Genomic DNA, 144,179 nt, shown 5'->3' on the forward strand with positions numbered 1-144,179 from the left:
CAATTATTTGCTTAGAATATATTATTTATCACAGCAAATGTCTCTATAGGAATTCTCTATGCAACATCATTTCTTTAATAGTTCTTAAGAACAGGAACATGCTTTTCCAAAACAAGATGAAATATGTGTTTTGGACCCTGAAGAACATATTACAACTTTTAAATGTACAATTACTTGCCTCAGTTGTTTCATTTCTTATACAAATCAAAGGACGTCAACCCAGTCTTAATTCAGGCCAGGAAAACATGAGGAATTAGCTGACTGGTGCTTTTGGCCACCAGGTCATGGTGGTCACCACTGCATTTTGCAATATGGTGTTTTACAATGTCAAACACTTTTTCCCATGGCAGTTTGTTTTCCATGAGTTCTCAGTCTTGATCTTTGTTACTCTTATATGAGGCATGCCTCTTCAGATTTTGTTAGTTTTCTTTATTATACTACTTCAAAAGGGAAAGAGTGCAATGTAGGTGTCAAAAGTAAGTTTAGAATTTCTGGACAAAGGTACAGATTGTATTCACTTGACATTGGCTTGTGTGACTGTCGTTTCCAGGATCTCTAGTCTTCAAACAGCTGAAAAAAATGCCGTTAAAGACAAAAAACAACTCATTACAGCCGTTTTATTCAATACAGTGTCATTCATAGAGTATCTCTTTTATATGCTTTATTCTTCTTTTCTCATTTCATGTTTAAAGGGGCTCTGGCATGAAAATCTGACTTTAACTGTTACCCCCCCCCCTTTAAGTGTGTGTGTGGGGGGGTGAAAATGTGATATGCACCTTCAAATTACTAAAACTCTGGAATTCTTTGGTCTAGAAGCATCTTGGTCTTGTTTTAAGTGCTATAATTGGGTTCCCAGTGCTTTTATCAACCTAGAAAATGTTAAAAAGATCAACCCAGTTACTTAGTTTTGGTAAACTGTCATAAATAATCAATTCTAAGCAAATCATGTTATATTTGAGAATAGTAATATGTTCTTTGGAGTACAATGCTGATTTCCCATCATGTTGATCAGTGACCTTACTGTCTCTAAAGCTATAGGAAAAAATAGAGTTTCATAGAGAATTCCTACAGAAAACTGTTATTATGAATTAGACATATTAAGCAAATAATTATACACATTTTCCGACTTGCTTTGGAGTAGGGGCCTCCTTTCAAAAGCCATTGAACTAGATCATATCTCACTAAAGTGAATAGAAAACAGTGCTCAAAGACCAAAAGATCTGAGGCATAAATTGTTTACAAAACATTTTAACATTTTATTTTTAATTTAGTTAGAATTGAATGATAATTAAATTAACATTCTGTTCGATGACATACTTTCTGTGTAGTCAATAACATGATGAGTTCAGTACCATGGACAGTGAAACACTGTAAATATCAAATAATAAAATCACAAAATCACAACACAAAAAAATTATACTGTGAGAGTTTAATGTAATAAATAATTTAAAGAAGATCTCATACAACAGGAAAATATAAAAGATGGTATACCCTGTCATTCAACATTTAACACATGAAGAACACTGTTACGTTTTATTATAATGATCACAACTCTTTATTACACTTAACAAAAACAGATAAGAACTTGAAAAACTGGGGTGTAACTTGTTCTGTATGGTCCAAATTAGGATTTCATTGGAGCACTCAGTCCATCTTTTCCAAATCTATTGAAATTCTTTCTGACATTAATAAATCAACACAACACAATGGCAGAAAAAAATCTTCATCTAAGGCAAATAGTTATACAATGAAAAGCTCACAGGACATCCTCTGAAACGTTTTTAATCAATACAAGCAGAAATTTTCAGTTCACAATAATTTTAGCAGGTTGTTGTAAAAGTATCATGTAATTTGTATACAGTCCCTCAGAGACACCATTCCATAGAGACAAACGTGTTTAAAAGCCTTTTAAAAACTTCGACTTTTACAAAAAACGGCCTGTAACATATGTACATTTTAATTGGTAAGTGTAATCTGACGAAACTATCACTATTAAATGCATATTAACAGTTGTTGAACCCAGAAGTCCGAATGTCTGAATATCAAACCAACTTTACCTAGGTAGGTAACCGACAGATCTGCTTAAGCCCGTGAGATTTCAGCCACGATTTAGCTGTCTGGGAAAAATTTTGAAATCCTAAAAGATTTCTGGAATCCTAAACAACAATATACCATCTTTGATCGCTAGTTTGAACGTCAAAAAGAGCCAGGTAGAATGTACAGCAGGAGGAGAAACTTGTGGAGTTATGGAAAGATAAAGAGTGTTTGTGTCCTCGCCACTGTACCATGATAGGATAAAAATGAAGCAGCCTGGAGAGAAATACAAATGCCAGGTACTCGTCTCCTCCGTTTTTGCTTCTTTTTATGCTCGAGACAAGTCATGATTAAAATGAACGGTAGATGTAGTTGTTTCGGTTTGCTAGCCTTCGCTTCAGCGTGTGTTTGCCCAGCCGATCGATGACGTAAAACTGCGGATGCGTTTGTTTGCGTGCGTTCAAGTTTTAAAAGTCTTTACTTAACTACGATCTTGATCACACAGTGTGGCAAGCAACAATCCTAAAGGACTATTTAAAATCGCACAGTGTATACCGGGCTTTACCCGGTATAGATCGCTTACCAATAAAGAACCTATTATGAATTAAATAATTACAGACCAAAACTTAGATGCACTCTGTTTAACAGAGACCTGGCTTAAAGCAGAGGATTACATCAGTTTAAACGAATCCACCCCACAAGACTATTATTATAAACACATACCGATTTTAAAGGGGAGAGGGGGTGGTGTAGCTACAATATACAACAAAATGTTTAAAGTAAACCATAAATCCGAACTAAAATTGAACTCATTTGAAATAATGCTGTTAAATATGGAAATAACTGATCATAGCAACAAACAGCTTTCGTTCGTTTTAGCTACCATCTACAGGACTCTGGGCCACCACACAGATTTTCTTAAAGAAATAGCAGATTTCCTGTCTGAGCTTACAGTCACTGTAGATAAAGCTCTTATTGTTGGTGATTTAATATCCATGTGGATAACCCAACAGATGCATTAGGACCAGGGGCGATTCCAGGTTTTTTTAAATGGGGGGGGGCACAGGGACCAGAACCAAGAACCAGTCAGGGGGGGGGGCAATCAGAAAATTCAAATGAAAATAAATACTGGTTTAGAAAATATTAAGCATGGTTCCCAAAATCTTGTGCAATGCCACATGCTCTAATATAGATGGTACTAATCTATTAATATTTTTTGGTATTTTGCAAGGATTAGACAACACAGTTCTGTTTCAGAATAGTTCACTTTAAATAAATTGTCCTAAAGTTATTTCAAACCTGTAAGAGTTTTTCTTCTGCTGAACTCAAAATAAAATATTTTGAAGAATCTTAGTACCCAGAAAGTTGATGAACCCTGCATGTTATTTTGTTCCTACATATGAAGTCAATGGGATCCATCAACTGAGTTTGGTTACCGACATTCTTAACTCTTTTCTTTTTTGTGTTCAGCAGAAGAAAGAAACTCATACAGGTTTGAAACAAGTTTAGGTATATGACCATTTAAATTAAGTGAACTATTCCTTTAAGTAGGCTATATAATTGTGTGTAGCTGGTATAAGTTAACGTTCTGACATATCAGGATTTTGGGAAAATATTAGCCTACTTAAAAATTTGTTTTTCCACTCTGTCTGATCTGACTTTCATTGTTTATGATTATATTGTATTTTAACACAACTGAATGCTATTTTTACATATTATCTCTTCTGTTGTCAGACATAAAGAAAGAGTTTAAAATGGTGACTAAACACGACCCAATAACACCTCGTGTTTAATCCAACCAGCTGTTACTTTATACTGTTAAAACCCTGATTTAAATGCGACATTGTCTGATACAATTTACATTAGAGCTGATACGAGGTGATTTCGGATTACCTGTGTGTCTCATGCAGGGTTGCTCTTCTCATCAGATTGTGTTTATGAGCGCTTTTAATTTTAAATGTGAGTGATAGTTTAATTGTAGATCGCGTATAGCGCAGACAATTCAGCGCAAATTCAAAAATATCTGAGAATACTGTTACGCGTGCGCGTGGATACCGCACCATAGGGAGGGAGATAGCTTGTGCACAGAGAACTGGGGTGTGTGTGTGTGTGTGTGTGTGTGTGTGTGTGTGTGTGTGTGTGTGTGTGTGTGTGTGTGTGTGTGTGTGTGTGTGTGTGTGTGTGTGTGTGTGTGTGTGTGTGTGTGTGTGTGTGTGTGTGTGTGTGTGTGTGTGGGAAAACACTACTAACCTTTCATTAAGTCATGATACTCGATCAACCATCTTCTCTGTTAGTAACATCTGTTGACTGTTAACTTTTACGTGAAAAGACAACGGAGGAACCCAGGTGGAAAACACTGCCAACTTTTAACTCCTTCACTCAGTGTCATATAAGAGAGGCACGAGGTTCCGCACGCAGCAGTGAGAAAGCGTGCACGCGAGAGAAGGGCTGCTGAGCGCTTGCAAAAGTGAAAGAAGCCGTTTTAAATAGTAAAATAAAATGTAAATGGTAATCATGAAAAATCTATTTTGATTTGTGTTGATTTGTGCCAGTGTTGAGTCTGTGGCGGGGCACCCTCCTTCTTCGCTTTCGCACGAGTCTCAAATCAAACAGTGATTGACAACTGGTCCAATTGTGCGGTGGGTGTCGTGGTGTCTCTTTCCTCCTGTTTTAAAAACGTGCAACTACTGTGCTGGCTTCGTCTTCCCGTTCGCGCGAGTCTCAAATCGAACAGTGATTGACAGCTCTCTGGTCCAATGGTGCGGTGGGCATTTTCAGGTTGACAATAAATCTACCTGGCCCAATGAGATTGGAGGGGGGGCACCAGGGGGGGCCAATCATATTCCGGGGGGGGGGGTGGGGGCGGTGCGTGGATGTCACGCAAATCAGGTAAACAAGTTATAGCTGGTTCAAAATGACGCCGCAAGAGTGCTTACTCAATCTAAAAAGTATGACCACATAAGTCCAATTTTGGCATCTTTACACTGGCTACCAGTTAAAGGCGGAGTCCACGATGTTTGAAAGCCAGTGTTGATATTTGAAATCACCCAAACAAACACGCCCCTACCCCAATAGAATCTGGACCTTCTGTTGATAGACCCGCCCCACACATACGCAACCCGGCATTTGATTTGATTTGATTGGCTATAAGTGTGTTTTGGTAGTCGGCCCGTCTCCTTTTCCAACGCGTTTTTCAAACATCGTGGACTCCGCCTTTAAATATCGCATACAATTTAAAATATTACTAATCTCCTACAAAGCCTTAAATTGCCTAGCACCCTCGTATATTAAAGAATTACTTTTAGAATACAATCCATCACGTACACTGCAATCACAAAATTCTGCCCACTTAATTATCCCTAGAATATCAAAAATGTCTAAAGGTGGTAGATCCTTCTCCTACTTAGCCCCTAAGCTCTGGAATGATTTACCAAATAATGTTCGAGTATCAGACACAGTTGATCAATTTAAATCTTAACTTAAGACATTCTTCTTTTAACAAAGCATTCACATAAAATGTCTAGTAAATGTACTTATCCCGCAATAGTTAGGCTGTCTAGGACAAACCACTCACATAACTCATCTGGGTAATATACTTATGCCACAATAGTTAGCCTGTCTGGAACCGAGCTGACTTAAACCACTATAATGTATGACACTTGCATTACATGTGAACGGCCCCTACGCTAATAGGATTCTGTTAAGGAGATTAAACAGGTTCCGTCGGTGTTCATTGGTCAGGCATCGGCTGGGCATCACGTTGAAGGACGGTCAGTAGATCAGTGATGTAATGACCTTAACAGCAGCAGGAACTGGGTCTGTTGGTCTCATTGTCCTCAGGGTCGAGGACGAGACATGGAGAGAGATACAGAATCCTATTAGCGTATGCGCTGTTCACATGTAATGCAAGTGTCATACAGTATTATGTTTTAAATCAGCTCGGTTCCAGACAGGCTAACAGTGTTTGGAATAACGCCGTTTAAAAGAACGGCGTTACGTAACGACGTTCATTTTTCAGTAACGGGCTAATCTAATTAATTACTTTTCCCGCCGTTACAACGCCGTTAACGTTACCGGACGTTAAATGCGGTGCGTTACTATGCACTGACTTAACCTGTGTGATCCAAACGCAACCCTGGCTCACACAGCTAGTGAGGAGGTAGGTTAATAACGAGATAAGCGATTATGATTGGCTAAGGCAGAGTAATGTGTTTCATGGTAGCCAATCAGAGCCAATGTTGTTATACACATGCCAGCGCACGCGCCTGCGGCGACACACACACAGGGCGAATTCCAATCGAAAGTGATGATCACTATGCCCTATTCCCTTCGAAGATCAAATCTCTTGATGTATAAACTCTAGATAAAGTTGCGCAATGTTGTCTGATAGTGTGGCTAATTAAAATACACTTGGTGATAAAATACAGCGTCTTTTTCTGTTTATTTGGATTTTACATCCCCTTCGCGAAGTGCCCTTCAAAGGCGCACACACGGCATTTGGAATTTACCCACACACACGCAACAGCTAAACAGAGATTCGCGGCAGCAGAAGAGATGGCGAGTCAGGAGGAGCAATCCGATGAAAAGTTGGCATTTTCAAGGTGGAGATATAAGCACTACTTCAAATTCATTGTGGTCAAAGCAAGAACGTGCATGTAATGTGTACATTATGTCCGGGAGCGAAGACTTTGTCGACATCCGTTGTAAGCAACTCTAATTTAATGAATCATATTGTTAAACTGTTTACTTTTTTAATGAAGAAAACGAAATACAGCAGCCTATGTCTTCCAGACTATTTATCTCAGTTTGATTTATTTAATTTGCTACAGTTATTGCAAACACACTTTATATTATTTAACTGTTTACTTTTGAAGAAAATACCTGAAGTACAGAATGTCTACCAGACCAGTTGTCTGACGTTGGGAGTTTGATTCATTTAATTAAGAATACGACTACAGAGCAAACACACTTTTTGTTGTTTAAAAGTTAACTTTTTGTGAACAAAACACTTGGAAGTACAGGTTGTTTACTTGACCAGTTGTCTCAGGTTGAGAGAGTTTTATTTCATTTAGTTTGCTGAAGTTAAATGCACTTTATATGGTGTAACTGTTTACTTTTCTTACAAAGATAATACTTGAAGTGTAGGATAAAACTCTTGCTGTCTGTTGACGTGCAATAAATATGGAAAGTTATGTATGAACACCTGTCTGTTCTACTCATTTCAACTGACATGTGAAAACTGCTAAAAAAATACAAATTCTTTTACATATAGCAACTTTTTTTTAACTGTAACGCAAATAGTTACTTTCCCTGGTAACGAGTTACTTTTATTATAGAGTAATTCAGTTACTAACTCAGTTACTTTTTGGAACAAGTAGTGAGTAACTATAACTAATTACTTTTTTTAAGTAACGTTCCCAACACTGCAGGCTAACTATTGCGCCATAAGTATATTACCCAGATGAGTTATGTGAATGCTTTGTTCTGGACAAACTAACTATTGAGGGATATGTACATTTACTGGACATTTTATATGAATGCTTTGTTAAAGAAAAATGTCTTAAATTTAGATTTAAATTGATCGTACACGATGACGTTAGTTATCATCTCCAACGTAAATCTCTTTTCTTGGACTACAACAAACACACGGATTGTAGGCAACAGTTTACTGGGATTGGTGATGTAGACAATACCAACATTATCATAATTCCTCCTGCTTAGGACTCGCAGCCTGTAAATTAATGTCACACTGTGACTTTTTGGGGCGGAACTAAAAGTGGTGAAGATTGGTTCCGCCCGAAGATGGTTTCTGCCCGGACCGTATACCACAAACACCGGAACTTCCGGAAAACTCCGGGAGGCAAATTGAGCTTTACAAGGCACAGGTGTGAACAATAAACATGGCGATTATGGATTGGACAATGAAGAGAAGAAGAGGAGTATAAAAAGAGTTTCAGAAATTCAAACAGGAGTTCTTTTCAGGCCGATCCAGCGAGCAGCGTAGAGGTTTGGGCAGAGTCAACATTGGTGAAGGCAGAGGATATCATTGACTGGGTGAAGAAGGAAACAAGGACACTAGTAATTGGGCTGAGTATATGACATTTAACTGATGTTTTGATGAAGACAGCAGATGTAAATTACTGGTGTGTTTGAGTAACAGTCTTAAGAATTACTCACCGGAAGTATCGTCAAGGGCTATCTCCAGCAACGGAAAACCTATGGTGTGAAGAGGATTGGACCGCTATAAGGAGAAGGAGACAAAGGAAGAGTGTTATCATCATTTGTGAGTAACTCTGGACATTGTATTGTACATCATTGTGGAGAGTGCATTATCCAGCGTGTGTTGTGAGCATCTGGTAAACAGGTCAGTGGCCCCATTACGGAGCAGAGTTTTGGGTGAGCTGGGAAGTACAAGTACAGGAAGACGCAAGCAGCTGCGACAGCAACGTTTATCGTCCGGCCCTTCACTATCAACAACGCCCAACGAATCCCAGGACAAGTCCTAGTAAACTGTGGTTCTGACCCTATTTCACTTAGAGTGTGTGGAGTGCAGTGGGTGAGTCCTCGTCTTTGCTGTGAGTGTGTACACTTGAAACCTTGCAGTGCTTTGCTGTGTTTGTGTCGTCAGTAGCCACTCTAAACCGGACGAGTCGTGGGGAAACAAGTGATCGTTGAGGCTGGTGAAGTGTCATCTCATCTATATGCCATTTTGAGACTTCTGCATGGAAACCCTATATTGACGTCCTGTATTCGACATCTTGGATCCTGCCTTTTGCGTTGGAGGCGGTGAGTTACCTAAGTAAACAAGACCGGTAGGAGTAGAGCTGAGAGTACACGTATATGCCAGAAGGAAGTTTGACTGCTGTAACATAACTGTGTGGAATAATCTTGCCTGTAGTGGAGCCCTTCAAAGGTTCGCCCCTGTCTAGATCTCTTGACCCGCAAGCGGGGGAGAGGAGAGGGAAGCGTTCGGCTCGGCACGACCATTTCCAACTTCCCCTGCTGTGCAGGAAGCCTCCATGTAGGCCTGTGCCAAGACACTCTATCATCCAAGGTCTGTAAGTCCCATCTATTACTGTACTGCAGTGAATTTATCGTAAGCGACCACCTAGGAAGAGTCCCAAAGTAAAGTTCAAGACAGTTGCAAAAATTGCTTATCCCTGTGTAACATTAAATGTGAGGAAATCGAGTTGTGTGGCCGGAGCCCACAATAAGCCCCAGACCATTTGAGAGACATACTTACCTTTCTGCCTAAAGCTAAGAGCCAGCAGTTTGAGTTTGGATGCGACCTAAAGTAACAGTAGAAAGTCCCAGTCGTTTGTAAATTACTCACCTCCTGCCCAAGGCAAGTGCCTGTGTATTGAGTTGTGTTACCTAGAGCCATGGTGAAGCCTTAGACCTGTAAAGCCCTAGACCTCTGCGAGAAATACTTACCTTTCTGCCCAATGCTAAGAGCTAGAAGCTAGAGTTGTGGGAAATCTGAAGTGACAGAGGAAGCCCCAGTTACCTGCGAAGTACTTACCTTTGTCCGTATGTTGAGTTGTGTTACCTGGAGCCATAGCGAAGCCCTAGACCTGTAAAGCCCTAGATCTCTGTGAGCAATACTTACCTTTCTGCCCAACGCTAAGAGCTAGTAGCTAGAGTTGTGAGAAATCTGAAGTAACAAAGAGCGTCCCAGTCACCTGTGAAGTATCTACCTGTGCCCCCAGCCAAAGACGACCAAATTGTGTTGTACGCCACCAAAGAAGGTAAAGCCTCAGGCACCTGTGAAATACTTACCTGTGTTTTCCCTCGCAGCTCGAGCGACCTCTCTTTTGCAGCACCACCTGTAAGGAGTTCAAGATACAGTACACGCACCTCGCCAACCCCGTGCCTCCCGAACAGCGAAAGTCAGGGATACGGATTTTGAACAGCCGGTCAGCTAGAGTGCATGGTAAAACCCTTGGAGATACTTACTTTGCATCTTATCCGTCCCTTACGAGTCTTGTGTTGTGGGTAGCATCTCTCTCGGAGCTGGCAGGAGGGGAGACGCCATCCGAGCGCCCTGCATAAGGACATCAGAGGAACAAGTCATTTGTCAGCTAGTCTACGGAGTCTAGGAGCAGGTAGCCACTCTCACCGGATCGATTATGTATTGTGTGTTTTTACTCCGCCTTCAGGAAAAACGAAGGGCGCCATATCCTCCCCTTGTGGATATCCTTACCCTCGTTGTATAGTCCCCTCCGGCCCCTTTCTCCTTCTGCAGGCCAGAAGACGACGTTTTAAGATTTCCTTTTCCCCCTTCCTGAATTATTTTAACTAATTTAAATAAAGTTTGTTTAATATTACTTACGCTCTCTGTTTGTCTGGTCATTGGGGTGGCTTTGGGACCTCTTCGAGGTGGAAACTAGGAAGGGGCGTGACTCGCAACATCTGTGGTCCGCTCCGACCTGTGACATTAACTCCTGTTAGCAACCGAATCTTTCAAATATGGTAAGGAACGTCACATTTCCTGCTTATGTCAGAGGTATTCAGACCAAACACAAGTACAGATTAGCTGGCCAATCAGGGACACAGATCATTTCAAATCTGTGCGTTTCAGGGAGAGAGTGAAATCTTGAGCTAAAAAAATGTATGGTATATGGAAAATTGTTTTTTTTTAACCATAAACCACGTAAGCACATTGTATTATACCAAAAACATAAAATAACATTGTTTTTAGCAGTGAAATAAGTGCTCTTTAAAGTACTAAAATCCAGATTAAGGCCACCCTTTTCATCAACGTTCATTACAACAGATTTTCTTATATAATGAATAGAGTTTTTTCACAAAAAATGTAAGAGTTTCTGGTCGATAGTTTTACAGAACTTTGGCTCCAGGTGAACAGATTGAGCAGCATAAATGAGCCTTGAAAGGCCTTCAGCCTTTGTAAGAAGTACCCTACCTCTCAAAGAGAGATTTCTTTGTAGCCACTGATTAAATCTCTTCTATATTTTATCTGTAAGTGATCTGTAAAAATACACCTTTCTTTTTGGTCTTTCACTATATGAACTCCTAAATAACAAACCTTTTTTTTACAGGAATACCATGAATAAAGTGGTCATTGCAGCTTTTAATGGCCAAAAGCTCACATTTATGAATATTTAAATGTAGGTCTGAAGTTTTAGAGAAAGACTCAATAATATTTATTGCCTGAGGGATCTGCATAGCATTTCTAAGAAAAAGAGTTGTATCAGCAGCAAGCTGACTGATGATCACCTCTCTTTCAGCAATAGCTATTCCTTTCAGGTTTTTTATGTGAATACAGAGAAGCTGAGCTGCAAGAAGAAAAAGGTAGGGTGAGATGGGGCAGCCACATCCCTGCCTAATTCCCCTTGAGATTTCAAAACAAAGGGTTGCACCATGTTTTAAAATAAATGTACGTTCCAAGGTATCAAACGCTTTATAAAAATCAAAAAAAAGAAGAAAGCTATTGTCACAGGTCGGGGCGGACCACAGATATAAACAGCCACGCCCCTTCCTAGTTTCCACCTCGAGGAGGTCCCAAAGCCAACCCAATGACCAGACAAATGCAGCGTAAGTATAATTTAAAATGAAACTTTATTTAATTTACTTAAAATAATGTTGGAAAGGGGAAAGGGGGAAGTTAAAATGATTCCTCTTCTGTCCTCCAGATGGACCGTACAGGGGGGGAAGAGAGGGGTCAAGAGCCGGGGGTCCAAGGCACTGCTAAGAGCCGGGGGGAAGACAGGGGAACAAGGCTCCTATGCCTTGTTTTCTTGTTCCCGTGGCGCCCTCCTCTTCTCCTGGAGGCAGATTAAAAGAAAGGTACAATAAATGTTGGGTTCAGTGGAGTGACTACCTGACACTTATCATGCGTTAGCGCAGTCCGTTCCTCAGCTCTATCGTAAAGGTGAACAAGGTAGGTTCTCCCAGGTGACTGGACTCACACTCTCTCCTTCCGCAGACTTGCAATTGTAAACACAGAGTATTACTTGACAGTGATACAGACTTTTTCTCTCACCCAGGTAATCCCGTAGCAGTGGGCAAGGTAAGTATTTCACAGGTGCTGGACTCGGACTCTCTCCTTCTGCAGGCTTATAGCTGTAACACAGAGGATTACTTTTACAGGTAACTGGGACTTCTCCTCACACCCAGGTAACTCGTAGCGGTGTGCAAGGTGAGTATTTCACAGGTGCTGGACTCGGACTCTCTTCTTCTGCAGGCTTATAGCTGTAACACAGAGGATTACTTTTACAGGTAACTGGGACTTTTCCTCTCACCCAGGTTACTCGTAGCGGTGTGCAAGGTAAGTATTTCACAGGTGCTGGACTCAGACTCTCTCCTTCTGCAGGCTTATAGCTGTAACACAGAGGATTACTTTTACAGGGAACTGGGACTTTTCCTCTCACCCAGGTAACTCGTAGCAGTGTGCAAGGTAAGTATTTCACAGGTGCTGGTCTCGGACTCTCTCCTTCTGCAGGCTTATAGCTGTAACACAGAGGTTTACTTTTACAGGTAACTGGGACTTTTCCTCTCACCGAGGTAACTTGTAGCGGTGTGCAAGGTAAGTATTTCACAGGTGCTGGACTCGGACTCTCTCCTTCTGCAGGCTTATAGCTGTAACACAGAGGATTACTTTTACAGGTAACTGGGACTTTTCCTCTCGGGGGAGTTTTACATTGTCACGCCGAGCCGAACGCTGCCCTCTCCTCTCTTCCACTTACAGTCACAGAGAAACTGGAACAGGGGCGCACCTTTGAAGAGGCTCCGTAACAGGTAAGATTAATCCACACAACTCTTTTTACAGCAGTACAGTTTTCTTCGTACACATAAAGCACTTTTTGGGTTCTACTACTTCGCCACCACCTCCACAGAGCCACAGCAAATCCAAAGGATAGTCAAAGAGAGCGCTGCACCTGGGTCTTCAATGCAGGAGTCGCGAAACAGCATAGATTTGCGAACGCTTCGCCGGCTTCCACAGCCTCTCGTTTTCCCACGACTAGTTCAGTAAGGGGGCTACTGACAGCATAAACACAGCATCACACTGCACTAAATTTGGTGTGTACACACTCACAGCAGAGGCCCAGAGTCCCCCACTGCACTTCTCACACTCTACGTGAAAAATAAGGTCGAAGCCCTGTCTTCCTAGAACTGTTCCCGGGACCGGTTGGGCGTTGTGAAAAATGGAAGCCAGAAGGATGGACGTCGCTGCTGCGGCTCCTTACCTCTCCCTGTGTTGTTACTTCCCGGCTCACCCACCACTCTGTTCCGTGGTAGGGCCGCTAGCCTGTCTACTGAAAGAACAGCACACTTTCCACAATAATGCTCTGTATAATATCCCATGTACTCTCAATGAATGATGATGCTCTTCCCTTATTTACTTCTCCTTGTAGTTATCGAATTCCTCCGCACACCGTGCTTCCCGGCTCACCCACCACTCTGCTCCGTGGTAGGGCCGCTAACCTGGTTGCTTAACTCTTTCACCGCCAGCGTTTTTAAAAAAAGTTGCCAGCCAGCGCCAGCGTTTTTCATGATTTTCACCAAAGTTTAATGCCTTCCAGAAAATGTTCTTCTTTAAATATATAAACATACAATATACCAAATAAAAAAGAACAGACCCTCTGCTTTCAAAAAAAAAAAACTGCTTCATCCTACCTTTAGTGGTTCTTTTGCAATCAGCTTTTGAATATGGGTAGGTTTTTGCAAAAACACCATATTTTGAGCAAAAAGCAGAGATAATTCCATTTTTATGACGGACTTTTCATAGAGATCCCATTCAGAGCGATCTTTAAAACAGACACGGACATGCAGCAGCTTGCCATAGGGCAATACTTCCGGTTTTAAAAAGTTGCGGAAGGCCATCTCGTCAATGGCGAGGAAAGAGTTAAGACTCACACACGTTGAATAGTGCACTTTCCACAATAACACGCTGTATAATGTCCCAAGTACTCACAGTAATTAATGATGCTCTTTCCTTGTTTCCTTCTCCCTAGAGCGAACAAACTCCTCTTCACCCTGCACGTAATCCACTGCTGACGTCTTCCCCGACAACACTTCTGGTGAGTCGTTCCTTAACAGGCACTCAGACACATCAATGATACATTCAGGTCATCTCATTTAGAAACATCCAAAATGGATATTATACTCAGCCCCATGATCTATATCCTTCTCTGCTTCTTCATCCAGTGAACATCAACCTCTGCCGCTACCAGACGTGACTTCGCCCAGACCTTCACTCTGTACACCGGAACGGTTTGTCAGCACACCCAACAATAACAAAGCCCTGCTACTACTCTCTCTTTTGCGTTTTTGAAGCTCTCTTTATACGCCTCTCCTTCTTTGCCTCATCCAATCCCCAGCCGCCGCGTTTGCCACTCACACCTGTGTTTTATACGGCTTGATTTGCCTTCCGGCGTTTACCGGAAGTTCCGGTGTTTCCGCTCACCCGTCTGGGTGGGAACCACATCCAGGCGGAACCAATCTTCCCTACTCTTGGTTCCGCCCCTTGAGATCGTCACCGTGTGACACTATCATCAGAAATCGAATTAGAGTAATCTAAAACATCTAAGACTAAACGTATATTATTTGAAATATGCCTATTATTAATAAATCCAGATTGAGCCTCATCTATTATGGATCTGGGCACTTTTTTAATCTTTTGGAAAGTATGTGGGCCAAGATCTTATAATCATTATTTAATAAACTAATTGGGTGCCAGTTGTCGATAAAAAGCAAATCCTTATTCTGTTTAGGGAATAATTCATTGCTTCATAGTGGAGAAAGCTTGTGGTTTTTAATGCTCTCAGTAAATACTTTCAAAAGAAAAGGGGCAAGAATATTTGAAAACTGTAGAATTTTGCTGAAATGCCATCATTGCCAGGTGATTTCTTTGATTTAAGATGTCTTGTAGCATCAGCAACCTCTTCTAAAAGTATATCCTGATCACAAAAATCTTTCTCTGTAGCAATTATTGAATGACCATTTACTAAAGAATCCAAAAAAGAAGTGGAAGTATCGACACAGTAGCTGGATTTATAAAGATTAGAAAAAACATATGACAGAAATAAGAAATAGTACAATGATCGTCAGAAATAAGACCATTGATATTCATATGGTAACTTGCGCTATGTTTACCCATTTGTCTATCAAGACTAAAGAAGCAGGAAGAATTTTGTTTGCCTTTTTATAACTACTTAACTCTGGACCTGACAAAGGCTCCTTCTGCTTAACGCCCATAAATTTAATCTACAGTAATTTAGAATGCAAGTCATTCAATCGCAACTCTCTTCAGGTAAAAGCTGGCTAGGAGGCATCATAGAAAGAGAGGTAATTTCAGACACAATTTGCTCCTCTGAAGTTGCTCCTCTGGAAAGCAAATTACCCTAAGACCTTAGTATTTACTAACTTCATATTTTAGGAGTTCCCAATATCTACCAAAGGCTCCTTCCTTTTGTGCCAAGTCCCAATAAAAAGAAATTAGTTTCTTAAGTTCTAATTTAACTGAATCATGTCTTAAATGAGAAACATTCATTTTCCAAAAGGAACTATGAGATGGTGCTACAGGGGATAAGAATCTAATATTAAAGGTATTCTGTGTGGATCATCAAGACTATTGGTCATCCCTGTTGTCAATCATTCTGATGATATGTTGACGTAAGGCCGTCGTTGTACGTGCTCGTCCCTAGGTTCGCTTTCTGCACATGCGCACTTTCAGGTGTATATGTGTGGTGGGCTACAGCTTCAGCCATTCATTGAAGCTTGCATTCTCACAGTGTTTTTTCTAAATGTCTGAGGTTCGCAAGAGAAAAAGTGTCTACGAATTGCATGACAAGAAGACAAAGGCCTCAGAAGAAAGAAACAAGAGCAGAGTGTTTTTGGGAGAATATTTCACACGCTGGCATGCGCTAAAAGCACAGGTTGGGCTTCCCACTGATGCTTCAGTCGCAAAGTTTCTACTCGACAAGTAAAGTTTGGCATGCTATTTGGAGAAATCCATTTAAAATCACTGCTAGTGATTCCTTCTCGGGAGCAGGAAGAGTGTTGTGCATGTGCATTTTTTTTTTAAGTGGAAGGGTGGTTCTTTTCAAAAATTCATTCAAGAAAATCTTCCGCTAAACCTTTAATAGAGATTGCCTTGTGATCTGTTAGAGGAGTAACAAGAATATTTACCAAGACATTCTCTTTTGGAATGCTGTCTGTAAGAAGCCAAAAGTCTATGCGAGACTGCCATGTTCCATTGTTATTACTCCAAGTTTAAGTTTTTTGATTAGGGTGCATCTCCCTCCTAATATCTACTAGATATTTTTTGCATAAATGTTTTAATGTATTACATGAAGAACCTAACTGCTTAGGGGGCCATCTGTCCATCATATAATTTAAAGTAATATTAAAATCTCCACCCACCATCGAAAACGCCTGTGGATATTTCTGAAACCAAACAGAAATGATACTTTCTATAGATTCAAAAAGTTTGTAATTCTCTGAATTAGGTTGTACCCATAAACATTAACCAGTATAAAGATTAAATTATTCCAAGAAATAAGAGAACATAAAAAATTACCATAAGAGTTTGAGAATGTCTCCAAAATATTTCCGGAAAAAGTGTTTTTTAAAGCTGTTACCCCTGCAGATCTCTCAGAGCCATGAGGAAACCACAGGCAGTTGTTCCACTGCGATCTCCAGAATTTTGCATCACCAGTTACAGAATGTGACCATTGAAAGAAAACAAAATCAGTTTTAAGCTGCTTTGCAAATAAAAATAAAGCTTTCCTTTTAAGAGAAGTATTAAGAGAAACTAGAGATAAGGACATATAAGAACAGAACAAATAGTAAGGAACAAATCAGAGTACAGTGAATAAACAAGAAAAATGTTGATTGTCTGAGCAACATCACGTGCAAAACAAGGAGTAGCCTCAAGACAAGATCTGTCAAAGTTAGCACTAAAAACAGCAACTTCGAGTAAACAGCAACTTAAACCATCTCCGGTGGACTATTGCATACAGGGAAAAGACGTGGTTGGTATGTATGGTCGGGTGCGTTTTTCGCACTTTCGTGTGTCTTGTGAATAGTATGCCATACATACCCGTTTGCCACTGAACCTGCATTAACGACGACAGTGGGGATTCCGGCCTTAGTCAAATGGGTTAGCACGTATGGTCGGGTTGCGATGTTTGCCGTTTTCTCGTGGTCCTGTAAATGGTATACAATATAGACCCGTTTGCCACTGAACCTGCATTAACGACGACAGTGGGGCTTTAAGCCTTAGTCAAACGGGTCGTCAGGTTTCATTTTCTCTTAAAGATCGGAAGGTGACCCTTATTTACCATATATACCTTCGCATTGGGCCCCCAATTTGCTAAATCCTCAACTGTGGATAATATAATTATGCCGCAATAGTTAGTCTGTCTGGAACTAAGCTGAGTTAAACCACATCACTGTGTGACACTTCAATACATATGAACGGCCGCTACGCTAATACGATTTTGTTTTTTTCTCCCTGTCTTGTCCTCGACCCCGAGGACAACGAGACAAACAGACCCAGTCCCGGTAGATGTGAAAGTCGGCACACCTCTGATCTACTGGCCGTCCTTTGACGTGATGCCCAGCTGATGCCTGACCAACGATCACCGGCAGAACCCGCTTAATCTCCGCTAAATCTCCTTATCCGTTCTCCCAAGGGTTTTTCCCTCCTAGGACTTATTTTTCCTCGGATAAAAGCCCGGGTTTTTTTTCTCCTAGGGGGTTTTTCACCCCGGGGAGGCAGCCTTTTTGGGCTTTACTTAGCTTCCTCTTCTAGACGTTACTTTAGTAGTGCCTGCGCTTTACGCCCACTGAGTTGCAAAAGACAGAGCGGTAGCATTTGTGTACAGTGTGAAATTAGCGAAAACACAGGGAAAACGCATCTAAATGGGAAAAAGCTGTTGTGCGATAGACTGTACTAACAGATTACAAACACCCTAATAAAGCATAGATGCTTGGAAAATGTAACTAATGTAACTAAGTATTGTCCACCTCTGCTATCAAGTCCAACTAAATAGTCAGTTTTAATGGCATTTTATAACGTTACATTATAGAGATATTAAAGATAACGTACAAATACGTTGTTGACTTAGCTTAGAACAGATGTAGACATCTTTGTTTAATTTATCCACGTTTAGTTGGTGGTGTAATCTACCGCATAACTTAATCCAGAGCAGACACTTAACGTTATCTCAGTTGAGATGTGGCTTGGGAAAGGGTAAAAAATACACAACGTTTGTGCAACCATGACTACCAACTCCATATAATGATAAAGTAGAAAAGTATAAGAGCTGACATGTGACATTACAAAAATGTAATCGCTGTAAAAGGCTTTGCAGGTTGTAAAAATAATAGTGTTAGCCAGTGAGTGCACAATGTTTAAACTAACCATTCTGAACACCTTATGATAACACTGAGACCTGATAAATTTTGGTATGACCAGCATGGGATGCTGCTGCTAATGCTAATTTGATGCTGGTTTAGCTGGTGCTAATGCTGGTTTGGTGCTGGTTTAGCTGGTGTTCACTAGCAAACCAGCACCAAAACACAACATATGCTGGTCTTACTGGTATGCTGTTTTTTTCACCAGGGTTGATGTAGCTACCAAATAATTCTGCCCACATTGTATTTTATTGCAGTGTAATCACTGTCGTTCTGCAAACAGCCATTGGTCTATCGCTTGTGTTTTTGACTGTGTTTTCTCAAGAGGATATCTAACAACAGTGTTTTAAAAGCAGTTCTGCTTACCGCACATCAACTCGGTTCTAAGTCGTCTCTTGTTTTGACAGACGCACACTGACGCTACATGCTTCATAAAATGCCCTAAAAGTTGTAATTGGGCTAGCCAAATGTCAAATAAAAACAACCAATGGGCGGCTGATTAGGTCTCCAGGGCCGTTCTGACCGAAAAAAAAAACATCTTAAGCTAACCTTTTTGAAAAATGCAGAACATTGCCACCGTGCCTTTTAGCATCATTGATGAATTAGATTAAAACAAAGAACCAAAAAAAAAGAGCAACAGGCTGCGTTGCGTGATGTACGAGTGTTATGGGCTGGACAGACAAAAATAGTGTGAGATGTATGATACATCTGTATGATACTCGATGATGGACTGTCCATCTGACACAAGAAACAGAGGGGGAGGGGTGGAGCTTGTTAAGAGATGATTAGGCCAGGCCAGTGTCAGTATGGAAAATGAACCAATGGGCCGCTGTCCCTGCTTTATGGGCCAGTCGTTGGCCAAAAAAAATATATATATATATATTATATTCACCGGCCCCCAAGGACTTCGGCCCACCAGGCATTTGCCCGGTATGCCAGATTATCAGTCCAGCCCTGTTTGCCCAGGCGCTCTGGATACCTAGTGTCGGAGTTGCATGTACCCCATGCACACCGTTTGACCATTTTAGACTTAAAATGACAAGAAAAAACATATAAAAACAAACGAAAACTGACTAACGACAAGGCATTTCAATGGACATGGAATGTCCTAATGTATTGGGTTAGCGATGCGCACTGTGATTGGCTCATCGCATTCAAATCCAAAAGATCAAATCCAAACTGAATGATGATAACTATTATTTCACACTAATTTGAGGGTTTAAAAATGGTTAGGGTTTGAGTTAAGGGTAGGTTGGGGTATCTTTTTAAAACGTTGATCACATCCAGGATCACATCTTACTTATATTTTACCTTTATGTTATTTACTGGCAACAGTTTGTTCAAATGTAAATGTACATGAAACATTTTCAGTCTTAATCTCTTACAGTAAGTTACTGGCAACCAGCTGCAGAATTACGGCAAATTTTTTACATTTGTCTTTTCCAGAGCAAAAAAATAACTGGTATTTTTCTCTCCTGATTCCAACCATTTGGCCCTAGATCTTATGAATGCACCCTTAGCTAATTCTAAGTAATGGTGGTCTGTTTAATTTCTTAGGTTAGATAATACTGTAGAGTGTGTCTTTAGATAATAATTTGTGAAGCTCATTGAAAATATCCTGAGTCCTGACATCTTTTAGAATTTCCCACTTTAAATTCTTAACCTCTACGCATTGCCAAATGTCTGATTTAAAAAAAAAACTCCAATCTTTGGATATACCTCAAGATGACAACCTTCTATGCAACCCCGGGGTGGGGGTGGCGGTGGTTCCGGGGGCTTAAACCAGCCAGACCGTTTACGACAGTTTGTCCTGTAGATGGCGCAAATGTGCCTTCAAATCGTTCTGCCAACCGGTATTAATTAGAACGAATCATATAAAATAGTGTGGGTGGTATTAGAGGTAAGGGGAGAAACAGGAAAGAGCAAGTCGTTTTAAGTAGATTAAGAATGGGACAGAGCAACCTAAATTTCACTCTTCATATTATTAACGTCTTCATATTATTAACGTCACGCTGAACAGATCGTGCATCGTAGCTCCGTCGAGTTCATCATCTAAAATCCTTTTTTTACCATCTTATTCCTATTTATATAATATAACTTATTAGTTTTACATAGGAATACTTTACCGTGACGATTATTGAGCAGTACTACCACGTGAAACTATTTTTTATCACTAATAAACCCAGTGTTAGCATATAGCCCGCTATCCACAAACGGTGGAGGCTGAAGCTAGCATTTTCCGATCTAATGGCGGATTCATCTGATATGTGCTTTTCTGACCTGTCCTCACCTGAGCGGGAAGCTGTGGAGGAGTTGTTTCCCGGTTTTAGCAGATCCAACACGAGGTACAGCGTCCACTTCACCCTGCCTTCCGACGTCCACAAGCGAACGAGGCGCGCAACAAACGAGCATTCCACGCAATGCAGCTTCACGGACCATGAACGACTGAACGGAGACGCCATCGCCCAACATGTAAGCGATCGGGAAGCTGTGGAGGAACCGCTGCCCGGCCTTCGCAGATTCAGCATGCCCCACATCACCCTGGCCCCAGACGTTCGCAGGCGACCGAGGCATGTCACAACCGAACACCCCACGCGATGCAGCTCCGGGGACCGCGTTCGGGTAAACGAAGACGCCATCGCCCAGCATGGAAGCGGTAAGACTCCGCTTGTTATTGTAACATGTACTACTTGCCACATGTATAGTTTAGCTTCTGCTGTTAGCATAGAGGGGTTTACGTGCACTAAGTGTATTGAAGTATTAAGGTTAACTGAGAAGGTTGCTGAACTAGAATCGCGCATCCGAACGTTAGTTGAGGATAGCAAAACCGCTAATGTTACTGTTGCAAATAATCTATCGAGCGAAAAGACTAATGGCTCGGTTCCGACATCAGATGCTAATGTAAATATTACAAATACTGTATCGAGCGCGCATAGTGTTTATCAAAATACACATGGCTCGGTTCCGTCATCAGAGTCAAGTCGGCGGTCAAACTGGGTGACTGTCAGGCGGCATAGTCATATAAGGCGTCCTTCTAAGACCCATAACGTTACGGTAATTTCTAACAGATTCGATCCCCTAAGGAGTATACCAGCTGAAACACCTTTTAAAAGTGCCCTGGTCATTGGAGATTCTATACTCAGGAACACTAACATTGAGGCACCAAACACCATAGTCGACTGTATACCGGGAGCCAGAACGTCTGACATTAGATCCAAACTTAAAGTGCTGGCTAATGCTAAGCGGAAGTTTTCTAAGATTGTTATTCACGCCGGCACGAATGACACCAGGCTCCGCCAGTCGGAAATCACCAAAGATAGTATTAAGGAGATGTGTGAAATTGCAAAAACAATGTCAGACAATGTAATATGCTCTGTTCCCCTCCCCGCCTACCGGGGAGATGAAACACATAGTAGATTAGTGTCTCTCAATGGATGGATGTCAAAGTGGTGCCCTCAGCATAATGTAGGGTTTATAGACAATTGGAAGCATTTCTGGGGAAGACCATTCCTCCTAACCCGAGATGGCCTTCATCCGTCATCGGAAGGAAGTGCTATACTCACTAGAAATCTGATCAATAGTCTTAATTCTGATATAGTCTGACTATCCAGGGCCCAGGTCAGGAAACAGACGGATCGGCTTAACCGTCCGTCTGTTAGCTGCCGTGATATGTCAAGACCACTTATATCCCAGCACTTCGAGTCAATCTTACCGAAATATCAGCACATTTCAACTGTATCTGTTCCCCGAACAAATAAATACAGGGCACCGCTTGTTACATCTGGTACAAATCTGATTAATATAAAATTAGAAAACAATACATTAACAGATGAATCTCGAATGTTAAAATTCGGCCTTCTTAACATTAGATCGCTTACCAATAAAGAACCTATTGTCAATGAAATAATTACAGACCAAAACTTAGATGCACTCTGTTTAACAGAAACCTGGCTTAAAGCAGACGACTACATTAGTTTAAATGAATCCACCCCACAAGACTATTATTATAAACACGAACCTCGATTAAAGGGGAGAGGGGGTGGTGTAGCTACAATATACAACACAATTTTTAAAGTACTGTAAACCAAAAATCTGAGCTAAAATTTAAATCATTTGAACTAATGTTGTTAAATATGGAAATAACTGATCATAACCACAAACAGCTTTCTTTTGCCTTAGCGACAATCTATAGACCACCGGGCCACCATGCAGATTTCCTTAAAGAAATAGCAGATTTCCTATCTGAGCTTGTAGTCACTGTAGATAAAGCTCTTATTGTTGGTGATTTTAATGTCCATGTGGATAACCCAAAAGACGCATTAGGACGTGCGTTTATGGATGTTCTAAATTCTCTCAATATTAGACAAAACGTGACAGGGCCAACGCATACTCGTAAGCACACATTAGACTTAATTCTGTCAATCGGACTCAATATTAATGACGTCGAAATATCACCTCAGAGTGATGCAGTTTCTGACCATTACCTTGTGTCATACACTGTACTTCTAGATAGGATCACTCAATCCACAACATGCTATCGACTAGCCAGAACAATAATTTCCACCACTAAAGATAGCTTTATTAGCACTCTTTCAGACCTGTCCCAAATGAAACATGTAGCAGATAACTGTGACGATCTAGATATTGTAATAGAAAACCTAAACAATGTCTGTTCTAACACATTGGATGCCGTTGCTCCCATTCGAAAAAAGAGATTCAAAGAAAAACCGCCAGCTCCATGGTATGACCATCACACCGCAGCCCTTAAAAAGGCATCTAGAAAAATGGAAAGAAATTATAGAAGCACAAAGTTAGAAGTATGGCGTGCAGCATGGAAACAGAGTGTTAAACACTACAGACAGGCTATTAAAACCGCCAGATCTACATATCTTAGCAAGCTTATAAATGAGAATCATAATAACCCTCGTTTCCTCTTTAGCACAGTTGCGAAACTGACTAGAAACAAAGAACAAACAGAAACCAATAGTAAACTTCAACACAATAGTAACGACTTCATGAACTTCTTTTCTAACAAAATTTCGGCTATTCGGGAAAACATCGTAGCTACCCAGGCAGCCACCACTCCACCCATTAGTTCAATTAACACTAGACTACCATACGAACATCTTGATTCATTTAAACCTACTACAGTAGATGAGCTCTCTAAACTAGTCACATCATCCAAATCATCGTCATGTATATTAGACCCCGTTCCCACAAAACTACTTAAAGAGGTATTCCCTGTAGTGTCAACCCCGGTTCTAAATATCTTTAACTCATCGCTAGAAATAGGATACGTTCCAACAGCTTTCAAACTAGCAGTTATTAAACCACTGATTAAAAAACCACAGCTTGACCAAGGAGAACTTAATAACTTTAGACCAATCTCAAATCTCCCTTTTCTTTCGAAAATATTAGAAAAGGTAGTGGCAATCCAGTTACGCACATTCTTGACAAATAACAGTACATATGAAAAGTTCCAATCAGGATTCAGGCCCCACCATAGCACAGAGACAGCATTGCTTAGAGTTACAAATGACCTCCTATTAACATCCGATCGTAGTGAAATCTCAATTCTTATATTACTAGACCTTAGTGCAGCCTTTGACACAATAGATCACACAATCTTACTCAATAGACTAGAAAACTATGTTGGTATCAGTGGTCAGGCACTAGCCTGGTTTAGGTCATATCTAACCAATCGCTATCACTTTGTTTATGTAAATGAGGAAGAGTCATATCACTCCCTGGTTAAATACGGTGTACCGCAGGGATCAGTTTTAGGTCCTATCCTGTTCTCGTTATACATGTTACCCCTAGGAGACATTATCAGGAAACATAACATAAGTTTTCACTGCTATGCGGATGATACCCAGCTTTACATCTCCTTGCATCCCAGCGAAACACACACGTTTTCTAAGCTAAAAGACTACATTAGTGATGTTAGTGACTGGATGGCACATAACTTTCTTAAGCTCAACTCCAATAAGACAGAGATACTTATTATTGAACCAAATCGCTACAAACATAATATGTCAGATTACAAATTGCACATAGATGGCTGTACTGTGGTGCCATCTTCCACGGTTAGGAACTTAGGTGTGATGTTCGACAGCAACTTATCCTTTGATAGTCACATCGCCAACGCCAACATTCTTCCATCTTAGAAATATCTCAAAAATACGCCATATGCTGTCTACATCTGACGCAGAGAAGCTTATTCATGCTTTTATGACCTCTAGAATAGACTATTGCAACTCGCTACTCGGGGGATGCCATTCAAATCAGGTCAACAAGCTTCAGCTAGTTCAAAACGCTTCTGCAAGGGTACTTACTCGATCTAAGAAGTATGACCACATAAGCCCAATTCTGGCATCTTTACACTGGCTACCAGTTAAATATCGCATTCAATTTAAAATATCACTAATCACCTACAAAGCTTTAAATGGCTTAGCACCTTTATATCTTAAAGAATTACTATCAGAATACATTCCATCACGCACACTACGGTCGCAAAATGCTGGTCTATTGATTATCCCTAGACTATCAAAAGTGTCTAAAAGTGGAAGATCCTTTTCCTACTTAGCCCCTAAGCTCTGGAATGATTTACCAACTGATGTCCGAGAATCAGACACAGTCGATCATTTTAAATCTAGACTTAAAACTTTTCTCTTCAACAAAGCATTCGCATAATTTGTCTAGTAAAGGTTCTTAAATCGCAATAGTTATTTTCACGGAACAATGCACTCACGGTCATAACACAGACCAACCAAATAAATAAATAAAAACCTTTTCTGCATGAACACTTAAAATGAATTGCATTAAATAGTTTGCCACCGTTTGCCACTGAACCTGCATTAACGACGACAGTGGGGCTTCCGGCCTTAGTCAAACGGTTTGGCACGTATGGTTGGGTTGCGATTTTGGTGCTTTCGTGTGTCTTGTGAATAGTATGCCATACCAACCCGTTTGCCACTGAACCTGCATTAACGACGACAGTGGGGCCTCCAGTCTTAGTCAAACGGGTTGGCACGTATGGTCGGGTTGCGATTTTGGCGCTATCGTAAGTCTTGTGAATAGTATGCCATACAGACCCGTTTGCCACTGAACCTGCATTAACAACGACAGTGGGGCCTCCAGCCTTAGCCAAACGGGTTGGTATGTATGGTCGGGTTGCGTTTTTCGCGCTTTCGTGTGTCTTCTGAATAGTATGCCATACAGACACGTTTGCCACTGAATCTGCATTAACGACGACAGTGGGGCCTCCAGCCTTAGTCAAACGGGTTGGCACGTATGGTCGTGTTGCGATTTTGGCGCTATCGTAAGTCTTATGAATAGTATGCGATACAGACCCGTTTGCCACTGAACCTGCATTAACGACGACAGTGGGGCCTCCAGCCTTAGTCAAACGGGTTGGTATGTATGGTCGGGTTGCGTTTTTCGCGCTTTCATGTGTCTTGTGAATAGTATGCCATACATACCCGTTTGCCACTAAACCTGCATTAACGACGACAGTGGGGCTTCCGGCCTTAGTCAAACGGGTTAGCACGTATGGTCGGGTTGCGATGTTTTGGCGTTTTCACCTGGTCCTGTAAATTGCATACAATATAGACCCGTTTGCCACTGAACCTGCATTAACGACGACAGTGGGGCTTTAAGGCCTTAGTCAAACGGGTCGTCTGGTTTCATTTTCTCTTAAAGATCGGAAGGTGAATAGTTATTTTCACGGAACAATGCACTCACGGTCATAACACAGACCAACCAAATAAATAAATAAAAACCTTTTCTGCATGAACACTTAAAATGAATTGCATTAAATAGTTTGCCACCGTTTGCCACTGAACCTGCATTAACGACGACAGTGGGGCTTCCGGCCTTAGTCAAACGGTTTGGCACGTATGGTTGGGTTGCGATTTTGGTGCTTTCGTGTGTCTTGTGAATAGTATGCCATACCGACCCGTTTGCCACTGAACCTGCATTAACGACGACAGTGGGGCCTCCAGTCTTAGTCAAACGGGTTGGCACGTATGGTCGGGTTGCGATTTTGGCGCTATCGTAAGTCTTGTGAATAGTATGCCATACAGACCCGTTTGCCACTGAACCTGCATTAACGACGACAGTGGGGCCTCCAGCCTTAGCCAAACGGGTTGGTATGTATGGTCGGGTTGCGTTTTTCGCGCTTTCGTGTGTCTTCTGAATAGTATGCCATACAGACACGTTTGCCACTGAATCTGCATTAACGACGACAGTGGGGCCTCCAGCCTTAGTCAAACGGGTTGGCACGTATGGTCGTGTTGCGATTTTGGCGCTATCGTAAGTCTTATGAATAGTATGCCATACAGACCCGTTTGCCACTGAACCTGCATTAACGACGACAGTGGGGCCTCCAGCCTTAGTCAAACGGGTTGGTATGTATGGTCGGGTTGCGTTTTTCGCGCTTTCATGTGTCTTGTGAATAGTATGCCATACATACCCGTTTGCCACTGAACCTGCATTAACGACGACAGTGGGGCTTCCGGCCTTAGTCAAACGGGTTAGCACGTATGGTCGGGTTGCGATGTTTTGGCGTTTTCGCCTGGTCCTGTAAATTGCATACAATATAGACCCGTTTGCCACTGAACCTGCATTAACGACGACAGTGGGGCTTTAAGGCCTTAGTCAAACGGGTCGTCTGGTTTCATTTTCTCTTAAAGATCGGAAGGTGACCCTTATTTACCATATATACCCTCGCATTGGGCCCCCAATTTGCTAAATCCTAAACTGTAGATAATATAATTATGCCGCAATAGTTAGTCTGTCTGGAACGAAGCTGAGTTAAACCACATCACTGTGTGACACTTCAATACATATGAACGGCCGCTACGCTAATACGATTTTGTTTTTCTCTCCCTGTCTCGTCCTCGACCCGAGGACAACGAGACAAACAGACCCAGTCCCGGTAGATGTGAAAGTCGGCACACCTCTGATCTACTGGCCGTCCTTCAACGTGATGCCCAGCTGATGCCTGACCAACGATCACCGGCAGAACCCGCTTAATCTCTGCTAAATCTCCTTATCCGTTCTCCCAAGGGTTTTTCCCTCCTAGGACTTATTTTTCCTCGGATAAAAACACGGGGATTTTTTTTCTCCTAGGGGTTTTTTCACCCCGGGGAGGCAGCCTTTTTGGGCTTTACTTAGCTTCCTCTTCTAGACGTTGCTTTAGTAATACGTGCACTTATAATATTGAGTCATAGCCGCAGCAAATTTATTTTGTATTTTGTTGTGCTATCTGTCGTTTTTCTGTGCTTTTCACTGCTTCTATTTATGTAAAGCTGCTTTGAAACAATTGACTTTTGTGAAAAGCGCTATATAAATAAAATTGAATTGAAAAAATTGAATTGAATTGAATTGAATATAGGAAAGCATCCAACAGGTTTGTGTGATTATTGTCAGGAAAATGAGACTGTGGAACATATTCTCATATCATTTGGGAAATATAATCAAGAAAGGCAAGAAATGATGACACATCTACAGAGTATAGAGCAAATAGATGGAAATGTTAAAAATATTTTATATTTAGCGAAAAAGGGACAAGGCTATCTAAAAGACACTATCTAAAAGAAACTGAACTGGAAAAGAGAATCTAGGAGGAGACAAATATGAACAGAAGATGGCAGTAGTGCGACAAACTGGATGCGAGCTGCCGTAAAACACCAAAGAAGAAGAAGAAGAAGAATTAGAACGAAGAAGAAGAACCGAAGCGACAGCCGCAGTAAACATGGCGGATAACAGAGAGAAGGGTCTACAAGACTACAGAAAAAAATTACTCGAGCACAAAGAAATTGACGGACGTCTTAAAGAATGTAAGAATAATATGTTTCTGTCATTTAATCATGGCAGCGTGTGATTTATCAGTTTGATAGCCTATGTGGCTGTTTGCGGATTTATTTCGTTGGCTTCTTTGGAAGTCGCTTTGTCATGCAGCACTGAGATGCATTAGCCGCTAATGATAACAACGGAAATTATCATATAATTCAAATTACATTAATGTTCATAACGTTCTTTTAACTGTTCCGATTTTTTGTAAGATCAATAAAGGAAGAATATTGTTTTTCTCAATTTCAGAAACTAGCTCACAATGTTTATTTATAGCACGTCTGAATCACGGACGTTGAAACTTATTTGTTACTTTTGCCACCTTCACGTAAGTTAACACTTAACCGTTCGCATCGCTTCATAACCTGAATTATTCTTTTCAGTGCGAGAACAGTTGAGAGAGCTAACAAAACAGTATGAGAAGTCGGAAAACGATCTGAAGGCTTTACAGAGTGTGGGGCAGGTAAAAACAATTGTGTGCATAGAAGTTTTTTATTTGGGTAAAAACGTTAAGAAATTTGAAATCTGCATTTTATTGTGTCTTCATTGTCATTTGTAGATTGTTGGTGAGGTGCTGAAACAACTGACGGAGGAGAAATGTAAGCTAAAAAAGTTATTCTGGTGTGTGATGATGCTGCTGTTACAGCTCTGTTCTTAAATGTCTCTTTGTGTTGCAGTTATTGTCAAAGCTACTAATGGCCCTCGCTATGTTGTTGGATGTCGTAGACAGGTGAATGTGTTCTCTATACATTAAAATTAATGCTTTTCTTGTATAGTAAAGTGATTTGGGGTTACTAATCATATTTTGTTTCAGCTGGATAAAACCAAGCTTAAACCAGGGACCAGAGTGGCCCTGGACATGACAACTCTTACTATAATGAGGTATGATATTAAATATCATATCTAAGATCAACATTTTTAAAGAATTAAAATGATCTCATAATGTATTGTAAAAAAATGTAATGTAAAAAGTTAAAAGCTTTTTAAAAATTAATAAATAATAAAAATTATTATTATTTACTAAGTGATTATTCAAGACTAAAAGTTTATATAAGTTCTCTTTACTAAAGTAATCATTTTCCAAACAACTGGTAATTGTGTGGATTTAGTTGCTGTTTCTCTGTTGAATTGTTGGAAAAGTCTCACAATCCAACCGTCTCCATTGACTTTGTATTGCGAGAGGCCGCCTCCTTGTCAATTCTGGCTCATAACAAAAAAACAGAATAATGCCTAAAAGCTGCTGTGTGACAAGATGTACAGCTAACAAGCAAAAAAAACAGAAATAAGTTTTTTATGTATTGCACTTGTCTTGTGACAAAATACCTTATGACAGCTAGTTAAAAAAAAAGACATTTGATGAGCTGTAGTAAGTCATATGCATCATATGCATGGCAAGATTGCAAGTAAATTAAGAGAGAATTTTTGTTGTTGTGCACATATTCGTATCCTAAACACTTTGGTTGAGAGTCCAGTTAAATGTGTAAAAGAATTTCTTATTCAAAAAAGAAAATTCTGAATCTAATGTTTTTTGACACTCTAGCTTAAAATTTGGTCTTTCTTAAATAATAAAAACAATTTGTATCTTTAATTTCTGATAGTACCTTAAAGAAGCGTCTTTTAATGGAACTTTTCCCTCAAACTCTTTAAGGTATTTACCTCGTGAGGTGGATCCTCTCGTGTACAACATGTCCCATGAAGATCCTGGCAGTGTTTCTTACTCTGAGATTGGTGGTTTGTCTGAGCAGATCCGTGAGCTGAGAGAGGTTGGTTTGCAGTTTCTGAACTTAGATTTGTTCAGGCAGCATGCAGTTGTCAGCTAAATAAAGATCTTGGGTCTTTTTTGAAAGACTGACATGTATTACTTTTTGGACTTTTTTTAAGGTAATTGAGCTGCCTCTGACCAATCCTGAGCTGTTCCAGCGGGTGGGCATTATCCCTCCCAAAGGCTGCCTGCTTTATGGGCCTCCAGGTTAGTCGCTTAATGGCTAGTGGCAAATTTATTTACTTTGTTTATTTGTGGTGTGTACTTAGCTGTGGGGGTGTGAATGTTTTTATGTATTGAATATACATACATATTGAGAGAGAAGGAAAATCTACAAATAAAAAAAAATTATATCTAGTGAGGGGTGTTTATCATTTTTATTTTATGTCCTAAAGGCACTGGGAAGACTTTACTTGCCAGAGCTGTGGCCAGTCAACTAGACTGTAATTTCCTTAAGGTAAGAAAAATTAAGTTTAACCTAAATCATTATTGCCAGAAATTGACCAGCCATAAATCGGAACTGGATGGTTTTTGCTTTCTTACACGCGATCAGCAACAGACTTTTTTGTATAATTCGGACGATCTGTTTTATGGACGCAAAGCTGTAATATTAATTTTTTTCATGGAATATCAGGGATTTTTGTTTGTCACTTTAAAATTTTGTTTTAATCTTTTTGTTTAATTATAATCTATACTATAGAACAAATAAATGTTATTTAAAACAAAAACATCTTATGCCACAATGATATTTGATCATTGTGCTTAAGATGTAGTTGTTGCTTTTTATATCAGATAGCTACAGTTTTTTTCAGGCCATTTAAGCCTTTTAACAAACAAACTTCTTGTTCACGTACTGTTTTAGGTGTTCTTGTCTGTTGCTTAAAGAAAAAAATCAGAGTCGGCTTATTTGTTTAAAAAAAAAAATCAGAATTGACCATGAAATTCATGATTGGTGCATCACTAATTCTTTTTTTGACAAAACCGAACAATTGAATTGAGAGTTTGATTGTTTAAACAATTATAAATTTTAATGCATGTACATTATACACAGACTGTTATCCCAGAATATCACATTGTTAAATAAAAAGTGTTTTTTACAAGGTTGTGTCGAGCTCCATCGTTGATAAGTATATTGGTGAGAGCGCCAGACTCATCAGAGAGATGTTCAATTATGCCAGAGACCACCAACCTTGCATTATCTTTATGGATGAAATTGATGCGATTGGTAATATTTTTCAACATTGTTTTCTAATCTGTTCTTTTTAGGAGAAATATTACTCTTTGAATTGAAAATATGGTTTGTTTTCAAAGGTGGCCGTCGGTTTTCAGAAGGAACTTCAGCAGATAGAGAGATCCAGAGGACACTGATGGAGGTAGGGGCTTTGTAACTTAAACCTTCCTGTCAATATAGGAGCACCTTTCTGCTATAGTAGCCTACACAATTGCTGTTAGTGTTGTCATGCTACCAACATTTTGGTATTAGGTACTGATACAAGTAAAAATTCACAATTCTCGGTAGGGTTGTGCGATATGACGATATGTGCTAGTGAACGGTTAAAATGTCTCCACAACCATTGCAAACAAAGTTTAGAACAAACATCAAGAAAACACAGAACAGGAATCAAACATTATTGTGACAAAATGCTTCACAGCTTTCTGTTCTTGAAAGAATTGAAACTGAAAGAAGAGAAAACTATAGTGTTTGTGCTAATGCTGTCTATTGCCTTTGTGTAATTGTTTGTAGTGGAGTGTCCTGTCTCAATATTTTCTTGTGCATGCACTGTTGTACATGTACTGTCCGTGCACTTTCCGTGCATATATTTGACGTCATGCGCCGCTTCCTGGTTCAACTTCCAGATTTCATAGAGAAATAACAAAAAATCACGGTTAAAATACACTTGTATCATAATAAAAAACTACCAAATTACTCAATTAAATTTTTATCTCAATAACAAAATCCGAGATGACCAGACATGGTTTTATGGACATGGATATTTTTTTTATGAATTATTAATACACTTACCTAAAGGATTATTAGGAACACCTGTTCAGTTTCTCATTAATGCAATTATCTAATCAACCAATCGCATGGCAGTTGCTTCAATGCATTTAGGGGTGTGGTCCTGGTCAAGACAATCTCCTGAACTCCAAACTGAATGTTAGAATGGGAAAGAAAGGTGCTTTAAGCTAGGGCTGGGCGATATGGAGTGAAAATTATATCTCAATATATTTTGCTATATCTCGATAGCCGATATATCTCGGCTAGGGGTGGGACAATTACCGGTTTCACGATTAACCATGATAAAATGTCCTGACAGTTAGTATTATCATTTAAAATGTAATTATCATTACAACCGTGTTTGATTACCGTGATTTTGAAAACTCTCTGTAAATCCTGTCTAGCCAGAATCAGCTTGATGCAGGTGCACGCATGCAACATTGTTTTTTGCACGAGAAGGCGTTGCGGAAGGCAGTAACAGGTGCACTCTGTTTTAATGCGTTGCTAATGTGTGCATTTGATGTTATTATTTAAGGTACTGTTCATTAAAACAGGTTCTTACATCTCAGTGTTCCGTGTTAATGTTCATTTAATGCAGGGGTGTCCAATAAGACCAGTCGATCGCAAATGCAATGCCGGTAGATCACACATAAGTTACAGGGCTCGACATTTTTTGTAGGACAAGTGTAAAAGAAAATTAGTTAAAGTTAAATTTCAAACAATGTTACTTAAAGAGTAACTAGTGGGTGGAGTCACGCTCTGACCAGGGGTTTAGTTACGCTTTAACGTTATGTGCCATTAGAGCAGAACGCGCAGCGCAAACAACGAGTGGAATATTGAACAGAGAGCGTTGCGCGCCGACCACTGATCTATATAAATGACTGGATTGCGCATGATGTCACACTTGTGAAGCCACCGCGCCGCCATGTTGGTATACCCAAACGTTCTATTAAATCAATGGACGTTATCAGATTTTAATGATAAAACATCACTTTACTCGTCTTCGTTTTTATATGTGAAGTTACCCTGTACATTATTACAACACAAACGTCCAAAGCATGTAAATAGTTATTTACTGAAAGTTGTACATTTTGCGTTTTAAACAGTTATTATACATTCATCTTTATAACAGTATCTGATCAGCAGACAGACCGCAGCATATTTAGTATTAATGACAATAAACGTGCTCATTCTGAAATTTAAATAAATAATCATGCTTTGTACCGTATGTGCAAGCAATAATTTGCTAGTTTTGTGATTATGTTATCTTAACTTATTTAGAGAAATAACGCTGACCGTCACAGTGTAGCTGAATGTCTAAAAAAACTTTATTTATACCCGTGTCATTAACAAATGCAACAGACACACTCACCTTAATGGTTTTTTATAAATCCATTATCCTGCCCGATTAAAACATAAACATTGCAAATAACACCAGAATTAACAAATAATTAACGTACACATCCTAAAAATTAACCTTGTATAACTGATACGCTGTAAAGGGGGTTAATTTTGATCATGATTTTGAATGGAAGTCAATGACGCTCTCTGCCGGTTGGGTATACCAAGATGGCGGCTCGAACTCTGCGCTGGCTTCACCTCACGCAGTTACGTCAAGCGTTCTATGTGCAATCCAGTCATTTATATAGATCAGTGGCGCCGACACACATTTACATGTTACTGTTATTGTTACTAAACACGCTGCGCACGCATTAAACCTGATCGACGAACACGGAGGGGCGAGAGTCGCGGGACGGCATGGAATGGAGGGAGACTGATGTTTCTTCAGGCTCCAGCGTGAATATAAATGACAGCCACTTCAACCGCATTTTCATCACTGTGTGTCAAAAAAGTCCGTATTTTATCTCTTCTTAAGTTCGTTAAAAACACAAAATGGGCTTAAAATCTTGTTTAAGAATCTGTTTTATAATGAGAATCTCTCTTTCAGCGCGCCTATGTTTGTGCGCCATCTGACAGAGTTCGTCACTGTACATTAAAAATCCCACACAAACATTACAGCGTAAATGCTAGGTTTAAGATTGATTTTATATATAACAGATAATCTAGATACATTTACCCTAATAAGTTTTTTAAACATGGTAATGTTTTAATGTTTTGCTTTAGTGTTTTAATGTCAGACAATCATTGAAATGTGGGAAAAATGAAGAGAAAGGCAGCAGATATAGCATCCTTCTTCAGAAAGAGTAGCAAGAAGCAGCCAAATGAATCTTAGTAAAATACATTTCAGTGGCCTACAAAATTCACGTGATTTTCTGGTCTCTATAGTTTTTTTTCAGCAATGGGAGATATCAATTCTGGTTTCAAAGTAAACTTCAAAAGTTTATTTGATTAAATAGTTTAAAAAAAAACATGATATTGAATTATGACACTAAATTGTATGTTAATCTCATTTGATGTTATACATCATTGTGATTTAACGCACCTATAAAGTATTTTAAGGTTGGATGTTAGAGATTTTATGTGCCACCCCAGAGTAACTGCTGGCCCCTGCCTGGCCACCACTATGAAAAATCCCTTGCTCCGCCACTGATTAGCAAAACACAAAAAACACATTATATTATAAATCTTTACCCGGACAAGTCAGTGTTTCCTCTAGGATTTTTTTCAGCTGTGGCGGCAGGGGGCGCCCATGATGATTATAAATGTAAAAAAAATGTTTAATGTAGAATATAGGCTACAGTAAACTAATATGTATTTTTTTATAATTTTCACGCTGTCATTTACTTTTCCTTATATTTATAGCATATTGCTTTTCTATGTTTGATCTAAACTGTATTTTCTTAAAAAAAGTTACACAGCTACGTACGTAGTTCGGATATTTCATTGTAGTTTTAATGTAGGCCTAGTGTGCATTGCAAGTTCGTCCTCGTGTTTAGCGTACAGAGCTGTTACAAAGTCATGCAGTCCTGTTTGATAATCCGCACTGCTGTGATTGACAGAACAACCGACCAGTTATCCGACATCAGCAGCAATTTTATTTCACACCCGTACCATTTGACATAAAGACTGTGACCCCGAGCCGGTCACACCGCAAATCGCGCAGTTAAATATAAACCTTTACCGGTCTTCAGACAGATCTTAAACACAAATAAGCACGGGGCATTTAAAAACGAGTCGAATTTTGGTCTCGGATGTTAGACCCGCATTTTACTCTTGTCTATTGAGTCCCGACCTGCATCTACAACACAATTGACACGCGAATAGCCTATTACACCCGTTAGATCAAATATTATGCGGTTCATCCGCGGGTACCCCGACCCTGCTGTTTCGTCTGAAAACAGATAAAACAGTCTCACCGTCTGCCTCAAGTTTCTATTACCAACGTTCTTCTCTTCCACGGGAATAATGTAAGTTTCCTTACAAACAGATTCGACTATTAATGTCTTGCAGTCGCATATAAGTAGTATTCAGTATTTAGCCTTTTGTTTTTGGACAAATATTTTATCATTTAATGTGAAACTTTGTGAGTGTCGATCTAAAGCACAGACGATTGACTGACAGCTGAGCGGTCAGCAGCGCGCTGCGCTTATAGCCTACTGAATAACTAATGGCCAGATAAGTTGATAATATGAGTACAGTGATTCCAAATGAATGTCCAAAAAACTCGTAACATGTTAAATCAAAAGTTTAATAATGTCTTTTCTCGCAGCCCTGCGCTGTGTTGGTGTAGATATGCGCCGGTGAACATCATATGCGTGATGACCTTGCAGCTTAAATACCCTAAATTTATAGTCATAAAGATAAGTTCAATTCAATTCAATTCAATTTTATTTATATAGCGCTTTTCACAAAAGTCAATTGTTTCAAAGCAGCTTTACATAAATAGAAGCAGTGAAAAGCACAGAAAACGACAGATAGCACAACAGAATACATGATAGCATGAGCAGTTAAATTTGCTGCGGCTATGACTCAATATTATAATTGCACGTATTACTAAAGCAACGTATAGAAGAGGAAGCTAGGTAAAGCCCAAAAAGGCTGCCTCCCCGGGGTGAAAAACCCCCTAGGAGAAAAAAAACCCCGTGCTTTTATCCGAGGAAAAATAAGTCCTAGGAGGGAAAAACCCTTGGGAGAACGGAAATGGAGATTTAGCGGAGATTAAGCGGTTCTGCCGGTGATCGTTGGTCAGGTATCAGCTGGGCATAACGTTGAAGGACGGCCAGTAGATCAGAGGTGTGCCGACTTTCACATCTACCGGGACTGGGTCTGTTTGTCTCGTCCTCGGGTCGAGGACGAGACAGGGAGAGAAAAACAAAATCGTATTAGCGTAGCAGCCGTTCATATGTATTGAAGTGTCACACAGTGATGTGGTTTAACTCAGCTTAGTTCCAGACAGACTAAATATTGCGGCATAATAATATTATCCACAGTTGAGGATTTAGCAAATTGGGGGCCCAATGCGAGGGTATATATGGTAAATAAGGGTCACCTTCCGATCTTTAAGAGAAAATGAAACCTGACGACCCGTTTGACTAAGGCCTAAAGCCCCACTGTCGTCGTTAATGCAGGTTCAGTGGCAAACGGGTCTATATTGTATACCATTTACAGGACCAGGAGAAGACGCCAAAAACATCGCAACCCGACCATACGTGTTAACCCGTTTGACTAAGGCCGGAAGCCCCACTGTCGTCGTTAATGCAGGTTCAGTGGCAAACGGGTCTGTATGGCATACTATTCATAAGACTTACGATAGCGCCAAAATCGCAGCCCGACCATACGTGCCAACCCGTTTGACTAAGGCTGGAGGCCCCACTGTCGTCGTTAATGCAGGTTCAGTGGCAAACGGGTCTGTATGGCATACTATTCACAAGACACACGAAAGCGCGAAAAACGCAACCCGACCATACATACCAACCCGTTTGACTAAGGCTGGAGGCCCCACTGTCGTCGTTAATGCAGGTTCAGTGGCAAACGGGTCTGTATGGCATACTATTCATAAGACTTACGATAGCGCCAAAATTGCAACCCGACCATACGTGCCAACCCGTTTGACTAAGGCTGGAGGCCCCACTGTCGTCGTTAATGCAGGTTCAGTGGCAAACGGGTATGTATGGCATACTATTCACAAGACACACGAAAGCGCGAAAAACGCAACCCGACCATACATACCAACCCGTTTGACTAAGGCTGGAGGCCCCACTGTCGTCGTTAATGCAGGTTCAGTGGCAAACGGGTCTGTATGGCATACTATTCACAAGACACACGAAAGCACCAAAATCGCAACCCGACCATACGTGCCAAACCGTTTGACTAAGGCCGAAAGCCCCACTGTCGTCGTTAATGCAGGTTCAGTGGCAAACGGTGGCAAACTATTTAATGCAATTCATTTTAAGTGTTCATGTAGAAAAGGTTTTTATTTATTTATTTGGTTGGTCTGTGTTATGACCGTGAGTGCTTTGTTCCGTGAAAATAACTATTGCGAGTTAAGAACCTTTACTAGACAAATTATGCGAATGCTTTGTTGAAGAGAAAAGTTTTAAGTCTAGATTTAAAATGATCGACTGTGTCTGATTTTCGGACATCGGTTGGTAAATCATTCCAGAGCTTAGGGGCTAAGTAGGAAAAGGATCTTCCACTTTTAGACACTTTTGATAGTCTAGGGATAATCAATAGGCCAGAATTTTGCGACCGTAGTGTGCGTGATGGATTGTATTCTGATAGTAATTCTCTAAGATATGAGGGTGCTAAGCCATTTAAAGCTTTGTAGGTGATTAATGATATTTTAAATTGGATGCGATATTTAACTGGTAGCCAGTGTAAAGATGCCAGAATTGGGCTTATGTGGTCATACTTCTTAGATCGAGTAAGTACCCTTGCAGAAGCGTTTTGAACTAGCTGAAGCTTGTTGACCTGATTTGAATGGCATCCCCCGAGTAGCGAGTTACAATAGTCTATTCTAGAGGTCATAAAAGCATGAATAAGCTTCTCTGCGTCAGATGTAGACAGTATATGGCGTATTTTTGAGATATTTCTAAGATGGAAGAATGCTGTGCGGCAGACGTTGGCGATATGACTATCAAAGGATAAGTTGCTGTCGAACATCACACCTAAGTTCCTAACCGTGGAAGATGGCACCACAGTACAGCCATCTATGTGCAATTTGTAATCTGACATATTATGTTTGTAGCGATTTGGTTCAATAATAAGTACCTCTGTCTTATTGGAGTTGAGCTTAAGAAAGTTATGTGCCATCCAGTCACTAACATCGCTAATGCAGTCTTTTAGCTTAGAAAACGTGTGTGTTTCGCTGGGATGCGAGGAGATGTAAAGCTGGGTATCATCCGCATAGCAGTGAAAACTTATGTTGTGTTTCCTGATAATGTCTCCTAGGGGTAACATGTATAACGAGAACAGGATAGGACCTAAAACTGATCCCTGCGGTACACCGTATTTAACCAGGGAGTGATATGACTCTTCCTCATTTACATAAACAAAGTGATAGCGATTGGTTAGATATGACCTAAACCAGGCTAGCGCCTGACCACTGATACCAACATAGTTTTCTAGTCTATTGAGTAGGATTCTGTGGTCTATTGTGTCAAATGCTGCACTAAGGTCTAGTAATATAAGAATTGAGATTTCACCACGATCGGATGTTAATAGGAGGTCATTTGTAACTCTAAGCAACGCTGTCTCTGTGCTATGGTGGGGCCTGAATCCTGATTGGAACTTTTCATATGTACTATTATTTGTCAAGAATGTGCGTAACTGGCTTGCCACTACCTTTTCTAATATTTTCGAAAGAAAAGGGAGATTTGAGATTGGTCTAAAGTTATTAAGTTCTCCTTGGTCAAGCTGTGGTTTTTTAATCAGCGGTTTAATAACTGCTAGTTTGAAAGCTGTTGGAACGTATCCTATTTCTAGCGATGAGTTAAAGATATTTAGAACCGGGGTTGACACTACAGGGAATACTTCTTTAAGTAGTTTTGTGGGAACGGGGTCTAATATACAGGACGATGATTTGGATGATGTGACTAGTTTAGAGAGCTCATCTATTGTAGTAGGTTTAAATGAATCAAGATGTTCGTATGGTAGTCTAGTGTTAAGTGAACTAATGGGTAGAGTGGTGGCTGCCTGGGTAGCTACGATGTTTTCCCTAATAGCCGAAATTTTGTTAGAAAAGAAGTTCATGAAGTCGTTACTATTGTGTTGAAGTTTACTATTGGTTTCTGTTTGTTCTTTGTTTCTAGTCAGTTTCGCAACTGTGCTAAAGAGGAAACGAGGGTTATTATGATTCTCATTTATAAGCTTGCTAAGATATGTAGATCTGGCGGTTTTAATAGCCTGTCTGTAGTGTTTAACACTCTGTTTCCATGCTGCGCGCCATACTTCTAACTTTGTGCTTCTATAATTTCTTTCCATTTTTCTAGCTGCCTTTTTAAGGGCTGCTGTGTGATGGTCATACCATGGAGCTGGTGGTTTTTCTTTGAATCTCTTTTTTCGAATGGGAGCAACGGCATCCAATGTGTTAGAACAGACATTGTTTAGGTTTTCTATTTCAATATCTAGATCGTCACAGTTATCTGCTACATGTTTCATTTGGGACAGGTCTGGAAGAGTGCTAATAAAGCTATCTTTAGTGGTGGAAATTATTGTTCTGGCTAGTCGGTAGCATGTTGTAGATTGAGTGATCCTATCTAGAAGTACAGTGTATGACACAAGGTAATGGTCAGAAACTGCATCACTCTGAGGTGATATTTCGACGTCATTAATATTGAGTCCGAGTGACAGAATTAAGTCTAATGTGTGATTACGAGTATGCGTTGGCCCTGTCACGTTTTGTCTAATATTGAGAGAATTTAGAACATCTATAAACGCACGTCCTAATGCGTCTTTTGGGTTGTCCACATGGACATTAAAATCACCAACAATAAGAGCTTTATCTACAGTGACTACAAGCTCAGATAGGAAATCTGCTATTTCATTAAGGAAATCTGCATGGTGACCCGGTGGTCTATAGATTGTCGCTAAAGCAAAAGAAAGCTGTTTGTGGTTACGATCAGTTATTTCCATATTTAACAACATTACTTCAAATGATTTAAATTTTAGCTCAGATTTTTGGTTTACTTTAAACATTGTGTTGTATATTGTAGCTACACCACCCCCTCTCCCCTTTAATCGAGGTTCGTGTTTATAATAATAGTCTTGTGGGGTGGATTCATTTAAACTAATGTAGTCGTCTGCTTTAAGCCAGGTTTCTATTAAACAGAGTACATCTAAGTTTTGGTCTGTAATTATTTCATTGACAATAGGTTCTTTATTGGTAAGCGATCTAATGTTAAGAAGGCCGAATTTTAAGAATCGAGATTCATCTGTTAATGTATTGTTTTCTAATTTTATTTGAATCAGATTTGTACCAGATGTAACAAGCGGTGCCCTGTATTTATTTGTTCGGGGAACAGATACAGTTGAAATGTGCTGATATTTCGGTAAGATTGACTCGAAGTGCTGGGATATAAGTGGTCTTGACATATCACGGCAGCTAACAGATGGACGGTTAAGCCGATCCGTCTGTTTCCTGACCTGGGCCCTGGATAGTCATACTATATCAGAATTAAGACTATTGATCAGATTTTTAGTGAGTATAGCACTTCCTTCCGATGACGGGTGAAGGCCATCTCGGGTTAGGAGAAATGGTCTTCCCCAGAAATGCTTCCAATTGTCTATAAACCCTACGTTATGCTGAGGGCACCACTTTGACATCCATCCATTGAGAGACACTAATCTACTATGTGTTTCTATTAAACAGGGACCAGAGCATATTACATTGTCTGACATTGTTTTTGCAATTTCACACATCTCCTTAATATTATCTTTGGTGATTTCCGACTGGCGGAGCCTAGTGTCATTCGTGCCGGCGTGAATAACAATCTTAGAAAACTTCCGCTTAGCATTAGCCAGCACTTTAAGTTTGGATCTAATGTCAGACGTTCTGGCTCCCGGTATACAGTCGACTATGGTGTTTGGTGCCTCAATGTTAGTGTTCCTGAGTATAGAATCTCCAATGACCAGGGCACTTTTAAAAGGTGTTTCAGCTGGTATACTCCTTAGGGGATCGAATCTGTTAGAAATTGTCGTTACGTTATGGGTCTTAGAAGGACGCCTAATATGACTATGCCGCCTAACAGTCACCCAGTTTGACCGCTGACTTGACTCTGATGACGGAACCGAGCCATGTGTATTTTGATAAACACTATGCGCGCTCGATACAGTATTTGTAATATTTATATTAGCATCTGATGTCGGAACCGAGCCATTAGTCTTTTCGCTCGATAGATTATTTGCGACAGTAACATTAGCGGTTTTGCTATCCTCAACTAGCGTTCGGATGCGCGATTCTAGTTCAGCAACCTTCTCAGTTAACCTTAATACTTCAATACACTTAGTGCATGTAAACCCCTCTATGCTAACAGCAGAAGCTAAACTATACATGTGGCAAGTAGTACATGTTACAATACAAGTCAAACAACATTCGAAACTTCAAATGATGTATTTTTATTTGTGTAAACTCACAATAAGGAGAAAACCTTGTGCTTATTTATAATCATTTAAAACATGACGTGCTTTCTGCTGGTTTGGTTTTAGAGCGCGTCACAAAAAAAAGAACAGAAACTCAAATACTTTTTATTCGTTTTGTCAATTTAATAATTATTTAAGTGCAACATATTTCGTATAGGCTTATTTATTTTATTATTATTTCTCAAAACAGAAACGTAGCTTAATAATCCTCTGTTGATTTAAATCTATTTGTGCATGAAACTAAACCCATGGAGGAAATTATGATATTTTAGGAGATTTATTTATAAATGAGTGAACAACGCAAATCCAGAAAGGAATTTATTTCTAGACAGCCAGTCTCGCAGAGCGGACATTTCGGTAGCTTTTTTGCGAGCTGCCGCTGTGGGTTTTGTCTAGAAGGGATACAGCAAATGCCGAAAAGTTAATGATTAGATTTGGAGGTAGGATTATTAGGATGAAAACAGCGGTTCTGGCTAAATTAGATACAAATACATCCTACAATCGTGTGAAATTTTGTGTTTAGAGTTGGGTTTGGTTAAAGGATTAGGATAAAACAGTGCTCATCCAACGAGATTTCGTTTGCTGTATCCCTTCTATCCACAACCGCAGGCGTGGCGGGGATGTTTTAGGAGTGGCGGGCCGCCACGGTTGAATGTATATAGCGGAAACACTGCAAGTGACTTTTGTTCATGGACAAGTGAAACACAAATTTACTTGTCCGAAGGACAAGTTCCTCAAAAAGTTAATGTCAAGCCCTGAGTTAATAACTGTATGCTGCTCCACGCCTCTACGAGCTTTGCGTTGCTGCGCATTTCTTCTCAATTGTGTTTTTATAAATCTTATGCCTGCCCGCTGGAGCGGAGTCGTCTAACTTCCGAAATTTGGATTCACATTCTTGCCTTCATGCAGGAGCTGAGCCACACGCACGGTGTATGTGCGCGCGATTGATCGACCGACCGAACGAGAGAGAGATGCTTCTGATAATGTTGTCATTTTCTAGTTTATTTCATCAAAACCGCATCTCCGCTATAAGGAGTAGTCTGCATGTACTCAAGGATTTTTTTAAGTCCTCAAAAAGAATGGAGTAATGGTGACAGCCCTAAATTCAACGTAGAGAGAGTCCTCCTAACACACATTTAAAGTGTTATTAAAAATGTAACTGTGTTTTAAAAAAAAATGTTTTTTAGCAGGTAGGTCTTGTCGGCTTTATCATTTTAAAAGTAGATTGCCAAACAAAAAAGGCTGGACACCCCTGATTTAATGTTTATGCTTAAAAAAAAGTGCATATAGCTGCTAATTAAAATTTGTTGTTTGCTGATTTTCAAAAATAAAACTTGTAAAGAGTTTTCAGTGTGTGTATCAGTTCTTTTTGAACATTTCCATCTCAATTTAAGAAAACCATGATAATATTGATAACCGTGATAACTTTGGTCACTATAATCATGATATGAAATTTTCTAACCGTCACATCCCTAATCTCGATGACTTTGCGTGAAAAATACCCTACCCAAAAAACTACTGCTAAACAAATATGCCAATTTCCTCAAGGTCTTTTTTATTAAAGTGCAAAGAGGTAGTTCACGTAGGAACAAAGCGCTTCTGCAGCATTTAAAAAAATATATACAAAAATTATAATTAAACTATAAAATAAGAACATTTGAGAGAGAGACAGAGAGAGACAGAGAGAGAGACTACTGCTAACCTTTGTTTAGTCATGATAAACTAGATCAGTCATATTCTCCGTCAGTAATATTTAGGGATGCACCGAATCCAGGATTCGGATTCGGCCGAATACTGGGCTTTTTGACGGGGTTCGGGTTCGGCCGAATCTTAGATTTTTTTTCCACCGAACCGAACCCTAAGCTTGTAATGCTGGTCGACGTCACGCGGCCGTTGATTACACACATCAGGTGCTGACGTAGAGATAAGTGTTTTTTTTCCGGTGAGCCTAGGGGCGTTTCACATTTCGTGGACCCACCTGGAAAAACTTACGCATCGCACCGCATTGCTTTCATTGTGCTTTGCAGTCGGGCTATCAAAATGCATCCCCGCCCTGCCCGTCAAGCTATCTTGACTTATAGGGAGGAAAAATATATTTAAATGCTTATGTATCCTCTCACAGATTTGGATGGGTAATTGTGGTGAATGAAATTCAGGCTTGGGTATTTAAATTGCGTTTGAGGGCGCGCTCGAGTTTTACTTTCACTTTCGCGATCGGGCGAAGCCGCAGTACAGGAAGCAATCCGTAATGATTTGTCATGGATTTTTGTGCAAATCCTCCAACTTCGTCCTGTCAGTCATTACTATCCTCACGTAAGAAAATTAAATCTCTCGCAGCAAGCTTTAAAGTGTTATATATTGTACGGGCAGTGAAGAGAGTGACTCTGTGTGCAGAATCGCTCTTGAAGCGACAGTAGCCCCTGTGTTTCTGATCGAAAAAATTATCCAATCTCTAACTGGATGATCCAAACTGTGTGAGTTTTGTGACCCACTGAACCACTTTTAAATGGTGGGTATATCTGTGGGATGAGCAGGAACAGTTGGTTTACATGGAAATCTATTTTTTTTTTTTTGTTAAAAAACCAACAGCATCAAAACAATAACAAGAATAGCAGATTATACATTGTGGTTAGAGGCCCTATTGGCTTTGCACAAATTTCTTGTGCAAAGAGAAATTTAATATGCCTTTTATAAAGGTTTATGTCTGTTAAAAGTAATGAAAATGAAACACTCCACAGTCTTAACAGTATGAATTAAATATACACACATTCATAAAAAGTACAACAGTTCTTCAGTCATGAGCAGAGAGTGGTTTTATTGAGAAATGAATTAGGTTACTGTAGCTTTAAGACATGAGAGAGGTCGCTCTGTTCATGTGCACTGATAACAGGCAGCTGTGTGCAGAGTCGTATAGACCAATTTAGAGTAGACGTCACAGTTACGTCACTGCAAGCTGCGCGCGCAATGTGGTTGCAGAAAAACAGTGGAAATGAATTAGACACGAGTGAAAAGAGCAAGATAACTCACTAGAAAATGTCCTGTTGTGCTGTTAAGTGTCAAAATAAGAATGCCAAAAAAGATGGCTTTCATCTTTATAGAATACCATCGTCGAAGACATCATTTGAAGATAAACGTAGGTGTTTATGATTACAATAAGCCCTAAATGGACAGAATGGAGCGAGGAAATCATCTGGGAATCTTTTAATAATTAGAATAGAAAATAAGTAGAGAAGATGTCCGGTGTTCTGTCGAAGGCTGTTCCCTCCACGTGTTTCTTATAGCGTTTTTATCACGTTACAATTATAATTTATTCAGAATGAATGTTTTTTTTATACCGAAAAAGCAATAATATCACAATTTTTAAAAATATTTCATACTTTTTTCGTTTTCTATTATTTCTTTTTATTTCCTTATATCTTAGCTTATGTCTTCTTCCTGTTTGTTCTAAAATTATTATGTTTACATACTTAATAAATATATAAATATAGCGCGCGCACACACACACACACACACACACACACACACACACACACACACACACACACACACACACACACACACGAGGTAAAGTGTTATTAATATATAAACAGGCCTTTTAAATGCATGTTAAAACATAATACTTTTATAAAAAACACGTATATAAGGAAGAAATAATAGAAAACAGGAAAATGATGAAATATTTAATAAACGCTATTATATATAATACATAGTATTGCTTTTATATGTACTTTAGCGATTCAGACTGTAAAAATAATTGATTTAGCAAAAAAGAACAATATACATTACATACATGCATATCAGTAGCCAAGCCATTTAAACTTTTTATCTATCTAAAAAATAAACGTAACGTGATTAAAACGCTATAAGAAACATTGCACTAAAGGGAAACATAGGGGAATCAGACTTCGACAGAACACCGGATCCATAAAAATCACGGTTTAATGCTAAAACACTTCACAACCTAACTGCGAAGCAGTCACTTTCTGCAACCAGTTTGGCTCCGCCCACAAAAAATGTCATCTCTGTTTGCAAACACGAAATTGGTCTATAATAAGAGAGTTACGAAACGCTTTGATCTCGCCGCTGCGCGGTCACGTGATTCCTGTAACGTTCTACAGTTCCAAACCAAGCAGGGCTGTCAATCTGTTTGCATAGGTTTTCAGCTATTTTAGGTAAATATTAGCTTGTAATGTGAATTGATCACTATACTTACTATGTTTATAACGTTTTTTTTACTAGGGAGTGATGGAAATACAGTAAATCAGTTAATAAAGATAAACAGTTAATGGTGACCCAAAGATAACTGTGGTTATCTATACCAACTACAGCAACACAGTTTATCTTTTATTTTTGTAGCAAAAATATGGCTATATAAATGGCTACCAATCTGCTAAAAACATAATTCCTACACTTTTACTATATTAAAATTACAAAAAAGATCGCCAACGCGGTTATTTGTAACAGTGAAGCATAACAGAAACACACTAAATTCATATTTAATTGTATTTATAGTACACATTAAATCTTAATATAATTATACATGATTTTCGAGGATACATCACTCGTATTACTTACCAAACACAATGAAACACATAGCAGCATTGTGAAGCAGTGTGACTTTCTTATAAGGCATTAGCTTGTCGCTGTTGCCCCCTAGTGTTACTCGTAATATATAAAAAAGATAAGTATAAAGTAGATGGCCACCAGTAATAAAACATTAAACCATTAAATCTATATTATTCACACATTATACACAAATCATTAAAATATAACATTTTTACTAGTTATTATTAATGATTATCATTACCTACAGCAGAGATCATAAAATATCACTGTTGACTATATTCATAAAATGTCTGAAAATGTAAAGAGAAACGGTAATTTCATCGATTTACCAGCAGGTGCCATTGAAATGAATGGGCTTCAGTGCTGCGTTTGTAACTATGCGTCACTCCATGACACGCTGTTACTTCCAAATTCCATTCTTACAACGGACGTCTATGTGAGTGTCGTAACTCTCTTATTATACGACTCTGGCTGTGTGTACGCGGACGAGAGCGGCTGTGAGGAAAATGAAAGTTTTAACTTTAGGCATGAGGATGCAATTGTCCGTTTTAGATATGTGTTGTATATGCTGTTTGATAGGGATGTGAAGACGCATTGCGCTGTTAGAACCAGAGCACATCCTCATAAAAATACACATATCTCTGCAAAGGCAAAGAGAGAAATCAAAATTTGCACTTCGCACATGAGCAACAGGTTATAAAAAAACTTGCGCTGCGTAAAAATGGTCTCTAATTGCAGCCGCATTCAGGAGCCCTATGATGACAAAGGTAAACAGAAAGATCGGTTAATGAGATCGGCAAATTTAGCGAGTACCGATTGAGTCATTTAATGCCGTTTTCGGCCGATTCAGATCTACGGCCGATTGATCGGATCATCCCTAAATTTTAGTCTTACTCAATCCCTGATAGATCACTTTGCACTAATAATTAATTAAAGAAGCAAAATTCTAATAATTTTTATTTATTATGAACCATTAGCTGTTTCAATTAAAACCCTTACAAAATTACTTTTTGTAGTGCGTTTTGGGTATGGGTGTGATGGATCACAAAACTCACAGTTGGGGTCAGATTACGGTTTTTGAAGCACCGATTGCATCATTTTACGAAGATAGACCCGTCATGCAAAGAGCGGCAAAAACATAGTGGCACTTACGGTTTTTGTGGGATCGCAATTTACTCGTCTTTCAAACTGAAATACAACCCCAAGTCAGAAAAAGTTGGGACACTGTAGAAATTGTGCGTAAAAAGGAATGGAATGATTTACAAATCTCAAAAACTTACATTTTATTTACAATAGAATATAGATAACAAATCAATTGTTGAAAGTGATACATTTTGAAATGTCATATTGGCTCATTTTGGATTTCATGAGAGCTACACATTCCAAAAAAAGTTGGGACAAAAAATTTTCATGTACATATAAGGAACAGCTGGAGGAGGACTAATGTTTAGGAATAGGAATGTTGTCCTATTCTTGTCTAATACAGGCTTCTAGTTGCTCAACTGTCTTAGGTCTTCTTTGTCGCATCTTCCTCTTTATGATGCACCAAATGTTTTCTATGGGTGAAAGATCTGGACTGCAGGCTGGCCATTTCAGCACTCAGATCCTTCTTCTACGCAGCCATGATGTTGTAATTGATCCAGTATGTGGTCTGGCATTGTCATGTTGGAAAATGCAAGGTCTTCCCTTAAAGAGACGATGTCTGAATGGGAGCATATGTATCTAGAACTTGAATAAACCTTTCAGCATTGATGGTGCCTTTCCAGATGTGTAAGCTGCCCATGCCACACGCACTCATGCAACCCCAAACCATCAGAGATGAAGGTTTCTGAAATGAGCGCTAATAACAACTTGGGCTGTCATTGTCCTCTTTAGTCCGGATGAAATGGCGTCCCAGTTTTCCAAAAAGAACTTCAAATTTTGATTCGTTGGACCACAGAACAGTTTTTCACTTTGCCACAGTCCATTTTAATGAGCCTTGCCCAGCGAAAACTCCTGTGCTTCTGGGTCGAGTTTTAGCTGGCAACGGCGAATGGCATGGTGGATTGTGTTCACTGACAATGTTTTCTGGAAGTATTGCTGAGCCTATGTTGTGATTTCCATTACAGTAGCATTCCTGTATGTGATGCAGTGCCCTCTAAGGGGCTGGACACACCAAAACTTTTAAACGCGGCTGAAAACGCCTTGAGGACGCCGAATGCCAGCTGTTTTTCAGCTGAGTGCCAGCTTTCACCAGCTGAGCGCTTTGATAGCTGTGATACTTCAGCTGCGAGCCGGTTGGTTGCTGTGGTAATGTCCCGCCCCTCCTCCACTGTGATTGGGCGGCCGTGTGAGAACTGACATTGACGAGCGGAGCTTTTCTCCCAAAGTTGAATCTCTTTCAACTCTCGACGCTCAGCGCCGAGCGCGGAAAAACCGCCGAGCGCCGGTTTTCAGGGCGGAAAAAACCCGCTAGCTGCTGGCTTATTTGAAAAACGCCGAGCTTCCATTGGAAACAATTGAAAACATGCGCCGGCCGCGGGCTTAAAAGTTTTGGTGTACACAACCCCTAAGAGGCCGAAGATCACAGGCATCCAGAATGGTTTTCCGACCTTGTTCCTTACGCACAGAGATTGTTCCAGATTCTTTGAATCTTTGGATGATATTATGCACTGTAGATGATGATAACTTCACACTCTTTAAGCAGGCTAAAGCACGCACATCAATTTAAATTGGGTGCTCGACCAAAAAAACGTAGTAGTATAGTAATGCAAAGTCGGCAACACCAAAGCTCCAAAAGTATCAAAAATATTTATTGTTTAAAAACAGTGCATGACATCAGGTTACGTTTCGAGCACGCTGGCTCTTTATGGAGGAATATTCGCCCGTTTCAATGAGCTTTCAGAATGTTTTATTGAAACATTGGCATATTGTTGTAAGCGATCCTAACCTTAAGAAATGTTTTGAAAAACCTCCCTGTGTAGTGTATAAGAAAACTCCCAATCTCCGAAATATCTTGGTTAGAGCCAATTTGAAACCACCTAGGCATTTTTTAAATGAAATACCTTATGGAAATTATAGATGTGGCAACTGCCAACAGTGTAATTTCACATATAAGACGTCGACTTTCACACACCCTCACACTGGAAAGATATTTAAGATCAGAGGCACTATTTCTTGTAAGACTGCTAACGTCATTTACCTTTTGCGTTGCCCTTGTGGGTTGTATTATATTGGAAAAACCAGCAGACCTTTGAAAACCCGTATCTCTGAACATCGATGTGCCATTAGACATCGCGATCCCAAAAGTTCGGTTGCACAGCATTTTGCTGATTTGAGACACTCTGTTTCCACTTTGCAGTACATTGGTATTGAACTAGTAAAAAATCCACGCCGCGGTGGTGACATTAATAAATTGCTTTTACAGCGTGAGCTCTACTGGATCTACACATTAAACACATTGTCGCCAAAAGGTTTAAATGAAGACTTTGATATTCGTCCTTTTCTTTAATGTGTAAGAGATTGTATACTTTTCATATTTTTGTGGTTATCAGCTGTAAATATGTACGCAATTTAAAGTAATTATGTTTGTTACCGTTAAAATTGTTTTGTGCATTGTGCATATTCCAGTTGTTTTCTTTTATTATTATTCTTATAATTTTTTCTTTAATGTTTTTTGTCATTGATAATTTCTGCTTGTGATTGTTATATATTTTTTTTGTGAATGAGGTATGATCATGTGACACCTAATTACCTGTGGGTAAATTTATAAATAGTGGTTTATCAGCTGGGTTAATTTGTCTGATGAAGAGCCAGTGTGCTCGAAACGTAACCTGATGCCATGCACTGTTTTTAAACAACTTCACACTCTTTGCAATTTTTCTCTGAGAAACTCAGAAAACTATTTTTCGCCGCAACATTGGGGGAATTGGTGATTCTCTGCCCATCTTGACCTCTGAGAGACACTGCTAGTCTTGACAGGCTCTTTTTATACCCAATCATGTTGCCAATTGACCTAATAAGTTGCAAATTGGTCCTTCAACTGTTCCTTATATCTACATTAAACTTTTCTGGCCTCTTATTGCTACCTTTCCTAACTTTTTTTGGAACGTGTAGCTCTCATGAAATCCAAAATGAGCCAATATTTGGCATGACATTTCAAAATATCTCACTTTCAACATTTGATATGTTATCTATATTCTACTGTGAATAAAATATAAGTTTATGAGATTTGTAAATTATTCCATTACTTTTTACTCACAAGTTCTACAGTGTCCTAACTTTTTCTGATTTGGGGTTGTAACAACTAGAAAAAAATTCAGGTTGCATGTGCGAAGACAAATGTTTGCACTGTCTCATTTGGATGCAGTCTGAAGTCCTGAGGTAATTAACATATTATCAATGTTTAACATTTCAAGTACATTAAACATTTTATGCTAAAAGCTTTTCTTTTTAAACTGACACATTTAACAACAAATAAATGTGTTTTGTATAAACATTTTTAATTTTACCATTTCTAATATAATAATTTTTTTTATTTGAGGCCAGCGTATCGATTCTCGTATCGCCAGAGACAGACGAACGATACATCGCCATATCGATATATTTTCCCACCCTTAATATACATGTGAGCAGTTAGATTTTTAAATCCACTTCTAGAGTCTGGAAAAGTATGGAATTTTGAAACGAAAAATGTGTTGGAACCCTGTTAAAAGGACTAAATTGAACTTACTAAAACCTCTAAGAATCCTGTCTAGAGTTGTAAGTTTTACTTTTGATGACAGAAATTAATTTTTTGATTGAACTACCCCTTTAAGAGAAACTAGACCATAATTTGAAGTTATTGTCGTCTTTTCAGTTGCTAAATCAGATGGATGGATTTGACACTCTACATAGAGTCAAGATGATCATGGCCACCAACCGACCTGACACCTTAGATCCTGCTCTCCTGCGTCCTGGCCGCCTGGACCGAAAGATCCGTAAGATTGTGATTTTCTGGCTGCTCACTTCACTTATTCATATGCTGTTGTAGTATTCAGTGCTCTGCGAGTTGAATATACTTTTCATTTCCTGATGCACAGATATTGAGTTGCCCAATGAACAGGCTCGACTAGACATTCTGAAGATCCACTCTGGGCCTATCACCAAGCATGGCGACATAGGTGCGTTTGTAAATGACTAGTTATTCTGTTTTGTATTTCTGCTTCCCTCGCAAGGTCCTTGGCTACTTGGTTCTCTTGTTTAAAGAAGTTATATTATTCAGAAGTATATTTTGATCATTTAAGGGTGTGCTGTGTTGCATACCTGTCCTTTTTATACACTACTGTTCAAAAGTTTTAGAACAATTACTGATCCTTTATTGATGTTTTTCCCCACAAAGAATATTGGTTAGCTTCTTAAAACCTTTAGAATGACAACTAATTATGTTGTGACTAAAAGCATCCAAAACAATTCCAAATTTATCCATTTCTGATTAAATCAGAAATTTTATTAATTGAAGTCTAGTCACCCTTTGCCTAGAATCTACAAAATCATACTTGTTGCATTTTATAAAGGACCTTTTTGAGAGCTCAACCTGAACTGAATTTTGAACAATATTGTAGGAGTTCACATCAATTTTGGGCTTAAGTCATCCTTTTCAAAATAATTTAAATACAATTTAAGTTTTCTAATGAAAGAAATTTTTATGTTGTGTTGTTCACAAAAGTAATTTCAAACATTTAAGCATACGCCTTCAGATTTAAATATTTTCAAAACCATAAAAACATTGCAGTCAAATGTTCTACAACTTTTGAACACTGTGGAGTGGTTTCACAGACAGAGATTAGCTTAAGCCAGGACTAGACCTTAGTTTAATTAGAAAATATAACAAGCTTTAACAAACATGGCTTACTAAAAACATTACTTGTGGGCATTTTGAGGCAAAACAAAGGGCACTGATGTATTTTAAGTTATGTCAGTGCAAGTTGTTTTCAGTCTGGACAGCTCTTACATTTATTTTAGTCTAGGACTAGTCTAATCCCTGTTCGGGAAACCGTACCTTTATGTACCGGTATGTACCAGGTCTTCATCAATTGGGGGATGCCACATGATAGGACAGTGGTCTCAAACTCGCAGCTCGCGAGTCCATTTGTGGCCTGCCCTCCCCCTTCTCTGTGGCCCACGTCTGCTGTCCAAAATATAACACAAACTGGCTTACAAAAATATTAACTTGGTTTCATTTTTTATTTATTTAATTTAAATGTTTTAACATTCATATGTCACATCTAACAACGGCTGTGAAAGACTAGTCAAGACATTTCTTTTTTTCCAAAGCGCTCGGGAGGTTGCACATCTTCCAATGAGACGTGCTGTCGGTGAGAACAGGGAACTACACTGCGACCCTAATTTTTAATAAATTTATTTTTAATGTATTATTTTTGTACCTACCTTATGTTTTAGGCAATATGCTATGATTTACTATGAGCCTTTATTAAAACAGAAATGTGTATTTTAAGAATACGTTTTATAACGTGCTCTGAGCCTTCACGGTGAGGGTTCGGGTGCTTTCTGTTTCTCAATTAATTGGGTTGGTGTGACGCGAAGCAAGTGTCACATTATATCCTTCCATGTGTCTGAACTTGAGCAGAGTTTTATGATTAGAGGTCTTCACGGAATACCCGAGCGTTTCCGGGTTTATATTTTAAATGGTCAGTCGCGTCGGGGTCGGTCCTAGTTTAATTACTTCGGGTCCCAAGTGATTAATATTTTGTGTAAAATCCGAATCGATCGGAGAAAGGTCACGAGTGCTACCCCGCTAAATCTCGAGGGCAGTTTCAGCGTGCCTCCGGTTTCTATGGCGATCAAAACTGGCTCTTGTTACGACCACGCACTGCATTTTCTTCCTCCTATTTTTTATAATCTTATTATGAATGAACCATATCTTTTCTAAAAAGTTTGCGCAGATATGGTAGAAAAAAAGCAATGCTAAGCATTGCACTGAACGAGCAAAGCTCAAGCTGACTCAAGATATAAAAAACGCAAAGCTGCAAGTAAAGTCACCTTTCACCGGGACCGAGGGTAGACTTTTAAATCTGAAATAATGAGTGAATAAAGCTTTTTTTAATTGGTAAGAGAGACATAGGCATTTTTACTGCTTCTGCTCTATCTATCTAATAGAAATTATAACCATCATAACACCAGTCACATTTATAATCTATAGACCTGCACTGTCTATTAATATACTATACATAGTATATGTTGAGGTTGAATATAAAGGGGTCATCTAATTGCTTCATATATCAATGCAAAAACAGTAGTGTTTTTATGGTGCTTTGACAAACAGTGTCAGCTTTGTTCAAAGAAAGTTTGGGTTGGTTAGATTAACAAGCTATAATGTGAAATTATATTAATGTTCAATAAATCAAAGTATTGTGTCACACATTCTTAGTTCTTTGTCACATGTATAGTAGACAATTATTTGTCGGTGGGTAATGATTGCCCTTTTCACAGGCTACCACCACAAGTAAATTTCAGATCTGTGGGAAACACTGCAACGTTAAAAAAACAAGGCGGCATGTGGTTTATAAGATGGCAAGTAAAATTAAAAGCACATCTGTATGCAATGCAGTTTCATTACAGTATTGTTCATTATTATCCATAATATAACATAACTAATTTGTGCGACCAAATCATGTTTTGCGCCAGTAACTGAAAAAGTTAGTAGCACAAGTGCCACCAGTGGAAAAGGTTAGTGTGTTTCCATATTTTTAATTGCTTATCTGCACTTTAATTATATCATTGTCAACCTCAATCTGTTCGAGTGTACGTCCAGAGAAGAGCCGTTACTCTGTGGGGTTACTCGAAGATGGGCTGTGGCAGAGTTTTTTTGTTTTTTATTGTAACAATAACACAACACAGTGGTACCTGTATCTCATACTCATACACACAGCCACATCACCATACAATCTTTGAATATACACATGTTCAAACATAGGCATATAGAATTCAAAAATAATATAAGAAGAAGAAATAATAATAAAAAGAAAAATGATGAAACAGGGCATATCAAAGTAACTAACAGGGCCATTTTATAGACAATTTTTTTTTAATTTTTAAAGGAAATATCAGTCACTGAACAGCTTCCAGAAATTTCACAAAGACGACCAAGTTCGCCAAAAAGCATCTGATCTTTGATGCAGATCATAAGTTCGTTTTTCCAGAGGTAAAAGAGTGGCAGCTTGACTTATCCACATATTGACTGAGGGGATCTGAGGAGTTGACCATAATAATAATATAAATTTTTTCGCCAAATATATACAAAAGTTCAGTACACTTTCTTCGTCACAGTTAAGGCACAGATCAGCTTTAAAGTTCAAAAGATAAACAATTGGAGAAAACGCAGAGGTCTTTCCGATAATCTTCTGAATAATCTTATGAATCTCTTTCCAGTATCTTTTGATTTTAACACAATCCCAGAACACATGCATCACTGTGCCAGTGTCTGTTTTACACTTGAAACATAATTGGGAAGAGTTAGGAAACATTTTATTAAGTCGAACTGGAGTTAGATAAGTTCTGTGGATAAGTTTAAAATTTTGTTTGTGGGCCGATATTGAGAAACCTTTGGGGAAAACACATGTACAAACAGATAACCACACCTCATTACTAAATTCTGAACCCAAGTCCTTTTCCCATATCACCCTCAGAGCGTCAAAAGTTGAAGGACCAATATTGGAAAGCAAAACATATAACTCAGAGATCTTACTTTTAAGAGTAAATTAAGAGAGAAGCTGTTTTTCCACTTCAGTAAGATCAAATCGTATATTACCTTCTTTAGATTCTAAAAAATGCCGTAATTGAAGAAATTTATAAAACTCATTGCTGGGCAGGTTGAATTCCTCCCTTAATGACTGAAATTACCCTTATTTGACCATTATCAAATAGATGGTCAAACTCAGACATTCCTCTCAGCCTCCAGGACAGAAGACCAATATTTTGTATGGTTGGGGGGGGCATGTTCTACATGTTTGAGAATGAATGGTATGTTTTTATGGATAAGGATTGCAGTGCCTCTACTGTTTGACGTAAATGAGGAAAAATAGATCTGACCAACCCAATCTCTTTTCAACTTCATATGTTCTTAATCAGATAAGTGAGTTTCCTGTAGCAGCGCGATAGATATATGTTCTTTTTTTAAGGAATGTTAAAATTTTCTTCCTTTTAATTACATGGCCTATGCCCTTCACGTTCCAAGTTACCAATTTAATAGCGTTTAGCATACAGAAAGTATAGAGTGATAAAAGTAACGTGCAAAGTGTACAACAGATTATGACAGTATGAGACACCGAATGCAAACTGAAGAGTACCACAAACAGAACATGAAACAAACCCGAAAAAACCCTCCCCCCAAGACCCCATCCCCAAACGATGAGGCACAGATGATATCAATAAGTCACAAAATAACACAAGACGCCTTAAAACAGACGATAACATAATACCACCAAGTTAAACAGCCCCGTCACTGTCCGCTCCACTTACGAGTATAATACAAAACATAAAACAGCGATTTATGAAACCATTGGGATAATTATTATTAATTAAATTTTGACATTTGAAATAATAATAATAACAATAATAAAAAAAAACTTTCGGGTCCGCTACGTATACACAATATTTAAAACCGTGATAGCCTAACGTTACGTGGCGGACAGTAACAACATTTTGGGTTACCTTAAAGGGTTATATCCATAGAGTTATACTGTACATATCCAATGGAATGGACAATTTCTCCTCTGAGAATCAAAGTGCAGATCTCAAACAGAGATCAAACAGTTAATCGTCCAGAGAGTCAAGGAAAGCCATGGCTGATTTTGGATCGTTGAACAGTTTAATCTTTCCATTGTGCAGACACCTGAGTCTGGCTGGATAGGCGAATCCCCGGTACAAACCGAGGGCGGCCAAAGCTTTACCCACGGTCGCGAACTCGCGGCGCTTCTGCAGCAGGCCGGCTGACAGTTTCGAGTAGAATCAAAGCTCCGAGCCATTATGAGAAACCGTCTTCTTCAGGGCCACTTTCAGAATTTCTTCTTTATCAGTGAACCGTAGAAACCGAACTAAAACACTTCTCGGAGCTGGATTCCGACTGTTAGAGGCTGTTTACACATGGCATTAACATGCGTTTTCGTAGATCGGATCACAAGTGGACGACGTTAATGACAGGTGTAAACGGTGTTCAAAACGTTTTGAATGTGTCCACTTTCGACCACTTTCAACCACATTCAGAGGTAGTCGAAACCACTTTCAATCGGATTGCTTTGGAGTTGCGGAACACAATGTGGTTGAATGTGTTCGAACAGCCACACGCGACCGCCTTCTCTCCGCCCATTTATATATTCTGAGGTATTAAACACAAGATTCACGTCTTTTTTTGACTTCTGGCGTGAACATATGGTGAACAGCGCTATTTTTAACCTTTCATTGATAAAACCAAGCGTCTGATCTCCGTAGTTTCGTTTTGAAAGCGTGAAAGTTGCGCGATCCTATTTCATCAATTGCGCTGAAAATTCAGAGAAAGCTCCAACAAATAAACGTACAAAACACTGTGCAGCATGTTTACTTACTAAACAAGCAGCGGGCTCCGACATAATATAAGTTTGCATCCATATAAACTCATAATTACTCCCGCTCGCGTTTGAATGACAGCAGAGAGACTCGCCCACCGTCTCACAGACCACCCCCTCACAGTATTCAGGACAGATGCGGTCGAAAGTGGACAAAAGAGACGGATTTAAATACCAGGTGTAAACGTAATGTGTCTCTCTCGTCCACTTGTGATCCGATCGATGAAAACACATCTTAAAACCAAGTGTAAACAGCCCCTTAGATACGAAGGTGGGAGATCTATGGGCTCTCTCGATGTCCAGTGCAGGGAAGTCCGCAGGCAGATCTAACCATTTAGGGATCATGTCTCGCAGAAATGCTTAGAGTGGACCGGAACCTTCCGACCTCTCTGGCAGACCCACTATTTTCAGATTCTTGCGACGACCTCTGTTTTCAAGATCGTCTATCTTCGCCTGTAACAGATCCACCGTCTCCTTCAAGCCGGTTAGCTGTGCCTCAGTAGTTGCCGCCGAATCTTTGACGGACGAAATTCTCTGTTTTGTTTCATCCAAGCGAGTTTCAGCACCAGTAACTCTCTCGGCGAGGGCAGCAAATGAATTCTGGAGACAAGACACAGAGCTGGCTATCCCCTCCAGACGGCTATTAATTCCATCGAGGCGCGATCCGTTGGCCTTTATGTCTGATAAAATCAGCGACATATCTAAATGAGATTCGGCCGTGTTAACGTGAGCTTCGGCCGAAGTAGCGTGGTGAGTAGGCCTTTTCTGGTCTTCTTCTTTAGCCTTCTGCGAGCGCGTCGAGCCAAAAATAGGAAAATCTTTGTCAGAATGTGTGTCTGACATAGTTATAAATCTGTTCAATGAATTAAAATGAGAAATCAGAGGAGAAAGATGTTAATATTTAAGAATTTGAGCAGAGCTGAGAACTCAAGCAGCCATCTCACTCTGGGTCACGTGACCAGCTCTACTCTTTTAAAGCAACAAACAAAAGTACAGATGACTGAAACCATGCCCTAAAGGGTGACAGTTGTATCTGCTGAATTATAGCTGCATATGAAACATGTCTGTGTAGACTGCATCTGGTGCAGCTTTCCGGAGTTAGTTCATATAGCTACTCAGTACTTTTAAACATGCTGCTTTGGTCACAAACACCCAAATCATCACTTAACAACTATAATAAAAATGCAAAGTAATGCCAACATATCTCTGAAGCATTGCCATCTGATGTGGTTTTACCTTGGTTAAAGTATAACCTTTCAAGCAACTGCAACTTAACAATAAATAAATGTTCAAAAACAACTAAAGCTGAATGGTTAATTATGTATATGTGATATTACAAATATATTTGTATAGAGGAAAAATGTAATGGCAGTCTGTTTCTTTAAGTGGGATTTTTCCATACAATAAATAAATAAAACAATGAACAGTAAATATTTCCTTTGTAATCGCTTTTATTTTAAATAAAAAATCTATATTTAATTGGTTTTTGATAGAAACGTAGAAGACAGCTGCTGTCTTTTTCTACGCACTGCTCTTCTGTTATGCACTGCAGCCGCTATTTGCGTTCCAACTCATTTCATTCATTCCATATATATTATAAATAGGCTTAACTGGCTGAAATCAGGGAAACTGTCAAGTGTGGGACGTCTTATGATAAAGATGTTAGTCAGGAAGGAGGAGAGGGACCAAGAGAGAGAGACTTTTTTATGGCAAAAATAGAAATATGACGAGACATGGGCGCGTGTAATGCACATGATACGCGAGCAATGTTTTCATTCATGGTAAAGAGACCGCCAATGAATTATAATTTTATTTAATAATAAAATACATAAATACTTACAAAGACACTGTAGAGAACTTATTAAAAGCTTTCATTTAATTTTTGTTTTAAACTTGAGCTGTTATAATGAATCTGCAAACTATTATACACATTTTGTGCGAACAGTAAAGGCTTTCGTGAATGATGGGTCTGCACGTTACGCACGCATCTAGAAGGAGAGCGCACTGGTAAACATGAGGAAACTCTCATATATCATCTATTAGCTGACGGCAGTAAGTGTACGATTTTTACTATAGTAAACTCGAATGGCATCTAAATATCACAGTGGTTAAACGCATACACGGGGACGCGCATCATCTACCCTGAGCGTAGCTACCCTGAGCGTAGCTGCGTCTGGTCGTAGTTTCAGATGGTGCAACACCCGTAAATATTTTTCACAATGTCAGACGTAGCTAAGCTCGACGTAGGACTTGCACCCAACCAGTGTTCGAATTATGTCAAAGCTTATGGGGGGGTCCCCTACCTAAGCCCCACCCCCTGTCCAAGCCCCACCCCCCTCATTGTAGGGTCGCTGTGATTTGACAAAGTAAGATGTGATCCTGGATCAACAATCATCTGATCCTGGTTTTAATCAAAGAAACTCCAAATTACCCTTAACTCAAACATAAACGTTTTTACCCCTCAAATTAGTGTGAAAATTTTGAACAGAATAGGGGTGAAATAGCCTCAATGCCTACTCTCAAATTACATATTTTTACTAGTAGTGGTTAAATGGATTACATTGCGTTTTTTAAATCATAGATCGATTAATTTTCGGATCAGCAAAACTGGGGCTAGGAAAATAAAATAAGAACAAATTAAGAAATGATGAGCATATAAAAATAGAAAAGAACAAAGTTACAAATAAAGTAAGATCTAACAGTAGTATTTAGGTATAAATAGAATCAAATAAACATTAACACGGTCTTCTTTATTATATAAATTAAATATAATTAATCTTTTTAAAGATACAGAAGTGATTTTCCTTTGTTTTCTGTTGTTTAATTAATATAAATGACAGAAACACAAGCAGATAAGAACTGCTACTTTCAGACCAACACAAAGATTTGACTTCTTTCTGAACTGTTTGCACTCACTTTAAGACATAACTGAATGTTTTTATGAGAATAAGTGCCAAGACTGTGCTATTTCGAGATAATTTTGTGTTTGGATGCTTTAGAATCGCGCGTCTCTGTGCGTCCGCTTATGAGTGTGCGTTCATTTGAGTATGTCCGCGCGTCATTGCCTGAGCACACACAAAACAGCTTACTTTAACATCTTGCACTCAAATTGTTTAAAATCGCTTGCTTGTTAACATTTGCAAGGTTTAAAACCACACATGCAAAAGATAAGCTTTCTATAAATAGTTATTTATTTGTCAATGATGCTATTTGAGCGATTCGTTTTAAAAATACTATAGGCTAATTTATTATCGTTTATACGAGATTTCTTCTGCTTTCCCAATAAAATATTTTGTGTTTCTTTTGACTTGGTAGACCAGCTGTCAATTTGAGTGTGTAGCCTCGCCACTGGTATGAAATGATAGTTTGAGAAGAATAAAAAAAACCCTAATCCTAAAGATTACTAAACATTCTTTCCGTCACTGAGGTGAATATAATCCACACGACATGCAGACAGAGACATTAACTCGTTTTTCAATTCCTCCACAAAACAGTGGGAGGCGCACTTGCGAGTTTATTTTTATTTCAGACAGAAATCATTTGAATTAGTTTATTGCGAAATTGGGACAAATAACGGACAGTAGCATATCGCTTTGTGACAGCGCAACATGAGAATTTTAAATTCATGTTGTATTTTAATTTGAATAAAATCCAGGGGTTTATGGGGGTCCCTCGAGGCTTATAGCAGGTCCGGGACCCCCCAGACCCCCTTCAATTCGAACACTGCACCCAACTTCTTAACGTCTGGCTGTTGCAACCGGCCCCTGGTTATTTGCGCATTATTAAACATGAGTCTTTAAAAACAAATCTTTTTAGCGGGTTTTTTTTTTTTTTTTTTGAATTGGGGATTGGGGGTGCGCCAACCCGGTTGGGACATAGAAGAGGGTGTGCAGGAAAAAAGTTTGGGAACCCCTGCCCTACAGAATAAAGTATGTTTACTCTTGCTCATCTGTCCAGGCAAAATAAAGCATGCACGCTTTCTCTGGTGTCTCTGTCTTTGGTAGGAAAAGGTTTCCGCCAGTCTCCTGTTCTCTCAAAATTATGTTTTATGATCCGCTATACCGGAGTTTATGTAATTCAGATGTCATTGTTGAGAAAGATGCTGATTGTACTTCATTTCAAAGTAGGGATGCTCAATAAATTATAAAGAAGTCTGCTTTCGAATCGCTCTTGCGCTACTTTGATGTCATCCGCCTTTTCTGTATTCTTCGTCATACACATGCTTATAGTCATATAGACGCATAGTCATCATTCGAGTATAAGACACAAAACGCAGTAAAACATTATATCAATTAAAATAACATGTATACATCGGGAAAAATAAGTATTTGACACATCAGAATTTTTATCAGTAAGGGGATTTCTAATTGGGCTATTGACACAAAATTTCCACCAGATGTAGCCATCAAGCCAAATATTGAATTCATACATTTAAAAAAATTAACTTTCACTTTTGCCAATTTAATTTAATCCTTTCATGTTGTGATTATTAGTCTGAAATGTAACATTGCATTTCAAATATGTTTGTTATGTTTGATAAACTGTAATTAAAAAAGTCTATGATGAGTTGTATTGAGCAGCTGCACTTTGATTGATTTAGTGTTATCGACTAACTAAATCATAAATAACAATATTGAAATGTATTTGTCGTCATTTATAAATTTTTTCATGTTTATTTAACTCAATTGTGGTGTTAAACAAATTGTGTGGAACCTGTTGACATAATACTTTTAATTAACCCCATCATTTAATTTTTTTGAGTGTACAAAGAAATCAGAACATTTAAGTATACAAGCTGTTTCATAATGAAGTGAAATGACACCGGGAATAACACATTTTATTTAATACTTTGTAGAAAAGCCTTTGTATGTGATTACAGCTGCTAGACACCTCTTGTATGGAGTTGTCTGCATTGCTCAGGAGTGATTCTGGCCCATTCTTCCACACAAATGGTCTTAAAATCTTGAAAGTTCCTTGGGCCTCTTTTATGAACTCTGATCTTCAGTTCTCTCCATAGATTTTCTATGGAATTTTTAGGTCAGGTGATTGACTGGGCCATTTAAGCAGATTGATTTTCTTTTTCTGAAATCACTTCATTGTTTCCTTGGCCTTGTGTTTTCATTTTTAGGTATCTAGTAGATGGCAGGGAATTTTTATCCAGAATCTCTCGGTACATTCATCCTGCCTTCAATAATATGAAGTCTGCCATTACCGCTTGCTGAAAAGCAGCCCCAAACCATGATGCTTCCACCCCCAAACTTAACTGTTGGTATGGTGTTCTTGGAGTGGTGGGCAGTGCCATTTCTTCTCCAAACATGGTGTGTAGAATGACTGCCAAAACGTTCAATTTTGCTTTCATCTGACCATACTAATAGTCTCCCAGCAGTGCCGCTGCTAGCCATTTTGGTGCCCTAAGCATAATTCCTTTATAATGCCCCCGACCCTGAGAAATTTTTTGTTTGTTTTTGCCAGTTTAACTTTTTATTACCAAACATATAACTTAATAGCAGAAAGTAAAATCTTCACAGCTTTAGTCAACACACACATTTGAAAGTGCAAACTTTTATAGAATAGCAAAATAGAACAAATACCAAACTTAAATTATCAAAATAATCCAGACATGTTTTTCCCAAGTGCAATGTCACTTTAAATAAATTACATTAAATAAACATCAATAACAAGAATACTTAAAATTCTTAAATATTACAAAGATTTAGAGAACTAAGTGTCACAGTAATGTTTGCTTCATATCATGACATTTTATATTTATATATATTTAACAGTCAGGAATTGTTAGCCTACCATGTGCACTGACTGCTAACATTAACTAAGTTTTAACCACCGTCACGTCAAAATAAACCACAAAATAAACTAACTGCTCAATATCTAAAAAAACGTAGTAAAGAAAGTAACAGCTGCCGTCAGTTATTTGTAAAATGCATAGGAAATATTTTACAGTAAAATCTCAATTTAGCTTGCACTGAAGTTATAACTTAAAACAACATAGTTTGCTAACATTAATATCAGCACCGCAAGATCGAGGCGCATTACGATTAGCAGCAGCTGAAGCCATGGACATTTCCCTTATTTAGGAATTAAACATGATGGACTTACCTGCAAGTGATGCACGGGCATCATCCCGCAGTTTCATCTTTTTTCTTTTTTCCGATCCTGACCCCTGCTGTCTTTTCCGGCCATTTCCAAAATTTGGCTTCTGACTGGCCGTTTCTCAATCCGAAAGCTGCAGCCTGCGCGAGGTCGCATATGCAGGCTGCATACGTCATCAAGCCTGGTTTATTTTAGTTAACTGAACATTACATTAGCAAGTCATAAGCATATCAAAACAATTTACGATTAACTAAGAATAATAGTCAACTTCATAATCGTTAATATTACGAAATAAGAACGTTTTGATGATGTATGCAGCCTAGAAATGCGACCTCTGGAGGCTGCAGCCTTCAGATTGAGAAACGGCCTCTGTCAAACTTCGTCAGGCGCCCGCGCGATAAACCGACACGGACCATCAAAGGCTGGGGGGCATACTTTCTATACTAGCGCAATTAAATTATCTCGTCCCCCCTTTTTTGTAACATTTACATGGATAAAAAGTGCCTAATAATATTTCTATAGACTAGGGCTGTCAAATTTTAATTCGAATTTCGAATATTCGTCGAATGTAAAAAAAATATGCATATTCGAACGTAAAACTTTGCATTCGAATTTTACCTGTGTCAGGAAGCTCACGCAACGTGATGATGATGTAACTGACGCGGATTGTTATACAGAGCGTTAGCGGCTCAGCCAACTATGCGGAGCAAGCCAGCGTTATTCATTTGAAAAATAGCAAGAAAAGACAGTGGGGATTACGAGTCGGACAGAATACATATTAAAAGGGCTGTGTGATGCTTCTTTGGTTTTTGGAGCATCAACTGGAATTCAAGCGCAAAGTGAAACTAGCTGAGATGCATGTCGTCTGCTTCTAAATGCAGTTTTAAAGTTTAAAATAACTTTAACTGATCAACACGAAAGTGCCATAATTCAGCTGCTTGTTTAGCAACATTAAAACCATATGTGCATCTACAGAGTCCACACCGCATATGAGAGAGTTGCACGACGCGGTGGCTTTATTTTTATAACTGACTGGAAACTTGACTTTCACCTGGACATTTGATAATATGAAAGTTTTTCATCAACATTATCTGCGTGAAATATAAACATGATGATCATCTGCCAACTCGACTGTTGTCAAGCACGTCTTCTATTAATTACGGAGAGTCTGCTTTATTAACGGCTTCACTCTGCGCGTAAGTTAAACATTTCTGTTCTGTACTTTATTACTCGCATATATTTCTACATATTTTCAACCAAGGAACACACAAAATATAATATAAGTTGTTGTGAATAGTGTTTAAGCTTGACAAAATTTAAATGACTAATGATCTTTCCCACTTATTTTGGCTTAAATAAAGATTCATTCGTTTTCAAACTTTATTAGAAACACGTACATTTATCTACTTATATATTATTTAAAATGCCCTATATTAATATGCATTGTCTATGTATGGCATTCGTTTTGTACATTTACAGGTGCACAAATATACTGGTTAATTTTGATTTCATTAAGACACCGTTGTGTTCTGTTTTGACTGAGGCTCTGTACATTTTTTTGTAAATTTAATTAATGTATAACACACGCTGGCTGTTGAGGCATTTTGCACTTCCAGATATCTATGTGCACTTTTGTTCCTTTGCATATGAATTTAAGAAATTATGTTTAATTTATTAGTGTTTATAACATTCGTTTTAGGAAAAAATATGCTGTGCATGAGTCAGGCTTTGTGCTGCGCCCTCTTGTGGGCTTTTAGGAGTATTTTCTCCAAGATAAAGTAGGTCTTTATAATTCGAATATAATTCGAATTTTATTATTTTTCAAGGACGAATTTCGAATGTACTTGTTCAGCCATTTTGACAGCCCTACTATAGACTAATGAAATTCTATCAGCATTATAATTTTTTTTCATTAGGCTATTGTTTTGGTGCCCTCTCAGCACCTGGTGCCCTACGCACAGCGCGTGATGCGCGTTATGGGAGCGGCGGGGCTGTCTCCCAGTAATCCACAGGCTTCTCCAAATGCTCTTTCGCAAACCTTAACACAACCTCAACATACTTTTTGTTCAGCAATAGAGTCTTTCGTGGTGAGCGTGCATGGATGCCATGGCGGTTCAGTGCATTGCTTATAGTTTTCTTTGAAACAACAGTACCTGCTGATGCAAGGTCTTCCTGAAGTTCTGCCCGAGTGGTTCTTGGCTCTTGGAGATTTCTCCTGATTATTCTTTGCACTCCTCGGACAGGGATCTTACGTGGAGCACCTGATCGTGGCCGGTTTATGGTGAAGTGATGCTCTTTCCATTTCCGGATAATGGCCCCCACAGTGCTCACAGGAACATTCAGCATTCTGGAAATGCACCTATAACCATTCATTCTTTCAACGATAAGATTAGAAAGATCTTGAGAGTTCTTTGCATTTACCTATCATGAAGTCTTTCCTGTGTGCCTCCTGGGTAATGAGAAGCCTTTATAGCCCATCAATTAGGACTAAAGCAGCAGCTGATATCAATTAGTACCTATAGGGAGCAGGGTTTCTCTCGCAATACTGACAGATTTCAGGTGATGATCTGGCTTTCTATGCCATTTTGCACCCTGATCTCTTCATGTGTTCAATACTTATTCACTGTGTCATTTCACTTTATTTATTATGACTCAACTTGTATACTTAAATGTTCTGATTTCTTTGTATGAATTCAATATTTGGCTTGATGGCTACATCTGGTGGAAATTGTGTGTCAATAGCCCACTTATGGTGCTTTTCCATTGCATAGTACCCCACTGTTTATTTTAGTTTGGATCGGGTCAGCTCACCTCACTTTGGCGTGGTTAGCTTTTCCATCAAGTTTAGTATCACTTTGCACTGGGAGGGATTATAGGCGTGTTGTTATATTTGCGCTGCATACTGCTGTGACATCATACAAGTGAGAGCGTCGTTGTACATTCCCATACATTTTATTTCTCAGTCCGCCACAAAATTTAAATTGGCCACCACAAATAGATGTTTGCACACCGCGTTTACCTCTGTCTCACATGACTGTTCAAACACCCCTGGGGTCAGTCGACGGCGCTCTGCTGAGCCTCATTGAAGTCCCATTTAAGCATATATTATGCTGACGTGCTCATCGCGAATGTTCTGCCACAAAGTGCAAGTCTGGGAAAAAACTGTTATGGTGCCCCTGATTCTCAACCTGTGGATGTTTATTGCTAAAAGGGAGTTTGGAAACTTATAGCAGAGCACAGATGACAACATGTTTGCTCGAGACAGCGCAAGCTAGCACAGGTAAAGTTAATCTGCATTATAGCAATGACGCTGTAGTGAAGATTCTCTAAGACTAATTAGTGATCTACAGTGTTTTCACGTCACGTTTGGTATCAGCTCGGGTCGCTTGGAACCCCAACCGAGGTGGTACGAAAAAAAGTATTGGGTACCATGTACTGCACCCAATGGAAAAGCTCCCAAAAGTAAGCTGACCCGACCCAAACTAAACCAAACCGTGGGGTAAAAGCGCCAATAGAAATCCCCTTACTGATAAAAATGCTGATGTGTCTCATACTAATTTTCCCCGGGGTGAATCGCTTGAACCCTCATGAATTCAGAATTTGTTCTTGATGCACTAATTAGCATATTTGTGACCATCATTGTCACATTTGCTCTCAAATCCAGGCTTAGTGATCATTATTGTCGTTATTATAAACATATATGTTCATATGTTTAGTGTCATAAGACACTAAAACCATTAAAATTAAACGTGACATATTAATTCTATTTGTTTACCGGCATTAAAGGCGCTCTAAGCGAATAATGTGCGACGTCACTTCCTGTTGATGTTTGAACTGTTTTCAAACAGACAGAGCGTAGCTAACTCCTCCCCCTCCCCCTCCCTTCCGTGCTTTCATGAACGCGCCCAACCCCCACCCCCAAATCCTTCTTGTCGTTTATTGGCTGGAATACTTTGTTTTGTTTTGTGCTGGCTAGGTTTGGCCATTTGTTGATATTGCCGTTTGTGAAGCCTGGGCTGTCTACAGAGATCGCGTTTTTTTACAGTTTGATCAGGAGACAGGCAGCAAGCAGATAGTGAGGAGATGTTTCCAGTATGTAACAAAAAATGTTTTATGGTCTAAAACGCTTCAATTCGCTTAGAGCACCTTTAACTTCCACAAACTGACTAACAACTGCATCTAGCATCATCATTATGCACAGTAATTTTTGCAGTATTACTTATCTTTTTTTATCCAATGCAGCGCACTCAGCGATAACAAACTATGTGCATAGTTTTACAGAAGTTTATTCATGTTCTTCTACCTAAACAGTCAGCGGATGGCTTAGGGAAATGCTATTGGCACAGTCAGATGAGTCATTAAATGCCCTGTTTCTCCCTGCCACTCAGTAAACATAGAAAAGGCAGAGGAAGACTATCCCAAAGTGTTTCTTGTTTTCTTGCAGTTGTCCGTGTAGCTGTCCGTGTGCAGCACCGCTCCCCCAGTTGAGTTCCACCTTTTAGTTCTGACAACGTCACATTATTATTTTGTAAACTAACATTTAGGAATCGTTTCTTGACATTTGTGGAATCGATTCTAAATCTGCCATGTCCGCATCGCGATGCATCGAAGAATCAAATTTTTTTTTGTCCCACCCCTATTGCAAAGTGACTTGAAACAATTGTATTAATTTATTTAATAATGGATTGAAACAAATGATGGACATACTTCTCGCTTGTAAGTCACATTGGTGTACTAGCCTTCTGTAAATACGTAAATGTAAACATGTTAAAATTGCAAAATATTGTATAAAATTCTCTTAATACATGTATATTTGTTAATGTTTTAAAGATTGACGACTGGTCCACACAGTCAGAAAATATTTTTTTGTGGGAAAGCAGAAAAATCAAGCATACATGAAACTAATCGCATCAATAATAATCAGTCAAGTAAACATAACTATTTATGTAGAAATAACTATTTATGTAGAAATGACTATTTATGTAGAGTTTTCATAATTTGCATGTGTTTATAAGCCTTGCAAATGTTGATATTTAAGCAATTTTAGACTCAAAATATGCCCCTTTACATTTAAGGGGTGGTTTCCTGGACCGGTCTTATCCTAGTCCCAGACTAAAATGCATGTATGAGCCAAGTTAGTTAAAAAAAAATCTTGCACTGACGTACAGTATCTGGTCATAAAGCATTGCCATTGTTTTGTTTTAAAGGGATTCACTTTAAAATGAAAATTCCCTCATCATTTCCTCCTCCTCCTCCTCATGTTGTTCTAAACCTGTATGAAATTCTTTTTTCTGATGAACACAAAATAAGATATTTTGGGAAATGAACCGCTCTACTGTTCAAACGCTCCACTAAGTCGCTCACCGGCCAAGCAAGTGCTCCGTTAACTTTCCACTCACGCTTGCAAATAAACCAATTCCTGCTCAGATCCCGCTCCGACATAAAAAAATTAGTAAGCCTAATTGTTTTCTGTACTGACGTTCTTGGATAATTGCATTTAATTAAAGTATTAGCTGATAAATCGCAGTTATGTACAGTTGTGTGTTGGCTATTAGACCTAGTTTAACTGATACGAAGCTCCGGATAAAATTCAAATTAACAATTTGTTTTCACGACATCCACATGTTTTACTAATTCACAATTTGAAGTAATAATAAATGTAATAAGAAATTACGAAATATTATAATAATTCGTTCCCCTTATGAGAAAAAGATTAACAAACTATACTATTATATAAATATATTATTTGAAAAAAAACTAAAATAAATTGAACCATTTCTTAACAAGAAGGTTTTTTAAGTGTGAATTTACAGTGCATCAGTAAATACAGAACACAGCTGTGTCTTAAAGAAATTAAAATTAGACCGTATTTATGAACCTGTAAATGTACAAAACGAATGCAATACAGAAGGCCATGAGTATTTATTTATGGCATTCTCAATAGTATATTAGTAGATAAATTAACGTGTATCTATATAGTATGAAAACGAATAAATAATTATTTTGGATAGATCATTTTAGTCAGATTGATTTGTGATCGTTTCAGAACAAGCTTAAATGCTATATAAAACAACTTAAATTTTATCCTGAGTGTTACTTGGTCGAAAATATGTAGAAATATAGCCTATGCGAGAACAAATTACAGAACAAAAATTTTAAGCTCACGCGGACCGAACAAAAAGCTGTTAATTAAGCGGACTCTCTGTAAAATAGAGGACGTGCTGAATCAGTCGAGTTGGCAGATTATCATCAATGTTTATAATGTTCCACGTAGATACTGTTGATAAAAAAAATAATATCTAAATGTCCAGGGAAGAGGCAATTGTTCAGTCAGTTAATACTAAAGGCACCGGCGTTTTTGGCTGAAGCTTCCTCATCCACGGAGCGGAGAACTATAAAGGTTTTTATTTTAAGTGGTTTTAATGCTGGTAAGCAATCAGTTATATTATGGCGCTTTGTATTTGTGTTGATCAGTTAGATTAAAGTAAAACTGCATCTAGATGCAGATGACGCTACAGTTATTCTGTCATCTTAGTTTCATTTCTTTCATTTCTATATAAGGCTGGCGACTTCATTAAAACAATATTTGAACTCCATAACTTGTTGCTAGCCGTTTTTGCAGATTCTCGAACTAGCAAATTCCCATAGGGCATTCTGGGATGAGCGAGCGGTGCTGAGCGTATTGAGCGAGCGGAGCGGAAATTTTGGAAATATTACCACAACGCTCCGCTCCCGCTCCGCACTGCTCACATGCTCTGCTGTGTGCTTACCATCATTTATCAAAATATTTTCTTAGTCATTAACCACAATACTTCCAAAATATTTTTTCCTACTATGGAAGTCTATGGTCACTTACTGTTGTGTTTACATCATTTCTTAAAATATCTTCTTTTGTGTTCATCAGAAAAAATAAATTCATACAGGTTTAGAACAACATGAGGATGAGTAAATGATGACAGAATTTTCATTTTAAAGTGAACTATCCCTTTAAGATGCACACCAGTAATGATTATTAATGCCATAAAAACTGCTTAAATGTCCTTTTATACCCAAGGCCCAGTCCTGGATTAATCTAAACCCTTTCTGGGAAACCTCCTCTAAGTGTCAGTTAAAGGAATATGATTTGAGTCAGAATAATTTTTTCACTTTAGTCCGTGTGACTGTCTGACTTTACCTTAATTTTTCTCAAAATTGACTGGGCTGACTCTTATCAACATTAGCTGCAGTGTGTTTTTTTTTTTGTTTGTTTTTTTGTTTTTATTAAACAAAAGCACCAACATACAAAATTCTCGTTGGGGAACAAAATATACATACATACATACAATATTAATGTTGCCAATGTACATAAAGAATTTCCTGATAAAGGAACAGCCAGGAATTAAAAAAATAAACTAAATAAAATAAAAGGGGAGATGCTTAAATACAGGTCAAAGACAAAAGGCTAGAGAAAGTACAAATAATAATTAGAGCAGTACATAAGGAAGCTGCAGTGTGTTTTTGTCTTTGTAAATCCATAACATAGAATCTTCAAATGTTTGCTTATTTAATAATCCCATTAGGGCTGGAACGACGCGTCGACGTAGTCGATTACGGCGATTACGTAATTACGTCGATTTGCCGGAAATGCGTCGATGCGTCGCACTGTTTACATTTTGAAATGAAGGCGGCTTCAGCTCCGACCGGGTGATACAATTGTTATACCAAACAGACAGAACGCGATCAAAAGTGTGGGAATACTTTAAGCAGAGATCAAATAAAACACATACTGTGTAAAACTGAAATGGCATACCACAGCAGCGCAACACCTGTGTATGATCATCTTAAAAGAAGAAAACCTGGAGCTCTCCGACCTCAAAATGACGAGACGTCAGCGTAAGAATTTGAACTATTACAGTAAGTTTTTATACTTACTCTATAAACAATAGAATCAATACATATTGTGCTTAATACAGCTGCGTTTACATCTTCGTTTAATACGAGCTGCGAGACGCCTGACAGACGTGACATTGCATCGCTTCTGGGCAGTATGTTGAAACAGTAAATAAAGAGCAGGACATGTTTTTATATTAAGAAGTTATGAAATAATAAGTTACTGTCACATTGAGAACTGATAGGCATGTGCCCGCGTGCACTGAAAGCCAGCTGGCAGTGCGGAGTTCCCAATGAACGTCTTTTTTGCGAATATGTGCGCAGATATTACAGAAGCTCGTCTTGTAAGGTATTCCTGACATGCGTTTATTTAAAGTAACAGCGGCGTAAACGCTGTTTATAAAATATTAGAAGATCATACTAACTGAACTTGTTTTTTACCCGGAACTTAAGAAAAGTTAAATGTTAAAGTTAAATGAGAATGCCGTACTACTAATAGTAATAATATTAACAGTAATAATATAACCATTACATCTTATATAAGGGTTCATGAATCACAATGAACTTATTTTTACTTCAGTCTGAACTAATGCTGAGTTAATGCATGTACTAATCATAAACTAATGTTTAAAATATTAATATATGCCTATTTTATTGTTTAAGGTGAATAATGCCTCTTTTAAAGTGGCACTGCCACTTTATTTTTCATGTGGAAAATTTTGGTTTGTGTGTTTGTTTAATTAAGAAAATGCTTAAATAAAATGTTAGCGTTAATGGCAGATGTTACATTTATTATTTGTTGGGGAATTATATGTATAAAAAAATCATTAGACTATTCGATTAATCGAAAAAATAATCGATAGATTAATCGGTTGAAAAAATAGTCGGTAGTTGCAGCTCTAAATCCCATCCTCATTAATATCACATTCATAAATTAAACTGCGATTTGTATTGTTTATCAGACACCCACTTCCTTTATAATTGGGCAGAAATAAACACTCTGCGTCTGACATATTCTTCTAAATGAGCATTTTTATCAGACTCTTAACAGATTGTGCCATCAAATTGGTATTTCTGAATAACTTGAGGTCTTTTAATTAATTGAATTTGAAATGAAAGTATTTAATGAGGATATAATTTATTCTGAGAGCATTCAGTTAATATCATTCTCATTTTTGACGAAGGTGGCATTTTGCAGCTTTTGCATCTGATCTCCTTATGTTGATTATAACACTAGCATCTTTCACTCTTCCATTTTTTTATTACAACATTTCTTTTTGTTCCTCAGATTATGAAGCCATTGTTAAACTCTCAGATGGTTTTAATGGAGCTGATTTGAGGAATGTGTGTACAGAGGCTGGTAAGATATGTTCCTTACACTGAAATACTATTTTTACATTTACGATTAACTCTTTCCCCGCCATTGACGAGATATCTCGTCAATTAAGAGAAAACGCTTCCGCGCCAATGACGAGATTTTCCGTCTTTCCGCAATACCGCTATTATCCACCAGGTGGCGCCCTTCCGCAACTTTTTAAAACCGGAAGTATTGCCCTATGGCAAGCTGCTGCATGTCCGTGTCTGTTTTAAAGATCGCTCTGAATATGATCTCTATGAAAAGTCCGTCATAAAAATGGAATTATCTCTGCTTTTTGCTCAAAATATGGTGTTTTTGCAAAAACCTACCCATATTCAAAAGCTGATTGCAAAAGAACCACTAAAGGTAGGATGAAACGGTTTTTTTTGTTTGAAAGCAGAGGGTCTGTTCTTTCATTTGGTATATTGTATGTTTATATATTTAAAGAAGAACATTTTCTGGAAGGCATTAAACTTTGGTGAAAATCATGAAAAACGCTGGCGCTGGCTGGCAACTTTTTTTAAAAATGCTGGCGGTGAAAGAGTTAAACATTTAGGTAGATGCTTTTATTTAAAGTGACTTGGAAAAATCTGGGGAAAAATGATTTGTTTTCATCATTTATCTAAATGACCTGGATGACACTTAATTGGAACAGTATGTATGTATATACAGTAGCTGAGTGGCAATCAGGCGAGTTAGGACTTTTCCCGGTGGGCCGGTAGTGTTTTGAGGCGGCGAGGGCCGGTCTGATAATAGCTATAGATTGCGAGTTATATTAGCAACACCGTCTGGTGGCCTGATGTGCGGTCGCTTCTCGCTGGTCAAACTGTGCAGCCTCTCTGCTCAACAAAGTATATAAAAGTGCTCAACCCGTTCAGCAGGTTCAATCATGTCCAGGATTTCAGAAAATGCGGGGATCAGTGAGCGGCCCCTTCCCAAATGGCATAGCCTGTCGCCCTTTGATATAAAAAGCCGTCAAACACCTGTTTATTGCAGTATGTATGCGGTCGGATCCGAGTGTGCTGCTGCTGCTGACCCCTGCTTTTGCGTATAAAATGATTGTGTGATCCGTTATGATCGCATAAACGATATACTTTAGATATTATTTGATAGACTAAGTGTGGATTAAGGATGTTTAAAATCTCTAGCCTGGTGGTCAGGACATGATTGGATCAAATCAGCAGATTTGCAAAGGTTTATTTATCTACACATATATCATAAATAAAAATTAGCAGGGTAACTTTGCACTATACCACATATATAAACGTCTCATAGCAATAAATATCCACACATAACTTAACATAACAGAATAATGAAATGAATAAACGGAGAAGGAAGCAGGATTGACAAGTAGTATTAGTGAGTGATTGAATCCCCAATGTATAACTTTTTTGGCCATCATATCCAACAGGAATGTTTGCCATCCGTGCTGATCATGAGTATGTGACTCAAGAGGATTTCATGAAGGCTGTGAGGAAGGTGGCAGATTCAAAGAAGCTGGAGTCTAAGTTGGACTACAAACCTGTTTAGAACCACAATTTTGTGCCGAGTATAAGTGTGTGGGTGTTTGGTAATTAATGTACTGCCCATGGATACACAACACTTTTTTTTTAAGTTGCTGCAATAGTTTTTTGTCAACATTTGAGAAACATTCTGATGTTGTATTTTTATTTTTACCCTGAAAACATTGACATTGGTTGTTTAATTGTCTAGCTCCAATTTGATTAAAATTTTCACCTGTTGGCCATGTATGTAGACCTATAAACTGATATGGCTCTGTAGATTTCTGTGTGCCTGGCCTGCTTCTTTCTACATTATAAAAGACCATGATAACAAATGAAGCAGTTCCATGTTATTTCCACGCTGACTCTGATTTTAGCTCACTTTTGGGCTTTTCATATAATGTTGTTTGTCTTTTATGGCTGGGTTAACATCATGCTGGGTTATCTTGTTTAATGTTTTACACTAATCGAGCCTTAACTTGGGCAAGTAAATTCTAGGTCATACTGCATTTATAACATCACTTACTATGTCTACATTTTAAAAAAAACTGGATTAGCTTTCTAATGGGCATACTTTGTGAGTTTAAAGTTGGTGTGGAGTAATTTTAGAGTCAGGGATGTGATTTTTCTGGATTAATCCGGAATTCCGGATTTTCCGACCTGAAAATGTGACCTAAGTGAATCATGCAGATATGTAAAAAAAGGGGGGGGGTAGGGGGGCATCTCACAGCCGTCACTGGGGGCGTCAGTTTGTGTTGAAAAGTGGTGGGGACAAAAGATCAGATGAAAAAACATAACAGCAGGACTGGAAAAATACTGAATAACGGCGCATCAAAAATGGGCATAGTGTAGGTCAACAACACAAAAATACTCAATAAAACCCTCAACAATGTCGACTGCACACATGTAACAGTCCCTACAACACCAACTCAACCGAACAGTGCCAAAGCACCATACTGTAGAAAACAGCAGCACGTTTAGTCAATGATTACAATGAAATTCATTAGATATGTAAAAGAAAACACACCAAAAGCACACAACGCAAAATATGTGACCCTGACCCACAAAACCAGTCGTACACTGCAAAAAATGATTTTCAAGAAAAATTTTCTTTCTGTTTTTGTCTTGTTTTCAGTAAAAATATCTAAAAATTCTTAAATTAAGATGTTTTTTCTTGATGAGCAAAATGACCTAAAAAAAAAATAAGTCTAGTTTTTAGACCAAAAATACCAAATGTAAGTGATTTTGTGCATAAAACAAGAAAAAAAATCTGCCAATGGGGTAAGCAAAAAATCTTGAACATTTTTCTTAAACATTAAATTCAAGAAAAATTCTATAAAAAAATTGCTTAACCCATTGGCAGATTTTTTTGCTTGTTTTATGCACAAAATCACTTAAATTTGATATTTTTGGTCTTAAAACTAGATTTTTGCTCATCAAGACAAAGCATCTTAATTATGAATTTTTACTGAAAACAAGACCAAAATAATAAGATTTTTTTTCTTGAAAATCTACCTTTCTTAGTATTTTTGTCTTGTTTTCAGTAGAACTATCTAAAGACAAAAAGTATACAATTTAAGTGAATTTGTGCTTAAAACAAGCAAAAATATTAGCCAATGGGGTGAGAAAATTATGCTTAAATTAAGTTTTTAGGAAAAAATCAATCTTTTTAGATTTTTTTTCTCACCCCATTGGCAGATATTTTTGCTTGTTTTAATCACAAATTCACTTAAATTGTATTTTTTTGTCTAAAAACTAGACTTATTTTCTTAGGTCATTTTGCTCATCAAGAAAAAGCATCTTAATTTAAGAATTTTTAGATATTTCTATTGAAAACAAGACAAAAATACTAAGTAAGAAAGTCACTTTTGCAGTGTAAGTCGCACAGGTATTGTTTGATTTTTCAGAACATTTAACCAAATGCTTTCAAAAAGTGGTGGGGACAAAATCAGCCATTTTAAAAAGTGGTGGGGACATGTCCCCAGTGTAAATGACACCTATGGCCGTCACCATGGTTAACCGGGCCGGAACCACAATCGCCGTCCCCGCGCAACAGAGCCACACCGTGCGGCACGTCAGATGACAAAGAGATGCATTTTCCTTCCTTTCCAAGTATCAACAAGGACGTGTTTCCGACCGTTCGCAAATGGCGGATGGCGAAGTATGATTGTATTGCTCAGATCAATCAAGCTCCCTGCGAGGGGTCCTGCAGTGTACCTCAGTCGCCCTCGCGCTACAGTGGTATCGTGAAAAGAACATCTCCAGATCTGATGATCTGGGTATATATTATTGCTTGTGTCTATCGAAAAAAGAATCACAATCTCGATTCATACCCTGTATTCAGATGCTGCATTCACGTGTTTACATTAAAACAATCCAGATGTTATGTTGTCAAACTTGCTTACACTCACACAGTGTAAAATCAAACCCCATTCATTCACCAATCAGACCCGATCGTTTCTCTCCTTTCTTCTCATTTGCGACGTTTGGCTGTCACTCGCGTGACGCGAAACAAAGCGGCAAACGTCGGTTTACTTGGTGGATTTGGAGCGGCAATTTTCACAGAAATGAGAGGAAAAACCTGTCTATGGGAAAAACGAACGCCATTGCAGAAAATCATGGTGGCGACTGAGAGAGGGACGATGCAACAATATTGGTTCCGAAAAAAGGCAAGGAAATAAGTCACCTCTGAACGTTTCTCAATTGGAAGCAGGGTTCTAAATTAACTTTTTTGATCACCAGCCAATGTGGCTGGTAACTTTCTAAAGTTACCAGCCAATCAGCATTTCCACTAGCCAAATTTTTTCCGGTGAAAAAGAGAAATTATGAATGCATTTGATAATTTTATTAACATTGTTAGTATGAAAAACACACATAAAGTGAGGCTTCTCCAAGCAAGGCTCTCTTCAATACGACCTGTCTTGGCAGTTTTAATTAACGTTAGACTCTCTGATGACTTTGGGCACTCTCATGGTCCTTTAGCCCTACTGCCTCAACTTTAAAATTATTTGTTCCCACCACAAATTGTTCGTTTCGGTTTTTTCTTTCACGTACATGCATATTTTCAACATTATACAATGATAGGCTAGCAATGATTAATAACTTATTTTTACAAGAATATTCGTACAATATTTTAAGAAACCAGTCATTTTATGACTGCTATACTAAAATAATCTCAGGTTTAGTTACTGCTAACTGTTTATGTATGTCCTAGTTAAACATTAGTAAACTAAATATTAATTTCATACATGTGTTGATTTTCTCAGCAACAATGCAATTCTATAGACTTGACAAGAGGTTCTCCTGAAATGTTTTCCTCTAATGTTTGAGACCTGACAGGGTGTGAGGATGTACTTTTCTCTTACCTCCCTTAGTCTCATCATCTTTCCTTTCTGCTTCCCTTTCCCTGCTTTGCAAAAAACATTTCTGACGTCCACAGAAGCCAATAGTAATCGAGTCAAAATAAGATTAACATTATAATTTAGAAACTTACTTAGTTTCGTCATGTTTTTATAAGCTAACATAATCGCGTGACGTTGAATGCGGTTGTGCGTGGATAAACGCAATGACGCGCCGACATGGCTTTGTGCGTGTATGCATCAGTGCGCCTGCTGTATCGCTTATTCGCTTTTACAAGCGCATATAGATCCGTTTTTGCCGCTATTATCTTTGTAAAGGAATACACTAGTTAACTGCTAAAATCTTAACTTGAGATTTACACCGGGGCACAACAGATTTAGACTATGGCATGTGCCGCCTTCCTTGTGTGTTATTGTGGATGCGCTCCGTTCATTTCCATGGTTTCTCGCGCTGGTTTCACTGCAAACTGCGCGCAGCCAATGGGTGTATGAAACATCATCACGTAGCATTACGGTACAGTGTTCATGGGAAATGTAGGAAGTACTGCCAGAGGAATAAATGTCCGAGAACAAAGCATTATGTATCATGCATGCAATGCCTCATGCATCACCGTCCAAACTGGCTAGTAAGTTTTTATGAACACCCGCCAAAATTAATTTTAACCCGCATTTGGCGGGTTGGCGGGTGTTAATTTAGAACCCTGATTGGAAGGCTGCAGAGGTCTCATATGCAGGCTGCATACGTCATCGAGCCTGGTTTAACCCAACTGAGCATTACATTCGGAAGTCATAAACATATTACAACAATTTACGATTAACCAAGAATAATAGTAAACTTTATAATTGTGAATATTGTGAATCTTGATGACGTATGTGTCATGATAAGTGAGTATTTCATGATATGTGTAAAAATGCGACCTCCGGATGGCTGCAGCCTAGGATTGAGAAACGGCCTCTGTATCATCGTTTGTTTCAAAGGTTTCGTGTTTTAAAGTTGACCAGTTTGATTAAAATAAATAGCACCTGTACTTTTTTGTACAATTACTTTTATTTATTAGTGTCAACCCTCTATTGTTTATGTTTAACAGCTAACAAAGTGACTCATCTACAGGGGTCTAAAATTAGGAAAAGAGACCTTTTAGACACTTTATTATAACTAAAGGTCCTGTGTAGCACATTTTTACAGATATTTGTATTAAAAAATACTCTGGTAAAAGTAGAAGTACTGATTTAACTTCTTTACTCAAGTAAAAGTACCAAAGTACAGGCTTGGAAATTTACTTAAAGGGATAGTTCATCCAAAAATGACAATTCTGTCATCATTTACTCCCCCTCATGTTGTTACAAACCTGTATAGACCAACCCATCCTCATGCCCGTGGCGTCAATATTTGACGCACTTGACCATGCGTCAATATGTTACGCGGAGGGTATACCTTTCGCGTCATTTTTTGACGAACTGGGGACTTCAATACTATTACGTCCGTTGCATTCTCTTTCCTATTTTCTTACCATTTTCGCGTCGGTTTAGGGTTAGATTTACATAATGACATCCCTACCCAAACCTAACTCTAACCCCAACGCCAGGTGACAACTGTGTCTAACCCCAACGCCAGGTGACAACTGTTTAAACTGTTTAATTTCGCGTACACTGTTTAATATGCGTAATCTAACCCTAAACCGACGCGAAAATGGTAAGAAAATAGGAAAGAGAATGCAACGGACGTAATAGTATTGAAGTCCCCAGTTCGTCAAAAAATGACGCGAAAGGTATACCCTCCGCGTAACATATTGACGCATGGTCAAGTGCGTCAAATATTGACGCCATGGGCATGAGGATGTGTAGGTATAGACGGTTTCATCGGACGCACGTGATTCATGTCTGGATCCGAACTTTACTTCCGGTTTTGTTTTTTTAATGGTCTGACTAGTTGCTAAACTGATCTCTTGAACAAATGCCTCGTCTAAAATAACAAATGTTTTGGTTTCCTAGGTAATCAATGTGTTGTTGTTTTTTGCTTGTTATATAAATAAACTACGTTTAAAGTACTTTGTTGTTATTTATTATTAGCGGAGTTTACCGGAAGTTACGTGCGGCCCCGCAACAGCCGCTTGTTTATGTTGTTATTGCTGAAACCGTCTATAAATGTATTTGTTCTGATGAACACAAAGGAAGATATTTTGAGAAACGTTTGTAACAAAACCGTTCGTGGACCCCCTTCACTTCCATAGTAGGAAAAAAGAATACTATGGAAGTAAATGGGGTCAATGAACAGTTTGGTTACAAACATTTCTTAAAATATTTTCCTGAGTGTTCATCTGAACAACAAAATTTATACAGGTTTGTAACAACATTAGAGTGAGTAAATAATGACATAATTTTCATATTTGGGTGAACTATCATTTTAAAGTATAAAAGTAAAAGTAGCCATGCGAATGATAACCATTTTTTATGCAAAGCTAACGTTACCTGGATCACACAAATGCTAGAGTGCAAGCTGAGGAACCTAAGTGGATATGAAAAAAATCTTTGTAAGATTTAATCGTTCTTTATAAGCCATTGGCTAAATTTTATATGGATGTCTGCAAAATAGGCCTTCTTTTGACATGAACATATGCATGTGGCACATTTAGCTGTTAAAGTTGAGTAAAAATGTAAAACAAAAATAAGTTAAAACATATTTTTTGTCAAGGTTGTTGTTATAGAGAGAGGTGGTGATGGAGCAGTGGACAAGACACTTGCTTTTGATTCCCACTGTTACACATCCACCAAATAAGTTGTTATGTGTCATACTGTACAAAAAAGTTGCATGTTGCACATCTAGCTGTAAAATAAATTAAAATGTTTTTTTTTTGTTCAAATAAGTTGTTATGGGTCCTGCTTTACTATCCGTATAGATCCGCCACCAGTTTGATTTGCGTGTGTGTGTGGGGGGGTCTTATTATATTTTCCTGCTTTTTTGTCCTTAGCCAATCACATGCCTCAGAGTATAGTTTCTAAACACTATAAATGTGGAAATGTATTGCAAAAACATATCACAAAGACTGTAAACTATGTACTACTGAATTGTGGAGTTACACTGTTAAACAGTTTTACCATATTTTTGTGTTTAGTTGGCCGTGCTAAAAAGGTGGCTTGATTATGCACTGGATTTAAGAGCAGAGAGGAAAGCCTATTTCCCAGATTTTGATAACTTACTTTAATTTACTTGGTGTTTTATCATTTAAATTTGGCTGGGTGGTTTGGCTACCTTCTAGTCAAAGGTAATTCATATAACAAGATTGAGTTTTCCAAAATGGAGGTTATAAAACACTTAATATGGCTGCATTGGCAACCTGAAGTCAGTTCGCCTTTCAGGTAAAATAACAAATCGATAAAGATTCTTTGGTGGACTCTTTACAGAGTCTCATGAGGCACTTGCCAACCTGCGTGCATAGCTTAAACAACTTCAGAAAAGGTGTTTATGAACTAAAAAAAAAAGGTTATGGTACAATGGGTTGTTGGTAGAACATATTATCTTTGTAAAGTCAGATATGAATTGTGACCATTTGTGACACCACAGAAAAATTAACCACTCAAATTTCAACTATTAAAAAAATGCAAATCAAATAAGTTATCAAAATCTTGAAAAAAACAGGCAGGATTACCTCAGACATTGGGGCCGTGAACTCTGTCGGCACTGAAACCATGCCCACTTGCAGGAAAGGTTCTGATTTCTCTCAACTTAAGTTTCAAATACCGCTACAACCTAAATGAATGCTCGCAGTTGTGTTAGGGATGGGGTAACATGCTGTGGCTTAACTGCATCCTCAGCCACCGTATTAGGTTTGCCTAAAAATTCTGAACTCAGAAATGGTGAAAAACTGTTTAACAATTTAACTCTGCAATTCAGTATTAAATAGTTTACAGTCTTTGTGGCATGCTTCAACAATAAATTTCATACATTCAGGATGTTTTAGAAACAAATTTCACAATTGACTTTACAGGGACTTTACATTATAGCGATGATGCTGGTAGTGACGATTCTCTCAGACCATTCAGTGATCTACAGTGTTTTCGCGTCACGTTTTGGTATCAGCCCGGGTCGCTTGGAACCCCGACCGAGGTTGTACTAAAAAAAGTATTAGGTACTACGTACTGCACTCAGTGGGAAAGCTCACAAAAGTAAGCTGACCCGACCCAAAACGTGGGGTACTATGCAATGGAAAAGCACCATTAGCTTGCATGATGGAATATGATACATATCGAAAGTTATTTTGGCAAAAAATTACATGTAACCAAATTCAAGTTAATTTAGAAGTGGGTTATCCATAGCCAGACTACAGTTGTGTTTAAAAAAATAGCTGTATACTAATAAAAGTGAAAAAAGTGCAGAAATGTTATAAATAGATTTTATTTACTTCTCAAACGTACTGAAAATATTACACATTCAATTCCAAATCAAAGCATTAACAAAATTTACAAGTCTGTCTTGATCTTTTGAAGGGAAGCAAAGAAAATATTTAGCTGTTAAAAAATGGCAGTGCCAACATTTTTCTTTGTAGACACTTGAATTAAAATGTTGAACTACTTATATTTAGTTGCATAAGCATTATTGTTGATAACTGCTGCAAATCTGTGTCAAATCGAGTCAACCAACTTCTGGTAGAAACAGATATCTCAGTCCAGGATCCACAGTTCCTGTAAATCAGGGGATTGAGCCTGCCACTCCATAACCTCAATTCTTCTATAACCTCAATTCACTATTAGTGAATAATAATATGTATCAATTATGGAGGACCACAAGAGTCATACAAAATGTAATAAAGAACTTCAATATTTAATAACTACCTGGACAATAATAATAGCAATTAATACATTTGTTTAAAAATTCATTAATTAATCTATAAATAGACAAAGTTACAAAAAAATCATTATGTAACATTTTATTAGGCAATAAAAAGTGAGATTAAATAAACAATGTAGACATGAAATATTAATCAATTACTTATAGTTCAAATTAATATAACAATTTACAAAAACAACATAAAACACTCAATAAGTTCATCATTTTAAATTGCATTTACAAATTCTTAATTAAATAATGGAATTTCAAAATGTATTTCAAAAAGCGATTTAAAAGAGAAATAAATAACTGGATTTATAAATTGAACTACAAATACAGGTTTAAATTAGGCATTTAAAAGGGCCTTTCCGTTTAACCTTTCTGTTTTCATTTTCCCGATGGTTCTCCTTATTTTTTTTCGCTTTTCGATTTGTTTTTCGTTTTAGACTCTCTATTTAGCTTTTCCGTGACTCTTTTAGACTTACAAATGACCTCCTTTTAACATCCGATTATGATGAAATCTCAATTCTTATTTTACTAGACCTTAGTGCAGCCTTTGACACAATAGATCACACAATCTTCCTCAATAGTAGGGCTGGGCGATATGGAGTGAAAATTATATCTCGATATATTTTGCTATATCTCGGTGGCCGATATATATCTTGATAGCTTTACGTGGAAAAATCTCTCCACAAAAAGTACTGCAAAACAAATATGTCAAAATCCACAAGGTCTTTTTTTATAGAAGTGCAAAGAAGTAGTTCACGTAGGAACAAAGTGCTTCTGCAACATTTAAAAAAATATAAACAAAAATTACACTTTAACTATAAAATAAGAAAATACATATTGTCTTCTTTTTATTCAAAAATAAAACAACTCAACTATATTAAGTTTTTTGATAGACATTGACAATTCTTAGTATTTTTCTGAAAACCCTCAGGAGATAAGGGTATTTATCCTGGAATAACATAGGTTTTAGGCGTTTTAGGTTATGGGTTAAATATGAGAGGGGTTAAATATGAGAGAAAAACTGTTGTTATTATTACACAGAAAACTACAGAACACGTGCACTTGCACACCGCATCATAGGGAAAGAGAAATCTCTCACATCAAAGCGCTTCACACAACGCGAGAGAGAGAGAGGGGCGCGCTGAGCGCTTGCAACAATGAATTTAAGCCGTTTTAAACAGTAAAATATACATGTTAATGGTAATCATGGAAGATCTATTCGTGCTGGCCAGTGTTGATTCCGTGACGGGCGCCGCCATGTTAAATGAGATATCACGCGAGGGAAGGGGGAACAAAAGCAAGGAGGCGGGGGCGAGCACAGCACACAGAGAAGGCAAAGTGGCGAAATCAGAATTTAATATAAACATTATATCGATATATACGATATGTCAAAATCCATTTCGAGTTTTAAAAATGTATCGATATAGTTTGAATATCGAGATTATCGCCCACCCCTACTCAATAGACTAGAAAACTATGGCATCATATCTAACCAACCGCTATCACTTTGTTTATGTAAATGAGGAAGAGTCATATCACTGGTTAAATACAGAGTACGGCAGGGATCAGTTCTAGGCCCTCTCAGTAGTTGTTATCCGGGGGCATATGTCAAAATATGATTTATTACCCCCTTTGACAGGTGGGCGGAACTATCAATCAAACGGTGTACATGCTGTCTAGTTTTGAGAGTTGTATATTTTATGGCTTTTAGACAGCATCTGTCCGGACTGTGCGTGTTTTACGATGTGTTTTTTCCTGTGTGTGTGTTTTTTGTCACGCCTATGTTGTCATGTTTATTGCTGTCAAAAAGTTTATTGGTTTAGGCTGTCCAGTTTTCTGGACTGTCATGTTTTATGACCGCTTCTCTCCCTCCCTCCCTTCTCAACCAGCCGTTCTCAAGCCCCCAGCCCCCAGCGCGGCTCACAGCGGGTGTACAGTGGTCCTGTCTGTTTCTTTAGACGAAAACCTGTATATTTTAAACTAAATAAAATTTTAACCGCTTCACCAGGTCAGTGAGTCTTTTCATGATCTGCTCTCTATTAGAGCCCGACCGATATGCATTTTTTTGGGCCGATGCCGATACAGATATTAGGGAGTAAAAAAAGACCGATAACGATATATCGGCCGATATTCTTTATGTGTATATTATAGTACAGTACACATATACTACAGTATATTATACTACAGCAGGCTACTGTACATATAATACACTATACACATTAACAGAATATACTATATATAAATACTTTTTTTGCAATGATCACTCACAAATGTGGTGATCAAACATTTAAAATGACGTGACAAAGATATGTAATATAGGCAGGTGTGTTTTACAAGTTAACAATAAACTTTATTATCCAAAATGATTCTAATATCAGTGCACAAAACAGTTAACTTGACTAATTATAAATAACTTTAAAACACAAACAAAACAAAATACATATAACTGAAAATGGAAACTTATAAAGTCATTGTTTATTAGCTTTACAATAAGTTATGTACTTCACAAATTAATTAGAAATTTACCATTAAGACGACAATGCTTGACTTGCTGACAACATAATGATGTAGGCTTATGTTTAATGTACTGCACAACGTTTTTATAACACGAACCCACAGTGTTCTGCCGGGACTTTAAACTTTTATAAAACTAAAGCGTCTGCTCTCCGCCTCTTTTATTTAGCGAGGGTGTAAAGTTGCGCGTGCTTATTTAATCAATTGCTTTGAAATGAGCATGTTCAGTAACAGCACAAGCAGCTGTACTCCCACAGACTGCGCATCAGTTAAAGCGCGTCCTTTCTCCGCCTTGCGTCATTTCTTCCGCTTGCGTTTTAAACAACTCGCAAGTGGACAAAAGAGACGGATTAAAAACACCAAATGTAAACCGGAATGTGTCTTTCTCGCCCACTTATAATCCAATCGACCAAAGCGTGTCTTAATACCAGGTGTAAAATGTTGTGAAGGAACCGCGTGCCTGCCTCCACCTGAACTGAGAGACTGACTGAAGTGAAGGGGGGTTGGCTGGTGTCACTACAGTGAGTGACCTGGGTCACCATTAGCAACCAGTAGGGCGCACTCTGCTGGACAAACAAGTTCTTACATCTTTCAAAAGCATTTTAATGTCTTCTGTAAGGAACGTTCATATCGGCTTCATATCTGCGGCTTATACGCCGATACAGATATATCTGCGACAGGCTCATATCGGTCGATAAAATCGGCAAAACGATAAATCAGTCGGGTTCTACTCTCTATGTTCACACGCATTAAAGCTCGCTCACCGGTGGTGATATGAGCCGGGTGCGTGTTCATATCGGTCTTTTTAAAATAAACGTAATAAATGTAATGCTGTCCACTCTGGCAAAATAAAGGTTTATTCTAGATTTAGGGATTTCTTGAACCAAGTCTCTGATTAAAACATGTGAATGCATGCACCGACGGTGACATAGAACTTATATCTGACGTTAAAGGAATACTTAACCAATTTAGCATTCAGCTTTGTATCAGTAGAAACCTGGCAGTATTTCTGAATGACCGTGTTTCCCTACCTCATGTCCCCGTGAGAGGAGAGATATCTGTATTCTGGTTGTGCAAAAAAGTCCTAAAAAGGAGATTTTGCCCAGAGGCAAATACTACAGCCAGTATTAGTAGCTACTTCCGCATGTTTTCTCCCCGCCCATAGGGGTTGGACTGCGAGTCCATTCGGAAAAGCCTGAATCAAAACGAGAGTCACCCATCTTTAATATTCGCTAAGCTAAGCTAGCCTGGATCTTGCTTTGTGGAGAAAGCCGAGTAAACAAACCACGACGGCAGAGTGTAGTTTTGAAAACGGATGGCAGAAGGGGATTTTGTTGCTCAGGATGACCTGTTGATCGAATCTAATCGTGGTTACCTGTACGAGCCGCAATACAACGAGGGACAGTTACGGATGATTGAGGAACAAGAGGCTGCAACCGCGGCTGCTCTAGCCGAGGTGGGCCTGGTCTGGTGGTTTACGTGCTCTCGCTGTGCGCCTCGCTGTTGCTCGAATCTGATGGTCGTGGTACCTGTACAAGCCGCAATACAACGAGCAACAGTTACGGATGATCGAGGAACAGTTACGGATGATCGAGGAACAAGAGGCTGTAGGGGTGTGCAAAAAAATCGATTCACATTTGAATCGCGATTCAAGCTTTGCCGATTCTGAATCGATTCATAGAATTCCAAAAATCGATTCATACATTTTTTTGTAATGCCGTTTTACTATTGTCCTGAAATTAGTTTATCCAGTATTCCCATGGAGCGGGAAGCTGTGGAGGAGTTGTTTCCCGGTTTTAGCAGATCCAAGGCGAGGTACAGCGCCCACTTCACCCTGCCTTCCGACGTCCACAAGCGAGCAACAAACATGCATTCCACGCGATGCAGCATCACGGACCGTGAACGACATGAAAGCGATCGGGAAGCTGTGGAGGAACCGCTGCCCGGCCTTCGCAGATTCAGCAAGCCAAACATCACCCTGGCCCCAGACGTTCGCAGGCGACCGAGGCGTGTCACAACCGAACACCCCACGCGATGCAGCTCCGGGGACCGCGTTCGGGTAAACGAAGACGCCATCGCCCAGCATGAAAGCGGTAAGACTCCACTTGTTATTGTAACATGTACTACTTGCCACATGTATAGTTTAGCTTCTGCTGTTAGCATAGAGGGGTTTACATGCACTAAGTGTATTGAAGTATTAAGGTTAACTGAGAAGGTTGCTGAACTAGAATCGCGCATCCGAACGCTAGTTGAGGATAGCAAAACCGCTAATGTTACTGTCGCAAATAATCTATCGAGCGAAAAGACTAATGGCTCGGTTCCGACATCAGATGCTAATATAAATATTACAAATACTGTATCGAGCGCGCATAGTGTTCATCAAAATACACATGGCTCGGTTCCGTCATCAGAGTCAAGTCGGCGTTCAAACTGGGTGACTGTTAGGCGGCATAGTCATATAAGGCGTCCTTCTAAGACCCATAACGTAACGACAATTTCTAACAGATTCGATCCCCTAAGGAGTATACCAGCTGAAACACCTTTTAAAAGTGCCCTGGTCATTGGAGATTCTATACTCAGGAACACTAACATTGAGGCACCAAACACCATAGTCGACTGTATACCGGGAGCCAGAACGTCTGACATTAGATCCAAACTTAAAGTGCTGGCTAATGCTAAGCGGAAGTTTTCTAAGATTGTTATTCACGCCGGCACGAATGACACTAGGCTCCGCCAGTCGGAAATCACCAAAGATAATATTAAGGAGATGTGTGAAATTGCAAAAACAATGTCAGACAATGTAATATGCTCTGGTCCCCTCCCCGCCTACCGGGGAGATGAAACACATAGTAGATTAGTGTCTCTCAATGGATGGATGTCAAAGTGGTGCCCTCAGCATAACGTAGGGTTTATAGACAATTGGAAGCATTTCTGGGGAAGACCATTTCTCCTAACCCGAGATGGCCTTCATCCGTCATCGGAAGGAAGTGCTATACTCACTAAAAATCTGATCAATAGTCTTAATTCTGATATAGTCTGACTATCCAGGGTCCAGGTCAGGAAACAGACGGATCGGCTTAACCGTCCATCTGTTAGCTGCCGTGATATGTCAAGACCACTTATATCCCAGCACTTCGAGTCAATCTTACCGAAATATCAGCACATTTCAACTGTATCTGTTCCCCGAACAAATAAATACAGGGCACCGCTTGTTACATCTGGTACAAATCTGATTCAAATAAAATTAGAAAACAATACATTAACAGATGAATCTCGAATGTTAAAATTCGGCCTTCTTAACATTAGATCGCTTACCAATAAAGAACCTATTGTCAATGAAATAATTACAGACCAAAACTTAGATGTACTCTGTTTAACAGAAACCTGGCTTAAAGCAGACGACTACATTAGTTTAAATGAATCCACCCCACAAGACTATTATTATAAACACGAACCTCGATTAAAGGGGAGAGGGGGTGGTGTAGCTACAATATACAACACAATTTTTAAAGTAAACCAAAAATCTGAGCTAAAATTTAAATCATTTGAAGTAATGTTGTTAAATATGGAAATAACTGATCGTAACCACAAACAGCTTTCTTTTGCTTTAGCGACAATCTATAGACCACCGGGCCACCATGCAGATTTCCTTAATGAAATAGCAGATTTCCTATCTGAGCTTGTAGTCACTGTAGATAAAGCTCTTATTGTTGGTGATTTTAATGTCCATGTGGACAACCCAAAAGACGCGTTAGGACGTGCGTTTATAGATGTTCTAAATTCTCTCAATATTAGACAAAACGTGACAGGACCAACGCATACTCGTAATCACACATTAGACTTAATTCTGTCACTCGGACTCAATATTAATGACGTCGAAATATCATCTCAGAGTGATGCAGTTTCTGACCATCACCTTGTGTCATACACTGTACTTCTAGATAGGATCACTCAATCTACAACATGCTACCGACTAGCCAGAACAATTATTTCCACCACTAAAGATAGCTTTATTAGCACTCTTCCAGACCTGTCCCAAATGAAACATGTAGCAGATAACTGTGACGATCTAGATATTGAAATAGAAAACCTAAACAATGTCTGTTCTAACACATTGGATGCCGTTGCTCCCATTCGAAAAAAGAGATTCAAAGAAAAACCGCCAGCTCCATGGTATGACCATCACACAGCAGCCCTTAAAAAGGCAGCTAGAAAAATGGAAAGAAATGATAGAAGCACAAAGTTAGAAGTATGGCGCGCAGCATGGAAACAGAGTGTTAAACTCTACAGACAGGCTATTAAAACCGCCAGATCTACATATCTTAGCAAGCTTATAAATGAGAATCATAATAACCCTCGTTTCCTCTTTAGCACAGTTGCGAAACTGACTAGAAACAAAGAACAAACAGAAACCAATAGTAAACTTCAACACAATAGTAACGACTTCATGAACTTCTTTTCTAACAAAATTTGGGCTATTAGGGAAAACATCGTAGCTACCCAGGCAGCCACCACTCTACCCATTAGTTCACTTAACACTAGACTACCATACGAACATCTTGATTCATTTAAACCTACTACAATAGATGAGCTCTCTAAACTAGTCACATCATCCAAATCATCGTCCTGTATATTAGACCCCGTTCCCACAAAACTACTTAAAGAAGTATTCCCTGTAGTGTCAACCCCGGTTCTAAACATCTTTAACTCATCGCTAGAAATAGGATACGTTCCAACAGCTTTCAAACTAGCAGTTATTAAACCGCTGATTAAAAAACCACAGCTTGACCAAGGAGAACTTAATAACTTTAGACCAATCTCAAATCTCCCTTTTCTTTCGAAAATATTAGAAAAGGTAGTGGCAAGCCAGTTACGCACATTCTTGACAAATAATAGTACATATGAAAAGTTCCAATCAGGATTCAGGCCCCACCATAGCACAGAGACAGCGTTGCTTAGAGTTACAAATGACCTCCTATTAACATCCGATCGTGGTGAAATCTCAATTCTTATATTACTAGACCTTAGTGCAGCATTTGACACAATAGACCACAGAATCCTACTCAATAGACTAGAAAACTATGTTGGTATCAGTGGTCAGGCGCTAGCCTGGTTTAGGTCATATCTAACCAATCGCTATCACTTTGTTTATGTAAATGAGGAAGAGTCATATCACTCCCTGGTTAAATACGGTGTACCGCAGGGATCAGTTTTAGGTCCTATCCTGTTCTCGTTATACATGTTACCCCTAGGAGACATTATCAGGAAACATAACATAAGTTTTCACTGCTATGCGGATGATACCCAGCTTTACATCTCCTCGCATCCCAGCGAAACACACACGTTTTCTAAGCTAAAAGACTGCATTAGCGATGTTAGTGACTGGATGGCACATAACTTTCTTAAGCTCAACTCCAATAAGACAGAGGTACTTATTATTGAACCAAATCGCTACAAACATAATATGTCAGATTACAAATTGCACATAGATGGCTGTACTGTGGTGCCATCTTCCACGGTTAGGAACTTAGGTGTGATGTTCGACAGCAACTTATCCTTTGATAGTCATATCGCCAACGTCTGCCGCACAGCATTCTTCCATCTTAGAAATATCTCAAAAATACGCCATATACTGTCTACATCTGACGCAGAGAAGCTTATTCATGCTTTTATGACCTCTAGAATAGACTATTGTAACTCGCTACTCGGGGGATGCCATTCAAATCAGATCAACAAGCTTCAGCTAGTTCAAAACGCTTCTGCAAGGGTACTTACTCGATCTAAGAAGTATGACCACATAAGCCCAATTCTGGCATCTTTACACTGGCTACCAGTTAAATATCGCATCCAATTCAAAATATCACTAATCACCTACAAAGCTTTAAATGGCTTAGCACCCTCATATCTTAGAGAATTACTATCAGAATACAATCCATCACGCACACTACGGTCGCAAAATTCTGGCCTATTGATTATCCCTAGACTATCAAAAGTGTCTAAAAGTGGAAGATCCTTTTCCTACTTAGCCCCTAAGCTCTGGAATGATTTACCAACCGATGTCCGAGAATCAGACACAGTCGATCATTTTAAATCTAGACTTAAAACTTTTCTCTTCAACAAAGCATTCGCATAATTTGTCTAGTAAAGGTTCTTAACTCGCAATAGTTTTTTTTCACGGAACAAAGCACTCACGGTCATAACACAGACCAACCAAATAAATAAATAAAAACCTTTTCTGCATGAACACTTAAAATGAATTGCATTAAATAGTTTGCCACCGTTTGCCACTGAACCTGCATTAACGACGACAGTGGGGCTTCCGGCCTTAGTCAAACGGTTTGGCACGTATGGTCGGGTTGCGATTTTGGTGCTTTCGTGTGTCTTGTGAATAGTATGCCATACAGACCCGTTTGCCACTGAACCTGCATTAACGACGACAGTGGGGCCTCCAGCCTTAGTCAAACGGGTTGGTATGTATGGTCGGGTTGCGTTTTCGCGCTTTCGTGTGTCTTGTGAATAGTATGCCATACATACCCGTTTGCCACTGAACCTGCATTAACGACGACAGTGGGGCCTCCAGCCTTAGTCAAACGGGTTGGCACGTATGGTCGGGTTGCGATTTTGGCGCTATCGTAAGTCTTATGAATAGTATGCCATACAGACCCGTTTGCCACTGAACCTGCATTAACGACGACAGTGGGGCCTCCAGCCTTAGTCAAACGGGTTTGCACGTATGGTCGGGTTGCGTTTTTCGCGCTTTCGTGTGTCTTGTGAATAGTATGCCATACAGACCCGTTTGCCACTGAACCTGCATTAACGACGACAGTGGGGCCTCTCAGCCTTAGTCAAACGGGTTGGCACGTATGGTCGGGTTGCGATTTTGGCGCTATCGTAAGTCTTATAGTATGCCATACAGACCCGTTTGCCACTGAACCTGCATTAACGACGACAGTGGGGCTTCCGGCCTTAGTCAAACGGTTTGGCACGTATGGTCGGGTTGCGATTTTGGTGCTTTCGTGTGTCTTGTGAATAGTATGCCATACAGACCCGTTTGCCACTGAACCTGCATTAACGACGACAGTGGGGCCTCCAGCCTTAGTCAAACGGGTTGGTATGTATGGTCGGGTTGCGTTTTCGCGCTTTCGTGTGTCTTGTGAATAGTATGCCATACATACCCGTTTGCCACTGAACCTGCATTAACGACGACAGTGGGGCCTCCAGCCTTAGTCAAACGGGTTGGCACGTATGGTCGGGTTGCGATTTTGGCGCTATCGTAAGTCTTATGAATAGTATGCCATACAGACCCGTTTGCCACTGAACCTGCATTAACGACGACAGTGGGGCCTCCAGCCTTAGTCAAACGGGTTTGCACGTATGGTCGGGTTGCGTTTTTCGCGCTTTCGTGTGTCTTGTGAATAGTATGCCATACAGACCCGTTTGCCACTGAACCTGCATTAACGACGACAGTGGGGCCTCTCAGCCTTAGTCAAACGGGTTGGCACGTATGGTCGGGTTGCGATTTTGGCGCTATCGTAAGTCTTATAGTATGCCATACAGACCCGTTTGCCACTGAACCTGCATTAACGACGACAGTGGGGCTTCCGGCCTTAGTCAAACGGGTTAACACGTATGGTCGGGTTGCGATGTTTTTGGCGTTTTCTCCTGGTCCTGTAAATGGTATACAATATAGATCCGTTTGCCACTGAACCTGCATTAACGACGACTGTGGGGCTTTAGGCCTTAGTCAAACGGGTCGTCAGGTTTCATTTTCTCTTAAAGATCGGAAGGCGACCCTTATTCAATTCAATTCAATTTTATTTATATAGCGCTTTTCACAATTGTTAATTGTTGCAAAGCAGCTTTACATGAGTAGATGTAGAGGAGAACATTGAAAATCAATACATAGTATAAGAAGTAGAATATAGCGGCTAAGGATAAAAAACCGTGTAAGCGAGCATATTAATAATGTAACGTATACAGTAAAGTGCTAAGTTAAGCCAAAGTTGGCTGACTCTCCCTGGGACTAAAAAACCCCCTAGGAGAAAACCCAATGGGAAAAAATCCTAGAAGGACAAAAAACCCTAGGGAGAGATTAATATTTATATTTATAATATATAGACACGGTAGGGATAGGAAGCGTGTAAGCGGATTAAACTGGTTCAGCCGGTGGCCGTTGGTCGCGCATCGGTTGGGCGTCACGTTGAAGGACAGCCAGTTGATTAGTGGTGCGATGACCTTCACAGCAACAGGAACTGGGTCTGTTTGTCTCATTGTCCTCAGAGTCGAGGACGAGACAGGGAGACAAAAACAGAATTCTATTAGCGTAGGGGCCGTTCGCATGTAATGCAAGTGTCATACATTATAGTGGTTTAATTCAGCTCGGTTCCAGACAGGCTAACTATTGCGGCAAGAGTAAATTACCCGTATGAGGTATGTGAGTGCTTTGTTCTGGACAAAATAACTACTGCGGGAAAAGTACATTTACTGGACATTCTATGTGAATGCTTTGTTAAAGAAGAATGTCTTAAGTTTAGATTTAAATTGTTCGACTGTGTCTGATACTCGAACATTATTTGGTAAATCATTCCAGAGCTTAGGGGCTAAGTAGGAAAAGGATCTACCACCTTTAGACACTTTTGATATTCTAGGGATAATTAAGTAACCCGAATTTTGTGATCGCAGTTTACGTGGTGGATTGTATTCTGGTAGTAGTTCTTTTATATACGAGGGCGCTAGGCCATTTAAGGCTTTGTAGGTGATTAGTAATATTTTAAATTGTATGCGATATTTAACTGGTAGCCAGTGTAAAGATGCCAGAATTGGACTAATGTGGTCATACTTTTTAGATCGAGTAAGCACTCTTGCGGCGGCGTTTTGAACCAGCTGTAGCTTGTTTACCTGATTTGCATGGCATCCCCCGAGTAACGAGTTACAATAGTCTAATCTAGAGGTCATAAAAGCATGGATAAGCTTTTCTGCATCTGATGCAGACAGCATATGGCGTATTTTTGAGATATTTCTAAGATGGAAAAATGCTGTGCGGCAGACGTTGGAGATATGACTATCGAAAGATAGATTGCTGTCAAACATTACGCCTAAATTCTTAACCGTGGAAGATGGCACCACCGTGCAGCCATCTATGGGCAGCTTGTAATCTGACATATTATGTTTGGAGCGATTTGGTTCAATAATAAGTATCTCTGTCTTATTGGAGTTTAGCATAAGAAAGTTATGTGCCATCCAGTCCCTAATATCACTAATGCAGTCTGTTAGCTTAGCAAACTGGTGGGTTTCGCTAGGATGTGACGAGATGTAAAGCTGGGTATCATCCGCATAGCAGTGAAAACTTATGTTATGTTTCCTGATAATGTCTCCTAGAGGTAACATATATAACGAGAATAGGATAGGGCCTAGAACTGATCCCTGAGGTACGCCGTATTTAACGGGGGAGTGATGTGACTCTTCCTCATTTACATAAACAAAGTGATATCGATTGGTTAGATACGATCTGAACCAGGCTAACGCCTGACCACTGATGCCAACATAGTTTTCTAGTCTATTGAGTAGGATTCTGTGATCTATTGTGTCAAAGGCTGCACTAAGGTCTAGTAATATAAGGATTGAGATTTCACCACGATCGGATGTTAATAGGAGGTCATTTGTAACTCTAAGCAGCGCTGTCTCTGTGCTATGGTGGGGCCTGAATCCTGATTGGAACTTTTCATATGTATTATTATTCGCTATGAATGTGCGTAGCTGGCTTGCCACTATTTTTTCTAATATTTTAGAAAGAAAAGGTAGATTTGAGATTGGTCTAAAGTTATTAAGATCTCCCTGGTCAAGGTTTGGTTTTTTAATGAGCGGTCTAATAACTGCTAGTTTGAAAGCTGTTGGAACGTATCCTAATTCTAGCGATGAGTTAAAGATATTTAGTACCGAGTCGGACACTACATGAAATACCTCTTTTAGTAATTTTGTGGGAATGGGGTCTAATATACAGGACGATGATTTAGATGACGTTACTAATTTAGAGAGCTCTTCTATTGTAGTAGGTTTAAATGACTCAAGATGTTCGTATGATAATCTAGTGGTAAATGTACTATTGGGTTGAGTGGTGGCTGCTTGCGTAGTTTCTATGTTTTCCCTAATAGAAATAATTTTGTTAGTAAAGAAGTTCATGAAGTCGTTACTATTGTGTTGGAATTTACTATTGGTTTCTGTTTGTTCTTTGTTTCTAGTCAGTTTCGCAACTGTGCTAAAGAGGAAACGAGGGTTGTTATGATTTTCTTTAATAAGCGTACTGAGATAGGTAGATCTGGCGGTTTTAATAGCCTGTCTGTAGTGTTGAACACTCTCTTTCCATGCTGAACGCCATACTTCTAACTTTGTGTTTCGGTAGTTTCTTTCCATTTTTCTAGCTACTTTTTTAAGGGCTGCAGTATGATGGTCATACCATGGAGCTGGCGTTTTTCCTTTGATTCTCTTTTTTCGTATGGGAGCAACGGCATCCATCGTGCTAGAGCAAACGTTGTTCAGGTTTTCTATTATAATATCCAGATCTTCACGGTTATCTGCTACATGTTTCATTTGAGACAGGTCTGGAAGAGTGCTAATAAAGCTATCTTTAGTGGTGGAAATTATTGTTCTGGCTAATCTGTAGCATGTTGTAGACTGAGCGGTCCTATCTAGAAGTATTGTGTATGACACAAGGCAATGGTCTGAAACGGCATCGCTCTGGGGTGATATTTCGATGTCATTAATATTGAGTCCGAGTGACAGAATTAAGTCTAATGTGTGCTTACGAGTATGCGTGGGTCCAGACACGTTTTGTTTAATACCGAGAGAATTTAGAACATCCATAAACGCACGTCCTAATGCATCTTTTGAGTTATCCACATGGATGTTAAAATCACCAACGATAAGAGCTTTGTCTACAGTGACTGTAAGCTCAGATAGGAAGTCTGCTATTTCTTTAAGAAAATCTGTGTGGTGGCCCGGAGGCCTATATATGGTAGCTAAAATGAACGAAAGCTGTTTGTTGTTACGATCAGTTATTTCCATGTTTAACAGTATTATTTCAAACGAATTAAATTTTAGTTCTGATTTATGGTTTACTTTGAACATTTTGTTGTATATTGTAGCTACACCACCCCCTCTCCCTTTTAGGCGAGGAACGTGTTTATAATAATAGTCTTGTGGGGTGGATTCGTTTAAACTGATGTAATCGTCTGCTTTAAGCCAGGTCTCTGTTAAACAGAGTGCATCTAAGTTTTGGTCAGTAATTATTTCATTGATAATAGGTTCTTTATTGGTAAGCGATCTAATGTTAAGAAGGCCGAATTTTAACATTTGAGTTTCATCTTTTAGTGTATTGTGTTCTAATTTTATGTTAATAAGATTTGTACGAGACGAGGTAGACGGTGCTCTGTATTTATTTGTTCGAGGAACAGACACAGTCGAGATGTGTTGGTACTCTGGTAAAAAAGGCTCTATGTGCTGGGATATATGTGATCTTGACATGTCAAGGCAGCTAACAGACTGATGGGTAGGCCGATCTGTCTGTTTCCTGACCTGGGCCCTGGATAGTCAGACTATATCAAAAGTAAGACTATTGGTCAGATTTCTAGAGAGTATAGCACTACCTTCCGGAGACGGATGGAGGCCATCTCTCTTTAGCAGGTCAGGTCTTCCCCGGAAATGCTTCCAATTGTCTATAAACCCTACGTTATGCTGAGGGCACCACTTTGACATCCAGCCATGAAGAGACACTAATCTACTGTAAGTTTCGTCCCCCCGGTAGGCGGGGAGGGGACCAGAGCAAATTACATTGTCTGACATTGTTTTTGCAATTTCACACACCTCTTTAATAGTATCTTTGGTGATCTCCGACTGGCGGAGTCTGGTGTCATTCGTGCCGGCGTGAATAACAATCTTAGAAAACTTACGTTTAGCATTAGCCAGCACTTTTAATTTGGATCTAATGTCAGACGCTCTGGCTCCCGGTATACAATCGACTATGGTGGCTGGTGCCTCAATGTCAACGTTCCTGAGTATAGAATCTCCAATAACCAGGGCACTTTTAACAGACGTCTCAGCCGGTGTATTGCTGAGTGGAGAAAATCTGTTTGATATTAAAACAGGAGCGTGATTTGGGTGCCGAATGTGACTATGCCGCCTGACAGTCACCCAGTTAGTCAGCCGCCTTGACTCTGAAGTCGGAACCGAGCCATGTGTATTATTTACCATATATACCCTCGCATTGGGCCCCCAATTTGCTAAATCCTCAACTGTGGATAACATAATTATGCCGCAATATTTAGTCTGTCTGGAACTAAGCTGAGTTAAACCACATCACTGTGTGACACTTCAATACATATGAACGGCCGCGACGCTAATACGATTTTGTTTTTCTCTCCCTGTCTCGTCCCCGACCCGAGGACGAGACAAACAGACCCAGTCCCGGTAGATGTGAAAGTAGGCACACCTCTGATCTACTGGCTGTCCTTCAACGTTATGCCCAGCTGATACCTGACAAACGATCACCGGCAGAACCGCTTAATCTCCGCTAAATCTCCATTTCCGTTCTCCCAAGGGTTTTTCCCTCCTAGGACTTATTTTTCCTCGGATAAAAGCACGGGGTTTTTTTTCTCCTAGGGGGTTTTTCACCCCGGGGAGGCAGCCTTTTTGGGCTTTACCTAGCTTCCTCTTCTATACGTTGCTTTAGTAATACGTGCAATTATAATATTGAGTCATAGCCGCAGCAAATTTAACTGCTCATGCTATCATGTATTTTGTTGTGCTATCTGTCGTTTTCTGTGCTTTTCACTGCTTCTATTTATGTAAAGCTGCTTTGAAACAATTGACTTTTGTGAAAAGCGCTATATAAATAAAATTGAATTGAATTGAATTGAATAGATGACGCTGTGTCGTATTCACTCTGACGCCTGCACACTTGTGACTCTTGTCACAGTGTTTCCCAGACATTAACTTTACTTGGGTGCAGTGCCTAGTTATATTAACAAGTGCCCAAGTATTTCTGGCGTCAAATGTTGTCTTTTTTGTTTTTCTGTGATGATGACACTCTTTAATAATGACATTTTGTGTGCGACATGATGAGCTCGGTGTCCGTTCACGTGCTCTCTGTTTCGCAATGAATTAGGATGCGACGCGAACAAGCTCGTGTCACATTGTATCCTTCATGTTTCTGAACTTGAGCAGAGTTTTACCATTAGAGAACTTCACGGAGCACCCGCGGACCGTATGGTTCCGGGTTTGTATTTGAAATGGTCAGTCAGGTCCGGGTCAGTCAAAGTTAAATTACTTCGGGTCCCGAGTCTGATTAGTGAGTAAAACCCGAGTCGATCGCAGAATGACTGTGAGCGCTACCGTGCTAAAGCTCGCGTGCAGTTTCAGCGTGCCGACGGTTTCTATGGCGATAAAAACGTGCTCTTTTCTAACATTATTAATAAACCATATCTTTCCCAAAATCTATTGCACTGAACGAGCAAAGCTCAAGCTGACTCAAGATTTACAAAACGCAAAGCTGTAATGTAAAGTCCCCTGTCACTGGGACAGCAAGTAGACTTTTGAATCTGAAATAATAAGTGGATTTAGCTTTTTTTAATTGGCAAGAGAGAAATAGAAAGAGAGACACTTTTCCTGCTTCTGCTCTATCTAATAGACATAATAACCATTATAACACCAGTCACATTTATAATCTATAGACCTGCACTGTCTATCATTCATATACTATATTATTGTATTTAATAGAGTTTGATAAAAGGGGTCATCTAATTACTTCATATCAGTTTTTATTTTTGCATAAAGACATAAAGTAATATCAAACTACATTTAATTTGTTGTGTTTCTTTTTTTTTATTGTATATCTCCTACAATCAGTCACATAGGAAGAAGTAAACTACATTTACATACTGTGAATCGTTTTTTAAAATCAAGAATCGTTTTTGAATCGAAAATCGATTTTGAATTGAATCTTGAGCCTAAAAATCAGAATCTGATCGAATCGTGAAATTTTCTGAATCGTGCACCCCTAAGAGGCTGCCACCGCGGCTGCTGTAGCCGAGGTGGGGCCGGTCTGGTGGTGTAGGTGCTCTCGCTGTGCGCCTATGGACACCGAAAGAGAATCATATAGCTGTCGCGAATTTCAGCGATAGCATTTTCTTCTTGAAGCCCGCAAGGAGAAACAGAGGCATGGGTATGAAGTAGGGCTGTCAAAATGGCTGAACAAGTACATTCGAAATTCGTCCTTGAAAAATAATAGAATTCGAATTATATTCGAATTATAAAGACCTACTTTATCTTGGAGAAAATACTCCTAAAAGCCCACAAGAGGGCGCAGCACAAAGCCCCAATAATATAAACAAATCATGCACAGCATATTTTTTGTTCAAACGAATGTTATAAACACTAATAAATTAAACATAATTTCTTAAATTCATATGCAAAGGAACAAAAGTGCACATAGATATCTGGAAGTGCAAAGTGCCTCAACAGCCAGCGTAGGCTATTAACACAAACATAGTCAAGAAACTATCCATGTATACATTTACAAAATTATTTTATGTACCATACATTAATTAAATTTACAAAAAAATTTACAGAGCCTCAAGGCTCGTTCACACTACATGACTTGCTCTCTGTGAAATCAGGAGTGTTCACGTTGTTGAGCAGTCCACACCACACTGCAAAGCCGCAAAAGGAAAAAAATTAAAGAGATGTGGATGTGGAGAGGTGGATCAGCACCACACGCGGACAGCAGGGATTAAAGAGTGGGAGGTGAGTACAGCGTGTTTATATAGGAAATATAGCTGCATGCTTTTGTTTGCCTATGATCACATTTAAAATATCAAAATGTTGTCTACTGTGCTTAAAAGCTGTGTTTCTTGATTTAATTATCGTTCAAATAGAATAGGACAGGCTTCGCAAAACATGACTTGGAGAGCGTTTGTCTTTGACCTTGCAATTCTATGCAACAGGTTTGTGTGATTTCATTTCAAACGAATATGAACTGAATGTTGTCAACGTTTTTTTCTGTCTGGGTATGTTTTTGAACTTTTTGGTGTCATGCAGGTGACACAAGTCCCTCAGGTTCAAGTCCAGGATGGGTGACAAGCACCATCCCACAAATAGTTTTGGATACCTGTTCTGCTCTGTACCAGGTCATAAAGGACGATTTCTTGAAGGTAGGGTTATTACAAAATATAAATGTATATATATCTACTACTTCATTTAAAAAAAAGAACACCCATAACATTAATATACATTGTATACATTAATTTCATAATTTTATCTGAGCTTACACTATGTGTATATTAAAGTATTTTGTGTATAAACATGAATAATGTTAACACAGCAATAAATATAAAATTACTTCCAAATCTTATATTGTAATATTTGTTATTCTACATGTTGTTTAGTCCCTAGTTTATCTTTATACTTATTTGTATGGATTTAGTAAGAAGGGGTCTCATTTATAAAGCATGTGTACGCACAAAACAGGTCTGGAAACATGCGTACGCCAGTTACCACGCAAAGGTTGTGATCTTTAAAAAAAACTTAATGGGAGAATGGGCCTGCGTGGTGGGATCAGAAGATAATTCATGTACGCACACTTGCAGAAAGGGAACATTGCTTTGTCTGTCTTAATATTTTTGGGCGTATGCCATTTTTGGCTTTTGTGCATACGTAGAGTTTTAGTAAGGATCCTACGCACAGACAGTTTTATAAATTAGACCCAAGGTGTTTGACTCACAAAAGCATGGCTATCCAATTTTGTTCTACATATAACTATGCAAATAAATCCATTTTAAACGGTAGTCTTGAATATATAATAATTTAATCACTGACATTTGGTGTGTCCTATTGTTTAAGACACCATCAACGGAAGGAGAGTGGCATACAATAGGCATGGACTTTGAAATGAAGTGGCAGTTTCCACATTGCTTTGGGGTACTTGCTACCCCTCCAGCTGTAGCAGACTGCTGACCACAACATGGTTGATGGGCAGTGGAAGAATCATGGGATGCATGCTTTTCAACCGATGAACACCACCTCACATCGCAATTGTATGGCAACAGCAAAAGTGCAACGCAATCTGATGTGGGACTACTTTGTCTGTGGTTCACTTTTTCAATGTTTTAAGTATTCTGTTTATTGTTGTATTATTATTCAATTAATTTTAATTGCATACGAATCAAAAGGTGCAGGAATGTAACAAATAAAGGCAATCTGCATGTTGCAATTAAGTGCCTTATACTAACTTTATTTCTTGATCCACACTCATTATTCACAGAACATTAGCTATGTTTCTATACTATAATGCTAAACATCAACATATCTGATCATGATAAAATTTATGGTGATTGTGATGATAAGCTCTGGGCATTTTTACTCAATGTGGATTAATCTAACAGCCAATCACACACAACTATATTACGATATTTACTGTATATATCACCCAGCCCTTAAAAGGGCTCTACATAGGGAGTTTTGTAATGTTTAATTGTGTAAATGTGGTGCACTGCACGTGTTCTAACAATGTATATTTGTGGATTGTCTGTCCACATAATATACATTCAAATGTACTACATTGTTTTCAAATTGCACAAACAACAATGCAAGGCTATAAAGCACTATTCATATTGGCTGTTTTTGTAAAATATGACAATGTGTTTTATACTTTGTTGCATTAAATATATTACTTTTCGATAGACCATTTATTTCATGAAACAGCACTGGGAAATTCAATCTAAACCCTTTAACAAGTTTAATCACCTTATTGATAAATGTAATACATAGTAAAGTCAATAGTTTGTAAACAAAAACACAGCGGGACTGCACATGTCATGCATGATAAATGCATAGGGTAGGTTGGTCAGGTGAAAACATTGATCCGCTTCTGTCAGTCTCCTGGGCATTGTATATCATCACCATTATGCTTCTTTTGAGATGTGATAAGAGAACTGGGTCTTCAGTATCCCTCAATTCCAAAGCCATGGTTCCCAAATGAAGTAAATGTATCCCTAGTTGTTTGTGAGTCCACTTGTGCAACAGTAAAGTCTAAAATCAATAAAGAAAATAATTGTTTTCAGTTAATATTTACCTCCACACTTTCATTTATTTTATTTGTCAATTCAATCTAAATATGAGAATTTATTCCTTGGTTTACAAGCTCTTTCGACTGGTACAAAAGGCAGATTGTAATGTAACTGAATATCCGCTAATACACAATATATAACAATAAACAGAATTACAGTAAAAAGAATTATACTCTTTGTAATGTTTTACAGACATATCCCAAAAATAGGATTACGCTAGCTTCTATAATATGCATGTATATGGAAAATGACCAATTAATTTACATTTTACCCTATAACATTTAGATAATGTAATAGTAACATTTGCTCACCTGGCTGCTTTACAGCGTTTGCTATTTCTCAGCGCAGTTGTGGTAAATATATGTGAAACGTCATACAGACATTTATGCCTGAGTTCAATGTTTTCTTGGTGACATGCTGCTCATCTTTCTGTGTGACGTCAACCCCTCGTCGGATTGGCTGTAGCTCGTGACATCATAGGAGGTCGAGTCGCGCGACAGCTCCAGATATCTATGGAAGGCCGCGGGAGCCAAAAACGCGCGAAATCTTACACGTAAACAACGTGTTGTTTGCGCGTAGAATACGTGTTGTTTGCGCGTAGAATACGTGTCGATTTTTCACACGTAAACAACACGTATTCTACGCGCAAACAACGCGTAATCTACGCGTTGTTTACGTGTGAAAATTCGCGCAATTTTGGCCCTCGTGGCAACATGACCAGTTTCAACCAGTGAGCCCGATGAGTTCCTATTGGCTCCTGGGCAGTAGGGTTAAACCATTACTGTAGGCTTAGGGGGTTCCCGTCCATTTCTAGGCTATGACACCAAAATGCAAGTAAAATGCTAAGGATCATTATTTCTGATTATTTCTTTGTGCTTTTTCCTTCTTACATGTTGGCTATAATGTAAAATACTGCAAATAAAATAACAGATTGTCTATACTTACACAAATTGCTCACCTTGTTGGCAAGCGGTTGGTGATGCATGCATTTGGCACGGTAGACCCAGGTTCGATTCCACCTTTTGCCAAGCAAGTTTTATTTTTGCTTTTGCTATCTCTGATCAGATTCCAAATATATATATATATATATATATTATGGAAGGTGGAAAAAAAGCACTTCACTGGTACTTCATAATATCTGGCAGGGTTTGCTTGTAAGTGTATATGGAGGGTTTTAAATGTCTCAGTAAAGACACGTTACTAAGCCTATTGCTTGCACATTTGGTGTATGTGCACTTGGAGATAACATTAATCAGAAAGATAACATCAGTCAGTGATATGTAAGAGCCACCCTGCACTTGTTAGAAAGACACATGGATTTTTAACCATTTCAGTGGCTTGTGGTGGGCAAGCTTCTCTCTTTTTACTATCACAGATCAGATTAGAAAAAAACATTTTCAATGCAAAAAAGAATTATGTCTAAAGTGGAAATAAAGTGCTTCACTGGTACTTAATAATGAAGTGTTTATCTGGTAGTCCTATTGTTTGTACTATAAGCACTCTTTCAGTTTGACCAATACCGTCTGTACAACAACTGCATAATGTTGTAAAGGGTGCAGGTATATATTAAATTAATAAAAAATAAGCCACTACATGGTAGTACTATGATTGTGTTTAAATGTTAAAATATTTATATATAAATTTATAACGTATACATGTTCATCAGTAGAAAAACTGTTTTTCTTTGGGAAAAATAAATGTCTTGAAAATTAATACAGACAGTTTTGTACACTTTCTTTATTGTCATCTGAACTTAGTTTAGTTAGTTTGTATTTAAAATGATGCACTGCAGCACACATAAGCATACATATATTCACATTTAGAACATCAAGAAGGGTGTGACATAAGATTTAAAAACCAAACAATCAAACATTAGCATGTAGAACACCAATGCCCGTTTTCACAGATAAGGCTTAAGGCAAAACTAAAATGAATGTTTCAGCTGTCTTAACTGAAAATAACTTGCACTGATATATCTGAAAGTATGTATTTGGAAAAATGTGTTATTAACCAACCAACCAAATTTGCATGCAAAACACCAGTAATTAAACTAAGTTATCAAAATCTTGGAAAAATAGGCAGTATTTTGTGCTCTCAAACGGTGGTGGTATGTACGCCGTCAAAGCTGAAACAACACCCACTTACTGTTTCTCAACTTTCAAATACCACTTCAACCTGAATGGATGGTCACAATTGTGTTAGGGGCGGGGCCACGCTGGGTGGCTCAAGTGCATTATCGAGTAACCATTTCAGGACCATCTAAAATATCCTGAACTCAGAAATACACAATCTTTACTCTGCAATTCAGAACTACGTAGTTTATAGTCTTTGTTGTGTATTTCTGCAAAAAAAAATTTAAACATTTATAATGTGCTCAGAAACAATTTTTTAAAATTGACTTTACAGGGACTTAAGAAAACATTCAAATTTGTAAACATGTTAAGATTAAGTAGTTTCCATCACTGTGCCACAATGAGTTGGGACCTGCAACATGGTAGGGTAGGTTCTTCGGTGCAGTCTTTGGGCCAACGCTCTACGTGCAGATCCAGTTGGGTTACTTGTTTAATAAAAACGAGAAAAATTATAGGACAACAAAGTACAGCGGCTCAGATTAAACCGTACTAGTGAGCGGAGTAATAATGTAATGTAACTCTTAAGTTAAGCTAATGTCAGCCGACCCCAAGGGGTTTAAAAAACTCCTAGGAAAACAACTCTTATAGGGGAAAAAGTAATTGGGAGAAAGAAAACCCTTGAGAGAGACCCAGACCTAGCTGATCCTAGAAAATATATACTACATATTGAATAGGCCTTCTATATTCTTAAAATGTATTGGAATTATTGTTAAAGGTTTAAATCATTTAAATTAAAAGTTAAAGTAAGTGGTTGGTTGTCACTAAGCAGAATTACGCGATCCAATAAAAAACTATACTATACGATTTAATAAGAATTAAAAAATTTAGAAATAAAGGGAAGCAGCGGGTGTTCGCTGGTCAGACATTGGCAGGGCATCACGATGATGGGAGGCCAGTAGATCATGGTGTGATGAGCTTCATGGCAGCAGGAACTGGGTCTGTCAGTCTCAGTGTCCTTGGGTTCTAGGACGAGACAGGGAAAGAGAAACAAAATCCTATTAGCATAAGTCATCACATATAATGCAAGTGTCATACGGTATAATGGATGAAAGTGTGCTCTGTTCCAGAAAAGCTAACTATTGCGGCATACGTATATTTAATAGGCGAATTATGTGAATCCTTTGTTAAAGAGATATGTCTTTAGTTTAGACTTAAATTGAACATTGTTGGGCAAAACATTCCAAAGCTTGGGACCTAAGTAGGTAAAAAGTATTTACTCTAACCATACAGTCCAAGTCTCCTTCGTGGCACTCGAATATTTATAGCTGCAAGCCTGGACCGAACAGCATTTTCCCCAATCTCCTAATTTTCTCCAACCAAATTCTGAACAATATCATAAAGTTGGGAATCTGAAAGGTGTGAATATCTCAAGACAGAAAGGTTGAACTCTCTAGGAAAGAAAAGAAAGATTTCATTGTAAGTGTATTGGCTTTTTGATGAACATGACAAAAGAAACATCTGATACAGATAACTAGGACAGCTATAATAGAGAAGCATTTAAGACAAACTCCTTTCAAAGTGTTCTATAAAACGACTTTACAATTTATACTTTTAAATATCTTAAAAGCATGCTTTAACAATACTGTAATATATATGTATTGCAAAACTATAAAAATTATAGTTCTTTATAATTTTGCTTAAAATAATAAGAAGAGTTCATGTTCCCCAAATCAGCATATTACAATGATTTTGAAGGATCTTGTGACAATGAAAACTGGAGTAATGGCTGATGAAAATTCACTGCTGTCAGATGTTGCACATATAAATGACTTTGACAGACAAAGCATTGTTTGTAAAGTTGAATTAGTTAATAAAATAATAGTCTGATTAAACAAGTCATGCTGCATGTGGTACCTGATATTGCTATGACAAACACAAGCCCACAAACAAAATAAATCGAAGTGCAGAACAAATGGTTCACACTGTAGTCACTACTAAGATAAATGATTAACTAATCAGTAGGTATAACATACTGATGTTTAGGTTTAAGTAAAAATTACTTATGCAGTTAATTATTTAATAATTAATATTACACTCTGTAAAAGCATGTGTTAATTTTTTTTACACATTTTTTGTGTTATGCGCTTTAACACATTGGGCCCTATTTTAACGATCTAAGCGCATTGTCTAAAGCGCACAGAGCAACGTCTAAATGGGCGTGTCCGAATCCACTTTTGCTAATTTAACGACGGGAAAAATGTTTTTTGCGCCGAGCGCATGGTCGAAAAGGGTAGGTCCTATTGTAATGGGAGTATTTTGGGCGTAACGTGCAGTAAACCAATGAGAGTCACAGCTCTCATCCTCTTTAAAAGCCAGTTGCGCTGGCGTTATGTCTAATCCCTATTTAGATGACGGACTTTGTAAACTGAAAAACTAAGCGGAGGAAGAAGATCCCCAGTTTAAGATTAATGTTAACAATTTCAATACAAGTGAAAAACAACACAATTATTATTTTTTTTTTAAAAAAACCTTTAAAACCCGTTTTCTTTTAGTCATGGAAGTAAAAAGCAGGCTTGTAATTGCTTTAAATGTATGGCTATCCAATATCATCAAAAAATTATTTACAAGTATGTAAGATAAGGTTTTTACTCTAAAAATACTTTATTTGTAACAAACAGGAGATAAAGAATTTACAAACGGCTCTCCTCACGTTTCAGCACTTTGGACAGCGTTTTTTTTAGCAAAGAGTTTTTTTAAGCATTACTTAAAAATGTTTCTCATCTCACCTTATCCACAGGTACAGAGTCATCATATACAATAAATCCGTGAGGTAGCATTAAAAAAAAACATTTAACAGACGCATTTGTTCAAAGCAAAGCATTTATTTACTTACCAGGCTGCAGGTGAAGCAGCTCTTTGCGCCTTCTAACGTCTCATAATTAGTCCTCATTTATGTCCAAGAGACTCAATAATAATCTTTTACATTCAATCCTTTAATCTTTCATATTTAAAAGCATTTTTGTGCTGCTGCGCATTCATGTACCTTGTGCTAAGCAAACCCGCGTTGTCCTCCCGTGTATAGGCGCATTTTACTAATGCGCTCTTTAAATAACATAAAACACTTTAGACTTTAGACCAGGTTTTTGTTGGTCAATGGCGTAGTCTATTTTAGTTGCCTCAAAATAGCAACGCGCCAACAATGCGCCTGAACACACCTCGTTTTCAGACCAGAACGCCCATGGGCACAAAAGGGGGTGCAAATGCATTTGCTATTTAAACAACGCGGCGCTAAACGTGAAAATTAGGGTGGAAACTAGCGAAAGACACTTGCGTCGCGCATTGCGCTGCATTGCGCCGGGTGTAAGATAGAGCCCATTATGTGCAGTTTCAACATATTATGTTTCACTTTGTGTTAAAATAAATAAAAGTGACAACACTTGTATTTAAAGTAACACAAAATGTGTTGTTCCAATAATAACAGAGATTTGTCTGTTTTGGGACAATGCATTTAGTCTATGTCCCAAAACTAACACTGTTTGTGTTGTTTCTAACATCAAAACAACATTTTTAATCTGTTTAGAGTGTAGAATGCAATTCTCCATATTACCATATAGAAAGTGCCCCATTTAACTCTTGTGGATATGTTATCGACTGCTGCAGTATTTTGGTCGGGGAGTTGGGAGTCATCAGATTTGGTCATGTATTGCACAAGAGTGACCATTTTCACATAGTGGTGTACTTGAGGTAGTATTCTGAAACATGATAACAGAAATAATAAATAATGATTGTCTAAATATAACACGTAAAAAACATAAGAGATTACAAACATCAATGATAAACAACTAACTTTACCATTAAGTTACACAACGCACTGATATATGACCAATAAATATCAGCATAAGATAACAACAAACTGCATAATGAAGTAAATACTACAAAACAACAATAATAAATTGAATATAGAAATACTGTATACTGTATACTGTATTGTTAATAAAGCAATAATTAAGCAGAAATGTAGCACTTTTGAAAGAATAAGCAAGTAAACATTAAACGTATTAGCCGCGATGCTAACGGCACTAATCTGCTCATAAAACATTATCAAATTTTACTCAAACAGATCTCGGTGCATCAAAGTTAACACAGCTGCGGTACATTGTAATAATCTGCATTGACGACAACAACATAGAAGAAAACTTACTTGTCACGGACTTTCACTTCCACATGAACGCTACATATGAATAACTGCATATGAATCCGCGATCTGACTGCTACTCTGGAGTTACGGTGAGTTCTTCTTCTGGTGTTTTATGGCGGTTTGGCACACCAACAAACAAGTGATTACCGCCACCTACCGATCTGTGCGTGTGGAGTGAACAGATTTGGAAAAAAGAAATACAAAAAAATTGATTCTATCTCTTGTTCTTGTGTTTTACAGGTATTTCATTACTAATGAATGTACTCTTGATTGTCTTGACTCGTTCCTAACAATACTTTAAAAGAAGTATTAACTCCCAACCATAATTCTTGTCTTTACAGTGAGTTCTTTGCTCGAAACACTGCTATACATGTCAAAACGTCACACACAGAAAACTTTAAGTTCTCAACGATACCAATTAAACCCTTAGCATTGTTATTCTGTTTTCTATCATATTGATGATAAAAAATATCCATAAAAATGCAAAAAAAAAAAATAAAGATTCCATGTTTTCAAACCCTGTCCGATTCCTTCTGTTTAAGTGTAGAAGATAAAGACTCAGGAGCTGTGCCTTTTAACATTAACCTTTTCTTAATATTAAGAAAATATGGTACCTATTAATTAATGTAAGTAATTGGCATGTGGGGGACGTGAAACATGTAGACTACGTTTGTGTGTAGAATTCTGAGCTAAAGATACGCGGATTGTCCGCTGTCGGTAGGTCAAGCAATTCTGATGAATATGAGAGTGGATGCGTGAAACCACTGACAATGAAATATTATCTACATTTTTAACATGTAAACGCGTTAAAAAGTTCTGCAGATGTGATAATTTACTGGTCTGCATGTGTGACAGACACAATAAACTTTAGGCTACACGTTCGTTTAAAAACATATTAATTTACCATATCTGTCACAGTAATGAGACTATGGAGGGTTCGGGTGAGGATATAAATTACAGAAAACCATGAGGTGACCCCAAATAGTCAAATCATCACAGACGTGCTATGAAATGAGGATCATTCAATTTTGGCCATATGGGGGACACATTATCTGATTTCACATATAGCAGCTTTCTTCAAATATATTAATATAGGCTACAGCATATTATTTGCATAGCATTATCATAATATGTGAAGAAGTAGCCTAGCTTTCAATAAATATAAAAAAATGCGTTAATAAATCCAATAACCCCCGTGACAGGGCTACATGGCCATAAGAGGTTTCTAGGCTTTGTTTCTGCATTTAAAAAGACAGAGCTGGCAATTCTGGCTACTCTTTCATTATTTTTATAATTTCTTTATTTTATTTTATGTTATTTATAAATTACTTGTGTTAATCTAATTTAATTATTAGGGCCCGAGCACACCGGGGTGTGAGGACCCTATTGTTCTTCAAGGAGTTATTAGGGCTCGAGCACCGAGGAGCAGGCCAGAATGGCCTGCACCGAAAGGTGCGAAGCCCTATTGTTTTTGCTCGGATTATTATTTTTATTATTATTATTATTTTTTTTTTTTTTTTTTTTTTTTTTTACACTTTTGGACTTTTTGGGTGCCTTAACATACTCGAAAACTCTTGTAACTTGGCACAGACGTCAGAGTCGTCCGTCATCGCAGAAATCCAAAGGCTGGAACACGGGCGTGGCACGGGGGCTCTATAGCGCCCCCTGTAATGCAACGCACATGTACGAGACTTGGTACGCTTATAGATCTCATCGACCCGAACAACTTTCGCCCTCTAACATTTAAGCTCCGCCCAACAGGAAGTCGGCTATTTTGGTTTGTTTAAAAAATGCATGCATTGAACTTTTAAATACTCCTCCTAGTGGATTCATGGGATTGACACCAAACGTGGTGATCATGATGCCGAGACATTGTACTTGCTAAATTGCGAAGGGATTTTTGATATCTTGAACGGTTCTGCCATGGCGAGATGACGAATTTATGGCGAATTCAGAGAAACAGGAAGTGTCTAATATCTAAGGCAAAAAATGTCTTATTGTGATGACACGCGGTGTGTTTGTTCGTCTGAAGAATCCGATCGCAATGATGTGCCTATTGTGACTCCCGGGTATAGCGCCACCACCAGGCGCCAGGAAGTGCGTCAGTCACAAAGCTGGATTTTTTTTGACAGTTCTATGCTATGTTCTTTTAAATACTCCTTCTAGAAAAATCATGCAATTGACACCAAAAGTGGTCAACATGAAGCCGAGAGATTGCAGATGATAAATTGCGAAGGGATTTTTGATATCTCAAACGCTGTTCCCATGGCAACGCATCAAACTTTACTTTCATTTTAAAGGCATATTTAAGCCTTTTAGTTGACGCCGATGTTCTTTTAAATACTCCTTCTAGAATATTCATGCGATTGACTCCAGAAGTGGTCTACATGATGCCGAGACATTGTAGATGATAAATTGCGAAGGGATTTTTGATATGTCAAACGCTGTTCCCATGGCAACGTGTCAAACTTTACTTTCATTTTAAAGGCTTATTTAAGCCTTTAAGTTCACACCGATGTTCTTTTAAATACTCCTTCTAGAATATTCATGAGATTGACACCAGAAGTGGTCAACATGATGCCGAGACATAGTAGATGATAAATTGCGAAGGGATTTTTGATATCTCGAACGCTGTTCCCATGGCAACGCCCCAAACTTTACTTTCATTTTAAAGGCTTATTTAAGCCTTTCAGTTGACGCCGATGTTCTTTTAAATACTCCTTCTAGAATATTCATGCGATTGACTCCAGAAGTGGTCTACATGATGCCGAGACATAGTAGATGATAAATTGCGAAGGGATTTTTGATATCTCGAACGCTGTTCCCATGGCAACGTGTCAAACTTTACTTTCATTTTAAAGGCTTATTTAAGCCTTTAAGTTCACACTGATGTTCTTTTAAATACTCCTTCTAGGATATTCATGCGATTGACACCAAAAGTGGTCAACATGATGCCGAGGCATAGTAGATGATAAATTGCGAAGGGATTTTTTATATCTCGAACGCTGTTCCCATGGCAACGTGTCAAACTTTACTTTCATTTTTAAGGCATATTTAAGCCTTTCAGTTGACGCCGATGTTCCTTTAAATACTCCTTCTAGGATATTCATGCGATTGACACCAAAAGTGGTCTACATGATGCCGAGACATTGTAGATGATAAATTGTGAAGGGATTTTTGATATCTCGAACGCTGTTCCCATGGCAACGTGTCAAACTTTACTTTCATTTTAAAGGCATATTTAAGCCTTACAGTTGCATGCAGTGAACTTTTATATACTCCTTCTAGAATAATCATGCAATTGACACCAAAAGTGGTCAACATGAAGCCGAGATATTGTAGATGATAAATTGTGAAGGGATTTTTGATATCTCAAACGCTGTTCCCATGGCAATGCGTCAAAGTTTACTTTCATTTTAAAGGCATATTTAAGCCTTTCAGTTGACGCCGATGTTCCTTTAAATACTCCTTCTAGGATATTCATGCGATTAACACCAGAAGTGGTCAACATGATGCTGAGACATTGTAGATGATAAATTGCGAAGGGATTTTTGATATCTCGAACGTTGTTCCCATGGCAACGCCACAAACTTTCCTTTTATTTCAGGCATATTTAAGGCTCTTGGCGTGAGTAGATTAACCTTAAAGTTGGCACACACATCAGAGTTGTCGGCTGTTAAGTGTGCACAAAAATGTCAGACATAGGCGTGTCTCTTAAGTGGCTCAAAGTGCCCCCGTTTGTCTAAAATGTGGGGTTTCTTTTACCTACAGTCCCCAAATGGCTCTGTAACAACATTAAATAGCCCACTGATATTTACCCACTTGATGCGCTTGCCCACCGTGCATCGTTTTCTCGGACGCACCGTGTAGCGGTAAAAAAACGTGCGAGGGCCCGCCATTGCTGCTTGCAGCTATATTTTTAGGGCCCGAGCACCGAGGAGCAGGCCAGAATGGCCTGCACCGAATGGTGCGAAGCCCTATTGTTTTTGCTCGGATTATTAGGGCTCGAGCACCGAGGAGCAGGCCAGAATGGCCTGCACCGAAAGGTGCGAAGCCCTATTGTTTTTGCTCGGATTTATTATTATTATTATTTTTTTTTTTTTTTTTTTTTTTTTACGTTTCAGGGCAATTTGGGGGCCTTAACATACTCAAAAACTCTTGAAAATTGGCAGAGATGTCAGAGTCGTCGGCCATTAGGACCCGGCAAAGGCTGGAATTCGGGCGTGGTAAGGGAGCTCTGTAGCGCCCCCTGTAATGCAAAAACAAACATTGGGGCACAGATCGGGCAAAAATTTACGCACATGTACGAGACTTGGTACGCATATAGATCTCATCGACCCGAACAACTTTCACCCTCTAACATTTAAGCTCCGCCCAACAGGAAGTCGGCTATTTTGGATTGTTTAAAAAATGCATGCATTGAACTTTTAAATACTCCTCCTAGAGGATGCATGCGATTGACACCAAACGTGGTAAACATGATGCTGAGACATTGGACTTGCTAAATTGCGAAGGGATTTTTGATATCTCGAACGGTTCTGCCATGGCGAGGCGACGAATTTATGGTGAATTCAGAGAAACAGGAAGTGTCTAATATCTAAGGCAAAAAATGTCTTATTGTGATGCCACGCGGGGTGTTTGTTCGTCTGAAGATTCCGATCGCATCGATGTGCCTATTGTGACTCCCGGGTATAGCGCCACCACCAGGCGCCAGGAAGTGTGTCAGTCACAAAGCTGGATTTTTTTGACAGTTCCATGCGATGTTCTTTTAAATACTCCTTCTAGGATTTTCATGCGATTGACACAAGAAGTGGTCAACATGATGCCGAGACATTGTAGATGATAAATTGCGAAGGGATTTTTGATATCTCGAACGCTGTTCCCATGGCAACCTGTCAAACTTTACTTTCATTTTAAAGGCATATTTAAGCCTTACAGTTCCATGCGATGTTCTTTTAAATACTCCTTCTAGGATTTTCATGCGATTGACACCAAAAGTGGTCAACATGATGCCGAGACATTGTAGATGATAAATTGCGAAGGGATTTTTGATATCTCGAACGTTGTTTCTATGGCAACGCGTCAAATTTTACTTTCATTTTAAAGGCTTATTTAAACCTGACAGTTGCATGCGATGTTCTTTTATATACTCCTTCTAGGGAAATAATGTGATTCACCCCAGAAGTGGTCAACATGATGCCGAGATATTGTAGATGATAAATTGCGAAGGGATTTTTGATATCTCAGACGCTGTTCCCATGGCAACGCGTCAAACTTTACTTTCATTTTAAAGGCATATTTAAGCCTTTCAGTTGACGCCGATGTTCTTTTAAATACTCCTTCTAGAATATTCATGCGATTGACTCCAGAAGTGGTGTACATGATGCCGAGACATTGTAGATGATAGATTGTGAAGGGATTTTTGATATCTCGAAAGCTGTTCCCATGGCAACGCGTCAAACTTTACTTTCATTTTAAAGGCATATTTAAGCCTTACAGTTGTATGCAGTTAACTTTTAAATACTCCTTCTAGAATAATCATGCAATTGACACCAAAAGTGGTCAACATGATGCCGAGACATTGTAGATGATAAATTGCGAAGGGATTTTTTATATCTCAAACGCTGTTCCCATGGCAATGCGTCAAAGTTTACTTTCATTTTAAAGGCATATTTAAGTCTCTCAGTTGACGCCGATGTTCCTTTAAATACTCCTTCTAGGATATTCATGTGGTTAACACCAGAAGTGGTCAACATGATGCCGAGACATTGTAACTGATAAATTGCGAAGGTAATTTTGACACATCGAACGCTGTTCCCATGGCAACGCGTCAAACTTACTTTTATTTCAGGCATATTTCAGGCTCTTGGCAGCGTAGATTAACTTTAAATTTGGCACACACATCTGATTTGTCGGCTGTTAAGTGTTGACAAAAACGTCAGATAAAGGCGTGTCTATTTAGTGACTGACTAGCGCCCCCGTTTGTCTAAAATATGGGGTTTCTTTAACCTACTGTACCTAAATGGGTCAGTAGCAACATGAAATAGTACACTGATATATACCCACTTGATGCACATGCCCACCGTGCATCGTTTTCTCGGAGGCACCGGGTAGCGGTAAACAAACGTGCGAGGGCCCGCCATCGCTGCTTGCAGCTATATTTAGGGCTCGAGCACCGAGGAGCAGGCCAGAATGGCCTGCACCGAAAGGTGCGAAGCCCTATTGTTTTTGCTCGGATTTATTTTTTTTTATTTTTTATTTTTTTTATTTTTTTTTTACGTTTCAGGGCAATTTGGGGGCCTTAACATACTCAAAAACTCTTGAAAATTGGCAGAGATGTCAGAGTCGTCGGCCATTAGGACCCGGTAAAGGCTGTAATTCGGGCGTGGTAAGGGAGCTCTGTAGCGCCCCCTGTAATGCAAAAACAAAAATTGGGTCACAGATCGGGCAAAAATTTATGCACATGTACGAGAGTTGGTACGCATATAGATCTCATCGACCCGAACAACTTTCGCCCTCTAACATTTAAGCTCCGCCCAACAGGAAGTCGGCCATTTTGGATTGTTTAAAAAATGCATGCATTGAACTTTTAAATACTCCTCCTAGAGGATGCATGCGATTGACACCAAACGTGGTGAACATGATGTCGAGACATTGGACTTGCTAAATTGCGAAGGGATTTTTGATATCTCGAACGGTGTTGCCATGGCGAGGCGACAAATTTATGGCGAATTCAGAGAAACAGGAAGTGTCTAATATCTAAGGCAAAAAATGTCTTATTGTGATGACACGCGGGGTGTTTGTTCGTCTGAAGATTCCGATCGCATCGATGTGCCTATTGTGACTCCCGGGTATAGCGCCACCACCAGGCGCCAGGAAGTGTGTCAGTCATAATGGTGGATTTTTTTGACAGTATCATGCGATGTTCTTTTAAATACTCCTCCTAGGATTTTCATGCGCTTGACACGAGAAGTGGTCAACATGATGCCAAGACATTGTAGATGATAAATTGCGAAGGGATTTTTGATATCTCAAACGCTGTTCCCATGGCAACCTGTCAAAATTTTACTTTCATTTTTAAGGCATATTTAAACCTTACAGCTGCATGCGGTAAACTTTTAAATACTCCTCCTGAGTAAATAATGTGATTGACTCCAGAAGTGGTCAACATAATGCTGAGACATTGTAGATGATAAATTGCGAAGGGATTTTTGAAATCTCAAAGGCTGTTCCCATGGCAACGTGTCAAACTTTACTTTCATTTTAAAGGCATATTGAAGCCTTTCAGTTGACGCCGATGTTCTTTAAAATACTCCTTCTAGAATATGCATGCGATTGACACCAGAAGTGGTTTACATGATGCCGAGACATTGTAGATGATAAATTGCGAAGGGATTTTTGATATCTCGAACGCTGTTCCCATGGCAACGTGTCAAACTTTACTTTAATTTCAGGCATGTTTAAGGCTCTTGGCGTGCTTAGTTGAACTTTAAAGTTGGCACACACATCAGAGTTTTCGGCTGTTAAGTGTTGACAAAAAGGTCAGACATAGGCGTGTCTCTTAAGTGGCTCACTAGTGCCCCCGTTTGTTTAAAATGTGGGGTTTCTTTTACCTACAGTCCCCAAATGGGTCAGTAACAACATTAAATAGCCCAATGATATTTACCCACTTGATGCCCTTGCCCACCGTGCATCGTTTTCTCGGACGCACCGTGTAGCGGTAAAAAAACGTGCGAGGGCCCGCCATTGCTGCTTGCAGCTATATTTATTTTTTTATTTTTTTTTTTTTTTATTTTTTATTTTTTAACAGTTTTGGGCACTTTGGGTGCCTTAACATACTCGAAAACTCTTGAAATTTGGCACAGACGTCAGAGTCGTCTGTCATTGCGAACGGGCAAAGGCTGGAACACGGGCCTGGCAAAGGGGCTCTGTAGCGCCCCCTGTAATGCAACAGAAAACATTGGTGCACAGATCGGACAAACATGTACCCACATGTACGGGAGTTGGTACGCATATAGAACTCATCGACCCGAACAACTTTCACCCTCTAACATTTAAGCTCCGCCCAACAGGAAGTCGGCTATTTTGGATTGTTTAAAAAATGCATGCGGTGAACTTTTAAATACTCCTCCTAGGGGATTCATGCGAATGACACCAAATGTGGTGATCATGATGTCGAGACATTGTACTTGCTAAATTGCGAAGGGATTTTTGATATCTCGAACGGTTCTGCCATGGCGAGGCGACAAAGTTGTGGCGAAATCAGAGAAACAGGAAGTGTCTAATATCTAAGGTAAAAAATGTCTTATTGTGATGCCATGCGGGTAGTTTGTTCGTCTGAAGATTCCGATCACATCGATGTGCCTATTGTGACTCCCGGGTATAGCGCCACCACCAGGCGCCAGGAAGTGTGTCAGTCATGAACTGTTAAATACTACTCCTAGGTAATTCATACGATTGACACCAAACGTGGTGAACATGATGCTGAGACATTGGACTTGCTAAATTGCGAAGGGATTTTTTATATCTCAAACGGTGTTGCCATGACGAGGCGACAAATTTATGGCGAATTCAATGAAACAGGAAGTGTCTAATATCTAAAGCAAAAAATGTCTTATTGGGATGAAACGCAGTGTGTATGTTCGGCCAAGGATTCCGATCGCATCGATGTGCCTATTTTGAGTCTCGGGTATAGCGCCACCAACAGGCACCAGGAAGTGTGGCAGTCACAAAAGGTGGATTTCTTGACAGTTGCATATGGTGAACTTTTAAATACTCCTCCTAGGATTTTCATGCGATTGACACCAAAAGCGGTCAACACGATGCTGAGACATTGTAGATGATAAATTGCGAAGGGATTTTTGATATCTCGAACGCTGTTCCCATGGCAACACGTCAAACTTTACTTTCATTTTCAGGCATATTTAAGGTCTTGGCGTGCACTTTGGGTGCCTTAACATGCTCGAAAACATCGGAAATTTGGCACAGATGTCAAAGTCACGTGCCACTAGGCTCATGCAAAGGCTGAAATATGGGTGTGGCAAGGGAGCTCTGTAGCGCCCCCTGTAATGCAAAAACAAACTTTGGGGCACAGATCGAGCAAACATGTACGCACATGTACGAGAGTTGGTACGCATATAGATCTCATCGACTTGAATAACTTTCGCACTCAAACATTTTAGCTCCGCCCAACAGGAAGTCGGCTATTTTGTATTGTTTCAAAAATGCATGTGGTGAACTTTTAAATACTCCTCCTAGAGGATTCATGGGATTGACACCAAACGTGGTGAACGTGATGTCGAGACATTGTACTTGCTAAATTGCGAAGGGATTTTTGATATCTCGAACGGTGCTGCCGTGGCGAGTCGACAAATTTGTGGCGAATTCAGAGAAACAGGAAGTGTCTAATATCTAAGGCAAAAAAATTCTTATTGTGATGCCAAGGGGGGTGTTTGTTCGCCTGAAGATTCCGATCGCAACGATGTGCCTATTGTGAGTCTCGGGTATAGCGCCACCACCAGGCGCCAGGAAGTCTGTCAGTCACAAAGGTGGATTTTTTTGACAGTTCCATCCGATGTTCTTTTAAATACTCCTTCTAGGATATTCATGCGATTGACACCAAAAGTGGTCAACATGATGCTGAGACATTGCAGATGATAAATTGCGAAGGGATTTTTGATATCTCAAACGCTGTTCCCATGGCAACGCGTCAAATTTTACTTTCATTTTAAAGGCATTTTAAAGCCTTTCGGTTGACGCCGATGTTCCTTTAAATACTCCCTCTAGAATAATCATGCAATTGACACCAAAAGTGGTCAACATGAAGCCGAGACATTGGACTTGCTAAATTGCGAAGGGATTTTTGATATCTCGAACGGTTCTGCCATGGCGAGGCGACAAAGTTGTGGCGAAATCAGAGAAACAGGAAGTGTCTAATATCTAGGGCAAAAAATGTCTTATTGTGATGACACACGGGGTGTTTGTTCGTCTGAAGATTCTGATCGCATCGATGTGCCTATTGTGACTCCCGGGTATAGCGCCACCACCAGGCGCCAGGAAGTGTGGCAGTCACAAAGCTGGATTTTTTTGACAGTTCCATGCAATGTTCTTTTAAATACTCCTTCTAGGATTTTCATGAGATTGACACCAGAAGTGGTCAACATGATGCCGAGACATTGTAGATGATAAATTGCGAAGGGATTTTTGATATCTCGAACGCTGTTCCCATGGCAACGCGTCAAACTTTACTTTCATTTTAAAGGCATATTTAAGCCTTTCTGTTGCATGCAGGAAACTTTTAAATACTCCTTCTAGGATTTTCATGAGATTGACACCAGAAGTGGTCAACATGATGCCAAGACATTGTAGATGATAAATTGCGAAGGGATTTTTGATATCTCGAACGCTGTTCCCATGGCAACGCGTCAAACTTTACTTTCATTTTAAAGGCATATTTAAGCCTTTCAGTTGACGCCAATGTTCTTTTAAATACTCCTTCTAGAATATTCATGAGATTGACACCAGAAGTGGTCAACATGATGCCGAGACATTGTAGATGATACATTGCGAAGGGATTTTTGATATCTCGAACGCTGTTCCCATGGCAACGCCCCAAACTTTACATTTATTTCAGGCATATTTAGGACTCTTGGCGTGCTTAGATTAACCTAAAAGTCGGCACAAACATCAGAGTTGTCGGCTGTTCAGAGTGGACAAATAGGTCAGACAAAGGCGTGTCTCTTTAGTGGCTCACTAGCACCCCCGTTTGTCTAAAATGTGGGGTTTTTCTTTTACCTACAGTCCCCAAATGGCTCAGTAACAACATTAAATAGCCCACTGATGTTTACCCACTTGATGCCCTTGCGCCGTCGTTTTCTCGGACGCATCGTGTAGCGGTAAAAAAACGTGCGAGGGCCCGCCATTGCTGCTTGCAGCTATATTTTTTTTTTTTTTTTTTTTTTTAACACTTTTGGCCATTTTGGGTGCCTAAACATACTCGAAAACTCTTGCAATTTGGCACACACGTCAAAGTCGTCCGTCATTGCGACCGGGCAAAGGCTGGAACACGGGCGTGGCACGGGGGCTCTGTAGCGCCCCCTGTAATGCAAAAACAAACATTGTTGCGCAGTTCGGGCAAACATGTACGCACATGTACGAGAGTTGGTACGCATATAGATCTCATCGACCCGAACAACTTTCGCCCTCTAACATTTAAGCTCCGCCCAACAGGAAGTCGGCTATTTTGGATTGTTTAAAAAATGCATGCGTTGAACTTTTAAATACTCCTCCTAGAGGATGCATGCGATTGACACCAAACGTGGTGAACATGATGTCGAGACATTGGACTTGCTAAATTGCGAAGGGATTTTTGATATCTCGAACGGTGTTGCCATGGCGAGGCGACAAATTTATGGCGACATCAGAGAAACAGGAAGTGTCTAATATCAAAGGCAAAAAATGTCTTATTGTGATGACACGCGGTGTGTTTGTTCGTCTGAAGATTCCGATCGCATCGATGTGCCTATTGTGACTCTCGGGTATAACGCCACCACCAGGCGCCAGGAAGTGTGTCAGTCACAAAGGTGGATTTTTTTTGACAGTTCCATGCGATGTTCTTTTAAATACTCCTCCTACAATGTTTATGCGATTGACACCAAAAGTGGTCAACATGATGCCAAGACATTGTAGATGATAAATTGCGAAGGGATTTTTGATATCTCGAACGCTGTTCCCATGGCAACCTGTCAAACTTTACTTTCATTTTTAAGGAATATTTAAACCTTACAGCTGCATGCGGTAAACTTTTAAATACTCCTCCTGGAGAAATAATGTGATTGACTCCAGAAGTGGTCAACATAATGCTGAGACATTGTAGATGATAAATTGCGAAGGGATTTTTGATATCTCGAACGCTGTTCCCATGGCAAAGCGTCAGATTTTACTTTCATTTTAAAGGCATTTTAAAGCCTTTCAGTTGACGCCGATGTTCCTTTAAATACTCCCTCTAGAATAATCATGCAATTGACACCAAAAGTGGTCAACATGAAGCCGAGACATTGGACTTGCTAAATTGCGAAGGGATTTTTGATATCTCGAACGGTTCTGCCATGGCGAGGCGACAAAGTTGTGGCGAAATCAGAGAAACAGGAAGTGTCTAATATCTAGGGCAAAAAATGTCTTATTGTGATGACACACGGGGTGTTTGTTCGTCTGAAGATTCTGATCGCATCGATGTGCCTATTGTGACTCCCGGGTATAGCGCCACCACCAGGCGCCAGGAAGTGTGGCAGTCACAAAGCTGGATTTTTTTGACAGTTCCATGCAATGTTCTTTTAAATACTCCTTCTAGGATTTTCATGAGATTGACACCAGAAGTGGTCAACATGATGCCGAGACATTGTAGATGATAAATTGCGAAGGGATTTTTGATATCTCGAACGCTGTTCCCATGGCAACGCGTCAAACTTTACTTTCATTTTAAAGGCATATTTAAGCCTTTCTGTTGCATGCAGGAAACTTTTAAATACTCCTTCTAGGATTTTCATGAGATTGACACCAGAAGTGGTCAACATGATGCCAAGACATTGTAGATGATAAATTGCGAAGGGATTTTTGATATCTCGAACGCTGTTCCCATGGCAACGCGTCAAACTTTACTTTCATTTTAAAGGCATATTTAAGCCTTTCAGTTGACGCCAATGTTCTTTTAAATACTCCTTCTAGAATATTCATGAGATTGACACCAGAAGTGGTCAACATGATGCCGAGACATTGTAGATGATACATTGCGAAGGGATTTTTGATATCTCGAACGCTGTTCCCATGGCAACGCCCCAAACTTTACATTTATTTCAGGCATATTTAGGACTCTTGGCGTGCTTAGATTAACCTAAAAGTCGGCACAAACATCAGAGTTGTCGGCTGTTCAGAGTGGACAAATAGGTCAGACAAAGGCGTGTCTCTTTAGTGGCTCACTAGCACCCCCGTTTGTCTAAAATGTGGGGTTTTTCTTTTACCTACAGTCCCCAAATGGCTCAGTAACAACATTAAATAGCCCACTGATGTTTACCCACTTGATGCCCTTGCGCCGTCGTTTTCTCGGACGCATCGTGTAGCGGTAAAAAAACGTGCGAGGGCCCGCCATTGCTGCTTGCAGCTATATTTTTTTTTTTTTTTTTTTTTTTTAACACTTTTGGCCATTTTGGGTGCCTAAACATACTCGAAAACTCTTGCAATTTGGCACACACGTCAAAGTCGTCCGTCATTGCGACCGGGCAAAGGCTGGAACACGGGCGTGGCACGGGGGCTCTGTAGCGCCCCCTGTAATGCAAAAACAAACATTGTTGCGCAGTTCGGGCAAACATGTACGCACATGTACGAGAGTTGGTACGCATATAGATCTCATCGACCCGAACAACTTTCGCCCTCTAACATTTAAGCTCCGCCCAACAGGAAGTCGGCTATTTTGGATTGTTTAAAAAATGCATGCGTTGAACTTTTAAATACTCCTCCTAGAGGATGCATGCGATTGACACCAAACGTGGTGAACATGATGTCGAGACATTGGACTTGCTAAATTGCGAAGGGATTTTTGATATCTCGAACGGTGTTGCCATGGCGAGGCGACAAATTTATGGCGACATCAGAGAAACAGGAAGTGTCTAATATCAAAGGCAAAAAATGTCTTATTGTGATGACACGCGGTGTGTTTGTTCGTCTGAAGATTCCGATCGCATCGATGTGCCTATTGTGACTCTCGGGTATAACGCCACCACCAGGCGCCAGGAAGTGTGTCAGTCACAAAGGTGGATTTTTTTTGACAGTTCCATGCGATGTTCTTTTAAATACTCCTCCTACAATGTTTATGCGATTGACACCAAAAGTGGTCAACATGATGCCAAGACATTGTAGATGATAAATTGCGAAGGGATTTTTGATATCTCGAACGCTGTTCCCATGGCAACCTGTCAAACTTTACTTTCATTTTTAAGGAATATTTAAACCTTACAGCTGCATGCGGTAAACTTTTAAATACTCCTCCTGGAGAAATAATGTGATTGACTCCAGAAGTGGTCAACATAATGCTGAGACATTGTAGATGATAAATTGCGAAGGGATTTTTGATATCTCGAACGCTGTTCCCATGGCAAAGCGTCAGATTTTACTTTCATTTTAAAGGCATATTTAAGCCTTTCAGTTGACGCCAATGTTCTTTTAAATACTCCTTCTAGAATATTCATGCGATTGACGCTAGAAGTGGTCAACATGATGCCGAGACATTGTAGATGATAAATTGCGAAGGGATTTTTGATATCTCAAACGCTGTTCTCATGGCAACGCGTCAAACTTTACTTTCATTTTAAAGGCTTATTTAAGCCTTTAAGTTAATGCCGATGTTCTTTTAAATACTCCTTCTAGAATATTCATGAGATTGACACCAGAAGTGGTCAACATGGTGCCGAGACATTGTAGATGATAAATTGCAAAGGGATTTTTGATATCTCAAACGCTGTTCCCATGGCAACGTGTCAAACTTTTTACTTTCATTTTGAAGCCATATTTAAGCCTTTCAGTTGATGCCGATGTTCTTTAAAATACTCCTTCTAGGATATTCATGCGATTGACACCAAACGTGGCGATTATGATGCCAAGACATTGTAGATGATAAACTGCGAAGGAATTTTTGATATCTCAAACGCTGTTCCCATGGCAACGCGTCAAACTTTACTTTCATTTTAAAGGCATTTTTAAGCCTTTCAGTTGATGCCGATGTTCCTTTAATATACTCCTTCTAGGATATTCATGCGATTGACACCAAACGTGGCGATTATGATGCCAAGACATTGTAGATGATAAATTGCGAAGGGATTTTTGATATCTCGAACGCTGTTCCCATGGCAACCTGTCAAACTTTACTTTCATTTTTAAGGAATATTTAAACCTTACAGCTGCATGCGGTAAACTTTTAAATACTCCTCCTGGAGAAATAATGTGATTGACTCCAGAAGTGGTCAACATAATGCTGAGACATTGTAGATGATAAATTGCGAAGGGATTTTTGATATCTCGAACGCTGTTCCCATGGCAACGCGTCAGATTTTACTTTCATTTTAAAGGCATATTTAAGCCTTTCAGTTGACGCCAATGTTCTTTTAAATACTCCTTCTAGAATATTCATGCGATTGACGCCAGAAGTGGTCAACATGATGCCGAGACATTGTAGATGATAAATTGCGAAGGGATTTTTGATATCTCAAACGCTGTTCCCATGGCAACGCGTCAAACTTTACTTTCATTTTAAAGGCTTATTTAAGCCTTTAAGTTGATGCCGATGTTCTTTTAAATACTCCTTCTAGAATATTCATGAGATTGACACCAGAAGTGGTCAACATGGTGCCGAGACATTGTAGATGATAAGTTGCGAAGGGATTTTTGATATCTCGAACGCTGTTCCCATGGCAACGCGTCAAACTTTACTTTCATATTAAAGGCATATTTAAGCTTTTCAGTTCCATGCAATGTTCTTTTAAATACTCCTTCTAGGATTTTCATGCGATTGACACCAAAAGTGGTCAACATGAAGCCGAGAGATTGTAGATGATAAATTGCGAAGGGATTTTTGATATCGCAAACGCTGTTCCCATGGCAACGCGTCAAACTTTTTACTTTCATTTTGAAGCCATATTTAAGCCTTTCAGTTGATGCCGATGTTCCTTTAAATACTCCTTCTAGGATATTCATGCGATTAACACCAAAAGTGGTCAACATGATGCTGAGGCATAGTAGATGATAAATTGTGAAGGGATTTTTGATATCTCAAACGCTGTTCCCATGGCAACGTGTCAAACTTTACTTTCATTTTAAAGGCATATTTAAGCCTTACAGTTGCATGCAGTGAACTTTTATATACTCCTTCTAGAATAATCATGCAATTGACACCAAAAGTGGTCAACATGATGCCGAGACATTGTAGATGATAAATTGCAAAGGGATTTTTGATATCTCAAACGCTGTTCCCATGGCAACGCGTCAAAGTTTACTTTAATTTTAAAGGCATATTTAAGCCTTTCAGTTGACGCCGATGTTCCTTTAAATACTCCTTCTAGGATATTCATGCGATTAACACCATAAGTGGTCAACATGATGCCGAGACATTGTAGATGATAAATTGCAAAGGGATTTTTGATATCTCGAACGCTGTTCCCATGGCAACGCCGCAAACTACTTTTATTTCAGGCATATTTAAGGCTCTTGGCGTGATTAGATTAACCTTAAAGTTGGCACACACATCAGAGTTGTCAGCTGTTAAGTGTGCACTAAAAGGTCAAATATAGGCGTGTCTCTTAAGTGGCTCACTAGCGCCCCTGTTTGTCTAAAATGTGGGGTTTTTCTTTTACCTACAGTCCCCAAATGGCTCAGTAACAACATTAAATAGCCCACTGATGTTTACCCACTTGATGCCCTTGCCCACCGGGCATCGTTTTCTCGGACGCCTCGTGTAGCGGTAAAAAAACGTGCGAGGGCCCGCCATTGCTGCTTGCAGCTATATTTTATTATTATTATTATTATTATTTTTTTATTTATTTTTTTTTTTTTTAACACTTTTGGACTTTTTGGGGGCCTTAACATACTCGAAAACTCTTGTAATTTGGCACAGACGTCAGAGTCGTCCGTCATCGCAGAAATCCAAAGGCTGGAACACGGGCGTGGCACGGGGGCTCTATAGCGCCCCCTGAAATGCAAAAAAAAACATTGATGCACAGATCGGGCAAAAATGTGCGCACATGTACGAGAGTTGGTACGCATATAGATCTCATCGACCCGAACAACTTTCGCCCTCTAACATTTAAGCTCCGCCCAACAGGAAGTCAGCTATTTTGGATTGTTTAAAAAATGCATGCGTTGAACTTTTAAATACTCCTCCTAGTGGATTCATGGGATTGACACCAAACGTGGTGATCATGATGCCGAGACATTGTACTTGCTAAATTGCGAAGGGATTTTTGATATCTCGAATGGTTCTGCCATGGCGAGGTGACGAATTTATGGCGAATTCAGAGAAACAGGAAGTGTCTAATATCTAAGGCAAAAAATATCTTATTATGATGCCATGCGGGGTGTTTGTTCGTCTGAAGATTCCGATCGCATCGATGTGCCTATTGTGACTCCCGGGTATAGCGCCACCACCAGGCGCCAGGAAGTGCGTCAGTCACAAAGCTGGATTTTTTTTGACAGTTCCATGCTATGTTCTTTTAAATACTCCTTCTAGGATTTTCATGCGATTGACACCAAAAGTGGTCAACATGAAGCCGAGAGATTGTAGATGATAAATTGCGAAGGGATTTTTGATATCTCAAACGCTGTTCCGATGGCAACGCGTCAAACTTTACTTTCATTTTAAAGGCATATTTAAGCCTTACAGTTCCATGCGATGTTCTTTTAAATACTCCTTCTAGGATTTTCATGCAATTGACACCAAAAGTGGTCAACATGAAGCCGAGAGATTGTAGATGATAAATTGCGAAGGGATTTTTGATATCTCAAACGCTGTTCCCATGGCAACGCGTCAAAATTTACTTTCATTTTAAAGGCATATTTAAGCCTTTCAGTTGACACCGATGTTCTTTTAAATACTCCTTCTAGGATTTTCATGCGGTTAACACCAGAAGTGGTCAACATGATGCTCAGACATTGTAGATGATAAATTGCGAAGGGATTTTTGATATCTCAAACGCTGTTCCCATGGCAACGCTGCAAACTTTACTTTTATTTCAGGCATATTTAAGGCTCTTGACGTGCTTAGATTAACCTTAAAGTTGGCACACACATCAGAGTTGTCGGCTGTTAAGTGTGCATATAAAGGTCAGATAAAGGCGTGACTCTTAAGTGGCTCACTAGTGCCCCCGTTTGTCTAAAATGTGGGGTTTCCTTTAGCTACAGTCCCCAAATGGCTCAGTCACAACATTAAATAGCCCACTGATATTTACCCACTTGATGCCCTTGCCCACCGTGCATCGTTTTCTCGGACGCACCGTGTAGTGGTAAAAAAACGTGCGAGGGCCCGCCATTGCTGCTTGCAGCTATATTTTTTTTTTTTTTTTTTTTTTTTTAACACTTTTGGACTTTTTGGGGGCCTTAACATACTCGAAAACTCTTGAAAATTGGCACAGACGTCAGAGTCGTCCGTCATCGCAGAAATCCAAAGGCTGGAACACGGGCGTGGCACAGGGGCTCTGTAGCGCCCCCTGTAATGCAAAAAAAAACATTGATGCACAGATCGGGCAAAAATGTACGCACATGTACGAGACTTGGTACGCTTATAGATCTCATCGACCCGAACAACTTTCGCCATCTAACATTTAAGCTCCGCCCAACAGGAAGTCGGCTATTTTGGACTGTTTAAAAAATGCATGCGTTGAACTTTTAAATACTCCTCCTAGGGGATTCGTGCGAATGACACCAAATGTGGTGATCATGATGACGAGACATTGTACTTGCTAAATTGCGAAGGGATTTTTGATATCTCGAACGGTTCTGCCATGGCGAGGCGACAAAGTTGTGGCGAAATCAGAGAAACAGGAAGTGTTTAATATCTAAGGTAAAAAATGTCTTATTGTGATGCCATGCGGGGTGTTTGTTCGTCTGAAGATTCCGATCGCATCGATGTGCCTATTGTGACTCCCGGGTATAGCGCCACCACCAGGCGCCAGGAAGTGTGTCAGTCATGAACTTTTAAATACTTCTCCTAGGGAATTCATACGATTGACACCAAACGTGGTGAACATGATGCTGAGACATTGGACTTGCTAAATTGCGAAGGGATTTTTGATATCTCAAACGGTGTTGCCATGACGAGGCGACAAATTTATGGCGAATTCAATGAAACAGGAAGTGTCTAATATCTAAAGCAAAAAATGTCTTATTGGGATGAAACGCAGTGTGTATGTTCGGCCAAGGATTCCGATCGCATCGATGTGCCTATTTTGAGTCTCGGGTATAGCGCCACCAACAGGCACCAGGAAGTGTGGCAGTCACAAAAGGTGGATTTCTTGACAGTTGCATATGGTGAACTTTTAAATACTCCTCCTAGGATTTTCATGCGATTGACACCAAAAGCGGTCAACACGATGCAGAGACATTGTAGATGATAAATTGCGAAGGGATTTTTGATATCTCGAACGCTGTTCCAATGGCAACACGTCAAACTTTACTTTCATTTTCAGGCATATTTAAGGTCTTGGCGTGCACTTTGGGTGCCTTAACATGCTCGAAAACATCGGAAATTTGGCACAGATGTCAAAGTCACGTGCCACTAGGCTCATGCAAAGGCTGGAATATGGGCGTGGCAAGGGAGCTCTGTAGCGCCCCCTGTAATGCAAAAAAATAACATTGATGCACAGATCGGGCAAACATGTACGCACATGTACGAGAGTTGGTACGCATATAGATCTCATCGACTTGAATAACTTTCGCACTCAAACATTTTAGCTCCGCCCAACAGGAAGTCGGCTATTTTGTATTGTTTCAAAAATGCATGTGGTGAACTTTTAAATACTCCTCCTAGAGGATTCATGGGATTGACACCAAACGTGGTGAACGTGATGTCGAGACATTGTACTTGCTAAATTGCGAAGGGATTTTTGATATCTCGAACGGTGCTGCCGTGGCGAGTCGACAAATTTGTGGCGAATTCAGAGAAACAGGAAGTGTCTAATATCTAAGGCAAAAAAATTCTTATTGTGATGCCAAGGGGGGTGTTTGTTCGCCTGAAGATTCCGATCGCAACGATGTGCCTATTGTGAGTCTCGGGTATAGCGCCACCACCAGGCGCCAGGAAGTCTGTCAGTCACAAAGGTGGATTTTTTTGACAGTTCCATCCGATGTTCTTTTAAATACTCCTTCTAGGATATTCATGCGATTGACACCAAAAGTGGTCAACATGATGCTGAGACATTGCAGATGATAAATTGCGAAGGGATTTTTGATATCTCAAACGCTGTTCCCATGGCAACGCGTCAAATTTTACTTTCATTTTAAAGGCATTTTAAAGCCTTTCAGTTGACGCCGATGTTCCTTTAAATACTCCCTCTAGAATAATCATGCAATTGACACCAAAAGTGGTCAACATGAAGCCGAGACATAGTAGATGATAAATTGCGAAGGGATTTTTGATATCTCGAACTCTGTTTCCATGGCAACGCGGCAAACTTTACTTTTATTTCAGGCATATTTAAGGCTCTTGGCGTGATTAAATTAACCTTAAAGTTGGCACACACATCAGAGTTGTCGGCTGTTTAGTTTGCACAAAAAGGTCAGACATAGACGTGTCTCTTAAGTGGCTCACTAGTTCCTCCGTTTGTCTAAAATGTGGGGTTTTTTTAGCTACAGTCCCCAAATGGCTCAGTAACAACATGAAATAGCCCACTGGTATTTACCCACTTGATGCCCTTGCCCACCGTGCATCGTTTTCTCGAACGCACCGTGTAGCGGTAAAAAAACGTGCGAGGGCCCGCCATTGCTGCTTGCAGCTATATTTATTTTTTATTTATTTTTTTTTTAACACTTTTGGCCATTTTGGGTGCCTAAACATACTCGAAAACTCTTGCAATTTGGCACACACGTCAAAGTCGTCCGTCATTGCGACCGGGCAAAGGCTGGAACACGGGCGTGGCACGGGGGCTCTGTAGCGCCCCCTGTAATGCAAAAACAAACATTGTTGCGCAGTTCGGGCAAACATGTACGCACATGTACGAGAGTTGGTACGCATATAGATCTCATCGACCCAAACAACTTTCGCCCTCTAACATTTAAGCTCCGCCCAACAGGAAGTCGGCTATTTTGGATTGTTTAAAAAATGCATGCGTTGAACTTTTAAATACTCCTCCTAGAGGATGCATGCGATTGACACCAAACGTGGTGAACATGATGTCGAGACATTGGACTTGCTAAATTGCGAAGGGATTTTTGATATCTCGAACGGTGTTGCCATGGCGAGGCGACAAATTTATGGCGACATCAGAGAAACAGGAAGTGTCTAATATCAAAGGCAAAAAATGTCTTATTGTGATGACACGCGGTGTGTTTGTTCGTCTGAAGATTCCGATCGCATCGATGTGCCTATTGTGACTCCCGGGTATAGCGCCACCACCAGGCGCAAGGAAGTGTGTCAGTCACAAAGGTGGATTTTTTTTGACAGTTCCATGCGATGTTCTTTTAAATACTCCTCCTACAATGTTTATGCGATTGACACCAAAAGTGGTCAACATGATGCCAAGACATTGTAGATGATAAATTGCGAAGGGATTTTTGATATCTCGAACGCTGTTCCCATGGCAACCTGTCAAACTTTACTTTCATTTTTAAGGAATATTTAAACCTTACAGCTGCATGCGGTAAACTTTTAAATACTCCTCCTGGAGAAATAATGTGATTGACTCCAGAAGTGGTCAACATAATGCTGAGACATTGTAGATGATAAATTGCGAAGGGATTTTTGATATCTCGAACGCTGTTCCCATGGCAACGCGTCAGATTTTACTTTCATTTTAAAGGCATATTTAAGCCTTTCAGTTGACGCCAATGTTCTTTTAAATACTCCTTCTAGAATATTCATGCGATTGACGCCAGAAGTGGTCAACATGATGCCGAGACATTGTAGATGATAAATTGCGAAGGGATTTTTGATATCTCAAACGCTGTTCCCATGGCAACGCGTCAAACTTTACTTTCATTTTAAAGGCTTATTTAAGCCTTTAAGTTGATGCCGATGTTCTTTTAAATACTCCTTCTAGAATATTCATGAGATTGACACCAGAAGTGGTCAACATGGTGCCGAGACATTGTAGATGATAAGTTGCGAAGGGATTTTTGATATCTCGAACGCTGTTCCCATGGCAACGCGTCAAACTTTACTTTCATATTAAAGGCATATTTAAGCTTTTCAGTTCCATGCAATGTTCTTTTAAATACTCCTTCTAGGATTTTCATGCGATTGACACCAAAAGTGGTCAACATGAAGCCGAGAGATTGTAGATGATAAATTGCGAAGGGATTTTTGATATCTCAAACGCTGTTCCCATGGCAACGCGTCAAAGTTTACTTTAATTTTAAAGGCATATTTAAGCCTTTAAGTTGACGCCGATGTTCCTTTAAATACTCCTTCTAGGATATTCATGCGATTAACACCAGAAGTGGTCAACATGATGCCGAGACATTGTAGATGATAAATTGCGAAGGGATTTTTGATATCTCGAACGCTGTTCCCATGGCAATACCGCAAACTTTAATTTAATTTCTGGCATATTTAAAGTTCTTGACGTGCTTAGATTAACCTAAAAGTTGGCACACACATCAGAGTTGTCGGCTGTTAAGTGTGCACAAAAAGGTCAGACATAGGCGTGTCTCTTAAGTGGCTCACTAGTGCCCCCGTTTGTTTAAAATGTGGGGTTTCTTTTACCTACAGTCCCCAAATGGGTCAGTAACAACATGAAATAGCCCAATGATATTTACCCACTTGATGCCCTTGCCCACCGTGCATCGTTTTCTCGGACGCACCGTGTAGCGGTAAAAAAACGTGCGAGGGCCCGCCATTGCTGCTTGCAGCTATATTTATTATTAGGGCCCGAGCACCGAGGAGCAGGCCAGAATCGCCTGCACCGAATGGTGCGAAGCCCTATTGTTTTTGCTCGGATTTATTATTATTATTATTTTTTTTTTTTTTTTTTTTACATTTTGGGGCATTTTGGGTGCCTTAACATACTCGAAAACTCTTGGAATTTGGCACAGACGTCAGAGTCGTCGGCCATTAGGACCTGGCAAAGGCTGGAACTCGGGCGTGGCAGGGGGGCTCTGTAGCGCCCCCTGTAATGCAAAAACAAACATTGTTGCACAGATCGGACAAACATGTACGCACATGTACGAGAGTTGGTACTCATATAGTTCTCATCAACCCGAACAACTTTCGCACTCTAACATTTAAGCTCCGCCCAACAGGAAGTCGGCTATTTTGGATTGTTTAAAAAATGCATGCGGTGTACTTTTAAATACTCCTCCTAGGGGATTCATGCAAATGACACCAAACGTGGTGATCATGATGCCGAGACATTGTACTTGCTAAATTGCGAAGGGATTTTTGATATCTCGAACGGTTCTGCCATGGCGAGCCGACAAATTTATGGCGAAATCAGAGAAACAGGAAGTGTCTAATATCTAAGGCAAAAAATATCTTATTGTGATGACACGCGGGGTGTTTGTTCGTCTGAAGATTCCGATCGCATCGATGTGCCTATTGTGACTCCCGGGTATAGCGCCACCACCAGGCGCCAGGAAGTGTGTCAGTCACAAAGTTGGATTTTTTTTGACAGTTCCATGTTATGTTCTTTTAAATACTCCTTCTAGAAAAATCATGCAATTGACACCAAAAGTGGTGAACATGAAGCCGAGAGATTGTAGATGATAAATTGCGAAGGGATTTTTGATATCTCAAACGCTGTTCCCATGGCAACGCGTCAAACTTTACTTCCATTTTAAAGGCATTTTTAAGCCTTTCAGTTGACGCCAATGTTCCTTTAAATACTCCTTCTAGGATATTCATGCGATTGACACCAAAAGTGGTCAACATGATGCCGAGACATTGTAGGTGATAAATTGCGAAGGGATTTTTGATATCTCGAACGCTGTTCCCATGGCAACGCGTCAAAGTTTACTTTCATTTTAAAGGCATTTTTAAGCCTTTCAGTTGACGCCAATGTTCCTTTAAATACTCCTTCTAGAATAATCATGCAATTGACACCAAAAGTGGTCACCATGATGCAGAGACATTGTAGATGATAAATTGCGAAGGGATTTTTGATATCTCGAACGCTGTTCCCATGGCAACCTGTCAAACTTTACTTTCATTTTAAAGGCATATTTAAGCCTTACAGTTCCATGCGATGTTCTTTTAAATACGCCTTCTAGGATTTTCATGCGATTGACACAAGAAGTGGTCAACATGATGCAGAGACATTGTAGATGATAAATTGCGAAGGGATTTTTGATATCTCGAACGCTGTTCCCATGGAAACCTGTCAAACTTTACTTTCATTTTAAAGGCATATTGAAGCCTTACAGTTCCATGCGATGTTCTTTTAAATACTCCTTCTAGGATTTTCATGCAATTGACTCCAGAAGTTGTCATCATGATGCTGAGACATTGTAGATGTTAAATTGCAAAGGAATTTTTGACACATCGAACGCTGTTCCCATGGCAACGCGTCAAACTTTACTTTCATTTTGAAGGCATATTTAAGCCTTACAGTTGTATGCAGTTAACTTTTGAATACTCCTTCTAGAATAATCATGCAATTGACACCAAAAGTGGTCAACATGATGCTGAGACATTGTAGATGATAAATTGCGAAGGGATTTTTGATATCTCAAACGCTGTTCCCATGGCAATGCGTCAAAGTTTATTTTCATTTTAAAGGCATATTTAAGCCTCTCAGTTGACGCCGATGTTCCTTTAAATACTCCTTCTAGAATAATCATGCAATTGACACCAGAAGTGGTCAACATGATGCCGAGACATTGTAGATGATAAATTGCGAAGGGATTTTTGATATCTCAAACGCTGTTCCCATGGCAACGTGTCAAACTTTAATTTCATTTTAAAGGCTTATTTAAGCCTTTAAGTTGACGCCGATGTTCTTTTAAATACTCCTTCTAGAATATTCATGAGATTGACACCAGAAGTGGTCAACATGATGCCGAGACATTGTAGATGATAAATTGCGAAGGGATTTTTGATATCTCAAACGCTGTTCCCATGGCAACGCGTCAAACTTTACTTTCATTTTAAAGGCTTATTTAAGCCTTTAAGTTGACGCCGATGTTCTTTTAAATACTCCTTCTAGAATATTCATGAGATTGACACCAGAAGTGGTCAACATGATGCCGAGACATTGTAGATGATAAATTGCGAAGGGATTTTTGATATCTCAAACGCTGTTCCCATGGCAACGTGTCAAACTTTACTTTCATTTTAAAGGCTTATTTAAGCCTTTAAGTTGACGCCGATGTTCTTTTAAATACTCCTTCTAGAATATTCATGAGATTGACACCAGAAGTGGTCAACATGATGCCGAGACATTGTAGATGATAAATTGCGAAGGGATTTTTGATATCTCGAACGCTGTTCCCATGGCAACGCCCCAAACTTTACATTTATTTCAGGCATATTTAGGACTCTTGGCGTGCTTAGATTAACCTAAAAGTCGGCACACACATCAGAGTTGTCGGCTGTTAAGTGTGCACAAACAGGTCACACATAGGCGTGTCTCTTAAGTGGCTCACTAGCGCCCCCGTTTGTCTAAAATGTGGGGTTTCTTTTACCTACAGTCCCCAAATGGCTCAGTAACAACATTAAATAGCCCACTGATATTTACCCACTTGATGCCCTTGCCCACCGTGCATAGTTTTCTCGGACGCACCGTGTAGCGGTAAAATAACGTGCGAGGGCCCGCCATTGCTGCTTGCAGCTATATTTAGGGCCCGAGCACCGAGGAGCAGGCCAGAATGGCCTGCACCGAATTGTGCGAAGCCCTATTGTTTTTGCTCGGATTATTATTTTTTTTTTATTTTTATTTTTATTTTTATTTTTTTTAACAGTTTTGGGCACTTTGGGTGCCTTAACATACTCGAAAACTCTTGAAATTTGGCACAGACGTCAGAGTCGTCTGTCATTGCGAACGGCCAAAGGCTGGAACACGGGCGTGGCAAAGGGGCTCTGTAGCGCCTCCTGTAATGCAAAAAAAAACATTGGTGCACAGATCGGACAAACATGTACCCACATGTACGGGAGTTGGTACGCATATAGATCTCATCGACCCGAACAACTTTAACCCTCTAACATTTAAGCTCCGCCCAACAGGAAGTCGGCTATTTTGGATTGTTTAAAAAATGCATGCGGTGAACTTTTAAATACTCCTCCTAGGGGATTCATGCGAATGACACCAAATGTGGTGATCATGATGTCGAGACATTGTACTTGCTAAATTGCGAAGGGATTTTTGATATCTCGAACGGTTCTGCCATGGCGAGGCGACAAAGTTGTGGCGAAATCAGAGAAACAGGAAGTGTTTAATATCTAAGGTAAAAAATGTCTTATTGTGATGCCATGCGGGGTGTTTGTTCGTCTGAAGATTCCGATCGCATCGATGTGCCTATTGTGACTCCTGGGTATAGCGCCACCACCAGGCGCCAGGAAGTGTGTCAGTCATGAACTTTTAAATACTTCTCCTAGGGAATTCATACGATTGACACCAAACGTGGTGAACATGATGCTGAGACATTGGACTTGCTAAATTGCGAAGGGATTTTTGATATCTCAAACGGTGTTGCCATGACGAGGCGACAAATTTATGGCGAATTCAATGAAACAGGAAGTGTCTAATATCTAAAGCAAAAAATGTCTTATGGGGATGAAACGCAGTGTGTATGTTCGGCCAAGGATTCCGATCGCATCGATGTGCCTATTTTGAGTCTCTGGTATAGCGCCACCAACAGGCACCAGGAAGTGTGGCAGTCGCAAAAGGTGGATTTCTTGACAGTTGCATATGCTGAACTTTTAAATACTCCTCCTAGGATTTTCATGCGATTGACACCAAAAGCGGTCAACACGATGCTGAGACATTGTAGATGATAAATTGCGAAGGGATTTTTGATATCTCGAACGCTGTTCCCATGGCAACGCGTCAAACTTTACTTTCATTTTCAGGCATATTTAAGCACTTGGCATGCACTTTGGGTGCCTTAACATGCTCGAAAACAACGGAAATTTGGCACAGATGTCAAAGTCACGTGCCACTAGGCTCATGCAAAGGCTGGAATATGGGCGTGGCAAGGGAGCTCTGTAGCGCCCCCTGTAATGCAAAAAAATAACATTGATGCACAGATCGGGCAAAAATGTACGCACATGTACGGGAGTTGGTACGCATATAGATCTCATCGACCCGAACAACTTTCGCACTTTAAGATTTAAGCTCCGCCCAACAGGAAGTCGGGTATTTTGGATTGTTTAAAAAATGAATGCGTTGAACTTTTAAATACTCCTCCTAGTGGATTCATGGGATTGACACCAAACGTGGTGAACATGATGTCGAGACATTGGACTTGCTAAATTGCGAAGGGATTTTTGATATCTCGACGGTTCTGCCATGGCGAGGCGACAAATTTATGGCGAAATCAGAGAAACAGGAAGTGTCTAATATCTAAGGCAAAACATTTCTTATTGCGATGCCAAGCGGGGTGTTTGTTCGCCTGAAGATTCCGATCGCATCGATGTGCCTATTGTGAGTCTCGGGTATAGCGCCACCACGAGGCGCCAGGAAGTTTGTCAGTCACAAAGGTGGATTTTTTTGACAGTTCCATCTGATGTTCTTTTAAATACTCCTTCTAGGATATTCATGCGATTGACACCAAAAGTGGTCAACATGATGCCGAGACATTGTAGATGATAAATTGCGAAGGGATTTTTGATATCTCGAACGCTGTTCCCATGGCAACGCGTCAAACTTTTTACTTTCATTTTAAAGGCTTATTTAAGCCTTACAGTTGCATGCAGTGAACTTTTATATACTCCTTCTAGAATAATCATGCAATTGACACCAAAAGTGGTAAACATGAAGCCGAGATATTGTAGATGATAAATTGCGAAGGGATTTTTGATATCTCAAACGCTTTTCCCATGGCAACGCGTCAAAATTTACTTTCATTTTAAAGGCATATTTAAGCCTTTCAGTTGACGCCGATGTTCCTTTAAATACTCCTTCTAGGATATTCATGCGATTAACACCAGAAGTGGTCAACATGATGCCGAGACATTGTAGATGATAAATTGCGAAGGGATTTTTGATATCTCGAACGCTGTTCCCATGGCAACGCCGCAAACTTTACTTTTATTTCAGGCATATTAAGGACTCTTGGCGTGATTAGATTAACCTTAAAGTTGGCACACACATCAGAGTTGTCGGCTGTTAAGTGTGCACAAAAAGGTCAGACATAAGCGTGTCTCTTAAGTGGCTCACTAGCGCCCCTGTTTGTCTAAAATGTGGGGTTTCTTTTACCTACAGTCCCCAAATGGCTCAGTAACAACATTAAATAGCCCACTGATATTTACCCACTTGATGCCCTTGCCCACCGTGCATCGTTTTCTCGGACGCACCGTGTAGCGGTAAAAAAACGTGCGAGGGCCCGCCATTGCTGCTTGCAGCTATATTTTATTAGGGCTCGAGCACCGAGGAGCAGGCCAGAATGGCCTGCACCGTAGGTGCGAAGCCCTATTGTTTTTGCTCGGATTTATTATTTTTATTATTATTATTTTTTTTTTTTTTTTTTTTTTTTAACACTTTTGGACTTTTTGGGGGCCTTAACATACTCGAAAACTCTTGAAAATTGGCACAGACGTCAGAGTTGTCCGTCATCGCAGAAATCCAAAGGCTGGAACACGGGCGTGGCACAGGGGCTCTGTAGCGCCCCCTGTAATGCAAAAAAAACATTGATGCACAGATCGGGCAAAAATGTACGCACATGTACGAAACTTGGTACGCTTATAGATCTCATCGACCCGAACAACTTTCGCCCTCTAACATTTAAGCTCCGCCCAACAGGAAGTCGGCTATTTTGGATTGTTTAAAAAATGCATGCGTTGAACTTTTATATACTCCTCCCAGGGGATTCATGCGATTGACACCAAACGTGGTGAACATGATGTCGAGACATTGTACTTGCTAAATTGCGAAGGGATTTTTGATATCTCGAACGGTTCTGCCATGGCGAGGCGACAAAGTTGTGGCGAAATCAGAGAAACAGGATGTGTCTAATATCTAGGGCAAAAAATGTCTTATTGTGATGACACGCGGGGTGTTTGTTCGTCTGAAGATTCCGATCGCATCGATGTGCCTATTGTGACTCCCGGGTATAGCGCCACCACAAGGCACCAGGAAGTGTGTCAGTCACAAAGGTGGATTTTCTTTGACAGTTCCATGCGATGTTCTTTTAAATACTCCTTCTAGGATTTTCATGAGATTGACACCAGAAGTGGTCAACATGATGCCGAGACATTGTAGATGATAAATTGCGAAGGGATTTTTGATATCTCAAACGCTGTTCCCATGGCAACGCGTCAAACTTTACTTTCATTTTAAAGGCTTATTTAAGCCTTTAAGTTGACGCCGATGTTCTTTTAAATACTCCTTCTAGAATATTCATGAGATTGACACCAGAAGTGGTCAACATGATGTCGAGACATTGTAGATAATAAATTGCGAAGGGATTTTTGATATGTCAAACGCTGTTCCCATGGCAACGCGTCAAACTTTTTACTTTCATTTTAAAGGCTTATTTTAGCCTGACAGTCGCATGCAATGTTCTTTTAAATACTCCTTCTAGGGAAATAATGCGATTCACACCAGAAGTTGTCAACATGATGCTGAGACATTGTAGATGATAAATTGCGAAGGGATTTTTGATATCTCGAACGCTGTTCCCATGGCAACCTGTCAAACTTTACTTTCATTTTAAAGGCATATTTAAACCTTACATCTGCATGCAGTAAACTTTTAAATACTCCTCCTGAGGAAATAATGTGATTCACACCAGAAGTTGTCAACATGATGCTGAGACATTGTATATGATAAATTGCGAAGGGATTTTTGATATCTCAAACGCTGTTCCCATGGCAACGTGTCAGATTTTACTTTCATTTTGAAGGCATATTTAAGCCTTTCAGTTGACGACGATGTTCTTTTAAATACTCCTTCTAGAATAATCATGCAATTGACACCAAAATTGGTCACCATGATGCTGAGGCATAGTAGATGATAAATTGCGAAGGGATTTTTGATATCTCGAAAGCTGTTCCCATGGCAACGCCCCAAACTTTACTTTTATTTCAGGCATATTTAAGGCTCTTGGCCTGCTTAGATTAACCTTAAAGTTGGCACACACATCAGAGTTGTCAGCTGTTAAGTGTGCACAAACAGGTCACACATAGGCGTGTCTCTTAAGTGGCTCACTAGTGCCCCCGTTTGTCTAAAATGTGGGGTTTCTTTTACCTACAGTCCCCAAATGGGTCAGTAACAACATTAAAGAGGCCAATGATATTTACCCACTTGATGCCCTTGCCCACCGTGCATCGTTTTCTCGGACGCACCGTGTAGCGGTAAAAAAACGTGCGAGGGCCCGCCATTGCTGCTTGCAGCTATATTTATTATTATTTTTTTTATTTTTTTTTTAACACTTTTGGACTTTTTGGGGGCCTTAACATACTCGAAAACTCTTGAAAATTGGCACAGACGTCAGAGTCGTCCGTCATCGCAGAAATCCAAAGGCTGGAACACGGGCGTGGCACAGGGGCTCTGTAGCGCCCCCTGTAATGCAAAAAAAAACATTGATGCACAGATCGGGCAAAAATGTACGCACATGTACGAGACTTGGTATGCTTATAGATCTCATCGACCCGAACAACTTTCGCCCTCTAACATTTAAGCTCCGCCCAACAGGAAGTCGGCTATTTTGGATTGTTTAAAAAATGCATGCGTTGAACTTTTATATACTCCTCCCAGGGGATTCATGCGATTGACACCAAACGTGGTGAACATGATGTCGAGACATTGGACTTGCTAAATTGCGAAGGGATTTTTGATATCTCGAACGGTTCTGCCATGGCGAGGCGACAAAGTTGTGGCGAAATCAGAGAAACAGGAAGTGTCTAATATCTAAGGTAAAAAATGTCTTATTGTAATGCCATGCGGGGCGTTTGTTCGTCTGAAGATTCCGATCGCATCAATGTGCCTATTGTGACTCCCGGGTATAGCGCCACCACCAGGCGCCAGGAAGTGTGTCAGTCACAAAGGTGGATTTTTTTTGACAGTTCCATGTGATGTTCTTTTAAATACTCCTCCTAGAATGTTTATGCGATTCACACCAAAAGTGGTCAACATGATGCCAAGACATTGTAGATGATAAATTGCGAAGGGATTTTTGATATCTCGAACGCTGTTCCCATGAAAACCTGTCAAACTTTCCTTTCATTTTTAAGGCATATTTAAGCCTTACAGTTCCATGCGATGTTCTTTTAAATACTCCTTCTACGATTTTCATGCGATTGACACAAGAAGTGGTCAACATGATGCCGAGACATTGTAGATGATAAATTGCGAAGGGATTTTTGATATCTCTAACGCTGTTCCCATGGCAACCTGTCAAACTTTACTTTCATTTTTAAGGCATATTTAAACCTTACAGCTGCATGCGGTAAACTTTTAAATACTCCTCCTGAGGAAATAATGTGATTGACTCCAGAAGTGGTCAACATAATGCTGAGACATTGTAGATGATAAATTGCGAAGGGATTTTTGATATCTCAAACGCTGTTCCCATGGCAACGCGTCAAACTTTACTTTCATTTTAAAGGCTTATTTAAGCCTTTAAAGCTCCACTGTGTAAGATCTACTCCCATCTAGCGGTGAAAGTCTATATGACAAGCAACTGAATAATACTTTCTAGCCCCCCCCATTCGGAACGCGTTTTAACTCGTACGGTGGCCCGGCCGTGTCATGCCAAGGTTAACATGGCTTCCAGTAGCTACAAAGCAAAAGCAATGAGAAAAAAATGAACAATTTGCAATGTCCTTTGCCTGTGATCCATCAAAGCACACCGATTTATGTTTAACATGAAAAAAGTCTGATTGTCATGATATGTCCGCTTAAAATCACATACAAAAAGCAACCATGACGGGTTTAAATGGACGCGAATTAATATTATGTCAAAGTACAATGCTTATGTTTTAAGTAAACGTTACATGTCCGTGTATATGTAAGAGCTTTCTCTCATATTGGTGAAAAAAGATCGCGCAACTTTCACACGCTTGTAAAATGAAACGAAAGACGCGCAGATCAGACGCTTTTATCAATGAAAGGCTAAAAATAGCGCTGTCACCGTGTGTTTGTGCTAGAGGTCAGAAAAGATGAAAAACATTTATCTCAGTACCTCAGATTACATAAATGGGCAGAGAGACGGCGTGTGTCTGTTCGGACACATTAAACCACATGCATGTTTACACTAACAAGTGTTATGCATAATCATGCTAAAGTTAGGCAAGGAACTATAAAACTTCAAGTTTACAACATGGACTGTATAGATGTAAACGAATATGCTGAATTACCTGTGGAGAAGATAGAAAGTGCAACTTCAGTGTCCCTTGAGCCCCCTCTTGGAAAACTAACTCCAATAGTGACTTTGGTCTTGATGTTTTTCCTGTCGCGTTGTCGTTTAAAATCCCCGTTTCGCTTCCTTGGCGATTTGTTTTAATGTCCTCGAGAATATGTCTTCAACAGGCTTTCAAATCAAAGCATTAGATCGCAGGTTCATCACGGTGTGCGGCTGTTGGAAAATCCGAAGGATTCAGCTACGCAGGTCACAGGCTGGATACGATACGTCATCAAGCCTGGTTTATTTAAATCAACTGAGCATTACATTCGCAAGTCATACGCATATTACATCAATTTACAATTAACTAAAAATAATTGTCAGCTTTATAATTGTTAATATTCTGAAATAAGACTGTCTTGATGACGTATACCGCCTACACATGCAACCTCCGGAGGCTTCAGCTATCGGCCAGCATGAGTGTAGAGTGAAAGCGCGAAAGGCGGAGCTTGAATTTCAGGAATGTCCCTCGTCGGCGAATGTATTTCAAAGATGGAGGCACAACATGGATTCAGCCAGAGAGCGCTTCGACGGTATGCATTTTAAATAGCAGATTCTACACTTACGAGAATACTTTCATTAGTGGGTGGGAAGTAATTACACATGAATGAGCACATACTTTTGAAAGAAAACATGGGTTTTTGTTAAGAATTAACTCAATAAAGTACACAGTAGAGCTTTAAGTTGACGCAAATGTTCTTTTAAATACTCCTTCTAGAATATTCATGAGATTGACACCAGAAGTGGTCAACATGATGCCGAGACATTGTAGATGATAAACTGCGAAGGGATTTTTGATATCTCAAACGCTGTTCCCATGGCAACGCGTCAAACTTTACTTTCATTTTAAAGGCTTATTTAAGCCTTTAAGTTGACGCCGATGTTCTTTTAAATACTCCTTCTAGAATATTCATGAGATTGACACCAGAAGTGGTCAACATGATGCCGAGACATAGTAGATGATAAATTGCGAAGGGATTTTTGATATCTCGAACGCTGTTCCCATGGCAACGCCCCAAACGTACATTTATTTCAGGCATATTTAGGACTCTTGGCGTGCTTAGATTAACCTAAAAGTCGGCACACACATCAGAGTTGTCGGCTGTTAAGTGTGCACAAACAGGTCACACATAGGCGTGTCTCTTAAGTGGCTCACTAGCGCCCCCGTTTGTCTAAAATGTGGGGTTTCTTTTACCTACAGTCCCCAAATGGCTCAGTAACAACATTAAATGGCCCACTGATATTTACCCACTTGATGCCCTTGCCCACCGTGCATCGTTTTCTCGGACGCACCGTGTAGCGGTAAAAAAACGTGCGAGGGCCCGCCATTGCTGCTTGCAGCTATATTTTTTATTATTTTATTTTTATTTTTTTTTTAACACTTTTGGACTTTTTGGGTGCCTTAACATACTCGAAAACTCTTGAAAATTGGCACACACATCAGAGTCGTCCGTCATCGCAGAAATCCAAAGGCTGGAACACGGGCGTGCCACGGGGGCTCTATAGCGCCCCCTGTAATGCAAAAAATAACATTGATGCACAGATCGGGCAAAAATGTATGCACATGTACGAGAGTTGGTACGCATATAGATCTCATCGACCCAAACAACTTTCGCACTCTAACATTTAAGCTCCGCCCAACAGGAAGTTGGCTATTTTGGATTGTTTAAAAAATGAATGCGTTGAACTTTTAAATACCCCTCCTAGTGGATTCATGGGATTGACACCAAACGTGGTAAACATGATGTCGAGACATTGTACTTGTTAAATTGCGAAGGGATTTTTGATATCTCGAACGGTTCTGCCATGGCGAGGCGACAAATTTATGGCGACATCAGAGAAACAGTAAGTGTCTAATATCTAAGGCAAAAAATGTCTTATTGTGATGCCACGCGGGGTGTTTGTTCGTCTGAAGATTCCGATCGCATCGATGTGCCTATTGTGACTCCCGGGTATAGCGCCATCACCAGGCGCCAGGAAGTGTGTCAATCACAAAGGTGGATTTTTTTTGACAGTTCCATGCTATGTTCTTTTAAATACTCCTTCTAGAAAAATCATGCCATTGACACCAAAAGTGGTCAACATGAAACCGAGAGATTGTAGATGATAAATTGCGAAGGGATTTTTGATATCTCGAACGCTGTTCCCATGGCAACGTGTCAAACTTTACTTTCATTTTAAAGGCATATTTAAGCCTTTCAGTTGCATCAATGTTACTTTAAATACTCCTTCTAGAATAATCATGCAATTGACACCAAAAGTGGTCACCATGATGCTGAGGCATAGTAAATGATAAATTGCAAAGGGATTTTTGATATCTCGAACGCTGTTCCCATGGCAACGCCGCAAACTTTAATTTTATTTCAGGCATATTTAAGGGTCTTGACGTGCTTAGATTAACCTTAAAGTTGGCACATACATCAGAGTTGTCGGCTGTTAAGTGTGCACAAAAAGGTCAGACATAGGCGTGTCTCTTAAGTGGCTCACTAGTGCCCCCGTTTGTCTAAAATGTGGGGTTTCTTTTACCTACAGTCCCCAAATGGGTCAGTAACAACATTAAATAGCCCACTGATATTTACCCACTTGATGCCCTTGCCCACCGTGCATAGTTTTCTCGGACGCACCGTGTAGCGGTAAAAAAACGTGCGAGGGCCCGCCATTGCTGCTTGCAGCTATATTTATTATTAGGGCTCGAGCACCGAGGAGCAGGCCAGAATGGCCTGCACCGAAAGGTGCGAAGCCCTATTGTTTTTGCTCGGATTTATTATTTTTTTTTTTATTTTTATTTTTTTTTTTTTTTACGTTTCAGGGCAATTTGGGGGCCTTAACATACTCAAAAACTCTTGAAAATTGGCAGAGATGTCAGAGTCGTCGGCCATTAGGACCCGGCAAAGGCTGGAATTCGGGCGTGGTAAGGGAGCTCTGTAGCGCCCCCTGTAATGCAAAAACAAACATTGGGGCACAGATCGGGCAAAAATTTATGCACATGTACGAGACTTAGTACGCATATAGATCTCATCGACCCGAACAACTTTCACCCTCTAACATTTAAGCTCCGCCCAACAGGAAGTCGGCTATTTTGGATTGTTTAAAAAATGCATGCATTGAACTTTTAAATACTCCTCCTAGAGGATGCATGCGATTGACACCAAACGTGGTAAACATGATGCTGAGACATTGTACTTGCTAAATTGCGAAGGGATTTTTGATATCTCGAACGGTTCTGCCATGGCGAGGCGACAAATTTATGGCGAATTCAGAGAAACAGGAAGTGTCTAATATCTAAGGCAAAAAATATCTTATTGTGATGCCATGCAGGGTGTTTGTTCGTCTGAAGATTCCGATCGCATCGATGTGTCCATTGTGACTCCCGGGTATAGCGCCACCACCAGGCGCCAGGAAGTGTGTCAGTCACAAAGCTGGATTTTTTTGACAGTTCCATGCGATGTTCTTTTAAATACTCCTTCTAGGATTTTCATGCGATTGACACAAGAAGTGGTCAACATGATGCCGAGACATTGTAGATGATAAATTGCGAAGGGATTTTTGATATCTCGAACGCTGTTCCCATGGCAACCTGTCAAACTTTACTTTCATTTTAAAGGCATATTTAAGCCTTACAGTTCCATGCGATGTTCTTTTAAATACTCCTTCTAGGATTTTCATGCGATTGACACCAAAAGTGGTCAACATGATGCCGAGACATTGTAGATGATAAATTGCGAAGGGATTTTTGATATCTCGAACGTTGTTTCTATGGCAACGCGTCAAATTTTACTTTCATTTTAAAGGCTTATTTAAACCTGACAGTTGCATGCGATGTTCTTTTATATACTCCTTCTAGGGAAATAATGTGATTCACCCCAGAAGAGGTCAACATGATGCCGAGATATTGTAGATGATAAATTGCGAAGGGATTTTTGATATCTCAGACACTGTTCCCATGGCAACGCGTCAAACTTTACTTTCATTTTAAAGGCATATTTAAGCCTTTCTGTTGACGCCGATGTTCTTTTAAATACTCCTTCTAGAATATTCATGAGATTGACACCAGAAGTGGTCAACATGATGCCAAGACATTGTAGATGATAAATTGCGAAGGGATTTTTGATATCTCGAACGCTGTTCCCATGGCAACGCGTCAAACTTTACTTTCATTTTAAAGGCATATTTAAGCCTTTCAGTTGACGCCAATGTTCTTTTAAATACTCCTTCTAGAATATTCATGAGATTGACACCAGAAGTGGTCAACATGATGCCGAGACATTGTAGATGATAAATTG

At 39.4% G+C, this 144,179-nt stretch overlaps 3 protein-coding genes and 2 long non-coding RNA genes across 9 annotated transcripts; 3 read left to right on the forward strand and 2 right to left on the reverse strand.

Annotated features, from left to right (window-relative positions):
* The first annotated feature begins 28,101 nt into the window (after nt 1–28,101).
* On the forward strand, nt 28,102–73,890 carry psmc6 (proteasome 26S subunit, ATPase 6). Its single transcript, XM_065263708.1, has 14 exons — nt 28,102–28,259; nt 28,656–28,735; nt 28,832–28,871; nt 28,950–29,002; nt 29,087–29,154; nt 29,921–30,035; nt 30,154–30,241; nt 30,430–30,491; nt 31,136–31,259; nt 31,346–31,407; nt 50,977–51,097; nt 51,200–51,280; nt 71,985–72,056; nt 73,465–73,890. The coding sequence occupies exons 1-14, from the start codon at nt 28,175–28,177 to the stop codon at nt 73,581–73,583; spliced, it is 1,170 nt and encodes a 389-aa protein (XP_065119780.1). The 5' UTR covers nt 28,102–28,174; the 3' UTR covers nt 73,584–73,890.
* A 910-nt stretch (nt 73,891–74,800) lies between these two features.
* Nucleotides 74,801–78,962, forward strand: LOC135745413 (uncharacterized). Its single transcript, XR_010531226.1, has 2 exons — nt 74,801–78,265; nt 78,760–78,962. It is a non-coding gene; the product is annotated as an uncharacterized lncRNA (long non-coding RNA).
* Nucleotides 78,963–79,137: 175 nt separating this feature from the next.
* Nucleotides 79,138–100,992, forward strand: LOC141279907 (uncharacterized). 4 transcript variants are annotated; one of them, XM_073811465.1, is made up of 5 exons: nt 79,138–86,355; nt 98,932–99,058; nt 99,190–99,258; nt 99,353–99,465; nt 100,154–100,992. In XM_073811465.1, the coding sequence occupies exons 1-2, from the start codon at nt 85,977–85,979 to the stop codon at nt 98,991–98,993; spliced, it is 441 nt and encodes a 146-aa protein (XP_073667566.1). In that variant the 5' UTR covers nt 79,138–85,976; the 3' UTR covers nt 98,994–99,058; nt 99,190–99,258; nt 99,353–99,465; nt 100,154–100,992. The 4 variants fall into 4 exon arrangements, 3 of the variants coding, with proteins under 3 accessions (XP_073667566.1, XP_073667565.1, XP_073667567.1); XM_073811464.1 differs by having other exon boundaries at nt 98,932–99,258; XM_073811466.1 differs by lacking the exon at nt 99,190–99,258.
* LOC141279910 (uncharacterized) lies at nt 95,849–96,643 on the reverse strand. The gene has a single exon (XM_073811472.1). It carries the CDS (start codon nt 96,560–96,562, stop codon nt 95,849–95,851), a length of 714 nt encoding a protein of 237 aa, XP_073667573.1. The 5' UTR covers nt 96,563–96,643.
* A 2,119-nt stretch (nt 100,993–103,111) lies between the features above and the next one.
* On the reverse strand, nt 103,112–109,229 carry LOC135745490 (uncharacterized). 2 transcript variants are annotated; one of them, XR_012338059.1, is made up of 4 exons: nt 107,653–109,229; nt 107,059–107,203; nt 104,729–104,901; nt 103,112–104,474 (listed from the first exon to the last, which is right to left on the reverse strand). It is a non-coding gene; the product is annotated as an uncharacterized lncRNA (long non-coding RNA). The 2 variants fall into 2 exon arrangements; XR_010531267.2 differs by having other exon boundaries at nt 104,735–104,901; nt 107,653–109,223.
* Between the last annotated feature and the right edge of the window lie 34,950 nt (nt 109,230–144,179).

Source organism: Paramisgurnus dabryanus, chromosome 12 (genome assembly GCF_030506205.2).
Source record: "Paramisgurnus dabryanus chromosome 12, PD_genome_1.1, whole genome shotgun sequence".
Classification (NCBI taxonomy): domain Eukaryota; kingdom Metazoa; phylum Chordata; class Actinopteri; order Cypriniformes; family Cobitidae; genus Paramisgurnus; species Paramisgurnus dabryanus.

Bases quoted from the DNA above. Each gene is read 5' to 3' on its own strand.
- LOC141279910 (XM_073811472.1), bottom strand. From the start codon at position 96,562: ATGTTATCCACAGTTGAGGATTTAGCAAATTGGGGGCCCAATGCGAGG.
- LOC141279907 (XM_073811464.1), top strand. From the start codon at position 85,977: ATGCCGTTTTACTATTGTCCTGAAATTAGTTTATCCAGTATTCCCATG. The intron at 86,356-98,931 runs GTAAGACTCCAC...CTGTGAAATCAG, and splicing joins CATCGCCCAGCATGAAAGCG to GAGTGTTCACGTTGTTGAGC.
- psmc6 (XM_065263708.1), top strand. From the start codon at position 28,175: ATGGCGGATAACAGAGAGAAGGGTCTACAAGACTACAGAAAAAAATTA. The intron at 28,260-28,655 runs GTAAGAATAATA...TATTCTTTTCAG, and splicing joins TGACGGACGTCTTAAAGAAT to TGCGAGAACAGTTGAGAGAG. The intron at 30,492-31,135 runs GTAAGAAAAATT...GTTTTTTACAAG, and splicing joins TAGACTGTAATTTCCTTAAG to GTTGTGTCGAGCTCCATCGT.